This window comes from Cucumis sativus, chromosome 1, assembly GCF_000004075.3.
Source record: "Cucumis sativus cultivar 9930 chromosome 1, Cucumber_9930_V3, whole genome shotgun sequence".
NCBI classification, from domain to species: Eukaryota; Viridiplantae; Streptophyta; class Magnoliopsida; order Cucurbitales; family Cucurbitaceae; genus Cucumis; species Cucumis sativus.
Genome location: NC_026655.2, coordinates 19,834,092 through 19,961,654, shown reverse-complemented (window position 1 = coordinate 19,961,654; position 127,563 = coordinate 19,834,092). Strand labels below are relative to the sequence as shown.

Below are 127,563 nucleotides of genomic sequence, written 5' to 3'. Positions count from 1 at the left end.
TTTGGCAACTGGAGAAAATGTATCTGAATAATTAATTCCATAGATTTAAGCATAACCTTTGGTAACAAGGCGAGCTTTCAATTGCTCCACTGTTCCATCATAATTCATCTTGATAGCAAACACCCATTTACAACCAATGACCTTTCTTACAGGACGAGATACCAAATCCCAAGTACCATTATCATCTAAAGCAGTCATCTCCTCAATCATTGCATTTCGCCAACCAGGATGAGACAAAGTTTCATGAACAAAGCTAGGAATAGATGTGAAGTCAAGGGATGTAATAAAAGCATATGTGGGGAGAGATAATTGGTGATAGGAAACAAAGGAAGAAACAGGGTAAGTACACTTGCGTTTACCTTCACGAAGAGCAATGGGAAGATCATCACTTGGCCCCGGATTGCATGATGAAGGAGACATTGATGGAGGACATGAGTTTGAAGCTTGTGGTGGAGGCCATCGGGAGTAGAATCGAGAAATCAGTGGACGGGAAGGAGGTGCATCAATGAAAAAAGATGGTGTGGGAGAGGTAACCTCATATATAAAAAGATTTTCATCCCCCCCTTGACACGAACTTGATGGTGATGAAGTAAAGGGTGTATCCTAAAAAAATGTAACATCATGTGAAACAAGATACCTTTTAAGGGTCGGACAATAACAACTATACCCATTTTGAACTCAAGAATAACCCAAGAAGATACACTTTAAGGATTTGAGATCTAACTTAGTATGATGAGGACATACGTTACAAACAAAACAAACACAACCAAATATCTTAGGAGTAATAGAAAACAAATTTTTGATAGAAAAAAGAACACAATAGGGAATCTCACCATTAAGAACAAAGAAAGACATTCTATTAATAAACAAACAAGCTGTGGAAACAACATTTGTCCAAAAGGTTTTCGAAACATGCATTTGAAATGATAAAGCACGAGCAATTTCAAGTATATGCCTATTTTTTCGTTCTGCAACACCATTTTAAGATGAAATGTCATGACACGAAGACTGATGAATAATGCTATGTTCACACAAGTAGGAGTCAAGAGAGTGAGAAAAATATTCACCTGCATTATCAATGCGCAAAGTTTTAAGAGAGACATTAAACTGATTTTTTATTTCAATATGAAAGACACAAAAGTGAGATAATAACTCAGAACGATTTTTCATTAAATATAACCAAGTTAGACGAGAATGATCAACAACAAAAGTAACAAAATAATGAAAGCCTTTTTGAGATACCATTAGACATGGACCCCAAATATCAGAATGAACTAACTCAAATGGAGCATTTGCTTGTTTATCGACTCGAGGACTCGAACTAAGATGATGAAATTTAGCAAATTGACACGAATTACAATTTAAAGAGAACAAAGACCAAAATTTTGGATAAAGTTTCTTCAACACGAACAAAGATGGATGACCTAAATGATAATGAACTTCAATGGGAGAAGGAACGACATGACACATCGCAGCTTGCGGTACTTGATGATTAAAGAGATAAAGGCCTCCTGACTCATATCCTCTACCAATAATCTTTTTCGTCACATGCTCTTGAAACAAGCAATAACCAGGAAAGAACAAAACAACACAATTTAGGTCATGAGTAAGTTGGTTAGTAGAAATTAAATTAAAGGATAAATTAGGTAAATGTAACACGAAAGACAGAGAAAATGATAAGGTAAGATAAATAGTGCTAGAGCCAAGAACAGAAGAGGTGGAACCATCTGCCAATGTAACAGATGGAAAAAGGGCAGGGGATAACTATCTAGAAAATAGCAAGAGTTACCTATCATATAAGTTGTGACACTAGAGTCTATGACCCATTTGGTAGATGATGTTAGAAGACACTTTGTATTACCTGGGGCAACGATGGATGCAACATGAGTAGAGAAAGATGACGATTGTAATGAATCTTGGTAATTCTAAAACTTAGCAAACTCATCTGCAGAAATAGTAAATGACGCCTTTGGTATATCACATGTGGAAGCTATTTGAGCATGTTGAGATTTTTGACTATTCTTATATAACAATTTTCAACAATCACGTTTCATATGGCTTGGCTTACGATAATAGTTACAAACAATCTCTGCAGAATCTGATTTTAGATGATCATAACTATTCCTTTGAACATTGCTATCCATTGCTCGACGTGCTCGGGGGTTATTGTTCTTGCCAATTCAGGTCCAATAAACAAAATGATCTCAAGTCCAAGTCCAAGAAGCAAATGAGTCCAAGCCCACCAACCCATAAAATTTTTCTATAAATAGAGACATTTGTCATTCATTTTTTAGGAGATCTTGGATTGAAGAAATAATTGAAGCTCTGACGTGCAACTTTTTTTGGATTCCAGCACATCGAAGTTCAAATGGACTTGCAACTGTTAAAGAAAAAATAAAAAAAGTAAATACTAGAGACTGTATTAATAATATTCATCAATATACAAAATTCAATTTCACGAATTACATTTCTTCAAAATCTCGTGTTCAAATTACATTTCTTCGAAATCTCGTGTGAAGAGTATTGTTTAGAAAACTATTTTGATTTAAACTCTTCAAAAAAAAAAAAAAGTTTTCAAATGTTACTTTAGTTGGTTGTGAAATGCTCTTTTTCTTTCTGTTTTTTCAAAATAAAATTTATATAAAATCAAACCCTTGAAAATGTACGTAAATATAACCAAAGTTTACAAAGAATTCTTTGTTTTCGAAATAAATATGCCACTTTTGTTAGAGGAAAAATATCAATTTACACATTTGAGTAAATAACTGTATCAATTTAAATTTTAAACTTTGAAAGTTGTATCAATTTAAACCTTAAACTTTTATAAGTGTGTGAATTTAAACTTCGAACTACATAATTGTATCAATTTAAACTTTTGTAAGTGTATCAATTCATTGGATACACTTATAAAAGTTGATGAGTTTAAATTGATATATCAATGAAAATTTAAGATTTAAATTGACAAAACTCTTAGTTTGATGTTTAAATTGATAAACCTCAAAATTTAAAAGTTAAATTGATAGAATTACTAGTTAATGATCTCAAATGATACAACCCTACTAGTTTAAACCAAACAGATGTCCACCTACAAAAAAGTAGAATCTAAACCCCCACACATTCTTTTTCTCTCAAATTAAAATCTGTTCTTTTATTAATCTTATTGATTTCTTGGACAGGATGGTTACTCTAATAATGTAAACTAAATTTAGATCAACGAAAGAAAATGAAAGTTTTAAGAAATTAAATAGGGATACAGAAGAATAATGTTCATAGTGCGTATGACATCACAATGATTTATTTGAACTTTGTTGGTGACATCGTCAAAGTTTTAATTGTCGCCTCATTAGTAACACACCTGGAATTTCTCAAAAGAAAATAATAATAATTAAAAGTAGAAGATCACAATCATTATCCAATAGATATTGTTTGTAAAAGTGATAATAACACATTTTTTTTTAAAAAAATCAATTTCTATAAATCTTGAATTTATGTAGTCCTCATATGTGACACAATTGGGCTCCAAAGAAGTGGTAGATTTGGCCACAAGAGAAATATATTTTTTGGATTTAGCATTTTTAAATTTATTTTTCATCAAAAATAATTTGAGGCTACAATATCTCACACCTCCTTATCCTATTTATCCTAAAGATTCCCAAAAAGAAAGGAAAAAAAAAAGGAAAATGATGTAATTCTCATTGTCTTTTGGAATAATTTGATTATGACATTGTGCAATACCCTTCATTTCAATAATAGAAATGATACTATTTCTATTTTACTAAATTCCTCCCAAATTTGATATATATATTAGAGTGGTAAACAAATTGGAGCTAACCACCACAACTTATTAAGAGTAATTGAGTAGAAGAAAAACAATAATGAGTATCAAGAAAAATCAAACTTCCCTTATTTTAACCTACCCATTATTTTTCTTGTAAATTTCTATATTGAAAAAGAATTGAAATCAAGTGTTTGAAGGGTATTTGGCTTTATTATATAGTTCTTTTTACCTATGATTGTGTCCTGGTTTGGTTAAAAATTGATGATGGGTTAAGTTTTATTGACTTTTAAATTGTTTTCATTTTGAGCCATTTTTCTTAATTGAGTGTGTAAACGTGTGTATTAGATATATATTTGGTAACTTGTAAATATCATACAATATTTACCTTAAATATAGTATTGTGATTAATCATTTTATTTGAAGGTAAATATTGATGAGAGATAAAACTACTTGCAATAATAATAATTCTCATACTATATATAATAAAGAGATATCTTGTTCTTGCAATCTAAAATGTAATTATTAGTTTTTATAATTTTAATAAATATTAGTTGAATGGTATATTTGGATGCAGTAGAAGTTGTTAACTTTGAAAGAATAAAAAAGTAATTGTGACATTGATTTGTGTGCACATGGTTATAATTAAATAAATAAGTATGAGATATGAAAATTTTGAATATTGAAAAGAAGAAGAGAAAGAAATTAGAAGTAATATGTTGAAGATGAAGTTAAATAGGGTTGAAATGTATGATATCACACAGAAAAAGAAAGAGAAAAGGAAAAAGAAAAGAGAAGATATATAGTTCTCAATAGTGAATTGGGTATAAATAAAAAATAAGTTAAAAGAAAGCAAAAGTAGAAATGATTAATGAAACATATAACAAAAAAGAAAAGGAAAAAAAAGAATATTCCATGGAAAGAAAAAGAAGGCCCCACCTATAGTTTTGTAGTAGAAGATTCGATCCCATTTTAAAATAAAAAAAAAAATGGCGTATGATTGGCGAAAGGCATAATAAAATTAAAAGAAGGAATAAAATAGAAGATGCCAAGACTTTGATGAATGTATAAATTGGTGTTACCTGCATGCCCCAAACCTCCTCTGCATAATACAATCTTCTTCCTTTCCAATTCATTCATTCATTTCATTTCATTATATCGCTTTCCAGTTTTCACCCTTTTTCTTTCTTTTCTTTTTTTCTTTTTCTTTTTTGCTTCACAAGTAAATCAAACCCACAATTTCAATTTTACTCCTTTTTTTTCCATTTCATCCTCATCCTCAATCTCAATTTTGTCCAGATTTTTCCTCCCCATTTCCCCAATTTTCATTTCTTCTTCTTCTTCACTCCCTTCTCTTCACACCCACAACACGATCCTTATCTACAATCTGCATTTCATTTACTCGGTAAGAACTCACCCTTTTCTTGTTTTATTTTATTTTTATTCTTTTTCCCATCTTTTACTTCCTCTGCATTTGTTATCTATTTTGTCGTTTGATGATTTAAGTAATGGGCGTGTTTCTCTTGGGTTACCATGTTTTGTTTTTGGCAGTTTCTTGGGGTTTTGAGGGTGTGGGTGTGTTTGGTTTTGTTTGGTTTTGTGTGTTTTTTAATGGGTTTTGTTTATTTTTGGTGACTGCATTGTTGAATTCTGTTTTTTGTGGCTTTTAATTACTGATTACAATCAAAACCTTTGTAAGTACGTTTGATTCTTGAAGTTGTAACGATGGTTTTGCTCCAGGGATTGTTGCATTTCTATTATTTTGGTTTGCTTGATGTATAGAGAGTCGTGTACTCTTGTGTAAATCGAATCTTCATGACTTGGAATTTGAAGTAGAAAAGTATGTTAGGCTTGGCTATTAGATTTTTTTCTTTCCATTATCGATTCTCTTGTTTTATACACATGTATTTGATATTGTTGCATGTATGCATAAGGATTCTTGGTTGTTAGAAAAAATAAACAAGAGAAAGAAGAAGATAACCATGAGAAATATTGCCATGCTAGTCGTTTCTTTCTGTATTGCAAGGTTCTTTTGATGAAGGACAAGGAAATCTAAGAAATTATCTGCTCTTTCTACATGCTTACAGTACTTGCGTAACAATCAATGCTGTCAAACAATCATAACAACAGTCCTCCTACTCCTAGAACCAGATTAGAGAGACTTCTTAGGGAAAGAGAGCTCAGGAGATCGAACAAACCTTCTTCTCTCAATGAAGAAGCACGAGATGCTTACAGTCTGGGAGAAGTCAATAGTTACGATCTCTTCACCAATGCTGGTGATAGTTGTGGGTCGTTTAATGAGGAAGATGTCTTAGAAGGGATATCGGTGGTAAAAGATATCTTTGATGGATTCCAAAGGCCGGAAGGGAGGACTTATAAGCAACGTCTTCTTGTTGTAGCGAACAGGTTACCTGTGTCTGCTGTTAGAAAAGGGAAGGAGACATGGCATCTCGAAATTAGCGTTGGTGGTTTAGTCAGTGCACTTTTAGGTATGTATTGTATCGTTAATTTCATCAGGTTGATTGTTGCGTCATCTTTTCCTTTGCCCAGTTTCAATTTCATGCGTTGCTTGCAAATGTACAAGTCTTTTACTTCATTCTGTTGTCTAATTTTACTTCATTATTTAGTGAACTTTATATGTTAACTAAGGTAAAAGTCTTTTCCCTTTCTTAAGGACTAAAGGAGTTTGAGGCAAGGTGGATTGGTTGGGCTGGTGTGAATGTACCTGATGAAGCAGGACAGAGAGCCCTAGAGAAAGCATTAGCTGAAAAGGTACGTTTTTTACGATGACTCTTGATACTCTCAAATTTGTTCAATAATGCTACATTGACATCACATATGAACCCTTTGAATTTTGCCTGAAGTCTATATGATCACACAATTTAAGTAACTTCCATGCTTACTAAGTTTCTGATTGCAGAAATGCATACCGGTCTTTCTTGATGAGGAGATTGTTCATCAGTATTACAATGGCTACTGTAACAACATCTTGTGGCCTCTATTTCATTATCTTGGTCTCCCACAAGAAGACCGTCTTGCAACAACACGAAGTTTTCAGTCACAGTTTGATGCATATAAGAAGGCAAACCAAATGTTTGCTGATGTTGTAAACAAATATTATGAAGAGGGAGATGTTGTTTGGTGTCACGATTATCACTTGATGTTTCTCCCAAAATGTCTTAAAGAGCACAATAATACGATGAAAGTTGGTTGGTTCCTTCACACCCCATTTCCATCCTCAGAAATACATAGAACTCTACCATCTCGTTCAGAGCTGCTGAGATCTGTTCTTGCAGCTGATTTAGTTGGGTAAGCCGTTTATTTGTGTTGTGCTGTCTTTTCACGTGCATGCCACGTTTTAATGTTTCCTTATTACCTCCTACGGTAAGACTGGAACCTCTTTCTTATTTAAAATAAGAATCAAAATAAATTTTCATTCTCTAAATGTCGTGATAGTGGAAAAAAGGAAAATGAAGCTTATTTATTTGATCTCTGGTGCATGGATTCTTATTATAGCACATAAGTCTGTAATGAAAGCTGGATTTTCTATTCATCAAAGGATTGACCACCTTAGCCTGTATTTTATTGCCAATAGCTTTGTCTCATCGATTCTAATATCTTATCACAATAATTTGAGTTTCTTCATTATGTGGATTTCCAACTTATAGTTCTCATCTCACATGTGCTACCATCTTCTTAAGGGTCTGCTAGGAAGCAGTTTTCTTTCTCGTTCTTTATATTTCTCTAATATCTTGTAATAATTCAGCACGAATTATGTATATTATGTGGATTTTCAACTTATTATTATTCCCTTTTGTCACACATTCTGCTTTTTAAAGTTCAGCTTAGTCACAACATTCTTTTCTCTTGTGTGACTGTTGCTTATTTCAAGCTGTGGACCAAAATGACACTTCATTTCTCCTACAGTTTCCACACATACGATTATGCCAGGCATTTTGTTAGCGCCTGCACCCGTATTCTTGGATTGGAAGGCACACCTGAAGGAGTAGAGGATCAAGGAAAACTCACTCGCATAGCTGCTGTAAGACCAATTGATAATTGTTTTTCTTCCCTTCATTGTAGTGTTGTGCAGAAAATTCTATTATTGCAACAGAAGTGTCGCTGCAGTCATTTGCAATTTAATATGTTGCATTTTTTTCGTTTGGTCTTCAAAATACAGTTTCCTATTGGAATAGATTCTGAACGATTCATACGAGCCTTGAAACTCCCTCAAGTCCAGGATCACATTAAAGAACTACAAGAAAGATTTGCAGGAAGAAAGGTAAGAGTTTGTTTTCCTTCTAGCCCTAAAGATTCCCGTTTTCCTATCACTTCCGTTGCTGTATGAATTCTATATACTAAAGGTTTGCAGAACTTTAGGCCTTTTGCAGTATTTGTAAGTGTTCTCGGTTAAGCTTGTTCTTAAACTTCATTTTGCTTCCTATGTCTTACAGTTTTAAATCTCTTCATTCATGAGAAAAATTAGTGGAAGTGATCACTGCATTGTTTGTCCTAAGGTTACTTGGGTAACTCTGTGTTCTCCCAGTTCTTCTGATGCAACTGACATCACCAGGTAATGCTGGGTGTTGATCGTCTTGATATGATTAAGGGAATACCCCAAAAGATTTTGGCATTTGAAAAATTTCTTGAAGAAAATCCAAAGTGGCGTGATAAAGTAGTTTTGCTGCAAATTGCAGTGCCAACAAGAACAGATGTTCCCGAGTGTACGATCATTCTTTCTTAAACATACATTATGTACGAGTTGTCAAGCTATTCTGAATTTTAGTTCGAAATTGATATTTCAAGGGAAAAATGTCTCATCTTTTTAGTTTGAAATACAGTATTACTGTGTTATCTCGAAAAGGAGGAATGAAGCATTTTGTCTTATTTGATGTAACAGATCAAAAGCTAACGAGTCAGGTTCATGAGATCGTCGGGCGAATTAATGGGAGATTTGGCACTCTTAGTGCAGTTCCAATACATCATCTAGTAGGTGTTCCCAATTGATTCTATTTGCATGGTTGTAAGTTGAAATGTTCAAGGTAGTTGCATTAATTTCTGGTCTCAGAATTCGTATCTTTATTATTTAGTCAGGGAAGAGGATCTTTTATATATATCTATATATATATTTTATCAGCAGTCCATGTTCATGTTGGAGAACCTCGACTAATTTCATTTCTTGAAACTGAAAAACTGTTGTCATTCTTTGTAGTACCATATTCAATTAGGTATGCTTAGTTTAAAATGTTTATTTCCATTAAACAGACAGAACATTGTTTCTGGCAGACTGTAAACTACGTCAACATTGTGGTTCTCCTACTCTTTCTATTACACGATCCTCTTCTGTCGTTTAACATAAATCATAGTGTAAAATCTTTTTGCATCAATTATGACTGTCTACGTGAATACAACTATTCTTGAAACTTAATACTAGAATTTATATTTTTTAAATAGTGATCCGATTACTAATTTGATGATGGATCAAACAAAGACTTATGAAATGCTTTCTTCATTTACAGGATCGTTCACTCGACTTCCATGCATTATGTGCTTTATATGCTGTCACCGGTAATGTTCTCTCTGGTGTAATTTTCATGTTTGAGATCTAATATATTCCTAAGTACCCTGCCTACTTGTAAATTCGATAGAAACCACGTGGCACCAAGAAAGAAATTCTAAATTGCATAGAAAGAAAATATGGCCAGTTGAATAGTTGAGAAACCTGAGGCATATGGTTAACCTTACCAGTAAACTATTTCATGTACCAAAATATATGCCTAACAAACATGATGTAACTGACCTAGTGATGAAGCAAGTGATGCCTCGATAATTGATTGATGATATGGCAAGAATTATTCATGCATGTTCACCGATTTCTTGGGTAGTTTCTTACAGTTGACTCTGACCTATGAGTAGTGCAATTAGTAGGCTATCTATGTTCAGCTAATCCCGTGAACATTATTGTCTATGTTTAGGTTTTGACACATGTACATCTTTAATTTTACCTTTGTCCTTTTTCAATTCTTACGCAGATGTGGCACTAGTTACATCTTTGAGAGACGGAATGAATCTTGTGAGCTATGAGTTTGTTGCCTGTCAAGCTTCCAAGAAAGGTGTTCTTATTCTAAGTGAGGTACTCCACGTTTTAGTTTCATTAAGATTTTGAAAGATTAAGCTGGATCTGAGCAGCTTATGATACCATTTCTGATGCTGTAATATGACGATCTTTGTAATTTTTTTGTAGTTTGCAGGCGCAGCACAGTCATTAGGTGCCGGAGCTATTTTAGTTAATCCATGGAATATCACTGAAGTTGCTGCTTCAATTGGTTATGCTTTGAATATGCCAGCTGATGAAAGAGAAAGACGACACCATCATAATTTTATGCATGTTACAACTCATACATCCCAAGAATGGGCTGCAACATTTGTGAGGTATTGATATGCACTGGTGACATTAATTTGCATCTAGCTTAATTCTCAACTGTATAAGCTTCTTGTCTGTTGAACTTCAAGCCATAGCTAACATGTTTTAACTTCCATGTCCCACTTCTACTTGCCAAATGAGGATTTTATGTAATGGAAGCTTTCTATTCGCTTCTATTACATAACTTTCATGTTCAAAGATATCATGTTCGAGACTTTGATGAAATTATATTTCTTTAAAAATTCTCACGTAACTTAGGCAGCAAGAAGCATATGGAGAGTAATGATAAAGAAGTTTAGATCCTCACAATTGCTCCTTCACTATCAGGATCTCTTGTATGGGCAAAATTGTGAAACGTAATCTAAGCATGTAACATTATATGAAAATGAATCGGTTGACAATCTGGCCAAAACCAATTGATACTTTATTTCTTCTGCAATTTGTCCTTGAGAAATAATTTTGTTAGGAGAAAACCGCACTTGCTGTTTGTCACGTTTCTGGGTATGGTTTAGGACACTCTCTCGCAATGTTTGACTTTCAAGTTTTTTGTCTCAAGTTTTATACAAATTAATAAGTTCTCTTGGCTGTAGCGAACTCAACGACACCATAGTTGAAGCTCAGATCAGAACCAGACAGATACCACCTTTACTTCCAATTAGAGAAGCAGTGAACTGTTATTCTCGATCACATAATCGATTGATTATTTTGGTATACTCCCTAAATCACCAAAACTATAACGAATGCAAATGTGCAATAAACTGCATGTTTAACTGGTTTTTCTTTGATTTTTGTTCTATACTTTATTTTCCAGGGTTTCAATGCTACCTTAACAGAAGCACTTGATGCCCTTGGAAGAAGATATGGCCAAATTAGAGACATGGATCTTAGATTACATCCAGATGTGAAAGAGCCCTTGAAGAAGCTTTGCGATGACCAGAATACTACAGTGGTTGTCCTCAGTGGGAGTGACAGAAGTGTCCTAGATGATGTACACTTCTTCTTCTGCTTTAATGCCTACTAATCCTTCTGTATCTTGGTTTGGACTTGAAATATGTTTCATTGCAGAATTTTGGCAACTACAACATGTGGTTGGCAGCAGAAAACGGGATGTTCTTACGTCCTACAAAGGGTGAATGGATGACGACAATGCCTGAAAATTTACATATGGATTGGGTTGAGAGTGTTAAGGTATGAACTAGGAAGAGTGATACAATACTATATTATTTTTTCATTTACTTCCATTACCTTCCTTTTGGTTTCTTATATCTGCTCATGAATGTTAGCATGTATTCGAATATTTTACTGAAAGAACTCCGAGATCCCATTTCGAGCTTCGTGAAACTTCACTGGTGTGGAACTACAAATATGCAGGTATGTAGCATTTACCATATTAATGAAATTAATTCTAGAATTTTTGTAGTTAACTGACTTGTACTGACCTAGATGTTGAGTTTGGAAGACTTCAAGCGAGGGACTTGTTGCAGCATCTATGGACTGGTCCAATCTCAAATGCATCAGTTGATGTGGTGCAAGGCAGTCGCTCAGTCGAGGTTCGAGCAGTTGGTGTTACAAAGGTGTGTTAAAGATTTTAAAAATGACAACTTAACTTTCAACAGAATTTCAAGGTTTGCTCGTAAGATATGACTGCATAGTGCATATCAAGAAAATGAAATCTCAGATGAGCTTTGTACGTGAAGAGGAGGAAAAAAGGAACACAAAGAAATGAAATGATGATGAAATAATGAAATCATTAACTATTGAACATTTGTGTGAAAACAGGGTGCTGCCATTGATCGAATATTGGGAGAAATAGTTCGTGACAAAGGCATAAACAAGCCTATTGACTATGTTCTCTGTGTTGGACACTTCCTAACCAAGGTATATACAAACATATTCATCAAAGATCCATCACTCAAGTAAAAACAACTGTCTAGTTTTTCTTATTTCCATACACACTCGTACATTCTCCTGTGATGTTTCAGGATGAAGATGTCTATACATTTTTCGAACCCGACCTTCCTATCGAAGTGCCAGCTGCAGCAGCGAGAAATACAGTCACCAATTCTTTTGGAGGAGTACCAGCACCAAAGATCTCAAACAATGGAGTCTCACCAAGCAGGTCAGCACGTCTCAAGAAACAACGCTCCCTTACCATTTTAGAAAAAAGAGCAAATACCCATGGGAGTGCAGTGTTTTGGAGGCCTGTAGTTCAGGATCGATTGTCGCTGCACGAGGGTTCGTCTGTTCTCGATCTCAAGGGCGACGATTACTTCTCCTGTGCCGTGGGACGGAAAAGATCCAACGCAAGATATCTTCTTGGATCATCAGATGATGTTGTCACACTTGTGAAAGAGTTGTCAGAATGTTCAGTGTCAAATTTGAGTTAGATGAACAAATTTGTGGTTTTAGAATCAATCATAGGGTGAATTCTCCATGGTCAAATTGACAGTGTATTTTAGTGAATAGCAAGCAATAAGTTGACATCCTTTTTTCCTTTCATTTCCCTTTGATAAAAATACCGTTCAATTAGATGTAACTGAAGAACACAACCCCACATAAATACAAATTTCAAAACCTTCATCTTTTTTTTACACAAACCCATATCCAATTTCAGAGCTTTTTTTTATTAATTAACGATCATATTCAATTCATCCACCCACTAATAGAAATCAATAACAAATGAACCCTAACAGATTTGGTAACGTTCTTGTCCTCGTTCTCTATTTCCTGTTATGTGTTCCATGTTTCTTCTCTTTTAGAACAAGTAACAGAAATGTGTTTGATAATTATTTATGTTTATTGTTTCTTAAAATAAAATAGAAATAGAAAATGTGTTTGATAATTGTTTCTTGTTTTCTTATATTTTTTTAGGTTTATTTTTTATTTATTCATGTTATTTTATTCACATCTAATTCAATTAAACATTACACCACTCACTTTATCAAACCTAGATAAGGAAGATTGATTTTCTGGTAATCTTATGGAGATCAAGATGAAGATTGAGATCTAAAGGACAGGACCGACGTGGAGGAAGACAAAAACCAATGATGAAGAGGAGGACCGAAATCCACAGCGAAAAGGAAGACAAAGACCCACACGACGAAAACAAGTATATAACAACATTTTAAAAAATTGCAAATATAGCAAAACTTGTCAAAATCTATCAATGATAGAGTCTATCACTGATAGATCATGTTGTAAAAATTGGTCTATCACCGATAGATCATACGAACATCAGTGATACAAGTCTATCAGCGATAGTTTTTGCTATATTTGCAATTTTAGCTATATCCTTAACTATTATTCCTCAAATGGTCATTCATTACAATTACCCTATGTTATTCATACATAGTTTGAATTGAGCTTTAATTTAATCTCGACTGAAATATTGATATAACAAATGATTTATCCATGAGCTTAAACTTTTAGGTTCAATGGTGATTTAATATGGCATGAGAGTAGGAAGTCTTGTATTCAAACTCATTTACTTAACCCATTAATTACCATAAGTTTTGAGGCAAATGATTTCCCTTTATATTTTTAAAGAGTTTATCCAAGTCTTTTAAAACCTACACTACACATGGACGATTTTCTTATCCGACAATCTTTGCAAAAGGTAAAAGTTGTGGGTTTTGGGGTCTGGGGTTTTTGAAGTTCCACTTCTTGTTTTGCATTACTACCTCATTTTTACTCAAAAGACCTACCTAATTCTGCAGAGATGTTCGGGCCTCTAACTTCAAGCGGGTGGAGTGGGCTATTATTGTTCACTCCATGTTTGGGACTCCAATTATAATGTTTGACATTTCCAACTAATTAACTATATTAATAATATTCCAAAATTCTTTTTATTGCAATGTTTATTATTTTCTACCTAGACTAAAATAGTTTGAACCACAAACACAGACAATTATAACCTACAAACTATTATAACCCACAACTTATAGTAACTACTAGCTATAATAACCAACTTAGCATTTGAACATTATTCCCTAGTTTATAACTCGGATCTTAACGTAATTTCCTAATTAACTTTCAGATGTACCTTATATTATTCTGTTCGTCATCTCCTTCTGCAACACTAAATATATTGAAAGTTTTCCTTCTCAAACAAATGATACTTTCTGACAGCATAAGGGTCTCAAATGAGTTGGGAGCAGGCAATTTTGACAAAGCCAAAACTACCATGTTTGCAACTCTCAAGCTTTCTGTTCTCCTTCCTCTGCTGGTTGTTTTAGCACTTGCATTTGGTCATAACACCTAGCCTACCTTCATCAATAGCATTACAATAATGGATGAGTTTTCTTCCATGGTGCCATTTCTTGCTATCTCAATAACGCTCGACTCAATGCAAGACGCCATATCAGGTTCGGTACTAAAGAAAACATTCTTCCCATTCATCAGTGCCATCTTTCTTATAATTACCATTCAAGTGCAGGGGTAGCTAGAGGCTATGGGTGGCAACACTTGACTGTATACATAAACTTGTCCATGTTCTACTTTATCGGTGTAACAATGTCAATCCTTCTTGGGTTTAAATTTAGATTATATGTTAAGGTGACAAACTTTACACGCAATGTGGTTGATAATTGTTTCTTGTTTTTTTTAAAAAAAAAAAAACAGAAAATGTGGTTGATAATTGTTTCTTGTTTCCTTATTTTCTATGAGATTTATTTTTATTTATTCACATCTAATTCAATTAAGCATTACACCACTAACTTTATTAAACCTAGATACAAAGATCTTCTAGTAATCTTATGGAGATCGAGATGAAGATTGAGATCTGAAGGACAAAACTTGCGAGGAGGAAGACAAAAACATGTGATGAAAAGAAGGACCGAAATCCACAACAAAAGGGAAGACAAAGACCTACGACAAAAACACAGATCTAGCAAAAACCCACAGATTCGACAAAAACCTACAACGAAATGTCAGATTCCGCGCAAAGAGGAAGAGAAAAACCCAGAACCGACGAAGAGGGAAGACGATGAGAGGCGAAAAGGAAGATGACAAAGACAATGAGAGAAAGAGGAAGACGATAGTTATTTGGAGAAAACGATAGAGATAAGAGAAAGAAAAAGAAAATAACATGGAAAATGGAAAAGTAAAATGAAATAGAAAAATAATTGAGAAAAAAGAAAAGAAAACCAATAAAAATATTGAGAGAAAAAAGAACCAATAGAAGTAATTGAGAAAAAAAAAAGTAAAATTAAACCAATAAAAATAATTGAGAAACTAAACGAGAGAAACTATTTTTTTCCAATAATTTCTTATAAAATAGAAAACATTTTTTTTTTAAGAACAAACAGGAACGTTACCAAATACCTTCGTTTCTTAAAAAATAAAACAAAAACAGGAAACAGAACGTTGTCAAACAGACTCTAAATGGATGAGTATCCGGAATAAATCCCAAGATGGATTGTCGTCTTCCTCGTGGAAAAAAAAACAATGAATCGAGAGAAGGGAGAAATTCTCAAACCCCAATATAGGAATTCAAGCTTCTTTTTTGGGAAATTGCTAGAAAATGAGCTTATAAATGTAAGAAAAATATGAAAACAAGGAAGTTGGAAAGAAGAAGGAAGCCATAGGCATAGCCATGGAGAAAATCCAGAAATGTGTGAAGGGTAAGATTGTTTGGAGTGATCAAGTAGGAGCTCTTGTTTGGAGTTCTTTTGATAGGAAAAGGAATGATTATAAAATATGCTCATTTCACATCTATTTTAAAAGCAATATTCTACTGCTTTTAGATTCAAACTAATCAGTAGAGAGTTAACTTTGAATGAGCAAATATAGCATTGATTCCTCTATTAATTATCATATCGCACATAAAGAGTAGGATATACCTTTAATTTGATGAGATCAACATCATTACACAAAACACTTCTTCTGGGACACATTTTTTTTAAAAATGTCCACTAAATAAATTTTGGTTTTAAAGCACCTTGAAGAATGTATTTATCAGTAACTTTAAAATGCTTCCCCCACCAACTACTCGAGTACTTACCATCATTTCTTCTTCTTCTTCTCAAAATCACTTTTTGTGACTACCAAACATTAATCATTTCTTTTAAATATAAAATAAGGTTTTTCACAATAATTTGACACCAATATAAATATGTCCTCTTACAGAGCAACACATAACATATCAGAAACTCAAATGAAAGTTCTAGTGCACTCTTTATATACGTCTAACTCTTAAGATAATTTATTGTTGTTGCACTCAGATGGAACTAAGCTTCGTAGTGAGTAGCGGATATCTTTCTATTCAAATGTAAATGCCTCTAATTTTATCGATAGGAATCAAACTGACTTGACTTTGAATAGGTAGTACTACTATGGTCCAAAATGTTTTAGAAATGAAGATATCTAACAAACCTTACTTTTATTTATTTATCTTCTCTCTTTTCAAAACTTGGGTGGGGTGCCCATACCCCAAACCATAAGTCTAATGTTTGGTTTATAAAATTTGGGCCATTCAATCACTACACAACTCTCCATCGCTAGCTTCAAACTCCACAGCAGAGCTGCCATGGCCGACGACCATCCCCCACTCCAAAATCCCCAAAAACTTCCATTAAAATACCGCCTCCTCCTCCGTCTTCGCTCCTTCGTCTCCCACAAAGCTCTCCGCCCCAACATGACCGTCAATCGCTCTCTCATCTCCCTCTTCGAGTCCAAAGTCTCCTCCTCCTCCACCCCTCGCGACGGCGTTTTCACTTGCGACACCGTCATCGATCCCTCTCGCAACCTCTGGTTCCGCCTTTTCGTCCCTTCCTCCACTCCCCACGACCTCCCCATCCCTCTCCTCGTCTACTTTCACGGCGGCGGATTTGTCTTCTTTTCCCCTGATTCCCTCCCCTTCGATATTCTCTGTCGCAAACTCGCTCGCGAACTTCAAGCCGTCGTTGTATCTGTCAATTACCGCCTCTCTCCCGAGCATCGCTATCCTTCTCAGTACGAAGACGGATTCGACGCTTTGAAATTCATCGACGATTTGGATTCTAGCGCGTTTCCGGAGAAATCTGATTTCAGCCGCTGTTTTATCGCTGGAGATAGTGCCGGCGGAAACATAGCGCACCATGTCATAGTCAGATCTAGCGATTACAAGTTCAAGAAGGTGAAGATCAGAGGTTTAATTGCGATTCAACCGTTCTTCGGTGGAGAGGAGCGGACAGAATCGGAGATTCGATTCGGAGAAACGCCGACTTTGAATTTGGAGCGGGCGGATTGGTACTGGAAAGCGTTTTTGCCTGATGGAGCGAACCGAAACCATGTGGCGGCGCACGTGTTTGGAGAGAAGGGTGTAAAGATTTCGGGGGTGAAGCTTCCGGCGACGCTTGTGATCGTGGGAGGATCAGATCAGTTGCGAGATTGGGATAGGAAGTATTACGAGTGGTTGAAGAAGGGCGGAAAAGAAGTGGAGATGGTGGAATATGCTAATGCGATTCATGGATTTTATGCCATTCCTGAACTGCCCGAAACTTCGTTGCTGATTGAAGAAGCTAAGAATTTCATTGGCAGAATAGGGAGCAGTGTAAATGATGAATTGAAGTGAAGATGACGATTGATCCCATCATTCTTCTCATCTTTTCCACCAGAAAAGTAGGAGATTGCAATATCCTCGTTATCAACCGACGCTCAAATTATTCAAATTAAAATTACTTTTCTCCTCTTCAACAAATCCTTCTTTAAGATAATTTCTCTAAACTAAATGGTAGTTTTTATTGTTTTTTTTTTTTTTTAATTTATAAGTACCTAAGTGTTATAAAATATAATATCAAAATAGATCAATTTGAGAATACTCATATTCACCACGCCGTTTTATTAAATTCATTTTATATAGTTCAATTAATTTTAGGAATAATTGAACAAACCATCTCTGAAGTATGGGTTTTGTTACCATTACACTCAACTCTTCCAAACTTTGTGAAGTGTTGCAATTAATCCATTAGATTAAAATTGGGTGTCTCACGTAGGCATAGTCGAGGCAAATTTGTCCTAAGAGAAAAAAAATTCTAATTAGATAGAAAGTTGGAGAGTAACAAAGGAGAAAGAGGAAAAGGTGATCAATTTGCATGTTTTGGTTGCTCCTTTACCACATCAAACGTAGTGGTCGTCGCTGTGTTTGCAGGGAAATAAATTTGATAATCCACACCAATTAATAACTGTTGATTAATGGCTCGTGAAGTTATGGATCAATCCATTTCTATATAATTAGTGGATAACACGTGTATGCACGTTAATTTTTCACACAAATAGTATGAAGTTATATTTATTTACATCTGATTTTTTAAAATAAATTTTAGGAACGACTTTTGGAAATACATTTTTCAGTTTCATTTCTAGAGAGATCTCTTACTAAAGACTTGTTATATGCGTGTAGAAATCGAATGAACTAAAATATATAATGAATTTGACAGTATGACTATGAAACAATCAATTCAATCAAATTTTATATTGATTAGTAGAGTTTTTTTTTATACGTATCAATTACATATCGAATATTTAAATGAATTGGAATTTTGGACATTGGCATTGAATTGATTATTATTTGGACAATTATGCTAATTCTAATATATTTTATGTATTTCTATCATATTCGAGAAGTATAATTATTTAACAAATTTTTCGAAAATTATGATTTAGTTATTATTTTGAAATGAATAATTAAATTTAAATGAAAATATATTATTAAAATAATAATTTTTTTTTTCCATTTGATCACTCAATTACAAGATCCATAATATACTATTGTGGTAAGCACATTCTACATTTTACATGATAAAAAAGGTACTTAATTACAAAAGCAATAATTAGAAATTGAAAAACCTAGTTCTTTGGCATCCTCATGCCACTTTGTTATTTTTTAAAAATGAAGCTTATGATCGTTGTCTCTTTAGTCTTCCACTTTTACATCCTTCATCCTTGAATTCTCATCATCTTTTTTATTTGGTTGACTGCTTGTTCTTAGGTATCGCAAAAATATGACGAAGGTTCGTGGACTTTTGTAGCTTTGGCTAACAAATCTTCATTTGAACTTATTGAAAGACTAATTTCTTTCTACCCTAACTTTTTGTTATGACTTTGAACATGATCATAAAAGAAAAGAATGAGATATTTGTACCTAAATATTTGAAAAGGGAAAGAATTTGAAAGATTGAAATAAATATAAAAAAATTAATATGAGATAAGAGAATGTGAATAGATGGGAGATGAAGGGATATGAATGGTTTTAGAGAAATGTTAATGATATAATTAATTGGAGAGAAAAAGTTAAAATTATTAATATCCAGTTATTTATTAATAACTAATTTCAAATTAAAACATAAATAAAAAGTAAATTACAATGAAACCAAATTAGAAAAGAAACAAATCTAATAAGAAGAAGGACAAAATTAGAAACAAAAAGTTTCTCCTCGTCCACACTTTTATATATACCATAGAAGATTACGAGGTCTCATAAAATTTAAGGCATGCACATACAAACTTCTATATTCTCTAGCTATCAATATACTAACTTGATTGTCGAGTATTGATAGCCAAACATCACATTGGTACGAGTTTCTTTATATTGTAAAGCATTGATTTTTTATATTCCATCACAAAAATTACAAATTCACTGTTGATACCAAATTTTGGCATCAGCTAAGGTTATATAATTGGTTTATCTTAAACTTTGATACTACGTACACTACATTAAATCTATTGAAATTTGATATATGTCAAAACCTAGAAACAATTGGTTGTTGTGCAGCAGAAAACTAATTGTCTTGAGAATAAAGTTAATTGTCAAAACCAAGGTTGGATCGAGTACATGATTTTAGTTTGATTTGTAAACGTTGTTCCTCCCAAATGTTAATACACTCACATCCAACCTACAGTACTCGATCAAATCAAGATACCTTCTCCTGCGAACAAAAAGACAGAGAAAAAGAAGAGAATTTTTTCAAGATGAAAAATTTAGAGATTGCATGATTTCAATAAAGAAAAATAAATGACTGAAAATATTACAGCCGGATATTAAAAATATTATGCTGAAAAATCATCTGATGTCAAATGCGGATGTTAATTATAAGATCATTTTCTTTGAGGCTGCATCTGCAGAAATCAATGTCCTAAAACAGTATAAACCCAACTAATCAGATCTCCACCACTTATAATGAAAATTTGTGTTAAGCAATATGCCATGATTTGAACTAACTCAGGGTTACCACCTTCAGAATTTGGAGTAGCTAGCATGAAGTAAAGCTATCTTCGTACTGCTTTTACTCCATTTTTCTAACCCCTTCTATATGCACTTTGGAAAATATCACTACAAGAACTCATTACATTCGACCCACCTAAACATGTCAGGAAAAGAAAAAAGGTGTTGATTAATAGTACTCATCCAAAATTTCATTAGAGACATGTTCTACCGACCCTAAAAACTAAAGAAGACGACAAAGATCCTCTCCCCCACAAGAAATTAGCCATGGGCTACTAAATCTCCACTGCATTGATGTATCAAATAAGGTATTAATCAAAATCAAACAAAGCAAATCAAAATGGAAGTCTAATTTATCTATTTTAAAAAATGGAACAACTAACCCCTACTTGATCTATTGAAATTTAAAGCTCTACAAACTTTATATTTTATGCAAAATTTTAAAGGATTATATCCGTTAGAAATTTATGTTCAACACCAAAGTTGCTATGAATTTGTAACGTAGAAGAACGATCAACATTAATCTCTTAAAAAAAGAAACAAAGTAGAGTCATAAGTAGGTTGGATGTATAAAAAAAATAGTTATGCACTTAAATGAGCATAATAATGGCTCACCCATGCATGCACGTTGGCTTGTCTACCAAATGTTCAAAATTGGGTGATAAAAGATGTATGTGGTTTGTCAGAAAAAGATATGTGTGCTTTCTCATCACCATAAGTTGCTCTTTTGAATTTTAAATATTGAAGCTTGTGTTAATGACTAACAAATGCATCATTCCTCACACCCGTTACTCTTCACCATTTTTGCTTCTATCAATCTACAACCTAAAACTAATAGTTATACCAAATAAAAAACAATGCAAGGTCTAAATTGATATATTATATATGAAAATTTAAAATTTAAATTAATACGTTTATGAAAAAGTTCAAGATTTTAATTTGATATAACTATTAGTTTGGGGTTTAAATGGATATAACTCTAATATTTGTGGTTTAAATTGATATAATTACTTATGTAGAATTTAAATTGACATGACTCTCCAAACTACAAGGTTTAAATAATCGATACATTTAGTTTAACACTTCAAGTATATTACTTATGATGGTTGAGGAGAAGGAATATTGAGACTATTTATAGAATTCATTATTTAATGTCATCGGTTGGTATATGTGCATTTTAACATCATTAGTGCATGTGTAGTTGTTGAAATAAAGCTAAGACATGGACGAAAGTGGATGTCTCTGTTCCAGTTCAATAACAAGCCAAAAAAATAAAAATAAAGGAAAGTTAATTATGTAAGATTATCGTTTCTTGGTAGGGATTAGAAAATTCATATGGACTAAGATAAACCCTAACTCAAATCCTGTATAAATACTTTTTATAGCTTCACATGTAAGGTATCTAAAAAGTTCAAACTTCTTCTCTTTCTTTATAATTCTCTTACTAACTTAATTAGCATTTGAGTCGGTCGTGACATGATTGCGATGCGAAGCTGTCGACGTTTTCGTTTATTTAATTTTTTTAAAAAAAATGTTTGGAATCGTCACCAAACATATTAAGGTGTGATTGGTAACCCAAAAAAAAAATGATCTATGTAAATTTATGAGATCTAAAGTTTAGGAGTCAGTTGTGTGTAGAGAAGTGTTAGCACCCTACAACATCCATAAAATGGTTATCCTATTTTATCTTTTAAACTAAATTAAAGAGATTCACGGAACAAAGTTTTTTATTTTGTTTTTTTTAAATGTCATGTGGTTATCATGTGTCTCAACCTACTCCGACTCCCAGGAGGCGTCAACAGTCTCGAAACTTGGAGTTAGAGAGGTACGTTCACATAAATAATAAAATTCCAATTACCATAGCTCCAGGAGCGGAGAAGCCAATATCTCCACACGCTGTCCGGTTCAGCACAACACCATTAGCGTGTGTGAGAAATACATTTTTAGTCCACTATGTTAAGTGGAATGATGTTGGGAGAGAATACATTGAGATAGTTAAAGGCAAATTCAAAATTGCATTAGTTTTTCCTTTGAGACATACACCTCGTTATATAAAGAAAACTAATATATGTGATTTTTTTTCGTTCGTAGCGCTTTTTCGTGCTTGATTTCAACGATCAAGCCCTTACTAGATTTGTTGAGTATCAGATGCTCACATCTTTTAAAAAGTTCAGGGGTGACTGTCACCAACATTTCAAACGGTTCAAAGATCCAGAACAGGCATGTGCCAACCCACCTAACATATTGGTGGAATATATTGAAGATTGGCACTTCCTCTGCGATCACTACATGAGTCGTGCATTTCATGTGAGATTTACGAATTCCAATTATATATGTTATTTTACTTAATTTTCTTTACGAGTGTGTGTACTCTTAACAAACATATTTTCATGCAGGAGCAACACAGATGAACAAGGTTGCTAGGTAGAAGCAGTCTTACTCTCATAGTAGTGAGTCGAAGTCGTTTCTACAACAACAACATGACCTTGCTGAAGAACGAAGTATACCAGTCGACCGACTTGAATTATTCAAAGAAATCCACGCTCGGAGTGGAGAATTCATTTCGCCTGCAGTTGCGGATGCGCATGTTAGTTTGAACTTGATTTTCTCTAACTCATAACTTAAGTAAAATTTTATTTCTTATAGAGTCAAATGTTGGCACTTCAGTCCCAGTCTACCCAAGAGGGTTCTCAGCCACTCTCTGATGATGATATTTGCGAGATGGTTTTGGGTAAGCGTCCGGGCTACTTAAAAGGTCTTGGTTGGGGACCTAAGTCGAAGTCCCGCAGAAGTTCAGGTAGCAGTTCTACGACCACTTCTTCACATTCTACAGCGGTTAAAGAAGCTAATGCAATCCTCATTGAGCAACAACGACTAGAGATTCAAGAAACTAAACGCATGATTGAAGAGCAGAGAAAGTTCTCCGAGATGCAGTCTAGACAAATGGAAGAAATGATAAAGAAGATTGAAGAATTGAGTCGGACACATGGAGGGTCATGAGGTCTCCGCGGCTTTTCTACTTTCTTGTTTTATTGCTTTCTTGCTTTAATTTCATTTTTCAAATTTAAGACTATGTTCTTCTGACATTTATGTCATTATAATACAATTTCAATTTCGATATTTTGATTGTTCAGTTTTAATTTAAATTACAAAGGAAACAAAAAAAAAAAACAAAAAAACAAAATTTTAATAATAATAATAATATTTTAAAAAAATAAAAGTTATTCCCAACATAGAACATGCGTAGAGAAAAAGGTTTATTTTCGACGCATACGAACTGCGTCGGAGGATCATTTCCCGACGCACTGTCACCCGTCGCAAGGACAACATCGGTGGATCCCAATGGGTAAGCCGACGAATAAAATATGTCGCTGAAAATGACATCGGGAAATATGAACCGTCGACGTACGTTTGTGGTGCGTCAGAGATGGGTCTCCCAACATAGTTGACCTGACGCATCGCTCAACATTGCAAAATACGTCGGGAGACTCTTCCCCGACGTTCCAGACATTATTTCCCAATGTTGTAGCGCGTCGGAAAATCCACACTCTCTTGTAGTTTAACACCTTCCCTAGGTCCCAACAAAGGCACACTATAAAAATCTTCACAGCTATAAATCACTGCCTTCAAAGGTATCCATTGAGTCTTCCATATGACATTTTCAGAACTCATTTTTGAAAAGAAAGACACCTAAGTCTCCTTCCTTGGATATGTTGGGTCCTAAACTAACATACTAAACTCACTAATTGTGCTCATTAAGTTCCATGGGCTACTGAAATCTAATTTTGGACACCTAAACTCTGTCAGAAATTTGATATGGTTGTGTATTCATATATATAATAAAAGAACACAACAATTCAATTTTCCTGCCCCTCTATTTCTACAATAGTTAATGGATCAAGAAGTTTAAACCAATATAGATATAATAGAATCAACTCCTTGTTCTATTTCAAAAAATAATCTGATCACTTTTTCATCAACATAATCTTCTACTTTAGAAAAAATCACCGCTCCATAAATGCACAACGCCACTTTTTAAAATTGAAGTTTTTTTTTCTCAAGTCATATCAAGGTGAAATTACCTAAATAAATTATTTTACATGATTGGAATTCACTTTCCTTATAGCTACTCTCTGATTATTTTGTTGCTCTGAATCATGAACACAAGCAAGGTCCTCCCTTTATTTTCTTTTTCCTAAAAATGAGAAAAAGCTATGAATGTTAAAATTTTGAAACAACTTTTATTTATTTAAAAGCTGTAAACCATCTCCTATTATCCTATCTCTCAAGGAAGAACAGAACTCTACTCCTTCAAAGTTTCTAACTAACTTTCCCGCCCAACAATTGTTCTTTATTTAACTAAATTTGAAGAAGTCATCCTCAAACTCAAATCGCTCTAGGTGAACTACTTTGAACGATTCCATAGTTTAGGTTAAAGTTTTCAGTTTATGTTTTCAGTTTTTAGTTTGAAATTTGACATGGATGGAAAACTATGTAGTTTTGGTGTTTTTATGTGGTCACACTTTTCCTTGATTTTCACACGCTGAAAGTTATCACTGATAGGTACTAGAAAAGAGAGTAAGATCTTTTCTTCAACAATGTGAGTTTGTGTCACCTTTATTAGATAGTCAAATGACACATTCTCTTCTCCACCCTTAACTTTTATATGTTTTTTAAATTTCGTGGCATAGACGGTTTTTAAAATTTTTGACAAAGTCTATTTTGTTGTTTGCTTAGGGTTAAAGAAATAAACAATTTTCCTTTCTTTTTCAAGCATGTTAAGCATCGTCTGATATTCTTCTATGGTTGGCAGTAAATCACACGACCCAAACATGAAACAACGGATCCCAAAAATTAATTATGTCTCTTAAAGAAAAATAATTCACCGGTATGTACATCAACTTTTCTATATGTTCATACTTCTTTGAAAACATGAATCTTCATTGAGGTATCAATGCCTCCCAGATCATTTTTAGTTTTACTAAATCATTTTGTGTAAAAGAGAGCTGACACCTAAATATTATTGATACTTGAGAAGAAATGTTTATGACATCTCCAAATTTTTGTTGCATCTCTTCAGCCCATTTAAGAACATTGTTTGGCTCATCAAACTTATATTTAAAAGATGAATGTATTGACATATTGGACATCTTGGTATTTCAACACTGTTTCTTTTTTGCACAACTATGACAAAGAGTGACAAAAAGAAAAAGATATAGTCAAATCACTTTCTACAACATAAGAATAAAAATAAAAAATAAAAATATGAAAAAGAGAAAAAAAAAAACAGTAAATAAGGTTTTCATGTGCTTGTAAGCACTACTCTCCTTATTTTTTAAAAAATATATATTTTTTATTTTCAAGATTGTAAATGTTTTCATGCACGTGTGAGCACTACTCTCCTCATTTTATTATTTTTTAAAATAATTTAATTTTAGTAAATCAAAAGTTTTCATGCACTTGGTAAACACTACTCTCCTTATTGTTGAAGTCAAAGACCCAATTTCAAAGAAACCAAGATAAATAATAACTTCAATCAAAATTTCCTTTAAAAAATTAATATTGTAAAAAATACTATGATTAGACCCATTTTTTTAAAAAAAAAAAAAACAAAACAAAGGAAATATGTATGAAAAAAAAATTTTGGACACTGACTTTTGGATAAAATATGCCAAAAAGAAAATGACATGACGTTGGTATCTTCTAAACTCTTAGAAGGGAAAATCCCTCAAACTTATTCTAATGTTATTTAAGAAATAGCAAAAAAATTAATCTGAGCGAGGATTTTTCATGTGCCTGCACGGAAGTCGAAACCACTCAAAGGTTAACCCTACTCCATCCTCAATTCTAGTACTATAAGGTTGTAGCCCGGTAGAGAGCTTGTGAGTGTGAGTAAAATGCATGATGACGTATAAAAAAATGTACATATAATAGTATAAAATATTCCATATGAATCAAATAAAAAATAATAATTAAGTGAACCAACAAATCATAATAAAATAAGGATAATAGATTTAAAAAAAATGTAACGGCTCAACTCTCTTAAATAATGTTCAATTTTTCCAATGGAGTTGACAAGCTATCGCAACGTGATCGCGACGCGGAGAGGCCAATGTTCTCATTTATTTAGTTTTAAAAAAAAATTAATAGGTTTGAAGTCACCACCAACCATATTAAGGTGTGATTGGTCATTCAAAAAAATAATTTTAAAAAATAGACTACCTAAATTCACGAGATTTAAGTTCAAGAGTTAATTGTGTGTAGCGAACATGTTAGCACCCTACAACACCCATAAACATAAAATGGTTAACCAATTTTATCTTTTAAACTAAATTAATGAAGATTCACGAAACAAAATTTTTTATTTTGTTTTTTTTTCAAATGTTCCATGGTTATCAATTAAAGAAAATAAAACATAAGCATGAATCGATAATTATTGGTGGCATAAAAGCAATTAGAAAAATGAAGTTTATTTTTTTGTTTCAATTTTTTTTATTATTATTATTCATCTCTAGAATATTAAAATACCAATTTTGATAGTTTAATCTTCATCATAAATGTCTAATGAGAAATTTCATGTACCTAAAAATTAATAAATCTATAGAACACTACTCCGTCCGATTTAAAATATGAAATTGTTTATAAATTTAAAAAAAATTATTATTTAAAATTGAAATGGATAATAATAATAATAATTTGTTAGCAACTTAAATATATGCAGATCCTCCTTTTTTTTTTTCTCTGTGACGTCACGTGAAAACCAAAATTTGGCAATATAAGTGTGGGTTATCTTATAAGATTATATGTATGATAAGAATAATAATTAAGTTTAGTGATACCAACTTAAATATGGAAAGCAACACCCTACCTTTCACTTTCTTTAAAAAGAAAAAGGAAAAGAAATAGCTTTCCAAAGACGTGAAACTTCAAAACTTATCCAAACAATTTCATAAAGCTTTAATTGGGGATTCTCTTTTAACCCCTAAACACATTATCCCTTCATCACCCCCTCCCATTAATTAAAGAATAGAAGGATTCTATGAGTTGAGGCTTTCATCTTGACAAGTATTTTATGGTATTTGACAACCATCACACTAGTTGCAACAAATTTACATCATGGTTCTTCGGTAAAAAGTCTTACTCTCTTTTTATGTAAGAATTTTTGCACGCATCTTAAAACATTTTATATGTTTAAAATTGACCGTGTCATATACCAATTACATCATAATAACCAAACATATTATAATTGTAAGATTAGATGATGTCTCTTTGTCTATAAAATATTCAAAACATTATATTCTCTATCAATCAACTATTTTATAGGTAGAATACTATATACCACAAAATTATCCAAAACACAAACGTGAACATTTTTAACACATATCGGACACTACTAATATGATAGAGGTTAAAAGATATATATATAAATCTACAAATACATATATCTATAAATTTAGTTTGACTAAATCATTAAGATTCATATCTATCCTTTTTGTAATAGAATAGCTAATAAAATTGTCAAAATAGTCGGATCGTGCAATCTAAATGTCGATTGGTTATTAACTCACCATGAAACCAATTGTTAATCAATAATTATTCTTGTTTTACCTACAATATGAATGGTTGAATAATATTTCTTTTTTTTCAAATAAATAAACAAACGACACTACTATTCTAATCTTAACCGTATAATTAATGGAAGCGTGAGACAATTTAAAATTTAGACTGCATTGTTTTGAAAAGAATTGGAAGATAATAAATGAGAAGAAGGAAAGGTGTGGTTATTATGGTAGAGAATAATTCAAATCGGATGTGTTGCCAATTAGAATAGAATGGTTTGGTAGGAAAGAATGAAGCAAAAGTTAAAAGGTTAAAGGCTGGCGATGATGCTGAGAGTGAAATAAGAGCACGTGTCAAAGTATTAGAGGGCTGTCCTGTTGTACAGTGACAGCATGTTGATCCAAAGAAATGGGAAAGGAAAAATCGAGTGGGACCAGCTCCGGCGTCGCTGTTGTAACTCCGACGCGGTGGCTTCTTCAGCCGCAATCGTTAGATAGACGTAAATCAATCAATCATTTTAATTCAAACACTTTTACTATTATTGCTTTTTCTTCTAAAATCAGGTCTCAAATTTATTATTATTCTTTTTTCTTTTAATTCCTTTCTTTTCCTTTTATCAATTATGTAACTAAAACCATGTATTAAAAATAAATATTAAATTATAAGTTTTTTTAATCTGCTTAGCTTTTGAATAGATTTTTTAAACCCCTGGAATAGCTTTTCTCTCAACTTATTTTCTATCCAACTTTAATTTTAAATTAAAAAAATTATTAATTCTTGGGAAAATTGTAAAATAAAATAAAAATGGAATGATTAAGATTAAGGTGTATTTCATTTGATACTTACGAAAATGTACAATTTTAGTAATTATCTTTATTGTATCAAAGGATCAAAACTAAAATTTTTAAAGAAATTCAAACCAAATGTCCTTTTATTATTAATACATCTACATGTCATTTCACTTATTCTTGTTTTTACATAACTAAATTTTAGTACAAAGTTCATTGGATGAATTACACCAATTAATCTATTTTTTTTCCTTTGGAACCATTGATAAGATGAAATTAGTAAAATATATATTAACATTTTTTATATTTAAGTTTCTTATATAAAATAATTTTTGATCAAAAACAAATTTTGTTTCTAAATTGAAGAAGAAAAGTAATAAATGAAAGTGAGGCGTAAATTAGTTTGATGTCACGATTTCTTTTTAAAATGGTATAGTATAGGGAGATATATATGTGTGTGGTTCATGTTTTTTCACTCCCTAAATTCTCTCTTTTTTTCCTCTCCCTCTCTCTTCATTCATTTCATGGTTTCAATCTTGTGAATAAAACCATCAAAGGAAGTAAACCTAAAACAATAAAAAAAAAATGCAATAAAACTTTAATTTCATCCTCACACTTTTGTGAACATCAGTTTACCTGTTTCATATTATTAAATGCCACATCAAATTGATTGGTTAAAACATATTTGGTGTCAATATATATATATAATTTCATTAAAGGAACAAATTAAGTATTACAACTTCTAATAGAAAGTGAGTAATAGAAGAAAACAGGAAAATATAAAAAAGGTAAGAATGAAAAAAGGAGAGGTGGAGGGAAGATATATGTGAAGTCAATGACTTAGTTCTGCAAGCCAACACCTTGCAACTCCGTGGCCCACAAGTAACGGACACGCTTCACAATTCGTATGCCTAATCTAAATTAACACATTATTATTAATACCCTTTTTTTTCTTTTTAATTTGCTGTCTTAATTCAATTTTAATTTTCCTACTTATAACCATTTATATTAATATTGTTTACATTCAACTTTTAAGTCATCAATTTAGGTCATTTTGAATTTAATTTTAAGTGACTTCATTTTTTTTTTTAACAATTGTAAATATAAAAACTAAGATATGGAACCAAAATGAGATACATAACAAATAACCACTAGAAATAAGACATTGTTCAATAACATATATTTTTATTTAAACCATATATTTCAATTACTTCTCGAAAAAAAATAAATATTTGGATAACAACTTCTATCATTTTGTACTGAAAACAAGAAAAATATCAATATATTTCAATAAATTATAAAGTTATATAATTATATTAAATAAATAATTTAATTAATAGAGGAGATGTGGGCCCATGAAGTATAATGTGACGTCATTATCCTTTTTATAAAGAAAGAAAAGAGAAAAGAGAAAAGGTGTGCGGAGTACGACATAGAGCCGAGTCGAGTCTTTTCCAATTCCTTCTATAAATACGCGGCCCTTCATCTTCCCCTCCTTTTTAATACTCTTCCCTTTCTCTTCTCTTCCATCTCCAATGGCTGACGAATTTCAAGAATCCGATCTTTTTTTCTCCGATCCTCGCGATCACTGCCGTCACCTCCGCCGTGACGACGACGACTTCTTCAACTTCAACTTCAACTCCAACTCCAACTCCCGCCGCGGAGTCCTTGCCCCACCGCGAACGAAATATCACCACCGAACCATGCGCGACGCCTGCGTCCGTCTCTCCAAGAAGGAAATCTCCAGGTCGCTTCCGGTTAGAATTCCGGAAAGAAACCTCCACAGGACGTTGGAGGAAGACGATGACATGGACGAAGACGAAATAATTCCACCGCACTTAGTGGCGGAGCGACGAGTTGCCAGAAAAATGGCGTTCTCCGTTTGTACCGGCAATGGACGGACGCTGAAGGGACGAGATTTGAGCCGAGTAAGGAATTCGGTTCTTCGCCTGACTGGATTCTTAGAAACCTAATCAATCGCAACGAAAAACGAACGACGGCCGGCGATCGGATGATCATTTCCGATCTCTTTTTTTTTTTCCCTCAAATTAAAGAGGAAGGCGAAAAAGCTTCTTCCTCAATGAAAATTTAATTATAATTTGGGGATTTGAATTTTACCAAATAATTATCAAAACTGAAATTGTATTTTTTTTTTTTAATGTTATAAGAAAAAACAAAGATGAATTAATTAAATTTTGAGCCGAGGAGGGATTTAATTAAATTAAATTAGTGAAGCTTAATTAATTAGAGGGTGTGAAGTTTTGATTTTTGGCTTTGTGTCCTAATTATAGATTACTTCTTCATTACGGCTATTTTAAACATTCATTTTAGTCTTTCCCTTTAATTAATAATTATTATGTTAATTCTAGTTTTATAGTTCTTTTTTTTGTTAAATTTGTTTACCAAATTATATTATATTCATTACTCAATTTGATAGTTTTAAAATAGAAGTAATATTTAGGTGTGTGGATAAGATTTTAAATGTGAAAATGTTTACAAGTTTTGGGAATAAAAGTCAAATACTTTTTAATGTCAAACTTAACTTAAGCATCTTAGTTGTATGACAAACGATTATTAAAGGTGGTTGAAATGAGATATATTCTCGAATTGATTTTTCTTTTTGAGGTTGAATATATAAATTTACGACTTTTTGTTTGATACTAGAATATATATCTTAAAAGTAGTGAGGAATGGGATGTTCGAGCTTTTAGATTGAATCATGTTTGTTGATTATGTTGTAATAATTCTGAAAAGATAATAGGCTTTCCTAATTTTAATAACGAGATTACAAATGAGAATCAAAGGTAGGCATGCACTCCTCCACCCATTGTTGTACAACTCAACAAAATCGTATATGAGATTTTTACTATTCCTTATCATTTAATTTTTTTCGAAATTATTGGATCTTTTCCTTGTTCAAGAATTATGCTCCCTTCTAGCATTCCATCTCAAAAATGGATTAGAACCAACTCAATCTCGTTTTAAATCATTTGGAATTTGGACTCTTCTACGACATATTTATTTACTTATTCTCTCTTCCTTTTTCCATCTTATTCCATTCGATCATTCTTTTAAGTACGTCAATTTAATCGTTTTAAAATTTTAATTTTTTATCGGTCAAAATTAGAATATGAAATCTTTGTGTTTTTCTTCTCTCTATATCATAATGATGCATCAAAACCTTTATCATAGTAAGGATGAATCCATATTATTAGGGTTTATACATTATAAAGGGAGAGAGAGCTTTGAATTTGGTCAATCAATAATCATGAGAGAAGAAGCTAAAATTTGAAGTTTTAATAACCGAAGAAGGGGGCTTTTTTTGAGTGGGTCCCAATAGGATTAAATGAATGGTGACGTGGAATAATCAGAGGCCATCCATTGAAGAATAAAAAAGAAATATTTTTTTATTGGTTGCATGGGAAAAGATAAAAGAAATTAAAAGAAAAAGGAGAGTGGTTTCGTGATGAAGCGTTGGACGTTTGTTTAGTTCCGTTTTATTGGAAAGAAGCGAAGAGAGATTAATGACGTGGCATCCTTCTCCACATTTAAATTAAATTTAACTTTAAAAAAAAAAAAAAAAGAATTGTAATAAATGAACTGCCTTTTCATTTTTCATTCTTTTTTTATTTTTTTTAGTTCAACCTTATCTCAAGTATTGTTTCAATTATTTGAAAACTCATTGTATGAATCTGAGGTTAGAAGTTTCATTCTACCACTCCCTATGTTATATATTAAAGAAGAAGAAAAAACAGTTTGTGTTTTCAAAAAGGAATTATAGATAACATCCTTGAATTTTGTAGGTTTTTTTTTTTTATAAAATGACACTAAATTTTCAAGAGCTTAATTGGTATCCTTAGTCTTTAAAAGATATCATTACCTTTAATATATGTTTTAAAAATACTTGTTAAAGTATCAAAAGCTATATTGATAGAATTAACTAAAAGAACTTGTAGGGTTAATTTAGTGATAAAATCATCACAAAAAGTGCTCTCACCAACGCCAAAAAGATGTTTTCCCTCCTTAAATTACTTGGAGGATAATTTTTCAACTTTTTTGTTCTTTTCTACAAGGGTATTATACAAAATTAAAGAATTGTTTTCAAATTAAGAATCGAGCACGAAAAATAAGATCATGAAACTTGAAAACAAAGGAAACAAGAGCTTGGATTTATGGATAAGTAAAGTTTATAAACTTACATATGTAGAAAGAAAGTTATGGGTGCAAAAAGCAAAACTTATAAGCTTAATTAAAATAAATAGGCTTCCTTTTTTTTTTGTGAAAAAATAAAAATAGACCTAAACATATTCATAATCAAACCCTCTCGTAAGAATTAACAAAAGAAAAATTGCAAATAACAGCACAGACAATGTTCCAAATTTTCGCATGAAGAAAAAAGTGGTATTTTACAATGAAGTCACAAACTTGTGAAAAATTCAAATCAATCCACAAAAAAACCAAAATGGCTCTTTTTGGAAATAGTAAGTGTTGCTTTCACTCAAAACAAAATATAAGAGGAATTAAAGCAATGTTTAGCCAGGGAGAGAGAGTTGCTTGTTGGTTTAAGAAATGTGCATGTAATAAGGTTTCACATTTATTGTCTTCCTTTTCTTAAGCAGCAAGATTAAAGAATTGCACATAGAAATTTCTGTTTCACTTGCCATATATCACAACCCCAATTGATTACATGTGCTGTTATTGATGGAACATTTATATCCAAAAAAAGAAGTTATCAATAAAGCAAAGGATCTGAAGCAATGAGGGAGTAAATTTATTTCTATAACTGATATTTCAAGAACACGATTGATTAGGCAACATCTGAAGCAATAGTGGGGAGTAAATTTATTTCTATAACTGATATTTCAGAAGATGATTGATTAGGCAACATTTGGACTCACAGATGATAGTTGAAGCAATGGAAAAGCAACATGTTGCAACATAGCCAAGACGCGCAAAACTGTCCAAGATGAACTGCTATGAACTCTTGTTGGCTCTAGAATCAAATCAAATATCAGTCTAAGAATAACAATGAGTTGCAAGAACAAATGAGAATGTAGATACTCACATTCAAATAAAAATAAAATGGAGTGGTTTATCTACAACAGAGGCCCCATGTCTTGTCAAGCAATCAAAAGGATCTGCTTAAATACCGATCATCGTCTTCCTTTACGGAATGGCAAGGGATCCCTGTGCTTATTTGGTACATAAGCAAATTGGCTGAAGTCCATTGCAGAAGTAGACCTTCAATGGAATTGGAAAACAAGTCCAAGATGATGAGTCTAGAACAAGTAAAATGTCCATGATCTCAAGATAGGGTGTATGTTTTACCTATTGGTTTTGCTGTTCTGAACATCTTTCAAAGGGGCTCGAAGACCACTCGCTCGAGACCCCGAAGCGAATCGAAACGATGATATTACTGAAACAAATCGTTCCATTGATTTCTCTGCTATGTCTGAGTAATGACTTAAATGAGAAATGTTGGATCCAAATTTCCCTTCTTCAGTTTTTGTCTCCAGTACTGTTTCATCTAATTTATAAGAACACAACTTAAACTCGAGGAGGAAAAAATATATATATTAAAAGAAAAACATAAAAGTGGTCTGGAAGGATTTCACATCTCTAAGGGCATAATTATATCAGCTCAAACGAACGTTTTCAACCCAGTCCCCAAAAATCTCGATTGTGTGCAATAATTTTTTCCTAAACACTTACCATGATCGGGCTGCACTGTATCCTTGCACAAATGCTTAGTTTTCACATTGTCCTGAAAAGATATCAACGATTAGTATGCAGACCAATTTTTAATAAAAGAGTAGCATAAAAGGACATACCATTTGAATGCTTTCATTTGGAGAGGCTTTCCTTTTAGTGATTGTACTGTCACAAGAATTGCTAATAAAAGAGGCAACCTCGGGGGTGGTTATCTCATGGATAGCTACAGCTGCATTTTTCTGGTCAGCAAGTTTTTGGTTTTTTTCATGTTCATCATTGCTTTCTGGCTTATGCTTGAAGTAAGAACTCCTTATAATGACCCTTTTGTTGTCTTTCCTCACTTTTTCTCCAGCTGTATCAGAAAATTTCTCACAATCGGGTCTCTTATGCAGAGTTGCACAAGGCTTATGAATTGATTGAGTGTGTTGCTGTAGTAAAATATGCTCCGCTTCTCTCGTTTTATTGTTGACCATATCTTTATTCATGAAAAGCAATTAGCAAATAATTAGAAAGTGAAAAATTATTATTCAGAATTGAGGATACATACCCTTACTCCGGTTGGAAGAGTCAGAAAGAGGAAATCCATCTGCATTATCATTTCTTACCTGATCAATTCAAAAAAAGAAAGGATCAAGATGGTTTCAACTCCAAGCATGCTTCTTGACACCATATTTTCCAGAACCAAAGTCAGTTTCTTACAGGATAAGTAACTAGAAAGCCCTCTACATTTTCACATTGATGGGTAGAAGCTGGCGGGCAACTATCTTCAGGACCAAGCGGCTCATCGGCACTAATTGAGAAGTCATACCTGAGGCTGGGTTGATCAGCTGATTGTTTCGGCGCCGTAAATTTTCTCTTGGCCTCGAGAGAAGCAAAACCTTTTTTAGTGTTAAGAAATACTTGACAACCCCAGTCTCACTTGACGGACAGTTAATTGACATTTTCTTTTCAGTCGCATAATCATTGGTAGAGCAAGTATCTCCACTTCCAGATCTCACAACCAGATATATATGTTTTAAACATAAACCCTTGGTTCTACCATAAAAATACTTCTGTAATTCAAGTAGTTGGAATCTACAACCGTATGTTTTTCTTTCTAAATGTTTGAACTAAAACTTAGTGGCATTGATTTGGTCAATGATAGCATTTGTGAATGCGGTCTGAAAAGTTGTCCCTTCATGCAAACTTTACATATAAACATATGAATATGTGGTGCATAACCTAAATACAGCGTAAAAATAAAACAAAATGTTACCTAATATCACCCATATATGATTATTATTTGTTACCTCTGCCTATTAAACGAAACATAACATTTGAAACTAGAGTTAAGCAAATGCAATAAAGAATAATAATACTGGATTCCCCGGATACAAAAGTACTTCGTAAGGACATTCTTCTGCACAGGTAAATCCAACTTTTTCTTTATACATCCAGCATTAAACTCTTTTAATTTGTAAGGTCTTTCATGCACAACTCCGGTGTTTGTATCCTGCTCCTGTTCGCGTAAAGAAAGCAAAGAACTATAAGAATTACAACATACAAAACTTAAAAAGTACCAAATCTTATTCACAGGTGCCCCTCAAATCTGACAAACTTAAAAGAGGAAAATGGGATTTTTAAGCTACAAAACATCGGATTGAGAACATGAATATAACTCTCACTTAAAGCACCAATATTATTTTCGTTTCTGTTTAATTATCTCGACGCATTATTTATACCACAGAACATACTGTAGGTTCTTTGGACAAGTGAATCCAGTTATGCATATAATTACGATTTGCTTTAAATCTATCTAGCATTTGAAAACCATATGGCTAAAATGCCTAAAACAGGACATCCTAATTATTGGTAAACTAAGGAGCCATTTTTGGCCCACTAACTCTATAAGTTGATTTCCAAGTGTACACAACTTATTTTGAATAATAAGTGTTAAGCACAATCTTCTCTTTTCTTCGTACTTTTTGTATTTACCAAGGAACTCATCTTCTTGTTGATCTCTACTTTCACATTTACCAAGTAGCTCCGTCTTACTTTCTTAATCCACAATCTTACACCTCAAAATCCCAAACTCAAATCATATTTAACTCCAAGCTTATTAACTCTACTCAATGGGCCTAATGCCTCTTAACTAGTTCATCAAACCCATTTCCTTTATTAATTGAATAACATTTACAACACAAACTCCTCAAGTTTAGAAATTGTTACATGCAGTATTACGAACAAGGAAACTCGGCAAATTTTGTCTATTAATGTCATAAAACTCAAAGCCAATATTGCCACAAGAGAAGATAAAAAATATATGATGTACCTGGAATGGTAAATTCGTACACGGATCGATATCACCTTCTGCTATACCTTTAGCTATATGTTGCGGTATCGATGTATAATATGTTAAGTTGCTGCTTCTGGTAATTTAAAGAACATACTACAGATGTATGCAGAAAAATGGAATGTTATCCAACAAAAAGGATATGGGCCCAAGAAATCCAAGTCATCTTCTATATGGTCAGATATTTGAGATAGATGTACGATATCTTCAGTGATAGGGTCGTAAACCCGTTGGTGCTGAAAAGTCAATATCGCTTTCTTGAATGATTCTTCATACAGATGAGGAACTGCAACTGTGCTGTACCTTAAGTGTCTAATCACCTAGATAAAGTTATACAAGTCAATATTTTCTACATGAAAACAAGACCAATAAAACTCAGCTTGTTTTCAAAGAACCAAAACACTCTTTTGAAATACAATAAAACAATAATAATAAACTACATTAAATTAAATATTCAAACTCACCTTTTCATAACTTAAAAATTTTTTTATTAGTGCATGGGCCCTTTTAAGTCCCATTCCTGGCAATGACGGCAAATAATCACAACCACTCAAAATGCACATCTCAAGAATCATCTGTTTGGTAAATCCAGAAAAATTCAAGTCCTTGTTCTTTTGTAACATGTCATATCGAAACTCAACTCCTTGTCCAAATTTGTCCATTTTAAAGATAATCTGATATGTGCAGGAGCAGACCAACAAAAAGAAGATAAATTTCTCCAAAAATAGAGTGTAAAAGCAGATTACATCTAAGAATATCAAAGTGGATTCATGAATGAAAGGATTATCTTTGCTTACCCTTGGACAGCCAAACGGTATTAGATCAGAATCCTCAGTAAGAACAGCATCAACCTGATTGCTGATAGCCAAAAAGGTCATCTGAGCATCTGCCTCATAAGGTGCCACAACATATGATACATTCTCTCGTTTTAACACCTTGGGAATGAGGTCATGGTCAAATAAGATTCTTCAGCACACTGATAAGTATAGTTCATAAAAGCCTCAAATAAAGTACCTAACAGTTATGAAAAAGCTATTACTTGAATTAGTTCATGGGCGATCGAGGGCGTTATATCAACAGCCTTTTGGTAACACTCATAGGCAGCAGCAGAATTTCCATTCATCTCATGTTCTGTGGCACGAGCAAGATTTTCTTTTCTTGTCCTGTGGTGAAAATGAGTTTCTTTACAAATTCATGAATTTAAAGTTTAGAAACGATACATATGAAAACGAAAGCGAGGAAACTCGAAGATAAGAAGAAATGTAACTCATGCAAAAAAAGATAATAGGTTTTACGGGGATTGAAAAACTTTAATGTCCTCTTCAGTCTTCAGATATCAATGTTGTATTGTTACAATAAGCTCAACTTTGAAAATAAAAATAATGGCTACCAATAAAGAAAAATGTAGGGAAATAACCAAACATCGTTGATATAAAAAAAAAATTAGGAAAGTGAAACAGCAGGTGAGTTGATGCTTATCATACCTCGCACGTTTGATTTCTTGCTCATTCTTCATTGGAAGAAAACCTCCATCAAAGACAAGAACAGGTTTCACTCCATAGTGCCGAAGTAAATTGATTCTATGCATACAGTAATCAATGTGCCTATAATATAGAGAAATAGTCACAACCAACATAAAAAATATGAGTATACCTACTCTCTTTTGCTTATTTACCTAAACTACTATTCAACCACTCCCATATCTGATAAACTCTAGATGATAGTTAAGAGTCTCCACAATGCTGCTGCCAAACTACTTTTTTTGTCTCCTTATTTTCCCTCGTTTTAAAACTAAACGCATTACACAAAATTTTGTTTTCTGCCATAATGCTTTGATTCTAAGACTTCCAAAAGAAAAAAAAAAAAAGAGAAAACAGGCTATACATCTTAAGAAAAGAAATAGAGCCTTATATAAGCACACATCGCTTTTCAATATTTGATTACAACTCGAAGGAGACTGCAGTGCAATTTAATGACTAAACACGACGCAAACGGCAGTTTCTAACCCTATAAAAATCACAATACAGAATCAATAACAGTTTCAGAAACTTCCCAAAACTACCTCAAAAGTAAATTTTATAACCAGAAAAGCCAAAACAACCAAAAGAACGATAAGAAATCAAGTACTAAGCTAACAAGAAAGCTACCGGAGCAATTTCAGGAACTGGGTATCCGAGATATCGGGTATAGATACAGGTAAAGTAAACAACACAAAATTTTTAACCCAATATAAAAAGGGAAACTGAAATCCAGAAAAAAGAAAGGAGAATGGAGATACTTGGAGGTGGGAAGGCCATTGCAGAGCTCTTTGCTGCAGCAGAAAGCCCCTTTATGGAGCCAAGAATAGGTATCGATGGCCACAGAAGAACCCTCCAAATCCTTGATATGGATCGGCAACATTATTGATTTCAGAAGAGGCAAGAGCCCCTGAATCCCCATTGCTCTACACGGTCGATAGCTCTACGAGGATTTTGTTCGTTTCAGAAAGAAATTGAGTATTGGAGTCGGAGATTGAGGAGGAAGAAGAGAGGAAAATGGCGGGAAAATTTCATAGCTCCGAACTGGGTGGGACTCGTTTTTCCCACCCCCTAATTTTTTGGTTTTAAAAGTTTAGGATAATTAATTAATTTTAACCTCATCCCAAATTTTCAAATATATTGTAATATTGTCCATTTATTTCTTCCAAATTGAAGAAATTGTAGTATTCATCATGCATTTCATTCATACAAACCAAAATAAAACTATTTATAAAATATAACGTTAAATTATATAAAAAAAAAAAAAAAATCTCTCTAAACTTTATTAAGTCAAAATTATTTTTAAATTTTTTTAAAAATGTTCAAAGAAAGTTATTATTAATTTTGAATGAAAATGTTAAAATTTTGTTTCAAAAATATTCTTCAACTATTAAAAATACGTTTAAATTTTAAAAAAATACTCTTATTAATCCAAATTTTACACTAAAATCTATAGTACCAACAATTAAAAAACCAAAATTTTAGGTTAAAACCATAATTTTAAATTTTAATCTTTATGTTAATATTTCTATCAATATTTTCGATATTTCTATTACATCTAAAAAAAGTCTAAAACCATAAAATATATATATAAAAAAATAATAATAATCTAATAATTTAAAGAGGATTTTTCAATAGTAATAAAAAAAATACAAAACTATTGCAAAAGAAAATATTCAACAATACAAAATTCATTACACTTCATTTAATTTTAACATAAATTATAAATAATTTGTCAATTTTATCATTTTTCCTAAATCAAAATTTATGTTAACCATTAAAACTTTGATATATCTATCCACATTGACACTTTTAACTATTAAAACATAAAATTTCACATAATCTAAAAAGTTGTAAATATTTTTTTCTCTAAAACATATTAAAACAATAATTAGTCAAACAAAAAAATCTCACATTGATAGATTTATCAAACTTTTAGTATGTGTTAGTAGTTCAATACATTTTTTATTTGACAATTTAACTATGTATTAATTACAATAATAAATATAGAGATTGATTATGTTTGTAATCTACCCTTCTGTATTAATGGTCAAATAAAATTAAGACTATGATTTTAACTTAAAATTTAGGTTTTTATTGTGGCGGGCGATAATATTGGTGTAAAAAGTGGACCAATGAGAGTATTTCTTAAACTTTTCAAATAGTTAAAATGATATTTTTTGAATAAAAATTTAACCGTTTCTATCTAAATCTGGTTATAAGAGTGGTTTTAATCATTTTTAAAAGTTGTTTGAAAGTTTAGAAGTATTTTGATTGTTTATGAACATTTTTTTTAATTTAACTAAAATTTAAATAGAGTATAATAAATTTTGCTATAATTTTATATTTTACCATTTTTATAATATTTACTATTTTATGTATGGACTTTGTTATTTAATTTATGTGGCCCTAACTGTAATTGTCATCAAAACATATATGATAAGTTACAAGTAAAACAATAAATAATAACAAATAGACTAAATAATAGTATTAAAGTTCAAATTAAAATTAAAAATCTTGTCATTTGTTTTTTTCTTTTCCAAATAATTACTTTTCATAATTCAATAGTGTAATCTTCAATCCATAACTTCACTCTTAAACATCAAAAATACTTATTCTAAAATTGGTTTGAACATTCTCAAAATTCTATTATTGCAACAGTTCACACGACATTTTTAAAGAAATTTGATTCGTGAAGTTGAACTTAAGTTGATGTTGTAGTTTTATTGATTTGATGCAATGTTGTTCGATCTCTAGAATTTGATAATTTGATTCTCTCGATGTTCTTGAAGTTGGAGTCCTAGGAGAAAGCTTGTATTGTATTTTCAAATGAGCTTCAATCTTCGAGTGCGATCGGCTTCAGAAGTCTTCTAACTTTTGGAAGAATTTTCTCTAGACCTTATGGGGTAGGAAAAAAAATAGAATTATTTGATGGGCTTTCTAGAATTTTCTCTAGACCTTATGGGACAGAGAAAAAAAATTAGAACTCCTCTATTTATAGAGTTATTTGATGGGCTTTCTAGACTTGAGTTTGGTTAGTTCATCGATCACATCCAAAATAATTAACTTTATCCAACGGTTCAATTAAACTTTTTGTTGGCTCAACTTAGAAATAATATTTAATTAAACCAAAATAATTAACTTTATCCAACGGTTATGATGAAACATTATCATGATTAGCCAATTTATGTTTTTAATTTTAATTTGGGACACATGTCAATTTCTTAATTAGTTCCAAATTTAATTATTTATAATTTTCATAATTAATTTAGTAAATTATGTGATAATTTCTAATTGATCTAAAAATTTATCTTTGTTATGCTTCGCCACCAGCGATCTAACTTTTACTAAGGGACGATCGGGTTTTTACCGTCAAATCCACCTCTCTAATAGGAGCGATCAGACATCTTGGCTCTGCTTCACCGTCAACGATCTAACTTCTACTAAGGGACGATCGAACTTTTGCCCAAATCCACTTCCGTAGTAAAATCGATCGAGCTTCTTCATTCTTCTTCTCTTTTTTTTTTCTCTTTTTTTGTTTTCATTCTTTCTTACTTTATCTTTTTTTTTTGCTTTTCATTTTTTTTAATTCTTCCTATTTTCTTTTATTTTCTTTTCGTTTTTCTTGTTTTTCGGCTTCTTTTCTTTTCTTTTTTTCTTCTTCTTTTTTTTTTTGCTTTTCATTTTTTAATTCGTTTTTTTTCTATCTTCGTATTTTATTTTATTATTATTTTTGTTTGTTTCTTTTCTTTCCTTTTTTTTCTTTTCTTTCTTCTTTTTTGTTTTGTTTTTGTTTTTACCTGTATTCTTCTTCTTTCTGGTTTTTGCAGTGGCATTTTCGTATCTCGTAAATATTTGTTCAAGATTTGTACGGTTCAAAAGGTTTCAACTTATATCCACATACGAACGACGACCTTGACAAACTACTTTGTTCCAATAAGGTTTTGTACAGTGTCTCATCACAGGTTATGTCCAGGCATGGTTGAATGTGGATAATAATTTTCATGTTCAGGAGATTCATGACCACTTCATAGAAGCCAAATGACCCATGCATTCCAGTAAACCTTGAATTGTATGGCTGAAACATTGATGTTTCATCGTGTACTCTTGGCGAAAAACTTGAGAACACGAGTCTAGTTTGGCGAAGTTGCTTTCGAGGGTGTCTCATTCAACTATTTTGATAGTTTTTTTTTGTGCGATTGTTGCACATCAAACTTCTTCCAATTCAGCAAAACCCCAATCAGATTAGAGCATTATGCTTCGGTATAGGCTTTAGATGGTTGTGATTTTGAAGAGATCAAACTTGTAGGCTGACCATGGTTATAACTTATCTCATCTCTTTAAGTGAAACAACACGAGTCTCAAGTACTTGAGATGAAATTTCAAAATTGAGGTTATAATATGCGATGCATGATATTACCAACTTCACAACATCACCTTATTACTAAGGATGAATAAATTGAATTTAGATTTGCCTCCAATTTGTTATGGTTCCTTAGTAAAGATGAACATCCTTTGAAGAAAATGATCAAGTCGTAAAGTAGTTCAAGTTGTTTTTTTTTTACTATACTAGACTTAAGGTTTTCCCTAAGCTGCCTACGTACATTTATAATATAGGAATAAAATCATAACATAGTTCTAACTTTTTTTTTTACTAGACTGGACTTAAGGTTTCCTTAAGCTGCCTACGTACCATTTATAATATAAGGATCAAGTCATAACTTAGTTCAACTTTTTTTTTTTTACTAACTAAATTAAGCAAAAAATTTCTTAAGAAATTTTCTGTTGATTGGATAAATTTGTAGTTCGTCTTGATCAGTGATCTTGTATGTGCCATTTGTATAAACTTATTTAACAATGTAAGGTCCATCCCATCTAGGTGTGAACTTATTTTCTGTATGCCTTGTTGTGATAATCAGCCTTCTTACAATAAGTATTAGATCACCAACCTGAAAGGAACGAGGTTTAACGTGTTTATCAAAAGCATTGGACATTCTCGCTTAATAACATTCCAATGTTTGCTGAGCCTCTAACTCTTGAAGATGTAATTTGGCATTATCTTCAGTGACCAATCCCTTTAGTACTACCATTCTTAGAGACGGAATTTTTCTTTTGAAGGAAAGGACAACGTCCACATCGTAAACAAGCAGAATATGGTGTAACCTCTCTAAGAGTTCGATGAGTAGTTCAATAAGCCCACAATGCCTCACCGATCCTTTCTTGTCAATTCCTCTTTGACTTGGAGATAATTTTCTTCAAAATATTGCACAATGTTTTGTTGAATGCTTTTGCTAGACCATTCACAGGCGTTGCACATGGATGACTTGTATTGCTTGAACTTGAATTTTTCACATAATTTGTCTATCATGCTATTGAAGAATTGTCTTCTATTATCTGTTATGATTCGATGAGGAATACTATATCAATAGATGATATGCATTTGAATAAAGTCTTGTCACGTTCTCCTTCTTGACCTCCCTCAAGGAAATGACCTCAGCACACCTTGAAAAATAGTCTGTTGCTGCAAGAATATAAGAATGTTTTATTGATGATTTTGGTGTAATAGGGCCAACCAGAGATCGAGTCCCCAAGCCTAGAACGGCTAAGAAGCCATAGTTGGATGAAGGGGCTCTAGAGGTTGGTGTATGAAGTTTGCATGGTATTAAGAAGCCTCAGACTTTTTTGCATAGTCCATTGAATCTTGAATCATCTTAGGCCAGTAGTAGCTCATTCTTCTTAGCTGAAATTGAAGCTTTGGTCCCGATTGATGTGCTCCACAAGCACCTGAATGTGCTTCCTTTAGATCTTTTACCGACTCTTTCTTTTCAAAGCATCAAAGGAAGCTGAGCCCTTCAAGAGAATAGCGATATAAGGTTTTCTTGTAATAAATGAAGTGCGCAGCTCTTCTTCGTATCTCAGTTTTATGATGGAAATCTATCGGAAGCTTTTCATGTTCAAGATAATCTATGATGGGTTGACGCCAATCTTCTTCATCAATCAAATGGGATGTCGTTGCGCTCACTTTCTGACATTTAGACATAATTGGAGGCATAATTTATCGTTGACAAAGTGGTATGTTCAGAGTTACATCATCTGGCATAATCAAGAAAGTGGTTAAATTCGTTAATGCGTCTGCCCTTTTATTTTTTGTTTTAAGGACATGTTTCACCATCATGCTAACCTTTCCATCAATTGATGAGCATAAGTGAAGTATGGCTTCAAGTCTTCATGTTTCACATCATACTGAAGCAAGAGTTGATTGATTATCAACTTTGAATCACCATAAACTAATAAGAATGATACTCTGATTTCCAATGCCATTTGAAGGCCAATTATTAAAGTATGATATTCAGCCACATTGTTCGAGCACAGTTCAGCTAGCGTAAAGCTATAAGGAAACATATTCTTCTCAGGAGAAATGAAGACGATGCATGCCCTCGCACCACTTCTTCATGTTGCACCATCAAAGTACATAGTCCAATGTTCCATAACTTCCGTGAAGAAAACCTCATTGTCTGGCAGGTCTTCACATAACTTCCAATTTGAAGGAATTTGGTGGTCTGCTAAAAAGTATGTTAGCTTTTGTCCTTTTATCACCTTTTGGAGAATATAGACAATGTCATATTGTTGGAGTAGAATCGCTTATTTGGCTAAGCGTCCAGAGATGATTGGCCTGGATAGAACATACTTTTAGGGTCCACTTTTGCTAGTAGATGAACCGTGTTGGCCTGCATATAATGCCTCAACTTATCGATGACAAAGAAAAGTTCAAGGCACATTTTCTCGATGGAAGAATAGTTAACTTCAGTCTCAATTAGTGTTCTACTTGGATAGTAGAGAGCACGCTTCTTTTCCTTTTTCTCCTCTTGCGTCAGTAATGCTCCTAAAGACATTTCTTGCACAACAATGTACAATATTAATGGCTTGCCAGGTACTGGAGCTCCTAGCATTGGGGGACTAAGCAAGTATTTCTTTATGCTATCAAATGCATTTTGATAAGTCTCATCCCACACAAAATTTTCTCCTTTTCTCATCAACTTTTGAAAAGGTTGACACCGACCAACCATGTTAGAGATGAACCTTCGGATGTAAGTCAATCGTCCTTGGAGACTTCTTAAGTCATGCAAACTCTTTTACCTTAGCATATTCTGAATGACATCAATCTTGGATTTGTCTATTTTAATCCATTGGTGCCTTACAATGAAGTCAAGAAACTTCCCTAAAGTCACACCAAACGCACAATTGAGAGAGTTCATCCTCAGCTATTATTTTTGCAAGCAGTCCTTCACAACTTTTAGATCCTTCAAATGGTCTATTCATCTCTTGGATTTGACCACAAGGTCATCAACATAGCATTCGACATACTTATGCAACATATCATTAAACACCTTCTCATAGCGCGTTGATAAGTAGCACCGACATTTTTCAATCCAAAGGGCATAACCTTGTCACACTATATTCCTTATGGAGTCCTAAAAGCTGTCATTTCTTCATCTAAAATGGTCATTCGTATTTAGTTATATCTAGATGACTCATCCATAAATGACAACGTCTTGTGACTAGTAGTTGCATCAACCATGATTTCTGTGATGGACAAAGAAAAATCATCCTTAGGACATGCATTATTCAGGTCGTGAAAGTCTACACAAACGCGAAGTTGTCCATTCTTTTTTCTGACATAGATAGTTGTTGGATCGGTATGGCAACCCTAGAGAGGAGTGAATAAGGTTTAAATAAACTTTTTGACAAATAAAAAGTAAATTCAACTCATTAGATATTTTAAAAATTAAATAAAGAACTTTGTAAACTTTGTTAAATAACAAGATTGATAAAAAAAAATATGAATGAAAGTATGCAATCAAACTCAACCAATAAGAATATGTAAATTAAATTAAATTAAAAAATAATTAGAAAAGAGTTAGAGAAGAAGACACCGTAATTTTATAGTAGTTCGGTTAAACTCAACCTACATCCACTTTTCCAAGCACCTCTTGCGATTTTGATTGAAAATCTTCTTTTGACTTTTTCCACGGATTTGAGTCGAATCGATTCTTGCTCCTTTTTTCGGTTTAAGAGCAAACCTGATCTTTTCCACGGGTTAGGATCCAACCGTTACAATATGTTGAAGTTTTTAAATCACACAAAAGAAAACTCTCTAAAAGAGTGAGTATATAATTTGAAGCTCACAAATTTAATCCTCACAATACAATAAGAAGCTCTATAGAGAATAAAAATTGGAAGCTTTATAGAGAATAACAATGTTAGCTTTCTGCACTTTTTGAGGATTGTAAAGTTTTAATAATCTTGTCTCTTTTAAAATTTGGGAAAAATGAAGTATTTAAAAAGAGAAGATAAATTCAAAATCATTTTGGGTCATTAGATGTAAGTAAAAGAAAAATGAATGATTGAGATTTAAACTCAATTAGCCGTTAGACACAATACAAATAATAATATAATAATATATCTTTTCAAACTACTTTGTTTAAAAAAGAACCAATAAGGCAACTTCACCATCTTTTAAAAAAACTAACTGTTAGACACAAGGAAAAATAATAATATTAAAGTCATTTTCTTTTTAATTTCATTTTCTTTATAAAAGCCAATAAAACATAACCAAAAGCCACATTTCTTACTCCTACATTGCTCCAAGTGGCTTTCTCTAATTCGTTCAAATTGAATGCTTGGTCGCCACATCACCATCTCGGGTATTTTTCTGTTACGCTTCTTTTAGCAATATTTTCTTCGTTTGAACTTCGATTTGGGTGATTCAAGAGATGTTAGAATCATTTTTCCAAGCTCTACGATATGGTCTATTCAAATTAATAAAATTGTTATTAAAAAATTAGATTTGTTATCATCAAAACATAAATTAATTAAATAATTAAAATAAATTAATTTGAGATTAAGGGCAAAAAAGCCAACAATAATGTTTGTTATCCTCGTTGGATATTTGACCTCGCGAATAAATCATGATTCAATCAACTTGTTGACTTCCACCTCGATTTAGGGAATAAGCTTCGATCGAAAATGTCGTTGCGCTTGTTTAATCGGCCGATATCCTAGTTTAATTGCAAGATGATGGACTGCTACTTTTGGATCAAGTCCTAGCATCTTCTTGTACGACCAAGCAAAGATGTCCCTATACTTGGTGAGCAAACTCACGTACTTTTCCTCCTCCTCATTAGAGAGAGATGCACTAATGAAAGTTGGGAGTGGTTCCTCTATTATACCAAGGTTCACCTCTTTTAGCTCATTTATGGTAGATTGGCCACCATCCTCTAAACTCTGTGGGACATCTTTCGCGTCTTCTTCTAGAGTTTCATTTTCTTATTCCTCAAGGTGATGTGATGACATGAGGTTTCATCTTCTCCTTGTTCTGAGCTTTCCTTTTCAGGATTAGTTAGTATAACATTATGCTTTTTTACTTTCAACGAACCTTGACATGTATTGAGAGTAACACAGGTTTTTCTTTTCATTCGAGAAGGAACATTGCTATGAATTTCTCTCTCTCTCTCTCTCTCTCTTTGCTTCGTAAGAAAACTCCTTACCATGAAAATTGTCGACATCTTATGCTTAATTCGACACCAAACTAATGCGTGAGATGTTGATTTTGTCTTCTTTGTACCTATGTTGGAACCAATATTGACATGTGAGCCTCTATCCCCAAAACGATTAAAAATTGGAGCACGGGGTGCTTCTACATTTTTCTTTTTACAAACACCTAGTTTTTGAAAGGTTGATGGTCTTGTAGTCATCGAGGCCTGGCATGTGCTTTTCTCCTTTAATTTATAGAGGTCACAGTTAGTCTTCGAAAGGCTAAACATAATTTAAGGCTCGGTGCAAACTGGTGACTTTCGCTTTTTGCCTCCATCATGTTTAGTCTTTCAAATACTAGGGAGCATGCCACATATGGTCTAATTTGGTCAAATGTTGAGGTTCTCTGATTATTGCCTCTTTTTTCTTCTGTACTGTCAACCTCCTCTATAGTTATATGATTGTTGTCAACCACCCTTTCCTTCCCCCTTTCTAGTTATATGGATTTTCTCTGGCGACTTGTATCCAAGTCCTTTTCTCGACACGAGTATAACATGTTCTTCCCGTAAAAGCTTCTTTTGAGTTGATGAGAGTTTATGTTGGTCGTGAATTTTCAAGCTTTGAACTCAGTGTGAGCTGTGAAGTCATAACCTGCTTTTGCCATCAATTTGCAAGCCTTGGAGTCGAATTTGTCTTTCATTCTCCTTTGGGGTAAGTTTTCTTCCATCAGGTCTATCTTTATCTCCTGCTTCATTATCTTAGTTAGTGGTGTAGTGAAGCTTTCTTTTAAGACTTTGATGTCACCAACCTTCAAGTCTTTTGGAGACTCCACGAACGATGACTCTCCTTTCATGCGCCTCGATGGAGGGACATAGTGCAAAACCGATGGATTTGAAGCATTTTCATCCTTCAAGATCATACTCTTTGTGTTGCTAGTGTATGTTTCACCCTTTCCAGAGTTAAAGGTTCATATACTTTCATGTGGTTTCCTGCTTGCAAGTGATTTCAGCTTTGAAATATCTTCTCTTTTTAGGAAAAATTTTGCAAGTAAAGCTTCTGAGATATTATCATTCTTCAAATAAAAGTTTGTGATACGAATTGAAGAATGAATAAAGAAATCATAATTGAAGCAAATGAAGAAGTTGAAGAGATGCAAAGCTTGAAAGTTAAAGAGTTACGTGGGCAACCCAAAAGTCGTAAAAGTAAATGTTTTAAGGAATTATGTATTTATGTGTTTTCATTTATTACGGTAGTTTAAAGGACATAAAATTAAATGTTGTGACCTTTCAATTCATATTTTAATTAGTATAAATAGGGTTGTAATTTTCACATTTAAAAAGAAGACTTTTGATGTATGCAATTTGAAATCTCATTTTGAGAGTTTTCTCTTAATTTGTAATTCTTGTGATAGAATAGAATGCATGCGAGCCGTTCAATCTAACCTTGATCAAGTTTGATTGGGGAGTGACTCAATTTAGAACCAAGTTTTCAAATCTTGCTTCTAAATCTTTGATCTAAGAGGTAATCTAATCCTAACTTTCTCTTGGTTGATCTAAATTAGTATAAGGAGGTGTTAATTTCTTATTTCAAATGTTCTTGCTACGATAATAACTTGGATCTTTGGATTGAGGATTATGATTGTCTTATCATTTGGTATCAGAGCATATAGGTTGCATCTTTGTGGCCTACTCTAGGATTGATTCTATCTTTCTTTCTTGCAAACTTTTAATTCTAGTTTTTAGTTACATCTCATATCATATCATTTCTTGTCTTTCCATCAATTGTTCATCATGTCTTTATCTTACTTCAATCTTATTACGTTTTACATATTAAAAAAAAGGTTGTGAAGAAAAGTAAAAAAAAAAAAAAAAAGATAGTTGAGAAGAAAAAAAAGAAGGTTGAAGAAAAAAATTATTCTTGCAATTATTCATACAAATTGTGTAATTAATCTTGAGTTTTTAATTATAAAAAAAATTACATTCTTGAGTTATTACATGTACTCTTCTATGTTGCTACCATTCCCTAGGTCAATTGCATGATCATTTAAATGTCTTTTCACCTTCATATCATTAATTGTTTAAGACTTTCAAATCTGTGACTTTCAAACTTCCTTCTCATCTTCCATTTTCTTTCTCCTTGTAAATTAGCGAATTTCACTTCATGCCTTAAATTTTTAGATCAGCCTCTCATCTTCAACTTCCAAGAAGGGTAGTTTGTCAAATTCATTTCTTAAAACATTATATTTGCAAATTAATTTATATGTTTAATTTCATTCGAAAATTTTGTTCTTCCTTTTTTGTTTGAATCTTTCATTTTTTGTTCTTTTTGTGGTTAGCTTTATAATTATTTTGTCTTGCTTATATTGAATAGCTCACTATTTCAAGAATTGCATAGCCCTACTCAATATCATAATTTAGCTACTTTCCCAAATAGCTTACCTTTTGTGTGTAAACACGAGTGTTCCGAGACAAAATTTAGTGAGTTGAGTGTGTGAGATTTTTTTAGTTAGAGATAATGTTTTGTCAAGAAAAAAAATCATTGTGTTGCCTACAACTATGATGCTCAATTTTAGAAAACTTTACGAGGTGAATTGGTAGACATATGATAATCCATTTATATGCCTAAGGAGGAAATGTCAAAAGTCACCACTGCAAAATATTTCGAAAAAGTTTGGTTGAATTAAACTAATCAGTTGAGTACTTATGTACGTTGACTCAACAGTTGAATTTATGAGACCAAAATTTGAAGAAGGTTAGTGTTCCTACAGAAATTAGGCCTATTGTTTGGTAAAGAATGACAAAGTTGAAGACGACGTACTTTGTAAAAAATTATCTAATTTTATTGTAACATCTAATCCTGAAGTTCATGTTGATCTGGGTGAGTTAGAGAAAAAAGAGGCCAAAACAAAAGCGTGTAGTTTGATTGAAAATGATATTTGCAAGAAAAAGTGTGGGAATGAAAAGCATGAGGATAGTTTATGGCCTAGAGAGAAAAATAAAATAAAAAAGTTGAAAAGTAGAGCTATTGTGAGAAAGTTAGTGAGATTAAATCTATTTTGTTTACAGAACAAAATATTTTTTACCTTATATACAAAAGAACTTGTTTCCTAATCGGTAAGTTCAACCCAGGTTTTTCTAGTGTTTGTTTTGAGTTCTTACAGGAAGCCAAGACACTCATAAAGATGCTTGATTCGAAGGTTGCTTCTAAAATCAACAATGTCATGCGGTATATGTCTTCCAAGGCCAAATCAATGAGGAACCAATCAAATTTCTCCTCAAAATTAAACTATAGCAACATGTTTACGATTTTTAAAACTAGGAAATGGCCATGGAGACACTTTTGGAAGAATCATTATTGGTTTTCGAAGAATCCCAAGCAGAGTTCCATGAATAACTTATATATGAAATTTCATGACTACAAAATTATTGTACAAGACGAGGGAGATGAGAATTATGGTTTCAATGTCACTCCATTTTGTTCTTTTGATGTAGGTGATGAATTTCTTGATTCGAGGATAAATCCTTTTGAAGAGGGAAAAATGATGAGAATCATGGTGTTCCACTCGTTTCAGAAGGACCAATTATAAGATCTAAAACATAAAAGATTCAACAATCATTCATTCTTCACGTACAAAAATGGATAGTTCACGATGAATTTCATGTGCCACATACTAATACAAGAGACGAAGGACCATTTGGAGTTTTGAAGGTTAATGTTTTCTCGATTGAAGTGGGGGGTAGGCATTAAGCTTCCATGAAATCAACAATTTGAAGACCTCATGACTTACTTAATATCACATTTTTATTGTATTTCCATTTGTTTTAATTTAACTAGTTAGGGTAACTACCATTAATAGCTTAGTATTAAAGATGGTGGTTGGGAATTAGTTGTTGGAAGATAAAAAGTTTAGTTAACGTTTTAAAAACTTTTGGTATTTTCATTAATTAGGATAGAACCTCTATAAGGCTATATAATGCATTTATCGTTTCATTTGTAAAAAAAAAAAAAAACAAAAAAAAAAAATGATGAATGCAACTTGAAATCTCATTTTGAGAGTTTTCCTTTAATTTGCAATTCTCGTGATAGAATACATGTGAGTCATTCAATCTAACCTTGATCAAGTTTAATTGTGGAGTGACTCAATTAAGAACAAGATTTCCAAATCTTGCTTCTAGATCTTTGGTCTAATAGGTAATCTAATCCTAACTTTATCTTGGTTGATCTAAATTAGTATAAAGAGATGTTAGTTTCTTATTTCAAAGGTTATTTCTACAATAATAGCTTGGATCTTTGGATTGAGGATTAAGATTGTCTTATCATTGCAGGTGTGAAGTGAGATTCAACCTCTGAGAATGGGTTAGAGTCGGCTTCAAACTTTTTTACACCGTCTTGATAAAATTTAAAGCACTAATTCAGTGTCGAAGTTACTACTCCATTTCCATGAATCCAAGAACGACCTAGTAACAACTTGTAAGTGGTCCTTGAGCCTATGACATGAAACAATACATTAGCCTTTAGATCGCCTATTGTGAGTTCCAAGTGTATCATGCCTATTGCTCTTTGATTGCCTGAGTTGAAACCTTGAACTTTTAGCTTGCTATTTAAGTGCTTATTCATCAAGATGCCTAATTGCCTCATAGTCGACTTCGACATTATGTTGACAGTTGATATGCTATCAATGAGAATCTGGTCGACTCTCTGTTCTCGAACATATCTAGAAATATACAATGGTCTATTATGAAGTTTAGATTCCAATAGCAATCTCTGATTCGAGAAGTCTATAGACATGAAATAAGAAGCACTCTCGTATGTTTCGCGCACTCGAACTTGATGCTCTTGAATTTAAGAATACATCAATAGGATGGTTTTGGCCTCTTGAGGAAATGATAACAGATCCTCCACATTGAATCTCGATTGGTCTTTTGACACTCCCTGTTCTTCTAGTAATCTTGGAGAGATTCTTTCTTCCTCCATTGTGTTGATAGCATGACACGCAACGACTTCTGGATGTTCATCCTGATAATCACAAAAGAAACTTTTTGAAGGGAAGTTTGTCAAGGTTACTAAGCGCTGAGGTCGAGAAAAATTCATGTCTTCCTCCGAGCTTAAGCTTTTAAGTCTTCTTCTTTTTCTTATTCTTTTGAGCTTTATTCCCTCTTCTATAATTTCGATAAGAGTGAGACTCTTTTTGGGGCATAGTCGACTGTCTTTTCTTTCGGTGGGTCACAACTATCCACCCTTCATCGTCTTCTTTGATCGATCTTTCCTCTCCTTGAGGATCCTCATATGAGACTTCCTGATAGAATTGGACAACTACAGGCTCAAAGGTCCCAACTAAACCAAACTTTTCCTTTGCTAAAAAATCAATCTTAACAGAGGAGCATCTGACATTATCGTCACTACAACATGGTTTGTTTGAGCTAAGTCTAGCTCAATTTTTTTTCTCACAAGTCAACCTTAGAATTAGCTCCTCCAGCACAAAAAAGTTATCTACTAAGTGACTGATGACCCGATGATACTTACAGTAGTTGGGATCATCTACCTTTCTTGCTTGTCCAAATCGCTTACATATTTTGGCAGCTGGATCAATTGCTTCTCCAGTAGTTGCTCTAGCATGTCTATGATATATGAATCAGAAAATGAGTACACTTTTTCCTGTCTTTCTTTTCAAGTCAGACGTTGCCTCTCGCTTCCATCATCCATCTTCTCATCTCTCGCTTCCATCATCCATCTTCTCATCTCTCGCTTCCTTTCTTTTGGAGAACTTCAGCGAGATCGTGTTCATGATCATAGATTCTTTCATAATGCTTTTCATTATCTTTTCGGCATCCTTCATCTCTTTCTTGTCTTTCTTTACTTCAGAAATAGGAAAATCTTTAGTTCCTCTTTTGGCGATGCTCAACCTCATATCATGAGCTCGAGTTGCCAGTTCTTCAAATGTGTAGTGCTTTATTCCGTGCAAAATGTAGAGGAGTCCCAATGCATGCCTTGGGTGCACATTTCTATTAGAACTCTCCATCAATTGATGTAGTCGATAACTAGCTCTCCCTTTCTTTGTTTCGTGTTTGTAAGTTCCATCATACTTACAGTACGCCTAATGCTGTAGAAGAGGTTGAGAAACTCCTTTTCCAGTTGTTTCCAATTGTTTGTTAGAATTTATGTCATAAAACTCGTAGTTTGTAATCATATTCTATTCAATAAAGTCGTTATTGATACTATAATATTAAAGCCAATAAACTAAGGTCAAACGACTATTATTGAGTAAACTTGAACTTTATGTAGAGACATAAAAGTAGATCAAGTTTGAGTATATAACACTGAATATGGTTGGACATCTTATTCTGGGGACACTATGGATGTTGTCTGCTTTGTAGTTAGCACAAAAGATGTGATCCTAAATCATTCATGTAGAGACATGGAAGTGTGGGCATTCTATGTAAAGAGTTTACATAAGACTGGAACCACAGAAATAGTCACTTTTAAGCTATAACATCGTTAACTTTAATAAAATTGACTATTTCGTTTAAAGATATCTTATGTAAACTTAATCTTAATCCTGAGCTAACTATGAACTTCTGTTCACACATAATTATTCTTAGATCTTGTAAGGGCAGATGACGCTAGTCCAATAAGCCTCCCATTTCAAGGATAAGAATTGGTGGATATCTATGGACATATGGTACAAGACGAAATTCACTCCTACTCGCTTTAGGGTTAGTAGATACGTTGTTCCTTAAGGACTGAATCCAAGTCTTGAACAAGTGGTCACACCCTCTCATGGTCCCAAGAGGGATTCGATTTAAATGTTGGACCTTAAACCAATTGTTCAATAGTGGATCAGTGGAACTTAAGGAGCAAGATGTAGTCTCAGGGGTAAAATGGTACTTTGACCCAATTGAGATTACGAACAACCTGTGAATGATTAACTTACTTATCATGGTCGTATCACATGGACACAAATATATCTATAGTGAGGGGAGTGCAACTACGAGACTTTAGTGGAATAACCTGTTAGATAACGAAGGTTGATTAACTCGATCTAAAAGAGTTTAGGTAGTTAATCTCGAATCGTTGGAGCTCATGATCTATAGGTCCATTAGATTCTTCCGCTAAATCACAAGGAATCAACTTAGAACATTATGATGGAATAATTCGAATTGTTCGAATTAGGTAAAGAGAGAGAAATCGACGAATATATTTGATATAGTCATCGGTTATAAGTTTAAGATAGAGCTTCACGTTTAAATGTGATTCAAATATTAAAAATATAAATATGGATTCATATTCGGAAGCTCGAAATTGATGAACAAAGTTGTGAAAAGTCAAAATGTTGACTTTTGACTTTGAAAAATCAAACTTTGATCGACTTTATATTAAAATGTGATTTGAATTTTAGAAAAATGAATGTGGATCCATGCTCGGGAGATCGAGATTAGTCAAGACGGACAAAATGGTAAAAAGTCAAACTATTGACTTTAGACTTGAAAATGTCAAACTTTGAATTTGGTTTAAATGTTGAGTCACCATATTGCCCTTAGACTAATTTAAATAATTAACACTTGTTGAGATTTGACAAGCTTATCACTTGCATGTGATATGCAAGTGGCTTATTGCATGTAAGACACCTATCCCACTAAGAATGTCAAGTGGTGAGGTAGGAAAGCTGTTGCATATAGTTTACTTGTAAAATGGTTTTATGCAAAGATGAAAGGACTCTTTGTTTGAAAAATGTAAGAATTAATTTTGTAATTGAGAATTACAAAAATAAACAAATAACATTTTTTACCATAAAAAAAAAATCTAAAAGTTAGGTTACTCCAAAAGATACCATCTCTATTTTTTTCTCCACCATTCAAGTCCCACAACTCGGTTCCAAGTTCGGAGAATAGCAAGTCAACTTTAGTGGTAGTCTCGACTTCAAATTTGTGAAGAGAATACAAGAGAAAAAAACTTCAAAGGTAAATTTTTCTATTAACCTTATCTTTGCTTATATTAGGGTTATTATGCATATTGATTACTAAATTCATTTAGTTGCAATTAGAGTAAAGTTTGTTCCTTTTACCGTTGCGCATGTCAAAAGTTTCCATCATTGTTAATGCTTTCTGGCTCTAGATCTATATACCACTCAAAAGCATTTCTTTTCAAGCTTCGAACAAACTATCTGACTAGTTAATCTCCTCTTGATTTTGCATTCTCGCATGTTTCGATGAAGTGGGCGATGTGCTGTTTTGGATTGCCCTTTTCATCGAATTTCTGAAATTTTGGAGGTTAGTACCAAGATGCATTCTCAAGTTATCAATTCTTTTGGTATACGACTTAAAGTACATGAAAGAAGACTGAGATGAGCCTTTATACTGAGTTTTAATGAAGTTCGTGATCATATCTTGTAATTGTTGAACTGAGAGGGAAGCCACAGAAGTCGATTGTTGTTGTGGTTGATTTTCTTGCACCACCTTCTTCCCTTTATCACAAGCTTTGACAACGAGAATTTGACTCGATTCAGCAGTTTCACGTATCTGCATTTGCTCTCTTAAAGCTACGATTTCCTGTTTTCGTTCATCAATAGCCTTCATCAGGAAATTAATTTCTCTCCATCTCTACCATGGCAGCCTCAACCGTTAAATCAGCCATCATGACAAACATCACATCAGAGTGTGTCTTTGACTTGGTAGAGGCAAAATCAAAGTCATCACATAAAGGGTTTTCCTTGATAACAACCCCAACCTTATGAGACTCCCATCAATTACTTAAGGATGCTCTGCGCGATGATAGAACCTTGATCTTGATATTGGATGATCCTCTTAGAACGATTGTGGGTGATAGATCCCATGTACGTGTCGCTTACAACAGAAGATTTGGATGCCACTTTCTTGATGTCATTGGTTTGCTTGTAGATTTAGATGACGAGAGAGAGATGAGAGGTAGAGATTGTCCCACTGGGCGTGCCAATTTGTTCGAACTAGATGTTAGGAGAAATTTGATTCATGGAGTTGAACTTAAGTTGATGTTGTAGTTTCGTTGATTTGATGCGATGTGCTTCGATCTCTAGAATTTGATCCTTTAATTCTCTCTTGATTGGATGCTTATATTTGATTTGAGAGGGGAGCACGTGATGTTCTTGAAGTTGGAGTCTTGGAAGAAAACTTGTATCTTCAAAGAAGCTTTAATCTTCGAAGATGATTAGCTTCAGGAGTTAGAAGTGTTCTAGCTCTTAGGAGAATTCTCTCTAGACCTACTAGACTAAAAAAAAAACATTTCATTTGTAGAACTCTTCGAGTTATCTGGTGAGCTTTATGTACTTGAGTCTAGTTGGTTCATGAACTAGACCTGGGCTCAACCACATGGAACCACATGGATTTGGGTTATATTTAACATTTGGACTCAATTAAGCTTTTTTTAGTCCATTGAACTTAATCGTGCGTTTTTTTAATTTTGATTTGAGACAATTTCTTAATTAATCTCAAATTCAATTATTTAAACTTTTCATAATTAATTTAGTAAATGACAATTTGTAATTGGTCTAAAAATTTCCAACTTTGAAACTTTACAATAATTAAAAAACATTTGACAAAGTATTTACCCTTAATTAATGTAATGAATAAATGTATTTAATCTTTTAGTAGTTTTGTTTAGTAAAATAATTCATTAATACATCAACTAAACTACAACACTTAAAGGTGAAGTTGAATGCTTTAGTTATAGTCAATGAATCAAGGATTAGGGTCTTTAATTGTAATCAATAGATCTCATACTAGATATTCACTCTTGGTACAATTCACTTTCAAATAAATATACTCTAATAATTATCGCAAACCAAAGATAACTTAACTCATTCATTTGGCAAGACTTGATTCCATCCCGCTTAGTTGTTATTGTTGTTATTGAAAACGGACATAATTTAATCTCAATTTGAACCTTGAAAAATTAATCTCAATTTTATTTCACCCATCGGAAAAGGCAAATGAACAAAAAAAAAAAAAAAAGGAAGACGTGGGACGTGAACTCAGACCAAGCTAGGCTAATAGAAGTTGATTATAGAAGAGCATCCATTTCACCTCATTGGCTATAAAACTGTCGAAGTACAGAACAAGAATCTGAGATTCAGGCGCTTTTGTTTTATGCGCAATGGCGATTTCCACAAATTCCTAATCGAACAAAAACATTGTTTACCGAATAAAACCCTTCTTTTTCTTTTTTCTCTTTCTCTGGGGTGGTGGTGTGTTTGGTGTTTCGGGGGAGGGGAGGTTGAAACTAAAGGTAGTACCCACTAGCCACAGCTCAACCTTACATGCCGAGATGCAGCAGAGCATGCTTTGCACAAATAGTACGAGTCATCCTCCTCCCACGCCACACACTAGAAACCGTACAGATCACACCATATATTTATTCTTCGCATGTCTATCAAATTTCTTTGCATCATCCTGAACGAGGAAACAACACGGTATTAGAAACATGAAACAAAGGATCAAGCTGAAATTGGTACAGCCGCATCTACTTACGTGGAATATAAAGCCAATGCTCTCATTGTAATCAAGAAACTCCTTCCACTGTTTTCCAATGCTCGCCTGGCCAAAAAAAAAATAGAACGTGTTAAAATTTATTGAACTTAAATGAAGTTCATTGTGTGTGCCACTGCCAGAATGAAGTACTGTACTGATGTGGAGTACATTATGCTGGAGAAAATATCTGGGTTGTAAATAAATTACTTGATCTTGTGGTTATTACCTGCGCAGCTTCATTGGAAGCATTTTTTGTCCAAATCGATATTTTATCCTGCCCAGATCTAACATTAACAACTGCTCCACAAATTTCATCACCACAGTCAAACTGTTCTCCGATCATAGCAAGCAGCTGTTGGAAATAATTGATTGTTAGAAAAAACAATAATGATAAAATAGAGTCTTGAATACCTTTGCTTGTGTATTCCCACTAAAATTTTAAGAAAAATAATAATTAAAAAGCAGCTTATGTGTCAAATTGAACATGGAATTCGGGGTAATACCGTGTACAACCAGCCATTATCAGATTTTCCCCTTGAAAAGTTCACAGTCCACTTCCCTCCACTCGCACAAACAGGATCTTCCCATTTAGGCTCAATTTTATGTTTGAAGCAGTACAAATCTGCCCTCAACGCCAATTTGCTTGGATGATGAATATTGTTGTAAACACTTGAAGCAGGGAAAAACAAACAAATTGATCAACCAATCACACAAGGAATGTAGAGATAAATTAACAGCCAAGCAAAAGAAGAAGTGTTGTATGTCAGTAAAAGCTTTCATGAAGATGACGGACATGTCAATACGAAACAACCATGTACAATTTTAACTAATGAAGGCGTAAAAAAATGGAACCCTAAAACCAAACCATCCAAAAACAAATAAGGATCTTAACTAATTAATAGAAGCAGCAGAATAAGCATCAAAACAGGAACATTTCAGAAGCAAACTTCGCATGAAAGTGCTTTAACAATTTTCTATTACATTTAAAAAGTAAAAAATAAGATAAAATAGGAAGCCCTGTCTGATAACCATTTGATTTCTATTTCTGGTCCTAAAAATTAAGCATATAATGACTACCACTTCCACGCTACCTACTTTTTAACGATGTTAGCAGAATCCATGCTAGGTTTGAAAAGAAAAATAGTTATTTTTTTTTTTTTTTTTTTGTCCTTGGAATCAAGCTACAAATTCAAATGTTACCTTGAGAGAGATTAAGACCATTATAAAGAAATTGTTAGAAAACAAATTCAATTATCAAAAACCAAAAATCAAATGGATATCAAACAAGCGGAGTGTCCAAGCCAGGAGGCAGGCAATAATGCACCTCAATCATCCTCATTCCTTACTGATCAACACTCGAGACTTTTATGACTGTCAAAATATTAAAACCAGGTAGGTAGCAACAATAGCCACCATAGCTAAAACTCATTTCCTTTGAGAACCGTAACACATTCACCCTTAATTGACCACTAGACCAACTCATAATATATTTAATTCAAAAAGTATAATTTATAAAGCCAAAAGCTCTAGAAATCAGTGACCACAACAAAACAGAGCAAATAAGAAGGAAGGAGGCAAAGATGGTAAGCTAAACCAGCAATCGTAGATGGAAAAACAAGAAATAAGGGAAAACGGTTTTGAGAAATCAACGACGATTGATGATCCAAACTCATCCAAATTTAGTTGCTGAAAAGAAGAACAATGGTCGAGGAATCTTAGTAAAGATAAATCAGCAGAAGTGACTGTTTATATAAATTCAAAGCAATTTCCAAGTACCATTAATTTTGTAGCTGCTCTCATAAAATAAGTTTGTATAATTGCAAGAATAACTCATGATATGATATCTGATCGTCAAGTTTTAGCAACGGACACATGATCAAAGTATTTCAAATTAGAGAATATTCAAAAAAATAATCTATATGGATGTCAAAAATAAATTCTTCAACAGAGCTCCTAAACAAAACCCTAAGGAGGGTTTTCAAAATACATACAAAAAAAGGAGCAGAAAATATTGCTTCACAGATGTTCCTCCTAGGTCCATGCATATACCAAGAATATCAAAAGAAAAAATTCCATCCAATCAAGACCCACGACAAGAAAATAAAAATTCCTTCAAGTTTCTACATTATACAGTCCCCTCTCTCCAGCCCTCACATTCATAATCCCTTCTTTGTCTTACCTTACTTCCAATCAAATACAACAAGAGTAAATCAACGCAACTAAAACACAAAAAGAAGATAACAAAATTTCAATTTCCTAATATTCTACCTCACCAAGTTTCCTAAATTTTCCCTAAAGCGAACCAAGAAACGCCAAAAAAAAACAAAAAGAATCGAAAGCAAGAGAGAGAGAAAATTAAAAACAAAATAAAATTCTACCTCCAGAACTCCTCGACAGTGGAGAAGGTATAGATCGGTCGCATAGACGCACCCCAGGTGGCTTGCTTGGATTTGGCAGATGGGTTATCAAACCAAAAGGTCCAAGAGTGCTCAAGAGGGTGAGGCTGATGAACTAAGGCCGCGGTCAAATTGGAGGAGTCAAGGTCGTCATCGCCGACGATCTCACCTTCCTCAAGTTCCTCATCTTCCTCACCGCCACGTCCTCTAGGGTTTTGATTAGCAATGGAATTAGAAAGATCTTCCGCCGATGTAGCTTTGATCGTATCTTCAACTACCATTTTCGGTTTTCGGTGCTTTGTGAAATGGAGTGTTATCTGAAGAATCGAATCAATGGAAAGAACCGAAGAAGAATGGCACTGCCCTCGGAATTTCTGTTAGGCGTTTGAGTCGGCCTTTTTGTACAATTTTCAACTTTAAACCTTTTATCCCTTGGGCTTCGCCTTTCCTTTCATAGTTCATATTTCATATGTATATTATTCAATGCTTTTTCTTAATTATTATTACATCCCATTGAAAATTTCTTTTAAATAATAAACCGGTAAAAAAGAGAGGTAATAGTGAAAATGGGGAAATTTAGTATAACAAATTGAAAAAAAAAACTAAAATATATTAAGAATTTTGGTTAAAGATACGTAACTTTTTGGATTTTTTTTATCCATTTATACTCCTTATATATCGTGTACTTACACAATACCATACAGATACACAATCAAAATATCATACCTACCTCCAAAATATTAACTAATTTATGATATTTATGGGATTAACAAGATTTCTCCAATATCCTGCAATATTAACTAATTTATGATATTGATGGAATTAACAAAATTTCTCCAATATCTACGTATAATTTCTAATAAATTTTTAGATTTGTAGTATTTAAATCATATTAATTAACATTTATTTATTTAATTCATAAAATTTATGTTTAATAAATATTTTCTCTAAAAAATTGTTAAAAGATTTTCAATTGTTTCCAGTAGATTTGATAGTATTTTAAATTCAAATAATATGAATTCTAATCTCTAAGATAATGGAAATATATTTTCGTATGATTTATAATTTAAATTATTTTAAAAAATTTATTAGACAATATATAGTTATTTTAATTTGTATTTCAAAATGTGATAGAAAATTGGTAAAATAACATTTTGAGAATATGATATATTAGTTATAGCACATTATTTTAAAATTTTACAAACATGGCAAAAAATTTACTTCTCTATCTTAAATTTGTCATTATTTCTAAATTGTCCTTCAATAACGTATTTGATATTTTTCTCTTTTTAATAATGTCATACTCATTATTTATTTATTTTCCAACTTTTTAAGGCCCTGATTATTTGTTTATTCTTATACTGGAAAAATTATTTATTATTCATGTCTTAATCTTAATTTTAGAATATCAAGCAATATAAAATATAGTGGTTGTTGATCGGAGTAATTTAACTTCATTTGTATTTTTTTTTTTTTAATTTTATTCGATGTGTATTTTGAGTTGAATCTAATTATAAATTATTTTGTTTTATATTTTTACATTAATTTTACTTTTATTTTATTTTGACTCAGTTTTATATGTGATATACTTATATTATATGTATTAGTTGGTTAATATACTTACTACGTGATTTTTTTGTTTTTTTCAAATTTTGTGCAGTTCATTAGAGTATTATTAAGTATATGAATGATGTAACTCAGTGTATCATTATCAAGTATATCAACAATATATTGTTAAAGCATATTAGTAAAGTGAATCATTATCAAGTTTATGAATCAAGTTTACAAGCGTATATCAAGTGTATAAGTAGGACTTCAAGCATATCAAATGCATTTAATCAATCAATTGTATAAGTGAAGAATACTAAATATATATACAGTGCATCAGGTGTATCAAACATATATTAGTAATGTTTCAGGTGTATATCAAAAGGTATCGAGTGTATAAAACATCAAGTGTATCAATCAAATGTATTTGGTGTATCAATAAGTATCAGGTGTATCAAAAGATATCAGATGTATAAGACGTGTATGAAGTGTATCAAACGTATATTAGTAACGAGGGCATTTGTGATATTTTACCTATTGATGTATGAGTTAGGCGTCGTTTTTGCCATTTTTGCAAATAATAATGTGTTATGCATTTAATTATTATAACTTACTTTTTCATTTTTGCAAGTATTGATTGATTTTTATTTAAAAATAATAATAATTTATTGTGCGTCTTTTATTAAAACAATGTATTTAATTTGCAAACAACATTCAAATTTGGTAAATTTTAACTAAATTTGCTATTTTGTTGCTTGATTTATGCTAATGACAAATATATATACAAGATTTTCAAATTTGTTATATTTTAAACAATTTATTAAATAATACATAATATATACTTTTAATAAAAAACTGAATTTAAATTTTAATATATATTTTTAATAACAATTTTAATTTAAATTTTAGAATTTAATTATGCCTCAATGACATTTTTGTAATTATTTGAATCTTCTTCTTCTAGGTTTTATTAGAGAAAAGAAAGAGATTGAGAGAGGGATAGCCGACAAGAGACAAACACAGTGTGAGAGAGAATTTTTTTCTTGCAAACAAGAGAGAAGAGCTCAAATGAATATTGAATGTATGAACCGATTTGAGTGAACGAACTCACATATGCTAAGATGTATATAAATTTTGAATTCGATGGTATAATTTCATGATTTCAACTTTATTATAATATCAACAATGTTTCCTTTTTCAACTTGAAGCTTTCAGCTATGGTTGTTCCACAGGTGTATAGTCAAACTCTTGGATTAATGTGTCTCAATTTTGTAATTACTCATTTCAAATGAATTGCATCTGTTGGACGTTGAAATAGATTTTAAATTTTGCGGGCATGAGGTGAAGCTTTCCATTAATGACAACTTTTCTAATTTTTATGTTTTTGCAAAAAAAAAATTTATATAGGACAAGTTATTTCAATTACAGCGTATTTGAAATTTAGGTTAATAATTATATTTTTCATACTGGATAAAGGCATTTGAGGGAATGTTTTATTTGTTTATTTTTCATGTTTTGCTATTCTAACAATTTAAATTTAGCTATGCTATTTTCTCAAAGTAAAACTCATAATTTATTATTTTCCTCAACAACCCTAAAAAATATTTACAAAGCTAGCAAAATATTACAATGATATTTTATTACATTTATAAATATTTTTATTTATTTTTCTACGGTTCATAATTACAATATATTTAAGATGATATTTTATTACATTTATAAATATTTTTATTTATTTTTCTATGGTTCATAAATTTATCTTACCAGGATGTGTGACGTGAATTTATTTGTTGTTTTTACAATTTTTAAAAACTATTATGTTGAAACGAGATTTTAAACTTCAACTTACTTATTCTCGAACGGTATCCTATTTTATTATTTGTAAATATAGTTTAATTGATTATATTATAAAACACATAAAGTTTCTAAGAAAGAGTACATATCAATCTTTTTATAGTTAGACCAAATATATGTATATACTCGTACATGTAAGACTAATCCAACGTTCTATATATAATGCCTTTAATTGTTGTGATTCTCTAAATTATCATGTAAACTATTGTTTTTAATTTCATAAATTACAAAAATATAGTTAGTACATATATTTAAGCTAGTCAACATCAAGTACTTTTGTTATTAAATATACAAACTACTGCCTAAAATTAAGTACTTTTGTTATTAAATATACATACTGCCTAAGATTAAGTACTTTTGTTATTAAATATACAAACTACTGCCTAAAATTTACTTTATGAGATCTATTGTATCAATAGATACAAAAACCTAATATATGAAATCACATCCTAATATATGAAATCACATGTCATTTAATTTGGGACGAGTTTGAAACTCAAAAGTAGAATTTGGGATGAGTTGAGACTTGAAAGTCGTGTACTGTATCTAATTTCTTGAAATAAAAATACCATAAAACTAAACTCACTTTAAGTTTGATACACTAATTACTTGTAATGTACCAATACATATTAAGTTTGATACACTAATTACTTTTATATATCAAATAACCAACCATGAGAAAATGTGTTATGAAGCAAAATTTTCAAATAATTGAAAACTACAGAGTCGTACTTTCTAATTTCCAAAGCTACAACCAGTGATAACGCCAAAATAGATACAAGGCTCAACTGCCTCGTCCAACATAAGTACAAAGAAAAAATTGCAATAACAACCATTATACACACGAAGATATAGACTTTGAGTTCACACTTTTGGTCCAAGATTCAACATGCATGATCGAGGCTGGTTCGAATGGCATACAAGCCACACGTATAAGTTCGAAATAAGTCGATTGAAATGAGTAAATCCCATTTAAGTGGATACTTAAAATGCCACAAATAGGCAAGTTTTGAAAGTAACCTTAGATGATTATAATCACTCTAAAATAAATTTGATATTAAATGAGGAAATCCATATTATGCGTTTGATGGAATTTACGCATTGTGTCGAGTGAGTCTTCTGACTCGTCAAGGTTGACAGTAGAATCATGGTGCGGAAAATCGACCAGTTCCTTAAATCAGGCATTTTGATAAACAGTGGGCAAAGAAAAAGGCTGAAAAGATTAAGAAGATATGGAAATTGAAATTGAAATGAAGAAATCAGATCAATTTACAAAAATATCAATGTTATTACATACATCACTATGCTCAGCGGACCAATGGCTTCATTCCCTCTGCCAAACCTGAAATATTAAACCATACACAAAATCCCCTAACTCTGCCTTCCAATCACTCAACAAACTGCATCAATCTTTACACCAACTATGGCTTCCGTGTCTCAACCTACCACACATTGAAATACAGAGAATTTGAGGTTCAAGAAAGATGAACTTCATCAAAGCACTTCTAAAGTATGGAGAACTGTAATGGGAAACGAGATGACAACATTTATTGGCAGTTTTTTTGGGGAAAAAAGAAATACAGACGACATACAAAAAAAATAACATTTGAGTATCAAGAAAACCAGTAGATATTAAATCACCACCATGGATTGAACCCATGACTTCTTAGAGTAATGAAATGAACTTTAGTCAGGTAAAATAAGATCTAGTGGACAATTGCAACACAAGCTAAGAAAACCTAACAAAGGACCAAAAAGCAAACCATTGATCTTTTCTAGCATCATAAATACCTTTAAGCATGTAAGACCTTAACAACTAATTCATCAGCAATTTTACTCTGAAGAGAAACCGTATGGCTCCTAGTCTTGTAAAAAAGTTATATAAGAAAATTAACCAAAGACAATGGCTTAAAACTTTTGAAATTAGCAGTAAAACAGATCTTCAAATAATGACTCTAACCAGCAAATGTACTAAGAAACTTCCCCTTTGTAGGATTTTTTTCCTTTTCCACTTTTTGAAGGAAAGGGGGGAAGGAAATATATCTATAGCTTCGATATACAACACAACAAAACAACCCTGCCCAAGATGTTAAATTACCAAACAACCTAAAAGCCTAAGCTTATGGTGAATTTAATGATATTTATACTTTAACAATCCTTTCATTTGTGAGGTTGCAAAATTGTTGAAAGTCCATTGAAGTATAAACCAATGATAAGTGGGGAAGAAATTACGTTAGTTCGATGAACACAACAGAACTTTTTGCTCTAAAACCATGTTCAATCATGAAACCAAACAACCTAAAAACTTAAGTGGGATGGGTTATGGTAAATTTAGTCATATTTATACTTTAATACATAAAAGCACGTAGCTTAAGATGAGAAAGAAATAAGAAAAACTACATCTCTACTCTCAAATGCCTTTTGTAAATGAAGCCCTCCAAAATTTATGACACAATACAGAAAACCCAACAAGGTAATACTGCAGTGAGAAACAAAATATGTCTTGGGACATCACACTATTCCATTCCATAGACTTTGGAGTCCGTCTGAAGCTTTACAAGCAAGGTGGGTAGAAATTGCCCCAATTCCCAACCAATCACATGGTTTTCTCCTAGCAACCCCATATTTCTTTTAAAGATGAGCATAAAAAATTATTCATACAATCAGAAAGCAGTAGGGCAGATAACCCCGAATGTGCAATGCCATCAATCAAAGAAACCAAAACCAACAACAACAACAACAAAAATGGTTAAATTCAACACCCAATTCAGCTCCAAGCATTTCAAACATGAACAAACAGAAATCATGATATAATTTTTTTTTTTTTTTTTTAAAAAAAACACCATAAATCCACACACACAAAATGTTATAAGCACTCCGCCAAACTACAATTGCAACAACTTTCTCTTCATCCTTGCCATTTAATCAAAAAGTTAAACCTCAAATAAACCAAATCCTCTTTAAAAACCAAAAAAACAAAGAAACCTAACGAGAACCCAAAACCCCAAAACCCCAAAATCCCAACTTTGAAACAAAAAGTAAGTAAGAATCCGAAAAACAAGAGCAAGAAAACAACAAATGCAGTCAATCGAAAGACAGAAAAAAGAAAAAGAAAAAGAAAAAGTAGTACCTTGGGGGTATGAAGCGGCGCTTAATAAAGTCCAAAGAAGTGGAGGAAACGGCATGATTGGATAGGAGTTGAGGTTGGAAAAGAGAGGAGAACATTTTGAACCCTAAAATATGACAGAGGGAAAGGAAATGAAAAGGGTAGAAGGGGATTCGAGGTTTAAGGAAAATGGGGATTGAAGAATCGGGGAAGAAGGGGGTGAGAGTGGGGTTGTTTTGTTACACCGCACGACCTCCTAGACAAAGCAACAGAGACAGGCAGACAGACGGAGGGCAATTGGCAATTGGCAATTGGTGTTGTTTTTTTCTTCATTCCTACGTGGCGGCTTCTTTTGCTTTCCCTTCCTTTTTAAATTAAATCCCCCGCTCTTTTTTTTTTTCCTTTTAAGACAAAACGCACCGTTTTTGCCCAAATTATAACCCCATCCATTACTAGAAAGTCACTTTTTTATAATCAGCATAACATCACCATGCAAATTGTGAAACCAAGCTAATGCAAAATGAAAATTTAAGCACTTAAATTTAAATAAATGGGGGACTCTTTTAACTCCTACGAATGAAAATTTGAGAGAAGTATTTTACTTTCATAATATTTGTTGGTAAAAAAAGTTTGGTCACTCGTGTAGTTAATAACTACAATGGGTATGATGAGTTGTGTGAAAGTTAGATTGTAAATGGTCATAACCAAAGCGTGTATATAAAGCCTAAATAAAAGAATCCCTAAGCCTTTGTATAAACTCAGTGGAGCTTTCTATTTTTCCCTCCCCATACAATCTTAATGTAACTCTTCATCAATCTATTATAAGTTTTTTTTTTAAACATTTTCCTTTGAGTTGTATGCTAATATACTCTTTTTTTTTTCCCTTTCTTTCTATCTTAGATCTTATCATCGTCAATCTCGAAATTAGAAATTTGATTATATATGTTAGTAAAAAAAAAAGTATTAATAATATTTTTCTTAAGACATGAAATTTTGAATATTTTAGATATTAGAACCTTTCGTTTATTGCTTTAACAACGTGATACATGAAAAGTCTTTTTATTTTTTAGGCTATGTTTTTGCCAATTATGATACTATTTCGTGTATGATGAATTTAATAGAACATTTGGATCGCTAGTCTCTTTCACGTATTATTGCCTTAGCTTACTTCCATCTTTATTTATTCCTATGAGCTTTTTTTTGCCATTGGCATGCCCCTCCATAAAAATTTTCTTTACCGGCTCCATTGATTTTGTTGAGCTTATTTTCGCATATGAGGGTCTTTCCAAACCTCCTACAATTAGTTTATCTTCTTTTTGGGCTAAAATTGATTTTTTTTTTATAATTTTAGAATGAAAATATAAAATATTATATTCAAAATGTATGTTCATTGGATTCATAGAATTTGATAACAGTTTATAAATACACACCATAATCAACAAATATAGGAACACATAGAATAAAATTCAAATTGACTACTAAACACAAACACGGAAACGAGGTTTATTTTATTTTATTTTTGAATGTTTTGATAGGAAAGGATGGTAAGTAATGATGAATAGATAGAAAGGTGTGGTGTTGGATGGTAACAGAACAGAGACAAGCAAACAAAGGAAGTGTACTTCTTCATTAACACACTAATTATTAAACAGACAAAAACTTATTTTGCTTTCTTCGATAAACTTCATCGATCGGACCACAACCGGCGACCTCATCGCCCATATGTCTCTACTTGCGGTGACACCCTTCTTATTCAACCTGACTTTGGCTGAAAACCTCACTTTCACACCCTTTTATCCCCACCCCAAAATGCATGCCCATATATTAACCCGATTACCCGATTACCCGTGCCCGAGTCCATGATTATTCTTTATTTTAAGCCTTCAACTCAACGCTGCTCGAGTTTGCCTAGTGCTGAAACATCGTCTCTTGTAGTTGTCTTCACTTATATCAACACATAAGACTTTGGTTTGATAATCTTTTAGTTGAATAAATGTTGATTGAATCTCACCTCAAATAGTACTTATCTATACTACTGTCATATTCTTATCTAGACTAACTTTTGTTTTATTAGAGCACACCACTTATTTGATAGAGTTCAATCGAGGATTATTGCATATAACGGAAGTTTAAGCGTGTGAAAGGTGTTTTTGTAGATAGAGGTGGAGTAAATATAACAAAGAGCAAGAGTTTGGTGAGAGGGAGGAAAAACTAGAAAACTAGGGTGAAGAGAACAGAGAGAGTTTGAAAGAGAGGAAGGGAAAGATAAGGCAGAGAGCAAAAACAAGATATTCAATGAAAACGAGAGCAATAGCAAGATGTTTACCAAGAACAAGAGCCATATAGTTAGTGAGAGGGAGAGATAGCAAACATAATAGATATTAGAAGTTAGTCATGTGGTGGTTTCCTATTTTCACCAATATTTTTCCAAACCACTCTATTTTAACACCTTAATCCTAATTCTCCACATTAGATTTTAAACTTAAAGGTTGAAAACGTTGAAAGCATAAAACTAGAATTTTGCTTTCACTATTTCTTCTATATGGATAATTCAATAAACAAATAATAAAAAATAATTTTTTTTTTTTTTAGAATGGGCTTCTCATTCCAATTCCCGTTATTGTAAATTAAACAATAGTCGACGAAGTCATAATCTTGAGAGATTGTTTGAGAACTACCCAATAAGTAGAAATCAATTTAATTGAGAAAGAAAATATCATATTAAATTACCGACTGACCCAAAAACTTAAGCTATTAAGTAAAAACAAATTGAATATTATCACTCAACATATATATAAATTAGAGAGAGATTAATCATTAAACACTTATTAAAGCTCATTTTTTCTAACTTGATTTCAAGTATTTATCATAAACAACATTATTTTATAAATTCATTGTTTCAAAATGTAATTGAGTGGTTGTCAAACCGTTAATTTTTTTCTTCTAAGTGATTTATGTTTTAAATTAAACGCTTTAAAATGTATTCCAAACTTGTGCACAACTCTAATATCAAAATATCCAATCTTTTCTTACATTTACCTCTTTTACCCATATCATTGAGTCATCTTTTGTAGTCATAGTTAGTCGTCCCTCGTGACTCATTAGAGATGTTTTTTCAATCATTTTTTCACACTTTTGTACCTTACATTTGTTTTGTGAAAACAAGAAACATAACAGTTTGTTTCCAAGTATTACACAATAGAGATTATGCTGAAGGTACTATTTTTAATTCTCAAATGAGTTATCATTGATTCCATGTTTAAGAACTTGTGAAATTATGGTTTATTATTCCATGATATGATGTATATGTCATCACTTAAAAGGGAAAAACGTTTGTTAATTTATTTATTAGGTGTTGTATACCTTTCCCTCTAAACTTAATTGATGAATGAAGAAGCCAAGCATATGCATTGCTTGTGGTGAAAGCATAATTTAGAGATCTTTCTCATTGAACCACTTCAACATAGCTGGTTTTTAAACACATGCAGATATTAAAGGTTTGATTCCATCCACAAATATTGTATTGAATTAAAATAATAGCAACAATAAATGTAGATAACTTTTAAAATAATAATAAAAAGGGAAAGAAAATGTGAAATCACCTCTACAACTTCTACCATAGCCATAGAAAGAATTTATTAGACACGATTCAATCTCAAAAGCAATTGATAACGAGAAGAGAAAACATTGTGAAACCGATTAGGATATGCTTGACTGTAAATCTAGATTTGTTTTCAAATTTATTGAGTTCACCAAATATATGTTTAGCAGACAGTTTTGTTGATGTTTTTCAAAACTATTTTCAAACTTCGTAATCAAACAGTACCATATTAGATAACAGATAACAGATAACGTATCCATCCCAAAGGTAATTATCAATGAAAGAAATAGCTCTTGTATCTAGGAAACATTATGAGATTCCCACAAAGTTTCATATCTTAACCCTATCTTTTTCATTCTAATTCTTTCCTTGCCGCAACAAATGTCAAATGATTCGCTTTCATCAGAAATTTACTCAAACACCTATGAATTTAGCTCCTCAATTAAGACTCAAGATGTAAACAACAAAACAATATAAATACTAAATTTAACTCAGTTGTTGGACTCCTCATAATAATACACATAATACACAAAAATAAAGTTACAATAGATCACATTAATTGTTCTTGCTAATATGAATACCTAAGGTTGCATATTCATGCACTGGAATAACCTCTCTTCCAAAATAAGAAGACAAAAAGAATAACCTATACAAAAGTACACATCTAAACAACGATGTTGAGAAAAGAATACATAAAATTTAATTGACATTAAGAACCAATAAATGTGAACAAATAAGCCAAGTTGCTCACCTTCCTGAAATGAAGCCTACTGTAGAATATGCACTCAGCTGAGGATTAAAATGATTCAGAAACGGTGTTCATCGTGGGAATCCTCTGCCGTTTCTCCACATATGATGAGGGAAACCAACCACCTTTGCCTTTACATTCTCCTTCTGACCATCCTGAAGGGCTCACCTGCACAAGGGTACCAATTTTCAGCCTACCAAATATTTAAGGAGCCGTTTAAGCTTCCAAATATAATAGTATTATAACCTACAATTAACTACAGTGTTACTATTTTAAATTTTTCTTTGTTACTGTATTTACTATTTCCTACTGATTCTTTCTCCTTTCAATCAACTCATACTAAAATAGTCCCCACCTCAAATACACGAGTTTTACTTTCCCTTGTATGCATAAAACTGGAGGACAGGGAATAGGTTGACTGTTCAAGACTACTTTTCATTTCCAAAATCACAAGGAACAAACAAATTAATCACAGGTCTGCATTTTAAGATTTAAAAAAAAATCATCTAATGTAAGTAGATTAACGAAGAAAAACAAAGATTTTCTTTCATTTTGTGCTCAATTAATGTTGTTGATTTTATCCAAAAGGAAAACAAAGATTTAATAGGCATTTCGTTCTTGTTGGAGTAAGATTTGTCTCGATCAGCGCGTCTCAACCAAAGATGATATCAGAATAGTACCGTTTCAGCTCAACACTTGCTGAATAGAATTTGCAGAACAAATATGTTGCCCTAACTTGACATCCCTTAGTAAATAGCATGGAATAAGCCAATAAGGGAAGATAACGAGTTCGCTATTCTGACAAAACAAATTGTATTCAAGTTCTTTCCTATCTAATTTATCTAAAGAACATCTTTGGCTGTCTTATTTCCATCTCAACAACAATAATATCACTTGTTATTACTTTTGTTGTTGGAAACCCTTTACTTTAGTTGGGTTGTTGTGGGCTTTGTTTTTTTTTGTATGTTCTTGTAATCTTTTATTTTTTATCAATAAAACCAGTTGTTTATGGAAAAAAAAACAAAAATGTTACTTGATATGTGAATCTTATAGCCCCCTCAGTTCTTACAACAAAAAGAGAAGGAAAAAAAACCTCAAAATCTATTTTTAACTCAGTTCTTCACGGCACTGACATAAAGAACCAAATCTAACCCATCTAAACGAGAGGAAAGTGAAAGCGTCAACGTTGTTTCGACAAACATATTATCCACCCTAATAATCAGAGAGAAGCTACATTGATGCAGAGACAAAGGGATCAGACTACTTATATGATAATTTTGAAGATTTTTTAAATATCTAAGCTTATCTATCCAGTACAACCACCAATCCATTATGCTCCTAGAACACAACAATTACTAGTCCCAATTGCTCAAAATTGGAAACGCAGACTCACAATCATTGACAACTTAATTAAGAACACCCTAACAACCTATAGTTCTGCACATTATATGCTGACTGAATTAAGATCCCTCAACTCCTAATTTGATTAAACTAGTTTTAGATCTTAGGAACTGGTGACCAACAGGAAGATGAAGTTTGAAACATAATTCTGTCACTGAATCACATGAATAGACAAAATGGTTTCTACAGGAAAAAAACAATTATGTCCTCTCTTAATAAATCTTTCTAGTCAAAGGTTATGAATGCAAACTTGAAAAGAAAAATTGAGAAATTGTCTCAAGAAAATAAAAAATACCTTTCGCACAACAACATAGTCACCAACTGACAAGCTCAGTTCTTTCTCTGATGCAGCATTAAAAGGATGCACCGCCTGTAGAAATCAGAAAAGATATACAAATTGTGAACAGTTGAGGAAACTGCATATCTAAGGGCCATTCTGGTAAAAAAAGAATTGAGGTTATATTAGGAAAAATGAGAGCTGGAGGTTCAGCAAAGGCTAACTCAAGTTAATCAATTACTAGAAAATTCCAATAAACCAGAACGAAGGGACAGATGTTGTTGATATAGCAAAATAGTAGTTATATTTCCACCAGACTTATTACCCAAATAGATGACTACAGAGCACATGCCAGCTCTTGTTTAAGAATATGGGACCAATTTGACTATGGAGCTACATGCTTATCCATAATGATTTTTGTTTCGCCTCAAACATTAACTTTGACATCTTATTTCTAATTTTCTCAATCAAAGTTAAAGGAATAATCGCATCATAGAAAGGCAGCTAACAGAACTAGACAAAGGATTTGACTCTGCCTCGCTAATCATATGATCCCAAACATAGTTGTTTGATAGTCAGGACTCAACACAAATTTAAAACAATCAAATCTCCCTCCCAAGAATAACTTCAATCATACTCTTAGTGGCTGTAAACTAGTAACTTCGAAAAGGCATGGTGGAACAATTCAAGAACCAAGCTCACATTAAAGGAACTAGATAATGAAGAAAGTGAGCCTAAATGGTGTAAAGTATCGATACAACATCAGACCCTACAAACAAATGGTGTTTCTCATTCACGTGGTAGGAGATAGAAAAAGTAGTTGAAAAAAAAAAAAAAGTGGATGGTTCAAACAGTCACACTAACGGTAAGTGCGAAACATACTTCAGCCAAAAAGAATGATGATTTCCCTGAGTGATTTTCTGATGAGATCACAGGGGGAGCTGACTCTTTTCGTTGTTTCTCTGTGACCATCTGAACAAAATCACAAAATAACGCATAAATTAATTAGTGTGGTAGATGTTGCAAAATTTTCAAGAGAAACTAACCTCTGCTTCAACTTCCCCAAGGATAGCAGCTACTCTAAGATGGTATGTCTTTTCACCTTCAACCTTCAAAATCAATAGCATCATAATTGATATCAAACTCATCGCAGTATTCCAGCCATAAACTTAACTAACCACTGTGTGCTTGGCATTACATTTTGTTTGATTAAAACCAAATCCAACCCACCATTGCAACTAGCCTCTGCAAAGTAAGTCTCTGTTGCTGAGCGTCAACAGCAGCTAACGCAGCTGAAGCTTCCTTCCCAAGAACTGCCATGTTTGCTTTAAGTTCCTGCATTTTTGCTTCTGAAGCATGTAACTTCGCAACATTTTCAGGGTTTGAAAATTCCCTTACACGTGCTCGTCGTCTGGAAATTTCTCCTGCCTGAATAATAATTGAGAAGACAGCACAATTTACAAACTTGTATATTATACAAGAACAGTCAAATGCAAAGGTCTATAGAAGGAAAAAAAATAATAACAATGAAAGGAACAATATCCACTTCTGCATACAACTGCGAATAAGATGAAAACTTTTAGTACCAGTGTTTCTGCTTCCTGTCTCATACGGCTATAACGTTGAGCAAGATGTCGGGCATCTTCTAGAGGAGGACCAGTAATCATTGCTCTTAAGGGATCTAAAATCTGAATTGTCAACAAGTTCCAAACTAAATTAATTGATAACCAATATACAAACTACACAAAAGAGGGGAAAATAAGGTAATCACGGAATGGTGCGTCATGAACGTGCAGTGTAAAATATGCTTAAATACTAAGTCAAACATGTCTTCTCAATGAAAATTAAGTTTTTTCACTAAAAAAGGCTAGGGAATCATGTAATAATTTCAATACAAAGAAACTTAAGAGTCTTTGTTATGTTACCTGAGTATAGTCTTTGTTTAAGTTTTAGATTGTATTTCCCCTTAGTTCTTTTTCTTTTAGTATAATTCTCTTGTACTTTGAGCTTTTGTCTCATTATCATTAATAGAGACATGTTTCCGTTTCAAAAAAATACAAAGGAACTTGGAGCATGTTTGGTAAAGAATTTGAAAACAGAAATTTGAAAAAAAGGATTCAATTAAAACATAGTTGTATTTTATATTTTCAGATATGTGTTTGGTTGCACATTCAAAAATTGGATTCTAGTTTTAAAAAATGTTTAAATGGGTTTCATACTATATATTTATAAATCAAAAAACCAATCTTACTTATCCACTAAGATTTAGTTGACAATAAGTTATTATTAATTTATTTATGAATATAGTTTATGTATAAAAATTTTGGTTAAATTGCAATCGTTTATTGTTTGGAGAAAGTTAGAGTATAGCCTATAGTTTGATAAAACTTCATATATAAACCTTATGATTTGACAACCTTCATAAATAGTTCCTACGAGCAAGATTAGTTTCTATGATTTTATCAAACCAAAAGGACTAAATTCTAGTTATAAATCATAGAGACTAAATTCTATCCTTTAAAAATCACAAGGAACCAAAATTCCACAAAATCTCACGAAGTTTAAAAAAATTCCTTAAAACATACTAAACAATAACTAGTCAAATAAAAAAAATCTCACACCGATAGATCTATCAAACTGTCACTGTGTGTTAACTGTCAAATACATTTTTTTATTTGACAGTTAACTGTATGTTAATTACAATAATAACTATTAAGATTGATTGTGTTCGTGATCTATCATTGTAAGTAAATAATCAAATAAAATTAAAACTATGGTTTCAACTTAAAATTTTTATTTTGATTTTAGTTAGTGAGAAAATTAGTGTAAAATTTGGATCAATGAGAGTATTTCTTAACTTTCTTTAAGCTCAAGAGTACTTTTGAAAATTTTCAATAGTTCAGGGGTATTTTTTAAACAAAACTTTAACGGTTTCCGTCCAAAACTAACAGTAAAGGTATTTTGGAACCCTTTTCAAAAGTTTAGGGGCATTTTTTTAACTTCTAAAAGTTTAGGGCTATTTTTTACCCATACATCAAAGTTGAAGGGCATTTTTTGTAATTGAGCCTATAATTTATAATACATTACATAATACATATTACATTAAAAAATGAATTGAGTTTACTTAAATGTTTTTATATGCATTTAATATAATTATGCTTTTTAAAATGTAAAATTCAAATTCTTAGAAGCAACGAAAACAGAATAAAAAATTTCAGAATTTGCCCGATTTGGATCATAGAATCCGAAAACAATTTTCAGAAATGGAATCCGAATTGTCTGCCAAACGCATATAACTCAAGTGAATCTAAAAACATAAAAAACAAAATCTAAATTCTCTACCAAACAGACCCTCAATATTCACCCAAAAGCTTAAGCTAGTGGATGTAATATCTAACATTCCCCTCACTTGTGGGCTTGAAAGACCCAACAAATGAAAATCAATATTAAACGGGGAGGAAACAACAACGTTGGGCCTTGGATATATGACATCTCAAAGCAACTTGCTCTGATACCTTCTTAAATCACCAATTCACCCAAAATAATGGTGAAGTTTAAGGTAAGGGTAAATATGTTGTAATATATAATATTCTCCCTCACTTGTGGGCTTGAAATATGAAGAAGGCCCAACAAGTGGAAATCGATATTAAATGGGGAGGAAACAAGAACACAGGGACTTGAACACAAAACATCCTATAGTCACCCATTCTGGTACCATCTTAAATCACCAATTCATCCAAAAAATTTAAGGTAGTGATAAGGGTAAATTTTATGTAATATCTAACAAATATCATAATAAGCATTTGTGTACAGTTAATCTTTGTTTTTTTTGTAACTGAACCATGTAGGCTGCTACAGCTGTAAGAGACCAGGGAAACCAAGAGTCATTAACCTTCACTATTATATACAATCAGTGGGAAATAGGCATTTTTCTGAAGAGAAAAGTTATGATTGCTCTTAAAAAGTTTTCCAATCTTTGCTTAGCATAGATATTTAGATAATTGTTGCGCAAACATGCTTTGGAGGATTTGGGCCATTACTAAGAATAGACAGTGTTGCTCAATGATGGAGGAAGTATTGTTTCATCTATGTTATGGGACAAGGAGAGTCCAGCAGATGCAACCTTTCTTGCTATCTTATTGACTTTTGGTTAAAGAAATTGGAGAAAATTTGTTTCTTTGTTTCGGAAACGCACCACATCTGGTGGGCTGATTCTTTTTTGTTTTGCTCATGTGCATTTTTCAATTTTCGTTATAAATCTTGGTTATTCAACTTCAATAAATTCTTTCTGGAAGTGTCACTGATGCCATTGATGATGAGTGGACCTAAACACCAAGGAGGTTTTCCTTATTAAAAAGCAACACATCCCTGAAGGAACAAATTAATTCTTCCAAAAGACAAGGAATTCACAAAAAGAAACAGTGGAAAAGCGATCCACCTGAGGAGCTGTAGGAATTTAACAAAACTGTTTCAGTTGTCTAAGAAAGCAATCCCAAAGGTACTATACAAAAACTTTGAAAAGCTCCACCAACAGAATGCCACAAATTTCACTGGGTTGTAACTTCTCATTCAGCTAATAAACCAATATCACATATATGGTGAAATGGTCCAAAAAATTGAAAATTTTGACATAAAAAAAGATGCCAGGGACATGAGGGATGCTTCTGAACGTTATCAGAGTGATCCCATTTCCATAGACTTGAGAGATTTAACTTTATAAGTGGAAGGGACGAACAGAAGACGTAATATTATTGCTGAAATTCTATTACCACCCTTAACTTGTCAACTTGGGCGGAAACAAAATTTTTTTAATTAAAATTAAGAGCACATTCAAAAAAATTGGAAAATGCAAAGATTCTATGCGACGATGCAACTTCAAACACAGGAGATTAAACAGCATTCACACCAACCTGTGAAGAAAAAAGCTTGATCAAGTCCTCCTGTTCCTTCTCCACATGCTTACGAGCATCACCATATATAGATGAAGCCTTTGCTAATATATTTTCGTTGATATTATTAGCTCCATAGTTGCAACAATCCTCAGATAACTTGTTACCTGACAAAAACAGGGATCAAATATGAAGGAAAGCATGAAAGAAGTTTTGGTTGACTTAATACAACTTTCCAACATAACAATGACCAATATATCAAGTCTAGTATTTTACACAGTCAAATATGTCTATTGTGCAAGGCAATCAAACCATAGCATCATTGCAGAACTTTTACCTGTCTCAATATGTCTATAACCTATGGCTATAAATGCTTCTCCAGCTTTAACAATATCTTTTTGGAAATCCTAAAGAAAGAAAGAAAGATATAAGTTATGTAAAGAAATCAATCTCAATGGAAGTGAAAACTCATGATACTAATGTAGAGAAAATAAATCCTTGTACAATGTGGCAATCCTTTTATTCCAGATAATTGATGATAAATATGTCACATCCAAAGAGCCGAACTGAAGTTTCTGAACAACCGAACAATGCCCTAAACATGTTCAAAATTTTAACTTACCAGAACACTTCTCTTCTAAAAAAACTGAAAATGGTTTCTATTAAATTCAGAAAAACATCAAAAGTGTCACATGTTACATTCAAGATCATCTGAGAACATAAACTTTGAAGTATATGATTTTTTTTTTGGACAGGAGAAACATGAATTTCATCGTGAGTGAAATTTACTAAAAAGGTGAATGATGAGAAGAGTTATAAAATAATTAGTATATATGAAGTTAATATTTTGGTTGTTAATTTAGATTAATTACTGCTTAGCTAGCATTTTAAAATTAATTTGTTAGTTTTCTTATTTCCTTGTAAGACTATTTAAAATACTAATTAATCTTAATTAACAGCTAAATAATATTAGATTCAAATATACTAATTTAGAATTCTCTTCATCAGTGATTTAAGGATAAACACAACTCCGCTTGTCTTTAAGTTGAGAAACACAATAAATTTCAAAAGGATGAGTAAATTTACCTCTGGAGAAAGATGTGAAAAGAACTAGCTCAAAAAAAAACCCAAGGTAGATTTTTTTTTGTCTGATACATAGTTCTAACCACCATGCGTTGGCCTAGTGCATGAAAGTCGTGTAAATAATAAAAGGTTAGAGGAAATGGTTTAAACCATGGTGACCACCCACCCTAGATTTAATTATCCAACAAGCTAACTTCCCAAGTGAAGTAGAATCAAGTGATTGTCTCATAACTATAGTCGAATTGCATCCAAGCTTACTAGAACACTCGAGGATATTTTTATAAATAGATAGACAAAGTTTTACAGCGGTCCATTTTGGTCACTAATGGTTTGATGACAGAGTCTGTACCTAGATCAAGTTTCATTTAGAGATTGTAAAATAGCCCTAGAAGCTACAGAAAAGATTCTGAGGATGATCAATGGTGAAATTGAGGGTAATATTTTTCTCAATATGATTTTAGAGAAAGTGATGCAGCTAATGCATTCCTTGCCTTGATCTCACCCTTGCATTTAAAATTATAATTTATATCTATATTTATGCTTCTACACTAATTATTTTTTTAAAAGTTACTTCTTTTTTAAAAGATAATGGTTCCCACAAATAAGGAGTTTTAAATTTTTGTTTTCGCTTTTAGCATGATAAAGTTTACTTCGACATATTTGCTAGCTTTTATAAATCATTTTCTCAAACTTGCCCTAATCCTAAAAATTGGAGGGAGACGAGGATCGACGTAAAAGTCAAAGGAAATATTTAAAGATTTGGAGATCATCCTGGCCCCATCCTAATTCACTTTCACTCTTGTCAATCCAATTGCCTTGTTTTATGCATTATATGACATATTATCATGGTTTGGATTGTAAGCAAACATGATGCAAGCTAATTAATCAAGTTAGTTCGATCTAAAAGCATACTACACCAAACTGGAGAAAAACCCATGTAGAGGTGCTCCCAGAGGTTTTAGACAGGTGAGCTCTCGTGTTTTCTCATCCCTGTAGTTTCCTATACGTACACATCGCAAATAGTCCATCCATGCCCAAGATACATAGCTTGCATCAAAGAAAGTATCATTTGTACATATGGGACCATAACAAAGATACTCGGATGCCTATCAACTTTATAACAAACCCTCCATTGTCCAAGGATCACATAAACCCATTGCACTCCACAGTTCCCAGATCTCTACTTCACTTTAATTATACCAGTAACATCATTAAAAGAGGAGTTCGCATATGATTAAAACCATGTTCACAGTAGCTCAACCAACGATTGAAAGTAAATAAACGATATGTTTTATAACATAGAGGCAATAATTCTACTGGCACTTATAAACATGGTTAAGAAAGAGAGTGTGACATGTTACCCTTCCTGCACGAGTTGATCTATAAAATTTCTCTAGTTGCTGATGTCTCTGCATCTCAACCTCATCTATCACCATCACATCTGAACTCTCATAGCCGGACCCACCAAATTGCTTTATTACAGCCTGAATAACAAAAAAAAAGTAGTTTTTCTTTTCATTTTAGAGTTCATATTCTTTGCTATTCTTTCCATAAAGCAATTATGAAACGTGGGAAGATGATTGAGTTCCAAAAAGTAAATGTCTTTTGCCCAGCTAAATTAAATATGTAAGAACCTTATAAGGAAGGAATCACCATTGTTTCAAGTTCTTTTGAGTTTTGACCACTATAAACCAAATAAACAAACTTCAGAACATTTGTTAATTTGTTCGGTTGCCTAATGGTAGTCATATCTTCCTAACTTGAAAAATATTTTACCATTGTCCATCCAGTATGCTTAATTTCAAAACCAAAAACAGTTCAAAACCACACTGCATTGAATGACATACGGACATGAAAAAACATGTCAATCATTTGAATCTAACTAAGCCAACCAAATAATGGGACGAAAACAGACAGACTTCTCAGCTTGGAATCAGCATGCTTGCCTCGTTAAGTTCAAATATAGCAAAATAAGTTTACAAAATTAATAATTTGAACAGCCATTACCATACAGGAAAGATGAAAGATCAAAAAGGGAAAATAAAAATTCAGCATCTTACAACAGTTGCTTATAATAACGGACAATTCAATCGATCAAGTTAAAGCTTATAACAGAATGCTAACTACACTGAAAAGAAAACAGTACCACTAAGATAACTCATTGACTTTTACTTTCCTCTCCTTTACCAGGGAAAATAACAATATCAATCACACTGGCCTTTCTTCCTCCGACGAAAAATTGAAGCATAAAACAGATTTGGATCTTAACCCATAAGAATGGAAACTGAAATACAAGGGAATTCTCAAATCACCTGCTGTTGCTTGGCAACTTGAACCTTGAGCTTGCTGGCTTGCTTTCTAAGAGCATCCATAGCGAAATTCCCCGGAGCCTCGCCCTCTCGGAATCAGAAGCGGAGAAATTCAACAAGGAGAACGCGAATACCGGTGGAAACTATGGGTTCAAATCTCGGTGGTTCGTCGCTCGTCAAAGATCTACGAGTACGAGACTTCCCACCCAGCTAGCTCTGGACTGGACCTTTGCTCTTGCTGAGCTTTAATCGGCTGGACCATATTCTATGATAACACCTTTTCCTTGCCTCATCACCGTCTGATTTTTTTATATGCATTAAATAATCGGACGGGTAACACTAAAATAAAGTTCCAATCTAGATTTATATCAATTTATAGACTAAGCTTTTCGGTTGGTATAATTTAAACTTTAAACTCATCATTGTAACAATTTAAACTTTCAATTTTATGAACGGTAATAATTTAAATTTTAATCTATAATAAATATATCAGTTCGGACAATGAACTTTTTAACTTATACCAATTTAAATTATTTATTATATTTTGTTTTGATGCATTTTGTAAAATTCAACTATTTAAACGGATACATTTATCAAAATTCATAATTTAAATAGATACAAACTTCAAATTCGAGAGTTTAAATTAATATCATTATTAGTTTAGAGTCTAATACAATTACTTCATATCCTAAATTAATACAATCTTATAGTTTGTGGATATAAATTGATATTTTCTCTATATAATTTTAAATTGATGTGTTATTTAATATGATATCATTGCAAATTGATTCAAGAAGTTAAGTGCATTTCAATCTTGTTTTGTTCAATAAATTTTTAAGGGGCACTTGCAAATGTAGCAAAATTAGTTTTAGAAATTAGACTCATATACACTACTTTTGAATTTGCAAAAATGACAAAATTCAAATCCAGCCCACATTTGAAAAATGCAAAATTACAAACATACCCTCTAGAATTATAAATATTTTCACACATCATTTGATATGTTGTTGATACACTTGATGTGTTTTTTATATACTTGTTATGCTTGTTGATACACTCGATGAATTAAATAACACTTGATACACATAATTGGTTATTGTTGTTCCATTTGTTAAACTTTTCAAATACACTCAATTAATTAAATACATTGATGCACTAAGTATAATATTTTTATTATATCATCGATACATTTATTAAAGGGGAACTTGAAAAATGACAAAACAAGTTATAATAATTAAGTGCATAACACATATACTTTATTATTTGCGAAAATGACAAAAACGAAGATTAACTCACACATCAAAAGGTAAAATGTCACAAATGTCTTCGTTACTAATATACATTTGATACACTTTATACTGATACACCTGATACTTGTTGATACACTCGATACATTTGATCGATACACTTGATGCATATGATACTTTTGGATACAATTGATGCCTTTTGATAGACACCTGAAACATTATGTTTGATACATCTGATGCACTGTATATATATTTAGTATTTTTCACTTATACGATTGATTGATTAAATGCACTTGATATGCTTGAAGTCCTACTTATACACTTGGTATACTATTGATATACACTTTTAAACTTGGTTCATATAATGATTCACTTTATTGATACGCTTTAACAATATATTGTTGATATACTCAATAATGATACACTGAGCTACATCATTCATATACTTAATAATACTCTAATGAACTGCATAAAATTTAAAAAAATGAAAAATCATGTAGTAAGTATATTAACCAACTAATACATATAATATAAGTATATTATAACACTGATATACAAAACTGAGACAAAGTAAACTAAAACAAAATTAATGTAAAAAAATAAAACAAAATAATTTAGAATTAGATTCAACACATCGAAGAAAGTAAAAAAAAAAATCATAAATAAAGTTAAATTACTCTGATCAATAACCATTATATTTTATATTGAAATTATTGTACTATTGATATTCTAAAATTAAGTTTAAGACAAAAAGAATAAATAGTTTTTATAGTATAAGAATAAAAAAATAATTAGGGCATTAAAAAGTGAGAGAATAAATAAACAATGAGTATGGCTTAAAAAGAGGAAGGTAAATAAGTTATCGAAGGTAGTTTAAGAATAATAACAAATTTAAGATGGAAAAGTGAGAACTTTACCATATTTATAAAATTCTAAAACAATGTGCTATAATTGCTATATCATATTCTCAAAACGCTATTATACACAATTTTCTAATTTTTAATTTGGTACTTACCATTTTAAAACGTTTCTTTTAATTTGTTTCAAGTTTCATTTTTGTAATATTATGATACTTTAACTAAGAAAAAGAGTAATTTTAGTATCTAAACTTGTAGAAAATATATTTCCGTCTTTATTTTACTTTTAACAAATTAATTATATAATGTCGTGTAATTTAAAGTTAGCAATAGTTTAGAAACGAGTATATACACACAAGTATGTTCTAGATAAATGAAAATGACATAAGGTGATTATTGTTTTAAAGTTTAAAATTGATTAGCTTTAAAATTTTATATAAAAAGTAATTATTTTGAAAATATAAACTAAAATTAAATAAATTTGAAAGATTAGAGAACAAAATATTATTTAATTTTAATTTAATCTTCCACATTTGGTGGTAAAAGAAAACCATATATTTTGTCACGAGTATGTGCTTTATCTCATTAATTCAATTCAATGCTATTTACCTTTTTTCACATCGTTGAGTGTACTTCAAATCATGATTAAGATTTTTTGTGTGTCATGGGAAGTCAATGAAAAAGTATAGTATAGTTTTGGCAAATCATGAATCTAAGTTGTGTTTAAAGTTTATGTTCATCAGTTTTTTGTCAACTAATTTTCTTAAAAGAATGACGTTTGATGTAACAGAAATCATGTGTTCTTGTACCTTTCATTTTAACAATACAAGCAAATTTTTAGTATAAAGTTGAGATGCTATATTTTTAGTTGAGATGATATATTTTTGCACCATCTCCTTACATGAAATTATAAAGTTAGTTATAATTATTTAAGGTAATTTTAGTTTAACGGTTATGTTTATGTTTTAATTGAGTTTCTTATAGTTTTAAAGCTTCACCTCGAGGGAGGGGATGTGATTTTTTGTTGTCCATCAAAAGAAAGGTTTTGGTTTAAGTTCACGTGCATTTGATTTCAAATGGAACAAAATGTAAAACCGGAAGACTAAAATATATGATCCATGACTCAAATGGATTTTGGAAAAAGTGAGTTAGAGGTCAAGACTCGTGAAAAGTTTTCACATAACCGAGAGGACGACCTAAGTGTGTGCAATTGTGAAAATGAAAGCCTATAGGTTAATTTGTCTATTTACACATCATAATGACTACAATAAATTGTAAAATGTAAGTTTATTTTCAATCAGATCTAGCCCAATTCTCATATAATTTGTATTGTTAACTTTGAGGTATAAGTTTGATTTTTCACGTAGATGGTCCGATCGTTATAACATTAATATCAAATTGAATAACGAAAACTAACTTCTGTTGACATCTTGATGCCATCGCTCAACAAATGTCATGAAATAACAAGAGTCTCACAATATTTATTTCAATCACGTTTTTTTAAATCAAAAATTGTTTTTTTTAAGTTCATAAAAACCCTCCCACCATGATATTTTAGCAAAGCTTTGTCTCAAAATTTTTTTTTTCATGACCCTAAAAATCATAAACTAATGTCAACAAGAGTTCAGATCGAGTACAGATCAACTAAAACATGTATGTATGTAAATTAAAAAAAATAACAGATAAGTAAAATAATATTAATAGTTTGTACTACATTTATTTATAAATTTTGGAAGATAAAAAGATTAGTGTAATTTTGAATAGATACGAATATTTCTAAATTTTTTGAAGATTAAGTTTTTAAAAAAAAGTTCATACATAATTTTTTGAACAAAAATTTAATGATTTTGATCTAAAATTATTGATAAAATTATTTTTTACTCCTTCTAAAATTTTTTGAGAATATTTATATATTTTTTAAGAAAATTGTATTAGATTACAAGAGAAAAAGAAAAAAACCTCATGAGAGGTTTCTTATTTACTTATCATAAATTTGGTAAATATGGGCTCAGTGTAATTTACTCTTAAATTTGGCTATTATTTTTTTAATTTAGAGACTCTCCTATTTTTTATAATAATAAAAAGAATAATAAGTGAATGTTGGGTTTGTCTTTAGTTTAAATTAAAAAGGGACAGCGATATCTTTGTCTTATTTAATTTAAAACACAGAGCCGCGAAGAAGAAGAAGAAGATGGTAGAAATGGAACCAACCAAACCAATTACAATTCTCCACTTTATAAACACACTTGCTTTTCACTAATGGCGCTTTCTCGAATCTCCCTTTGATTTTCCCCTTCCATTCTTCCACCCCATTTCCCCTTCTTTCCCGTTTTCTCTCTCTCTCATAGTTTCTCTCTACAATTTACACAGTCAAATCCTTTGTTCCCTAGCTGCTACAGTCCCACAGGCCCTTTGTTGCCTTGTTTCAGAGAACCCCATTCACCCATTTTCGAGAAAGGGCTAATTATGCCGTCCGGTGTCAAGAAGCGAAAAGCAGCGAGGAAAAAGAAGGAAAAGGAGGCTAAAATCGATTCATCAAGTAATACTTTGTCATGTATCTATGAGTGTTCTTCTTCTTCTTCTTGTTTAGGTTTTTCTTTTTCAGTATGATCCTCTGGAATCTATCTACAGTTAGCTACTTCGTCTCATTCAAGTCTTTTTAGGCTGCATTTCCGTTTGTTTTTCATTAGTTTGGAATCATGGGAGTTTCATAATTCGTCTATATTGATTTCCTTTGGTTGATTCTTTACGATCAAGTTGCTCTTCATCCCTGAAAATGATTCGTTCCTTGCTAGTTGGCCATGCTGTGAATGCAATTTCTCTTTTTGGCTTTACTTTTAATGCTTCAGGTTTTTGGTTAAATGAAGTTATGCCGTCTATTTTCTCTGCACCCTGCATGTAATCCTTCGAACTCATCTATACTTTATGTCTATTTCAATTGAAATCTGTAATCGTATATCTGTTATTGATCTGGTTGTTAGATATCTATTCTAGACATTGGCTTTAGGTGCTTTGCTTTTACTGGGTGTTAGGTGGGGAAATGATATTCCCTTCGTTTTGACGACTTATATCTCTTTCTTCATAAGTAAGTATGTAGCTTCTAAATGAAACAAACTTTTACAGTAAACGAGGAATTTAAAAGTCAGAACGGGAGCAACTTTGAGAGTAGGGAGGTCAATGCTAATTATGATCGGCACAATTGTCACAATCCGCTTGATGGGAGCAATGGCAAAGTGGTGGAAAATATTTATGATGCATCACCTGTTTTGTCTACTGTGGATGAGGACAAATCTCTGGGTACGGAAATTCAAGGAAACAATGAGGTTGTCCATGAATTTGGATTTGATGGTAATGGTGCTGTTGAAGTTGAAAAGGAACTAACATCAGCAAAGAACAATGCTTGTCAAAGCATCAGCATTGAGTATGTTGAAGGGAAGAAATATGATGAAAGGGAAGATGAGAATTCTAGTTGTAGTTCAGCTGAGGAGTGTAGTATTACTGACAAGAAAACTAAAGCCTATATGTCATCTTATAAAACAAATGTTTGCAATAATAATCCAGATGAATCTTCAACTCCCATCATTGGGATAAATGAATCTGCATCAGCTGGGGAGTGCACCAACTTGTTGGTTGAAACTACTCAGGTTCCTGATTCAGTTAAATATGAGGTTCCTGTGCCTACAGAGAAAATTTGCCCCGTGAAAGTTGCAGCTGGTGAGAATTTAGTGGTTTCTGAAACTGCTAAATCAGGGTTGAAGGAAAATGCAAATACTTTGTTGTCTAAACAATGTGATGGAACTAGAGTGGTGTCATTAACTAATCCTGATTCAGTACCAAAAGAAAATAAGGACAAAGTTTTATCTGAAGAAATGAAGAATCATCACATGTCTTCAAATATGATGGAACAAGAGTTCAAATATCTGGAAGGAAAGCAGTTTCTTTCATCAGTTTCTCCTGCTGTTGGTGCTACTAAAAATGATGCCATTACCAAGGATTCAGAGATTCCAATATGTCCTACAAAGCAGGTATGGGCCGTATGGCTAAGTTATTTTATCAGTTGTGCTTTGATGCAAGTCCCAATAAACTAAATATGACCATGATTCATCATTTATGTAGAATTCAGCTGCAGCTCCAATAGTGGCACAAAGGACTTTTATATTTACTTGTTGTGGATTGTTTGATTTGCTGAAAGGCTCCGATTAATAAATTCAGGTTTGTTCCTTTGAAGAATTACTTATCTCATCTATAATGCAAACAACTCCATGTGATTTATTGAAATTAGCGGCATTTGTCAGTGTTTTGCGTTTGCAATAATGTTAATTTTTAATTAGAGATGTTTCTGAGTTCATGTTCTGACTTTGTTTCTTCTTTTTGGAGTTGTCTTGATAGGGTTTTATGTAATTTTATTAGTTTTTCATCAGTGCTAGTTGGAAAGCTTTTGGTGATTCTTTATTCCCCTGTTCTGTTACTCCTTGGTTTATGAAAAAAAGTTCTGGTTACTATGAACGCTCATTGATAATTTCTTTTCCATGTACTTCAGTGGTTTTGCAATCTTAACGTGTTTAAAATCTCTATTTTCCTCATATTCTATTCCTAGATGCCCATTACTATCTTCTTTATTCTTTTAAGCCAACTATATTATTGAGTTTTCTTATAGGTATATCTCATCTGTATCATAACATTTTCCCAAGTGGTACGGTACAGGGGGTTGGGTTTATTACATTCCACTTTGTCTATTGAGTTATATTAACTCATTTAATTTTCATTATGTAATCATGTTATATTGTGCCAATGCCAATGAGTTTTATTTATTTATTGATTGATTCAGTAAGCTGGAGCTGACAGTACTTTGAACAGTTCTAATATAGAAGCAAACCGCCCAGGAGAGTTTCAGTGCACTGATGAAATTATCTAAGAAACATCAAGCAAGCCTTTTGATATATTTGAAACTTCTGGTATTTCTCTCAGATTTATAGCTATCATGTGATGTTTAACTTCCTAAGATGAGACCTGTGTTGATGGTAATTTCATAATTACCAGGCAGCTTAATTTACTATACTTACCCTATATTACATGTACGATCATGTAAACTAGTTCAGTTTACTTGAATTTGACTGAATGAACGGCATTTGGACAAGTTAAGCATTTTCTTTCTTTTGGGATAAGACCAACAACTTTCATTAAGAAAAAATGAAAAGAAAAAACACAGGAATACAAAAAACCAAGCCCAAAAGAAAAAAAACAGGGAACCTCCCTACAAAAGGGAATCCAACCACACAAATTCATGTCTAAAGGATAATTACAAAAAGACTTCGAAATTGAAGCCCAATGAGAACATGAAAATGAACACCAAACCAGAAGTCACCACTCTCTCTCTCAACTCCCCTAAAAGCCCTCATATTCCTCTCATCCCACAACACTCAATGGGTGGCACAAACACTAGCACGCCAAAGAAAACAATCTCTCTTCCCAAACAGCAGATTGAGGAGGAACTCCTCGATCATATCTCTAACACCTTAGTGACGAACATACGACATGCTGAACGTACGGAAAAATGCATCCCGAACAAAGCTCGCTATCTCACAATGCCAAAGAATATGGTCCGGTCTTTCTCCACCTTCTGACAAAGAAAACTGCAGATAGAAAGGTCCAAGGCCCAATGGCAAAGAATATGGTCTGACTAGACAAGTTGAGCATTTAACGTGTTCCGTTCATCTGTCAGGTGGCATCCACCAGTCCATGGATGCTCAATCTCAGAGTCTCAGCACATTGAATTTGTTTATTTTTCAAGTTTCGTGTGCTATCCTGATCTGAAGCTCTGTGATGAATATGTTCGGTCTTCAATGGATCTTCTCAATCAAAAATAAGAAACTCTATTGGAGTTTAGCTTCTCAATAGCTGAGGATATCCAAGAGTCACGCTTTGCTCTCCAATGTGAGCCCTCCCATCTCAGTTCATCCTACTTATTCTTCCTAACTATCCACATTGGATCCAATCGATACCCACTCAATTTAGACCCAAGTAATCGTTGAACAATCATTGGTGTCATCTTGTTCCCATCTTCCTTTTGCTTTTCTTACAATTTGCTCTAAAGATCTTTTACATACCTTGTGTTTTTTATCGTTTCCTGTCCTCAAACTGAATATAGGGAGAAATGGATTACCTTTGGTATCCTTGAATTTCCAAGTTGCTCAGCTATTATTTTTTCCCAATTGGAACTTTACTACATGTTGCTTAATCCAAGTCATGTTTATCCAAACTTCGTAAACTGCAGAAGATGGTACTAGCACACAAAAACACAAGATATCTAGTATTGAAGCTCTATTATATTGATTGTTCTTCATTAAAGTATAAAATAATTGTTCATTAAATTATAAAATATTAGGGTATGAAGTTGTGAACTCTACCCCTTGTTTGGCTCCAGGAGTTTGTGGATCTCACCACTAAAAGCATTATACACATTAGGAACTTCTTACAATCTTAAAAAAAAAAACTTCTTACACTGTGAGTCCCAAACGTACACAACTCTCTAGAGGACTTTACAACTCTTTGGAGTTCACTACTGGCCTCTTTACTCTAAACACCCCCTAAAAGATTAAGGTTGAGTTAATAGGATCAAACAATCCCCAATTCCTTCCTCTAGATAATGAGTTGGTTCTTCCTACTCCACATTCACCCCTCAATAACAACTTGCCTAACATGGTCCCTCCTTCCATTACAAGTACTCTCCGCCAAACGATCACCTATGAATGCAGCAGCCCACTGTAACTGTTTCCTCATTCTTTTTCCTTCTTGAATAAGTCCTTGGAGTCACATGCCAGGTACAGCAAGTTAAGTCTATTGGACAATGAAGCCGTTTGTTTTACATTTTTTTTAGTACAACAAGTGTGAAAATAGAGATTGAAGCTATGACTCTCTAGAGTGGAAGATCATATCAATTATCATTGAGCTAAACTTACTTTGATAGTTGCAGTATATCTGGTCCCTCAGTTTCTCATTAATGCTAGATGTGAAAGGGAGGTTGGATCCTAGCAAGAATTTGGTTGCTAAAGCTAGTAATCAACTTTTCAAACAACAGAAATGGTTTGAAAATGTTCCATTGTTTCGCGGCAGAGTTGTTTGTTGAATTTCTTTGCTAGTGAAACCTAGCTACAAGATCAATCAAAGGTTAATCCCCTTTTCAAACTGTCAAAATTTTCGAGTTCTTACCTCAGCTAATCCTACTTATTCTTAAGCACAAATCGTTCCAAAATCTTACTAAATTCAAAACCTTCTTATTTATTGAACAATTATTAACACTTCATTCCACCTGTTGGAGAGTATCAATTTGTCATGTCCAGTACTTTCATGCTTCATTTTTTCTTCAACACAAGAGGAAAATACAGAAAATATGACAAATTGGTACTCAGATATGTGTGTTTCATGTGGAGGGGTGAAGAAACAGAAAATTCCGATAAAGAATATCAAACTTATTCTTCTTTCTAATTAAGATAATTCCAAATAATAATAACAATAATATTATTGTTTATTTATTTGCTTTGTTTTCTCTTCACTGTGAAAATCCCATATTACACATTGGATATCAGAGTTTTATTGAACCTCTTGTTCAGGGAGACTAACAATCTCCAACTTCCCATTTGATTTTAGGATATACTTTCATCATTTAACTTTGTCTATTATAATTACAAACTTACCAATAGGTTAAATTACAAAAAGTGCTCCACTTGTTTAAAAAAATATTCACTCTTTCAAAAATGAAAATATTTCTCTTAATTTGAAGTAGAAATCTATTAGAATATGGTTGTACATTGTGACCTAGAAACGTGTGGTTTTAACTTGAAACAAATATTGAGACTCGGACACTGCTAACCACGCCCCTCTAGAAGTTTTGATAGACAGTGGAAAAGTAACTTTAGAAAGAATAGAGATATTTTTTTAAACAAGCTAACAAATTTTTGTTAGTATAATAACTAATATTATTTCAATTTTTAAGCTACCCTTTAGAAATATTGTGAAGTTCAGTTCATTGCAACTGTTCCATGTAACAATCTTTGGTAGTTTCCTCTTATTTTCAATTTATCAACTACTAACTCATTGTTTATTTCTTTGAATCATTCATTTAAGAAATAAAAAGTGAGAGAGAAAGAGCTTGAACCCGTCAAATAAAATATCAAACCAATATTTATTATCAAATATTTTATACAAATAAAATCACACCACACAAATCACAACAAAAATATAAATATATAAATGTTCTAAATTAATCTCCTTGCAAGTTGCAATTTTTGCACATAGGACGTTAAAACCAACACCAAAAACAAATGAAAATGGGCAATGTGAATCAAACAGATATTCCACCATTCATTCAGCTCTTTATCTTGTGGAATTATCACCATGGATGGCCATTATGTAAACTAGCTGTGTTGCTGACAGAATTATGAAGAATGCCTCCATTGTTACCTACAATAAACATTAATACACAAATGCAAATCCTTCTCAATATCAATATGTAATATATTTTCGATTAATTTTTTTTTTTAGATTCTTTTTGTTAAAATATCATTCCTTAATGTATTTTGAGAGTTGTTTAATTCTAATCTTTGAAATTTCAGATGTTCAATCAAACAAATGTTCCTTTATGTGGACGAAAATTGAATATATGGATTAAAGTAGTATTTTAATCTTTAGATTGAATTTGGAGTAAGAAATTGTTGCAGATTGTGTAATCATAATAGTTTTGTTTTTCTCACCAGTCTTGCGTTTCTGAAATCCAGTGCAATCTCTTTCCAAGCAAAGCTGCACAAAGAACAAAACCTCAGTGTCATGTTTTGTTAAGTTATTTATGTCTCGTTCGTTCAGTAACTTTTTTTTTCTTTCTAAAAACTTGATTTATTTTTGTTTCTGTTTTTGGAAATTAGGAAATTAGATAAGAAGTTCAATGTCACATGGAGGAGGAAAACAACAGGTAAGAATTTTTTAGAAAATTAGTAAAATAATTGAAAAATGAAATGCATACCAAACATGACTTTACTATCTTGAATTTAAGTCAATAAACATATCTTCGATGTCCAAACTTTTTTTGTTTTGTTATCTACTTTTTACCGATGTTTCAAAATTAATGGAAAGAAAGTTTTAAAAACTAATAAAACGTAGTTTTGTTTTTAAAAATTTGTTTAAGAAAAATGTAAATCATTGTAAGAAATTGAGAGAAAATAGACATAATGTTCGGGAAAAAAAAATCAAACAATTATAAAATGGTGCCTTGGAAAATCAACCTCCTTGCAAAGATTTAAATAACATTCATATTTTGTAAATTGGGTCACGATTCGAAAATAAGACAGAATATCATATATGATCAATTGATTATATCACAGGATTGAAGATTGAAATACCCTCACCTTAACTTGTTGAACTGAAAAGTATAAAATGAAATATCATGAAAAAGAATAGAAGGCATACCCCATGGCAAGAATAGTAAGAGTCCAAGCAAAAACAGCAGCAGAAGAAGCAGCGCTTAAGCTTTCAACACTCCATGATCGAATGTGGTTCAATCCTGAGATTGCTGAGGCAGCTCCAAACACACCAGCCAACAAAGCAAATAACACAAAGAAACCAGTGGCTGCATTCCCCATCGGAAAGTAAATCGGTGAAAAATGCGCTGGTAGTCGTAATCCAGGACCTGCAAAATCCCCATTCACAAACATATCACCAAACACTTCTCCAAGAAACGAACGAACGTAACATCACAATTATATCCCTTTGCAATTTACATTATAGTATCAAAATATTAGCTACAACAAGGAAATAGGATATTACCAATGATAAAGCCATGATCAATTGCTTTGTTCATGGCCCAGCCACCAATGCCCAAAATAATAACATACATGCAAAAGTTAAGCAACAGAAGCAAAGTGGCAAAGGATTTCATTTGTGTACTAGCCATTTGTGCAGGGAGTTTTCAAAAACAAAAGGCTGGTTTTTGAAGAGAAAAAAAAAAAGAAGGATCAGGAGTTTTCTCAAGAATCAATCAGAGATCAAAAAGTTTGAGATTTAAGGGAGAAATGTAATGTGCAAGTAAAAGTAAGGGGGAAGAGATGGTTTATAAATGGTGATGAAAAGTAAGGTTTCTGGTTCTTTACTTGCTAAGCCTGCAGTTTGTAAAAGAGTCTTTGGAGTTGTAAAGGTAAGGGATAATGCTTCATATTCAAGGCAAAACAAAAAAAGGATATGAAGAAATGCTTTGTTTGCCAACATTTGTTAGTGAAATGGTACATTCTTCTGCACAAGGAAAGGAAAGTGATATTCTTTGACAAAAGGGATGATAAAAATGGCTAGATACCTATGATTATAGGGTGAGTAAGTAAATTAGAAAGCCAATATCCATTTTTCCACATTCAGGTCATTTTAAAGAAAAATAAACAAACAAGCAAGCAATATACAAAAACTAAACAAACAGAGAAAAACTCAAGACTCAAATGAGAGCCAAGACCAATGCTAGAAAGATGATTTTCTTCTAGACCGATGAAAATCTCAAAGAAGTAAAAGCTAGCAGTTCTGGGTAGGTTTGTTCATGTCTCTTATTATGTTGATAAAAAGATATTAAAGTCTAAAAGATAGAAACTAATAGAAATACAGATGTACCGAAGTTGATAAATAAATGTTTTCTATTTCCTTTTTCCACTATTTCTGTAAATAGTTTAACATTTTTTTCATATGTAAAAAATTGTCCATATTAAAAGAGGAAGCGATAGAAGTGAAAACTTTTAAACAAACACTGCAATTGCGTTTTGTTACTATTCGTTCTCAAGCCACTCCCTTTCTTTCAAGTGTGTATTGTAAAAAAATAGTGTGCATATTTTTCTAACATGGGATGCTTTTGTTCCATAGGTCTTTTCTTACAATCTTTTTCGTCTTTTTGAATTGTTTTTTACTTTATATTTTGCATTTCTTTCTTCAGGAACAAGCATTTTCAAATATGATCTGTTCCATAGAAATCTTTGATTTCAAACGAAACTCACTGGACCATTAACATTTTGTTGAATTATTGGTTTATACATTTATAAATATGATTTATGTTTAAAAATTGTACATAATTGTCCTTAATTAAATTTATAAAATTTAGAAATGATGCATAAAAAAATATTAATTCATTTAATTTTGGATTTCGAACTCAATACTGCTTGGTGCTTCTGTCTGATTTCACCTTGAACAATGTTTATTTCCTTTCATTTTTAATAAATATTTAAAAATTATTTAATGCTGCATTTTAATCAAAAACAAAAAAAAATCCATATACCAAATTAATATTGAAATCGTAAACACAAGGTTTCCAAGATTGGTGAAATTCTCGATAAACAACATGAAAGAAACCAACTATGGTATATATTGCAAGTACGTCCTCAAAAACAAGAAAAAAAGAAGTTGATTTAAAGAAATCTATCTTGATCTTGAACCTATGGTACTATTTCGAACATACCAAAATTATATTGATACAACCAACCAAATTATATTAACCACAAAGCACGTGGAAAGTACACGTTTTATCAAAGCTTTATATTATTGCCTACTCTCATTTACAAAAGAATATAGATTTTAAATCTCACAACGACAGCAAATGGGACCAACGCCGTCGACCATGCAATGATATGAAACTAAACTTCAAAATTCAAACATCTCATAAATAAGTTCAAAATTATAATGTATTAAGTGACAAATTGTGAAAATTCAGAAGGTCATGCAAAAACCAAAATCACTTGAACCAAAAAAAGGATATATATTAACGAAATCTCACTACAAAGCAGGATGAAAAAACTGGCATTCAAGGATCTAAATTGTTCATTCATCTTCTTGGCTGCGCAACCTTGCAAGCTTGTTCGTAACTACAACATCAAGTTGTGCTGCCCTCTCAACAATCTCTTTTCTTTTCTTTGTTGAAACATCATGGGCGATCTCAGCACAGTAAGTTCTGAAATAAAAACAAATATACATCAAACAAAGACAACAAATCCAAAATTTTAGAATAATTGCACACAAGACTCTTGCACAAACCTGTTGTGCATCATCAAGAGTTCGAGCTCATTGACATTATGAACGACAAACTTCTTGAACCCATTAGGCAGGTAGTGACGGGTCTTCTTGTCAGTACCGTAACCAATATTGGGCATCAATGTGCATCCTTTAAACTTTCTTCTAACTCTGGAATCAATACCTTTTGGTCTTCTCCAGTTTTCCTGAAACGTGAATAATAAAAGGTAAGCACACATGAATTGATTGTGTGATAGAGAATGGAAGAGTCATCATTACAGTATGTACGCAGGGTTTAAGTAACAGAAAGCTTGTGTATATAAGAAGCTAACTGTGTCGCAAAGACCTGTGTTTTATTACTCTAAGCCCTCAAAACGAAACATCCAACCATCAAATGGTCTGGACATTAGATACCACGGGCTATTTAAGATGCAAAACTAAAGAAATTAATAAACTGTTGAAAAACAAAGAACATGTATATGTACTGCAACCTCAGCCGAAAGATGGTGAAATTTGATTATATAATCACTAGAAATCAGGAGATTGGGTATTTTGCATCATAGATTGCAGCCATAAGTTACGAGTTAAAATTAAAAAAAATAAAATGTGTTTAAAATAATACAAGAAATGAGATATTACAACGAAGATCAGATGGTAGTGCATGAAAATATTCATCATTCAAATGCAGAAATGATGGGTTATAATCATCACGCCTTGTTGTATATCTAATGAAAAATATAGAAATTATAATTAATTTCTAAGTACACTGTTTAATGAGAACACAAAAAACGTTGAACTTGATTTTTCATCAAGAGGTAAAGACTAAGCCTAACAAGTTACTTAAATCAATTAACTCCGACAGAAGGATCAGATAGTCGATCTTTGTTTCATCAGATTGAATCCAAAGACACCGGTCAGACTGATGTCATATTATCATCAGATCCAACTAAACAAGCCTCGGCAAAACACAAAATTGCTACAAACAGAAAGCCTAATGAAACTATCTTCAACAAAAAAATTAGAATGAATGAGCTGCTAACTACAACAAGAATCAGATACTGGTCAATCACCATAGTGCATCCAAAGATGCAACTAAGACTGGGGCGACAATACATATCATCATCTTCCTTATTGCAAATCCTACGACATACGTACATAGACAAAACGAAAAGAGAAAGAAACATAAGAATACCTTGACGGAGATCTTTCGATCACTTTGAGGCCTCTTGAACTTCTGGGTCCTCTTCTTCACGATCTTCTTCGACAGCAAAGGCACCGCCATTTTCGCTTATATCTACAGATATCAAAACAAGTACGATTATTTGCAGCTCAAACGAACATACAAAAACCTATGAAACTAAAAATACAAAACCCTGCAAAATCTAAAATCCAATCTACCCTAAATAGAACTACAATGGAGAAACACTCAATCTACATGATGAAACATTTTCAAGTAAAGGTTGTTCAAAGAGGATAATAACGAAAGAAACCCTAGCGGCGGAGTGGAGAGAAGTACTCACAAATACTAGGGTTTCCTTTGGCCGTCCCAGCTTCGACGATTTGCTCTAAGGCTCTGGGTGGTTTATATAGAGAATGACCGTTCAATTAGGGTTTTCTTTTCTTCGGCTCTGATGGGCTTGGGCCCTCTTCAGCACCTCGATTCGGGTTCTCTGGCCCATGGGCACTAACAGAAAATTTTCGCAGATACCATTTTTTGAAACATTTTTTTAAATAGAAATCGTCCAAGATAACAAAATTGTCTAAATATTTAGAAATAAAGTGTAATTGGTTTTTATTATTTGAGTAATTTTTTAGAAGGAAAAAGGTAAAAAATATCAAATTTGATAAAATACTTATATCATATATTAAAATTTTCATATTTTATCAATAATAGATATTGATTGATGTCACTTGATGTATTTTTATTAGTTATATCGATAGCATTTGATGTGATTTTATTAGTTATATTGAAAGACTGTGATAAAAATCTATAAATGACTATCATTTGATAGAATCTAAAATTTTGTTATAGTTTTGTAAATATTTTAATTTATTTTGCTACTTTTAAAATGTTATAAGATAAACTTTTTTATTACTATTTTTGAAAAAACTATTTTTTAATATTTTTCTTTATAAGTATGTTTGTTTGTATTGTCCCTGTTGATAAATTTCTCTCTATAGATTACTTGGAAAAACTTTGAAGCGATAATTATTTCAAGACTATAATTAACCATGTCATGCAATAGGAAATACCATTTTATGGTTAGTAATTAATTACCGTCAATACTATTTTAAAATTCTTATTTGTTATTGTATTTATAGTTTGTTATGGTTTTTACAATTTTACCTTTATTATTTACTACAGTATTTACTATTTATTTCTCAAACTATAATAATTTATACCTTAAATATAACTAAAATAATTTACATCACAAACACAAATTATTATAACTCAACTATGGCTCCAAACACCCCTTTAGTATTTATCAATTTTATAAATATCTCTTTTTCGAATTATATAATTGTAAGTTAAATTGAAAGTAATCATCTTCCAATGCTTATAGTAAACTTATGGAAATATAGAATATAGGTCAAATACAAATTTAAATACTCTTGAGCTTTGGAGATTGTATCGAGTTAAACTCTCAACTTTGAGGTTATATCAATTTAAACTCCAAACTTCTATAAATACAAAAATTTATCATAATAAACTTTCATAATTGCACGAATTTAAACTATGAATTTTCATACAAACTCATCAACTTTCATAAACCTGTCTTAACAAGATCTAAATTTATAAATTTATATAACTGTTTAAAATGATATTTTTTAAGATTTAAATTGATAATGATAATACATGTATATGTCTACCAATTGACAGAATACAACATTTTCACGAATGAAAAAGAAAAAGGACGAGTATATATGCACATATTTCAAAGTGAGATCAAGAACTTTTGCGACTTATACTCTTAATTCAAACATGTCATTCAACCCAAACATGACATAATAGGCTCTTACATATTCTCTTTCTCTTTTTTAAAAAAAAAAGGTTGGGAAAGAAGTGAAATTCAATATTGAAACATCAAACCACACAATTGATTATTGTTTAACAAAAATGCTTCAATTGTCAATTTTATTATATATCCTTACTCATAGTTTTATCCACGGCAGTGAGGCTTAGAATATGAAAATGTTAAATCCTAAATTTACAATATCAACTTAATTTTTTTTATGAATAATTATTTATAATATTTTCAAATTATCACTTCATGCATAACTTATTATTGAAGTGAGGTTTAGAATATGAAAATGTTATCTATTTATTATTATATTATAATTATGTTTATAAGTAATGGATGAAATCTCTCCAACATTCTAAACATTCTTACAATTTTCTTTTAACTTTTCAAATTCTATCACAAATTAAATAAAACACATCTTTCTCTTCCATATCTATAAATAGTTTCACATATTTCTAATAGATTTATTGCTAAAACAAAGAAGAGCTATATTTGATTCAGGTGTATTTCCATCCTATATTCAATTTTAAAAAATATATATTCGCGAAGTAGATTGAAATTCACTTACCAAAATTTCTTTTCTTTTTTTTGGTTAGATGAATTTGTTTTGTATAGAGGTTTTTATTTGTAAAAAAAATTATTACAAAACACATGCATTTTTAGTTTTAGTTTTTTTTTTGGTTAGTTTTATGATTAAGATAAGATGGTTTTATGATTAAGATATTCCCATCTTATATTTAATTTATTTTTTAAATAAATATATTTATGTATTAAGTTTAAAGTCGCTTGAGAAAAAGGTTATTGTTTCTTTTTCTTTTGTTAGTTTCATGATGTGAATTTGTTGTAAATAAAAGTTTTTATTTGTAAAGAAAATTATTACAAAACATGTGTATTTTTAGTATTAGTTTTACCTATCTTATATTATCTTAGTATCTAACATCGATAATACTTTTTGAACTATTTTTGTCTAAATGATAATTCTCCAATTTCAGTTATGTTCTATACTTCATTCTTGCTTATGTAATTAATATTTTATATTCTTATTGGTCAAGAAGTTTTATAATTAATTAAAAATGTGTTTCTTAAAACATTTAGTATTAAATTTAAAAATAGTAACATTTGCTTTTAAACATAAAAAATTGTTATTGAATATTTTAGGACATGTTGGTAATTAAAAAAAAAAACACACTCATGTACACAATGCAATGAGTATTCTTAGAAACACAAAAAAAAGTTACTTATGACATATTAAAGTTTAAATGATTTAATTATTAAAATAAAATAAAAACATCACTTAACACACACTAATGTTAAAATGATTTAATTACTACTATTATTAAAAATAAAATAAAAGTATTATTTATTTATTATATTTTAATTACATTCTCACCACTGTTCTTAGGTTAAAACATTACAAATCTATCTTTTATTTCAATAATTAAATTTATAGAATAATTCATGTAAGTTTAAAATGTTTTATAACTTCTATTTTTATCAACGATATAAAGAATTTTCTTCAACCATTTTCGTGCCAACATTTGAACGTGTCTATTTAGATTTTCTTTAAATTTTTTCTTATTACTCACTCTTAGCCTTATAATTTGTAGTACATGATTACAGCTATTGATTTTTGTATGTAAAAGAGTAAGAAAATTATACATAATATATTATCAATTGTGAAATCAGATCCAATAAAAACTTTGAATTTTGTAATTTTATATTTAAATTTGTTCTACATGATTATATTTACTCATTTCTTGAGAAAGAAACACATTTTTATCTACAAAACTAGTTAAGAGGATAATCAATTTTTTAAAAACTATTTTACCAATTTGTCAAAATCTTAAACTTTACGATTATCATTTGTTTTTAGACGTAAATTGTTCTTATCAATTAAGTTTTCTTAAGAAAATAAAAAAAACCAGCACGCCCATGTACTCAACAAAACTTTTTTTAAAAATAAAGACAGATATTTATTTATTGCACATAAAAGTTAAATTGATTGATTATTTGATCAGTATAAAAATAAAATAAAACAAAAAACAAATATATATTTTTTCCCAATCGTCTCATTCTCACAACTATTACCTAAAATTATACTTATAAAACAAAAATTCAAATTATAAAACGACTTGATCAAAAAGTTTTGGAGAAAGGAAAATATTATAAAAGTTTAAATGTTGAAAATATAAGAAAAAATATTGTATATATAAAGAATGTCTAATTTAAACTTTATTGTATGTCTTTAATATTATTATTTTTAAAATTAACGACTAGATACTATTTATTCATTTTAGCAACAATATATATTAACAACGTTCTTCAAAATTTCTATTATAATTATAAGTTGTTAGACGATAAATAACAACTTGCTTATTTATTTGTAGCATTGTAAAATTATTCTAATTGATTATCTGTTTTCTTTTTTTTTACTCTGATTTTGTTAGCATTTGTCTAATTCCTATAGACATTTCATAACTTTTATTTTGAAGAGTTAAACATATTCCTCCAACTCTCAAAAGTATAGTCATATTTAGTATTTTTTATACAAATGATAACAGTTTTCATCTATATACCTGCATGTGTATATATATTTATAATTAGGATATTTCTTTTTGAAGTTTTAGAATAATAAAAGTTGGAACAATAATTTCTATAATTTAGCATTTTGTTCCTAGTTGATCGAATATCTAATAATTATAAAATCTTTTGTCCAGCTTTTTTAAAACAAACATAGTTTAACAGACATACACATGTATTAACGATTATAGTTACGAATATTATATTTAATTTATTTTTTATTATTTAAATTTGTATTTTCAATTACTTATGAATAAGTTTGCTTTTTCTCTTCCAAGAATAATTTTTAAAGAATATATTTTTCTTACTTCATCAAAATTATTCTCAAGATCCTTAACAAAAAAAATATTTAAAGTTTACTTTTCCTCTATCCATTCTCCATCTACAAAAAGGAAAATTCATTCATCTTCAAGGTATCGAATCAAGACGTATTCAAGCTAAAGCTCGTAGAAGAATGTTTAGAAAGGTAAGTCTTTATATTTTAATAAAGACCATATAATTTCCTCAAAGACTAATTCGAGATATACGAAAATAAAAGATTAAAAGAAGACTTTAATAATTGAACGTGCATGATATTATGATGATAAGAGGTTGAAAAAGACTTGGTTAGTTGAATAAGGTTCAATTACATGTTCAAGAGAGCTTGTCCATCTTTAGTAGATTTAAGGGAGTCTAATTATTTATTTTCAGTAAATAGGAAATACTAAAAAGAATATTAATTTTGAAAAAGTGTTTCCTAGTTTATTAATTAATTATTACTTATTTAAATCGAAAATAGGAAATATTAAAAAAAAATATTAATTTTGAAAAAGTGTTTCCTAGTTTATTAATTCATTATTACTCATTTAAATCTTAATAAAATCTCTATATCTAAACTGCTCGTTGGTTCTTGTTGAAATGAATTATCAAAGTTACTTTGTGTTCTTTTGTCTTGTGTTCCTTTAGTTATTTCACCGGCCGTTGATTAAAGTAATAGCTTAAAAGTAAAATAAACTATTTTACGTTTTCAATCACGATATCTATAATCCAAACCTCAAAACGGATTTTTTTTTTTGTGTGGAATTTTATATAATAACCATAACAAGAAGAATAAAACTTCCGCTGACCTTAAATTGTGAAAGAGAGAATTATGTACAGAGATAATTTCTGACCTCTGAAAGGCACAATTTCCTATTTAATGCATTTTAGGATAATCCCAAGTCGACAATACAAACTTTACTTTTAAACTTTTAGAATTTCTTTAAAACATATCCAACTTTTAACTTTCAAAATAATACATTTTTCATTAGAAGATAAAATCAATGTGATGATTGATATGCACAAATTAAAAGACATAAGATATTATTATTACCTATTATTGGTACACTTGATTTAAACTCCTAAAATCATTTACACTAATAATTTCTATACATTAATCTATCAAATTATGTAAATAATGTCGTGTATCCCTTCCAAATTTTACATATCAGTGGCTGACTAAAATGAAAACCTCCACTGACAAAATTTTAAAATAAATTTCAAAGAGAAAAAAAAAACTTTCAAAGTAATCTGACCAAAGTTTAAAAAAATGAGAAGACATTTCATATATTGACCACCGATCTATTTAAGAATTTTCCATCGTAAAGATTTCATCAAAAGAACACTCGTCTAACCAACTAAAGATTGAAGAATAAAGTTGGTATGAGTTAGGAGAGGAAGGGCTAACCTCAACCCACTCTTTTTCAACCTTCTCAACATGCGCATTTGATTTGGGGATGGCATAGAACTGAGGCTTATCAATTTGCTTCATCAATTTCCTTATGAAGTTCATTGAGAATATCAAATCAAAGCTTTTCTCAAAGTCACCGTTACCTTTATGGAGCTGAATCCCAACATTAGCACTGCAGGAATGAGTATATCCAAGAAGTAGAGAGTTCATCCCAGCATTTCTATGGTTGCTGCTGCAAATCTGTAAGAAGGTACAATGTCAACTCAATGAACAAGCAACTCGGAGAGATAAACCATCACAAGGTAACATTGATAACTTTTCTTACCTCGACATACTCCATGCCAAGTTCAGTGAGACGTTCCAAAATGTTGGGAGATGAAAGCAAGTTGATGACTCCTCCAGAACCAACTGGAGATTGTAGAATTTCCCAGGGTGATTTCATCAGAATCTTGAATTTGCTCTGTTCATCAACTACATTGCTAACAACTGGAAGTCTCTCTTCTTTCAAAAACCAGATCTGGAAAATTAGTTCCAAGTAATTAAGCAAGAGATTTGTTAATGACTCCATAAAAATTGCTATTTGCTAAATCGCCCCAAATCCATTGTAAAAGTTTAAATAATGAATTGATGACTCCATTACCTGGCTCGTCTAGATTTCACACATGCTTGGGAGTGGTTTTTTGAATTGGTTATATGATATCACTTTGTTAATTACTCTCAATCACATCCTTAATCATTAAAAAATAAAATTTAATGTTTGTTCTTATACTTTTAAGAATTAGAATTTAATGTTTGATTTTTAAGGATCTGTGAGTTAATTCTACCGTTGCTCTTCACACTTTCACTTCTCTTACAATGATATCGGAATAGAGCTTCACTGAAAGACTGTTCACCAACCTTTTCAGAATCGAAGGCAAAGTAATCATTGTCCACGAAAAGCTTTTCAATTGAATGAATTGTGGAAGCTGAGCATACCAAAATCAGAGGCACGTAAGGCCGGTCTTCAATCTGAGAAGAACACATGTTTAATTCAGAAAATATTCTCAAAGATCCATGCTCATGAAGATTTAAATATTTATCTAGTAGAATACAATGCAAACCCAAGCAATACCTTTCCCACATTAATGCATAAAATACCTAAAAGCTAATGCAATTAACCTATATTGTCATTTCAGCAAGTAATCCTAGTAAATTACCTGGTTTATACATTTAAATCCTCACAAACTACATTCATTTCAACAAGTAAGGTGTAAAAAGTAGAATGGAAACTGAGAATTAAAACCCAATCCTAGCAAAGCATTTCTTACCACATGCAAGAACAATATTCTTAAAAACTCCAGTGATGAAAAGTGGATTCCATAACTGTTGAAAGAAGAAAAATAGAAAGACAAACTATTTCACGTGAAAACCCTAAAACAGGAAGAAAAACCACGATGCTATTTTCTTATTATTATTCTCTATCTCATAATGATAGAGGGAACATATATTTATAGGTTATAGAATCCATTAATAAAAATAATAAAAGATAATTAGGGCACTATAAAATCTTAACAAACTCTCGGGCTTTCAACATACAACAAGCCCGCTAATTCTAACACTCCCCCTCAAGTTGGCCCATAAATGTCAAAAAGACCCAACTTGCTAACACAAGACTCAAAGCTTTGTCTGAGAAGTCATTTTGTGAGAATATCAGCAATTTGTAGGCTTGAAGGTATGTAAGAAATGCAGATGCTACCACTGTTCAATTTCTCTTTGATAGAGTGTCCGTCAATCTCTACATGTTTAGTTCTGCCATGTTGGACTAGGTTATTAGCAATGCTGATAAACGCCTTATTATCATAGAAAAGTTTCATAGGCACCTCATAGTCCTGATGAAGATTAGATAACACCTTTTGAAGCCAAATTTCTTCACAAATTCTCAAACTCATGGCCCTGTATTCAGCTTCGACACTACTCCTGGCAACAACTCCTTGCTTCTTACTTCTCCAAGTAACAAGATTGCCCTATACAAAAGTACAGTACCCGAAGATAGATTTTCTATCAACAATAGACCCTGCCCAATCAGAATATGTATATGCCTCAATACACCTTTCGTCAGTTTTTCTGAATCTCAATCCCTTACTAGGAGTTTTTTTAAATACCTCAGAATTCTGTTTGCTGCCTCCATGTGTTCTTCGTAAGGAGTCTGCATGAACTAACTAACAGTACTCACAACATATGAGATGTCCGGCCTACTGTGAGATAAATAAATCAGTTTGCCCAGTAGGTGTTGATACTTTTCTTTGTCAATCGGAACTTGATCACCTGTATTTCTGAGTTTAGCATTGGACTCAATAGGTGTATCAGCAGGACGACACTCTAACATACCTGTCTCAGTTAACAAATCAAGGGTATATTTTCTCTAGGATACAGAGATGCCTTCTCTAGATCTGGCAATTTCCATCCAAGGAAGTATTTCGAATTTTCCAAGTCTTTAATTTCAAACTCATCCCCCATCTTCCTTTTTAACCGGAGGATTTCATCGGCGTCATTGCCAGATAGAACAATGTTATCAACATAAACTATCAAAACTGTAATTTTTCTAGACTTGGAGACTTTTGTGAATAAAGTATGATTAGAATGCCCCTGAGCGTACCCTTGAGACTTGACAAAGGTGGTAAATCTGTCAAACCAAACTCTTGGTGACTGTTTCAACCCATACAAGGACTTTCAAAGCCTGCAAACCTGATGGTCAAACTGAGCTTCAAATCCCTATGGAGGACTCATATACACTTCTTCTAAATCTCCATTCAAGAATGTGTTCTTAACATCAAGTTGATATAGAGGTCAGTTTTTATTCACAACGACAGAAAGTAAGACTCTCACAGTGTTCAAATTTGCAACATGAGAGAAGGTTTCAGAGTAGTCAACCCCATAAGTTTGAGTGAACTCTTTTGCAACTAATCTATCCTTATATCTGTCAAGAGTACCATCAGTTCTGTACTTGATAGTGAACACCCACTCGCATTCCACACTCTTGTGTCCCTTAGGTAAAGTGCAGAGCTCCCAAGACTTGTTCTTTTCAGGGCTCTCATTTCCTCCATGACTGCAATTTTCCACTCTGGGCATTCAAAGGCAACATGGATATTTTGGGTATAACAGTAGAGTCAAAACTAGCTGTAAAGGCTCTAAATTGAGGAGACAGGTTCTTATAAGACACAAAATTAGCAATAGAGTCTTTGTGCAGGACCTAGTACCCTTCCTCAGTGCAATAGGAAGATCAAGAGACAAATCATACTTACTGATATTTTCTAAATGCTCCTTAGTGTTATTCTTTGTAACTTTTTCGGTCACCTCATTTCCATACTAATTCTCTGCATAGATCCATCTCTTGCCAGATAAGCGAGAGTTTGTTAAAAGAGGATGTAACATCCATGGTCCCTTGCTTGCATTCATGAACCTGTTTTCGTAGAGTATATAGGCGAGAGACATTTTGACGTTTGGAATACAGTTTCTGGGCTACGTCCCAAATACCCTTAGCAGTTGCAGGGTAGAGTAAAGGTTTGCCAATATGTGGCTCCATACTATTGATTAATGTGGATCGAAGAAGAGAATCCTCCCCCTTCCAGTACCGTTCCTGAGGGTCCCCAGGCGAAGGACGAGGTATTTCCCCGTCAGAAAACCAAATTTATGTCGCCCTTCAAGAACCATTTTCACTGACTGAGACCATGAGAAATAGTTATTGCCGTTCAACTTTTACCCTGAAAAATATCTTGTAGACTGTGCCACTGTATTAATCACATAAGGAGAGGATAGAGAAGGGAACAAAGTTATAGGATTCTTAGAATACACCAGTAAAGATGTATGGAGACCACGACTAAGGGTATTGGATGTTGCCCCTAAGGTAGCCTCAAGTGTCGCAATCTGCTGTCTAAGCTCCTCTAGTTGCTGGTGGGCTATATTCGAAGAAGAAGAGATTGGCACGTTAGGGTTCGAATATGCTGAAGACTCTCCAACTTCAAATGTTGAGTAGATTTGGGGATGCCCAACCTCGGAATGATAGCTAGGGTTTGGAATAGAGGCAGTGGACGACAAGGCATACAAGTTGGTCAGCAGAAGCGGCGGGCGGTGGATCGACGGAGGTAGATGGCAGAACATGAAGCGGCGCGTGGGAGGCATTAACGGCTGCAGATGAAGGCAAGGGTGTCAGGGATGGGTTGGTTGGCCCTTTCTAAACAAGATGGGTAGGTTCGGTGGTCTCCAGCAGCAGCGACGGGAGTGCGTGGGCGGTGCGTGCAGCGGAGAAAAAGCTAGGTTCAAGATCATTGACATTGTCTGAAGTCGTCGAAACCATTCATCCATGCAGCACCTATACGAGCATCGATGACAGCGGCAATGGTGGCACTGATGGCGGCTGTCTCCTCTGTTCGGTTTTCAGCAAGTGTTTGACCTCCTAGGGTTTCATCGACACCTTGCTCTGATACCATATTGAAAGAAGAAAAATAGAAAGACAAACTATTTTACATGGAAACCCTAGGACAGGGAGAAAGAACACAAGGTTATTTTCTTATTATTTTTATCTATCTCATAATGATACGGGGAGCATATATTTATAGGTTATAGAACCCATAATAAAAATAATAAAAGATAATTAGGGCACTATAAAATCTTAACAAACTCTCGAGCTTTCAACATACAACAAGCCCGCTAATTCTAACAATAACTAATGCACATTGAATCACAGCTAACAAACTTATCATTTAATGCCTACATCAATCCATCCGTATAAAAGAATGAAGAAAAAAGGGGAAAAAATACAACCTTTGCAAACCTTCTATCATCAGAAAGTAGATCGGGAAGGGAAGAAGATGCTGGATGGTCAGCAATATCACAGACTAGACCAAGATTGGAGTACCACCCCTCATCATTAACAACTAAAACAATGGCAATTTTTCCAGAAGATATGAGATCAAGTCCGTTTTTCTGCAAATTGGCGTGTGTACCGAGTTCCTCTTCATTTGCACCAGAAATGACACATCTATCTGATATCCCCAAAGTATTTTGTACTTTTACCAATTTAGAGGCATCAAATAGCTCGTTAACAGTCAACCTGATTCAAGTAGTCAATTGAGAATATGATCAGTGCATTGGAAAGTAGTCAAAAGGATTTAAACACACATGAACTCATTGACTTCAAGGAAACTCCCGAATCCAACAGCGAAATGTTAAATATCTAAAACTTAACAAAACCAACTGTAAGTAAGTAAATTTTAAGTGAAGGAGATACTCAACTAATCAATTTTAAATAATCATATCGATATCTTTCAAAAGAGAAATGGGAAGAGAATAAACATTTGTAACATTGTATGACAGGATTCACCAACTCGAATTGTATAAAAAAACCAATGACTTAGCACCTGCCCAGCAATTGATTATGTACATCACTAGAGTTTAATTTAATCAGGACTCCAGGATACATGGAAATGAATGGAAAGATGGAGAAAACTATGTCTAGCTCAAAATAAAAATACACCATTTTGGAAAAAAGACAATTTATAAATAGAGTAAACTGTGTTTATGTCTAATTCAAAATTGAACTACACCTTCTTGTAGGAATCTCAATATCTTGTAAAGCCTTTTGAAGCAACTTGGAATTGATTCCAACTATTTGATCGGCAAGTAACTTTCCCTGGTCTTTTTCTCCAAATTTGAAACCATCAAATACGTGCTCCTGTTCCATTTCAGACAGCTTCTTTTTTGCAGCTACAAGACATTTTTGAAACTTTTTCCTTTCTTTCCATTCCTACAATGAAATAAAAAAAAAAGTAGCAAAATTCATATTTCTGTCATCAAATACACAAATTACAAGAAAACATAAGCAATCAATAACCATGAAACATGTTCAAATGTCTGAATAAAACCGGGGCATTTCATCATTGAAAATAAGTTGGCATGCTTACTTCATTTATTTATAAAGCAGGTACAGAGTGGGAAAAAAAATATGTCTCACAAGTTGGCGTCGTTCTTTCTTCGATCTCTCGTCAGATTGAAAATTTAATTCCAGAAGTCCTTTTGGAGGTGTAATTTTCATTTCTCGTCTTTGGAGATCAACAATAGGAACAATTGCTTCGACAAAAGGTATCCAAATGAGGCGGCCTGAAACTCTAGTCTCAATTGATGTTGGATTTCCAGAGGTATCAAGAATATCTTCTGAACTATTAAGCATGACATGTAAAAGATCTGCCCCTCCACTATCAAATACGTTAACAACAGTTCCCAGAGATTGACTAGTTTCCTGAAGGGTTGTATGCAATTAGTATCAGAAGAAAACAAAAGCAACTAAAGAAAGAAATCAATAAATATAGCATATTTTTGTGAAGGGATAAAACAAAGTAACCACCAAAGAAAAAAAAAATATATAACTATTCCAAAAGCAGAATTCAAGATGTGCAGGAAAGTTCTATACAAACTATAGTTCCTGAAGAAGCAATCATCCATAATTTATGAAAAAACAATGAGCTGCATTAAATACATCCTCGTTCTGAACTACAGAATGACAATAAATCCCCATAAGCAGACCTAAAATTGAATAACTGTATACTTAAACAAATCAGCTTACTTCCCTGAAGAGGTGCATACCTTCAGAATAACACTCATGCCAACAAGATCACGTGAATAAAATTCACCTTCTTCTAATTCTGGTCGGTCTTCTTCTTTCACTAGAAGAGTTGATCCAATGAGTAGTTTGGCCTGAATAGTTTATCAAATCAGGACTACTGACACGTTTTAGTTTGAAATAGTTTATAATGACTCTCTAACAATATCATTGAAAATAGTAAAATTTGCTGTGCTAAATTATCTGACTGCTTTTTTTTCTTTGTGGGGGGTTCAACAAGTAAAAGTGCCTAAAAAAGAAATCAACAATAATAAACTCAGCTTCTATAGATTAAACATCTACAGGAAGTAATAACGAGAATAAAAACACAATTTTCAGAAACATGATTATTCATACATAAACAGAGAAATAGGATCACCTGATCTGCAGTATCAATTCCTATAAACTTCAGGATCCAACTCTTTCGACCAGGATGTTCCCTACCATCTTCAAGATCAACTTCTCGGATTTCTTCCCTTCCTGAAACTTGCTGCTTCAACCACCTTGTGCCAGGCTAAAGAAAAGAGGTAAGTAGCAATTCCTAATGATTTGAGAGACTAGGATGACAGACAAACTCAAGGTTTGAGTATTTGTATTGTATAAAGACCCCTTCCCCCAATATACGTACATACGTATATATGTATATATGTATCTATATATACATGTATATGTATTATAGCACTGCATTGGAGGGGCTTTTCTTTTCTTCTGCAAAAAACTGGAAGCATAAAGGCATATACTGTAAGAGTTTGAATTTCATTTCAATATACGAGGAGTAGCTCATTCTTATAATGCTGTAGAAATTATAAGTTCTTTCGAGAATGATTGCCATTGGTTTACCGTTGAGAATCGCAGTTCAGGAAAATCAGTAATAGGTTTCACTCGGACTTCCCCCTCAGTCCCATGAACATTGGATATGTAACCAATTTCAACAAATCCTGACGGAGCCTCCACAGTTTCTAAAATCTCAGAAGAAGCTGAAATGCAAATACAAATTATGATTTTACGTTTAAATTACCCACATCAACTCAAAAGAACAACGCACTCCCTTCAAATCATTAAACAACACCAACAAAATCCAGTTCATTTCAAATTGCATTTCCAAAAAAAGGACACATATACCACAAAAGCAGACCTGTTCCACCAGCCATAACTTAAACAAGATAAATTGCAGTAACAATCAAACTAAAGGAACTTACCAACTCTTCGGCGGGAAGGCTGCGAATGCGCGAAACTGTGAAGATGGTACAGGGGCAGCTGAAGAATCAAGGAAGCCGAACCCTTGCAAGTAAGAGGAAGACGTCTTCGGAAAAGCTGAGAGCATCGATTAAGAATGGATATATTTGGAAAAGAATGAAAGAAAGAGGTAGAAGAACACAGCGGTGAAGTACTTTGCATCGTTTTCAGAACGGCGTGGCCGGAAATGGAAGCACCGGAGTAATGAACGATAACGAACGCGGGAATGGTGGCTCGACGGCGTTTACAGGAACGCCATCCTTTCAGATAATTTAGCGGTTAAGAGTGAATCGGTTAAGTTATAAAAAAAGAATGCTTTCAACTTAAAAAGAGATCATATGGGTCTTCTTGGCCTTACTAAGTCTAAAGTTTATTTTCTATGCTTAGATGTGTCGAGTAAAAAGGTTCTTGAAACGATAACTATTTAGTCTTACAATCAAGAGTAATTCTTCATCTATATTTTAGTTTTTGTGATCAAATTTGATTGTTTAAAAGTTGTTAAGGTTTACAAGACAATATCTAACGTCTAGATAGCACACGTGATGCTTTGTCTATTGGTATCTCGCTTAATCGTCTTAGGATAAAAGACTCTAATGCTCGATAAGATATATGCATACCTACATTTGTCTATCTTTTCAGCCTTCCATAACTTGGTCTTCTTAGAGCCCAAACCCACAAATGGATCTATGAGTTTATAAATGAGATTTCCATATTGCTAAGTGAACAACGTGAGAATGCATGTTTTGAATAAAATAATAATAAATATTTTCTTACTCAAAATTTTCATTCAACAACTAGTTCTTTCTTCATTGATGAGAATGAGATTTTGGAGTTTTGGAGTTGTCTATGTCATACCCCGCCCCGTAGACTTGCTTGCCTACCTCACGAGACACGATGTGACTTGAGCATCCTTGACGCAGTTAAACGCCAAACACACTCGTCTTAACTTCCTTACTTTAGCTTAAACACCAAAACACTTAACTTCATGAATATCCTTTAGGTGATAAAGAACTTAATGCCAAAAGATAAAACAACTTTAAACTTTTATTTCTTAACAAGGCGTTTAGTACAGGCGTTTAGTACAATTGTACAAGAACATAATGATACAACACCTAACCAAAAGATAAAAACCAACCCTTAAACTTAAACGTCTGGTAGCTTCTTGCCTAGCAAGCCCAAAATTTCTCTCCTTTTTGGCCTCAACATCTAAACCCTGGAAGGTAAAATTTTGAAAACATAAGTCTAAAAGACTTAGTGAGATTTTATGAAAACCTTTTTGCAATACCTTTTTATAAACATCATTTCGCATAAACAACATCGGAACATTTCACATAAACCTTTCTTTATGCTTAAATACATTTATAACACAATAATTTCACATAAACTCATTAGGCAACAATAATTCATTTCACCAAGAATCATGAATCGTTCTCTATGCTTAGTCTCATTACCTCGCGTTTACTACTGTATCAACAACATCTGATAACATACAAATTCGTCCTTCTTCCTCATGCTGCTAAGCTTAATATACCCCTTTCAACGCGTAAGCCAACTTCTTATCACCATGTAGTCCGTACTCCCCATGGTGGCCTTGATTCTTTATGTGCACATAAAAATTAGCATTATCTCAAGGAATCAACTTGAAAACCATTTCATAGCATGGAAATCGTAATCTTCAAATCAAGCTTTAACATTATAAATCATGTTAGAACACATATAAACTTTTCATAGAAACCTCTTTTTGAAACACTTTCATTTGAAATTATCTTTCAAAATAGTAAAGCAGAGCCACAAAACTTTTAAGAAGAAAACCACTCACAGATTGTAGGTCAAACCCTTGGTTGATATGTTTGTTTGATTTCTTCTTGTGCAAAACCTCTTTGATCCAGCATGCCACACCCAACAACCTCCATTGCCTAAAAACTCATTTTCGGCCATAATATTTCTTCTATTTTAGAGCTGAATAACATAAAATCCAGAACTCAAATGAAAATTTTTCCTTCTACAAAGTAGTTTCAAATTGTCTTAATATTCTCATCTCAAAATTGCAGCTTTAGATTCTAATGAATGAACTTTGCAACCCTTTGGAAGTTCACATTGTTCAAAATCACATGAATTCTGACATTCCTTGGTTTCTTCAACTCAAACTTAGCCCTCTCTTACTCAAATTAAACCAGCAGCTTCAAATTAGAAAGTAGACTCAAAATGGAAACTTTTGGGAGTAATTTCATTCAAAACGCACGAGTGGATTGTGAGAAATTCAATACTGAAGTTGTCATCTATTTATAGAGTTCCTTGCATGAGTACAAGTTGACACCTCATCCTGCTTAAATCCACCTTAAACCTTCTTAAGACACCTCTTGCTTACTTTACACCTTAAAATGCATATTAACAAGTTTTTACACCTCACTAAATCCTTAAACCGCTTGCCTTAAACCTACAACATAGTTGTCCAAAACGCAAAGCTAGTTTCCAAGACCATCTCGCCTAGTTTCTCGCCCAAACTACATAGCCTAATTTAGAAATGTTATAACTTAAAATCCGTAACTTTTTTGATAAAACTTCATCCTACAAAGTTTCTCTAAAATGAGTTAACTTTCTTTTCTCCAAATTTCAGAGAAAAACGCCAAACTATACATTCTGTAGCCTTCTGGGAGTGTATCTTACTCAGATTCACTCGCATACTAACCTTCTCGCCTTCTCTTATCCCAAACGCCCAGCCACCTTCCTCAATAAACTAGACTCAAATTATGAACTTTCAAGACCAATTTGAGTGCAATTGCCCAAATAAATTGTGAAAAACTCCTTTGTGAAGTTAGTTAAAACGTCTAACCTCTACGATCCTTCTTTCTCGCCAATCTTAAACACTCAAAACACCTAAAGTACTATTTCTTGATACTTAACCAATTTTTTTCCTTCTTTTTAACCTCTTAAACTCTTTGAAAAATCTACACCACCTAAAGTTCATGTTTTACAGTTTCTTTCTCTTATGTATCAAGTGTCATAATTTCTTATATACTTTCTAATATGAGAGATCTGAGAGCATGTTTCTTATGAATATAAGTAATCCTCAAATCTAGTGGCTTCAAATGTTATTTTGTAGTGACTTTGTGTGTGTTTGTTTTGTATGTTTACCTTCTAAATAAGTTCCATTTTCATCTTTTAAATTTGATTTTTTTTCTTCAAATAACAATTCTCCTATAGATAATAAATTTGGAATTAGGATTAGTGAAAAAATAATTATCAAAAGACAAAAAACTCAAAGGTGTGAAGTTGGAATGAAAAAGACAACAATTGGTATAGTTGATAAATGTGACATTGTCTTTAGTTTTTTTCATACTTAAGTTTGTATTTGTTCACATAAGCATATATTAACTTTTCTGATTATGAATTTAATGAAAAAAGTCTAAAGTTTTCTCGAATAAAATTTTAAATTTCAAACTTCAAAGATGAACAAAAACAATTAAAAGTTCATGGATAAGATTGAAACCAATCCCATAATTTGAAGGTAAAATTTTCTACGAGTTACGTTATCATTGTTACAACACTAACACGTATTCATTATCACTAATTATACTCAGTTTAGCATTGTGGTGTTAAATTACAAGTTCCTGACTTTTATATATTTTCTAAAAAGTACAAACATGGTTATTAATTCAAAAAGTGTATTGTAAGTCATTAACTTATAATCCTATACAATACGTGATAATACATGATAATTGAAACTTTTAATTTTGGCTTCAATAAAACTCTAGTCTATTTGATCGTTCTTAATTTTTTTTTTATAAAGGATACAATATGATGGGTCAGTAGGTGCACCCAAACTTCTCCACTACTTCAACATTCCCTTAGCACCCTCAGCATCCTCGATCGTTCTTAAAATTTTAAAATTTATTAAATGCAACATTAGACACTAGATATACTTCAATTGCATGTCTAATACATTCGATAATTTTTAAAAAATGTCAACCAAAATTAGAGGCTATTTTAAAGTGTGGTTGCTTGTTGATGGTCTTGAACTTCGTTCAATTATTAGATACAATATTGAAAATACCAACCTCTTCCTATTAAGTATGTCAGGTTAAGGAGGTATAAGAGAAGGTCACTGAACTTATAATTTAAGTTTGTTACTATTTCACATTTTGGTTAAATTATGTGGTTAGTCATAAGCAAAGTTTTCCAATAGGTTAATAATTTCAAAAGGAGATTAATAGAATTGTTTTTCTCATTAAATTTTAATAATGTTCAACAAATGAGTACACTTTTAATTATGCCCATTGTAAGTTTTTGCTCTACTCTATATATTAAATAGCAAAAGAAAACATCAGGTTTGTTAGGTTGTATGAATTTGGACCAAGAAGTTTCAATTTCATGCCATTGGACCCTAAACTTCTGAAATTTTACAAATTTTCACTTAGAATCAATTTGCACTAATTTGCCAACTAATTTTAACATAAAAATACAATCAAATTTTTAATAAGAAGTCTAATCGCCAAGAGTCCATGCTAACACTGAAATACCAAGCAAGTCCTAATGGAATGGTCAAATAATAAGCGTATTCATTGTTCAACTAACTAAAAAAAATTATGATAATAAAATACATGTTACTACATTTTATAAATTGCAAAAGTAACAAATTTAGAAGTGGATAGTCATCTAATAACTCTCTGATAACTCTTTTATAGTCCTCTAATAGCGAAATAATATATCTAATTACCATATTTGCAATATGAAAAAAGAAATGCTATTAACTGATTTTTTAAAATTCTTTTTTATCATTTGATACAATTTTTCATAAAATTTTACAAAAAAAAAGGTTAAAAATACACAAACTAACCATTGAAATAAGTAAAAGCGAGCATACCTCAGCTGAGTATAGTGGTGAATTGTCTATGAGATTAGTAGTTCGATTTTCTTTAAGCTCCTTTAAACAAAAATAGCATAAAAGAAAAGGTTTTTAATTTAGGAGACTCCATGGAATAAATGTAGATGTATGAGCCATAAAAAGTGCCAGAATAAGCACAATTCTCAAATATATTACAATGTATGGCTTTCACATACATAACGCAACAAACAAAACTGCATGTTTCAGTTTTCATTCATATACACTGCCGCATTGCTGAAACATGCACCAGCAGCGGCAACTACTAAATACAAGCAGAACTTCACAAACTTCTAAATCCGACTTTATCATTTACAAACATATTGCATACAATTTTCACACCAAATCTGACCATCCAACGTTGTCACAACTGAAAAATGGACCCGTCGAATGCTTTCATTTATCAGGTAAAACAATTGTGCTGGGGACACTACTGGATTTTCACGTCGTCCAGGCTCAAAATGAGAAGGGTTCTCAATTCTATTTGTACAAGCGTTCATCAGCTCGAAACTAGAAACTCAAGTCCTTTGGCTCGTAGTAGCTTCTGTTGACCCTCTCAAGCGCCTTAACTTGAGTTCGAGGTCGATGAGGAAGTAGCATTTGGTTTGCTCTCTAACATAGCGGACATTACCGTTCAATTTATTAAGAAGTCTGCGTGACAGGTTTAGGGCCAGGCCTTGTTCTGAAGTCCACTGTTGTCCTCCTCCAACCATATCTTGGATTAGTTCATGAGGCAAACCTTGACCTGGATGTGACATTCTACATACAAATAAAATAAAATAAAATGAATTCAAGTCCCAGTTCTTGTGCCTTTCAAGACTAGTAGCAAGATCACCAAGAAATATGGATTAAAGAAGTGATCACCACTAACAATTCCACCAGGACATGGCCAGGAAAAATCTCTGCATCACTCAGAATGGTGCTAGTTAGTTCAAAATTTATAATGATTTAGTCCCTAATCTTTAATATTATACAATTTGATAGATGCTATTAACTTTCGTAACAATTTAGTCTATACGGTAAAAATAATAGTCAAGTGTAAAAAAGGACGACACGTTGGTCGTATTCACATAGTTCACATCCATCCTCTTTTTATATCTGCAAGTGTCTGAGGTAGGTTACGCACATCTCAACTAATTTCACAGGACAATCCGTCTGACCCTACAACATTTGGGTGTCAAGAAAACTCGTAGAAAATTAATTACAAAGTACATGGCCACCATGGATTAAACCAACGATCTCTTAATTATTGAAACTATGTCATCCTTTTTAGTTTTTACCACTAGGCTAATCCATGATGGTTCATGTGACTGTCACACATTAGACTTACATTACACCTTAATTTATTAGACCAACCAGTTACAGAAAAAGAATTTAAGTTCATCAAGCAACCTTCACATCAATTGAATCAAAACCCCACGCAGTACATGATATGTTCATTCTCTTTCAACTTCCATAAAACATATATAAAGCAAGGCCATAGAAAGAAAATATGTATTGAAAGAGATAAAAAGAGAAATAACACCAAGTTACGTGGAAACCCTAGTATAGGAAAAAAACCACCGTCGAACTTATCTTATTAAAACTTTCATATGAAACAAAGGGATACAAGATAGGGAAGATTAATGAGCAACAAGAGCCTAAATAGAAAATGAAAGAATAATTAGGGTAGCATAATTTACAAAACTACCCTTGGACTTTCAACACACAACAAGCTCACAATTTCTAACACTTCTCCTCAAGTTGGGACGTAAAAGTCAATGAGACCTAGCTTGCTAGCAAAAGAATCAAAACTTTGTCTGAGAAGCCCCTTGGTGAGAATATTAGCAACTTGTTTGTAAACCCTGGACCCAAAGATCCCTAGGTCTTCTAAGGAAATCAAGAGGTGAATAGGGGTTGAGTTAGTTGGAGAAAAATGGTTTAAGATTGGTGTTCGCAAAAAAAATTGGAGAGAAATTTAACTAAGGTTTAATGGTTGTAAGTGTTATGATTGGTGTCATTGTTTTAGCATCATGGTTAAGGTGACATGGTAGCTTTGAGTAAGGAAAAGGCTATATGACCAAGCAAGGCATGCTAGGCGTTGTGATGAGTTGCTAGGTGACCAAAGCAGCATATTAGGCGAGATGAGGTTGTCATAGGCAGCACGAGGTGTCAAGGGAACCTTAATACGTTGAGGCACGCGTTGGGCATTGTGAGATGGTTTAGAGGCCAAGTAAACCCGATCTAGGCGGCCAACCTTGTTAAGAAAACCTCCAAAACATGTAATAGGTGGCCATTGATGTTCTAGGTGTTTTAGGCAAGAAGTGAGGAGTCCAATGGGAATGACATGCAAGGCACCTAGGATTTGCCAAGTAGGAGTATAAAGTGATTAACATGAGGTGGAAAGTGACAAGTAGGATATGTAAGAGCGAGCAGGAGGTGTCATTAAGGAAGCATGCAAGGACTTCTATATAAAGGGAACTTTGGGTGAAGGGTTTTCACAATTCACTCGTGTAATTTGGATAATTCCACTCGGAAAATCTATTAAATTGAGCCTAGTATCAAGGATAGGGCTGCCAAATAGAGAAGATGTGAGGAAGGAATGCGTTGAAGAGAAGAAAGCAACAAAGGTCATTTTCGAAGGAAATCTGGACAGTGCCGAGTGTTTTGAAGGTACAGAATCAATATTTGGAATCTGAAGCTGAAATTTTGAGGTATGCTAGTTAAGATATTTCTAAGCAAGTTTGTAGAAGAAAGCTTTTTTAATTTGAGTTATTAAGCTTCAAAGTCGAGTAAAAAATCTGGACGAAAATCCAATTTCTAAGTAAGATCCAAGGGTGGGTCAAGTGTTAAGAAGACAAGGTAAGCTGGACGTGCAAAATAGGCGAGAGAGGTTATGTGGGCCTTGAGGCATCCAAGAGGCATGCGCCTAGGTCATGCGAACTGCGATGCGCGCACAGACAAGGTCAATCATGCGCACACGACGCGCAACACACCTACCACGTGGTCGATTATGCACGCAGACAATCAAGCGTACCATGTGCAGCAGTGAGGCACGTGCAACGTGCTTGGGCTTTTGAGGTTAACACGCAGCCAACCCCTTGGACCTGGCGTGCATGCAGAGTGCCGCCTCGCAATAGCTTGTGAGTGACTTATGCATTTAAATTTAAATGGTTTCCGAAGTTTATTTCCAAGCTTGATTTATTAAGCATGACTTTAAAGCTATTTACAAACATGTTTTCAATTAGATTATTTTGAATATGTTTGAGCTAGTTAGAAATGATTTATGAGCATGCTTTGAGATTTCTGAAATAAAATTATTTACTTTTTTACAAAGATATTTGCAAAACATGAGTTTGATGAATAAGGTTTTTGGAAGAAAACCGTGTTCTTTCTATACACTGAGTTATCTATGGTCAATGTGCACAGAGTATCAAAGTTATGGGGCTTTGCTGACCACTTAGCCAGCTACCACCAAATTCAGGTAGGATCGTATCGATTTTACTCTGCTATCTTGACTGAGTTCAAGCATGATACTATCATGACAAAGTTTATCAGCCACGGTAGTATTGAGTTATCAAGCTAACATGACCGAGTTTCAGGGTACAAAATGAACAGAGAATCATTTTTATGAAACAAAGAATTATTTATAAAGAAAATGATTTACTAGAATTGAATTGACATGTTTTAGAAGCTTATATGATGGTTTGCATAGGTTGAAAAGCTAAACGTTGAGCCCAATTATTTCAGAAAAACATGTTTTAGAAAACTTCCACTCTTTGGACATTTTTAGCTGATTCTTTCAAAATATTCTCACTTTCCAGATAATGATCATATTTTTCTGAGCCGAGTTTATTGTTGTCATGTCGACTAATCTGATAGGAGAGTTTCTAAAGTGATCATGTTTAAAGGAGTGTTTCAGAACATAGTCAGTTGTGTTGTGGGAACAAAGAACTTATTTGTATGGAAAGCCTGGTATTGTCAGAATCTTAGTAAGTACATTCTAAAAGTTTGTGAGTAAAATGGCACTTGAACTTCCTTTCTCTAAAAATTGAGTTATATGCTTCTGCTAAGTTTCAAGTAAAGGTCTAGAGGTTAGAGTCAACCGATGTTGTTGAGACAAAGACGATATCAATTGACTTCACATTGTCTCTTAGGTCTAGAGTAGGTGGTCCGATAGAGGGTGTGACATTGTTGACTTAAAGGAATGCAATGAATACACATGCTACCATTGTCCAGTCTTGCTTTAATAAAGTGCTATTAATCTCCACATGTTTGGTTCTATCATGTTGAATCAGATTACTAGCGAGGTTAATAGCAACCTTATTATCGCAGAAAAATTTCATAGGAACCTCATAGTCTTGATGAAGATCAAATAAAACCTTATGTAGCCAAATCTCCTTCATATCCCTAGACTCAGTCCTGTACTTCTGTCCATAACCCCCTTTCAAGGGAGCTTCCGTTTTTCTAGGTTACGCAGAGCTTTTTCCTTCGGTTTTCTGTATAGATTGCGAGAATGTTCTATAACCAGAGGAGACACTTCTTTGATTTCCCATGCCTTCTATGTTGCCTTCACCCTTCAGATTTTCAGTGGAGCGGAGTAGCCTAGCGGTTAAAGCACTTTCTCCTGTATTATATCCCGTAGCATTCTTTCAGATCCGAGATCGAGCCAACTATCACAACTTATTCTACCCATCCTGTATATTGTCCTTTTTGTTCTATCTTGGAATATCAATTTTTTAGTAGACGAGATTTTCTTACTCTTCCAAGTTACGAGATTGCCCCACACAAAAGTGCAGTACTCAAAGGTGGATTTTTTTTGTCAAACAACAGACCTTGCCAAGTTAGAATTAGTATAGGCCTCAATACACTTTCTGTCAGTCATCCCGAATATCAACCCTTTACCAGAGTCGTTTTCAAGTACCATAGAATACTGTTAATTGCCTCCATGTGTTCCTCGTAAAGAGCCGCATGAACTGATTAACGGTACTTACAACATAGAAGATATCTAGTCTATTGTGAGATAAGTAGATCAACTTTCCCACTAGGCGTTGATATTTTTCTTTATCAACTGGAACTTTATCAATAGAATTTCCCAATTTAGCATTGAACTCGATAGGCTTATCAGCAGGTTTGCATCCCTTATACTTGTTTCTGTTAACAAATCAAGAGTGTATTTTCTTTGAGATACAAAGATATCTTCTTTTGACATGGCTACCTCCATCCCAAGGAAGTACTTTAGATTCTCCAAATCTTTAATTCAAATTCATCCCCCATCTTTTTCAGTTGGACGATTTCAATGGTGTCATCTCCAGATAACACAATATCATCAATGTAGACGATCAACATAGCAATCTTCCTAACCTTGGAGACTTTCGTAAACAGAGTGTGATCAGAGTGCCCTAACTATACCCTTTGGACTTGACAAATGTGGTAAACATGTCAAATCATGCTCTCAATGATTGTTTCAACCCATACAAGAATTTTTTAAGCTTGCAAACTCAATGATTAAACTGGGCTTCAAAGCCTGTTGGGGAACTCATATAGACTTCCTCTTCCAAATCTCAATTCAAGAATGCGTTCTTAACATCTAGTTGATATAGAGGCCAATCTTTGTTTACAGCAACAGACAGAAGGACCCTTTAACTTTGCAATAGGAGAAAAACTCTTAGAGTAGTCAATCCCAAGTTTGAGTAAATCCTTTTGCAACTAACCTGACCTTGTGTCTGTCTAGAATTCCATCTACTTTGTACTTGAGGGTGAACACCCACTTACATCCCATGGTTTATGCTCCTTAGAGAGAACACAGAGCTCCTAAGTTTTGTTCTTTTAAAGGGCTCTCATCTTTTCCATGACAACAGTTTTCCACTCAAGACATTTTAAGGCCAGACTGATTGTAAAGGCTCTAAATTGGGTGATAGGTTCTTGTAAGAAACATAGTTACATATGGAGCGCTTCGTGCAAGACCAAATAATCAAGGTAACATAATTTACAAAACTACCGTTGGGCTTTCAACCCACAACAAGCCCACAAAATCTAACAAAATCCAATAAAACCAAGGAAGAAGTTCGATACACAAGCAAAATAGAAGAGTTACTAAAGTACCTGATCTGCAAGTGAATGTGCTCATTTCCATCTTGTATAAGCTTCAAACCAGAAGAAATTTTGATTTCAACCCAACCATCCAGAACAGGCGCATACTGCACTATGTTAAGTAAGAAATCTGATAAAACCATCTGAAGCTTAATTTGGTCGCCACAAAGAGTTAACGTTTTGATTTCTTCTGGAATTTCATGAAAAAGTTGAATGTTCCTCTCTCTGACAACAATCATGATTTGACAGATAATGGCATCCAAAACACTCCCAAGGAGAAAGTCTTGTCTGTTGATCTCTACTTGGCTGTTGAACCAGAGGGAAAATCAGTAAAGCGTGGAACAGAGTTAAGCAGACTACAGAGATATAAAAACATAACAAGATCATTGATAATTCATGTTCGATCGAGGCTAAGATAACTGTGCACTTTGTGGAACAGCAACTGTGAGTTATCTGCTAAAGAAGTATATTCTTCAGGTATAGAGGAAAACCTTCTCCCACAGGTGAGGCATAATTGTGTTGTGCCCCATGCAATATAGATTCAATGTCTATTTGGAATGACTTTCTAAATAGTAAATATCAAAAAGTTTTAAGTTTAAATAAACAATAAACATTAAGAAAATCATTTCAAACAGGCCCTTATCATGGTTGAATAAACTCTACATGTTTCTGAAGTCTTTTTCTTAGAAAACAAAACTGATTCTACACCAGGCTACAAGACATGAGCGGAAAATATTAATCTAATCCTCAGCTGCAACGAAGAAATTTGCACATTGCTCTGCGTAGGAACAGCCAGCAATATAGAACACAGGTGTCTGCCTATTTCCTTATTTTTCTTGAAGAAGATTACAACCATTGGACAATAATTTGGATAAGAACCATTGGACAATAATTTGGTTAAGAACCATTGGACAATAATAAACTTTTGTAGATAAATAATCATATTTGGTAAAGCTAACTACTACACGTTCTATTTCCTAAAAATGGGGTTCAAGTTGGTTATACCGATTCATTCATCCCCTAATTTATCACTAAGGGGTGTTTGGCACCCAACTTGGGTTGAGTTGGGTGGGTAAGAGAACCTCCAATTCCTCACTCCTATAATAAATACTTCTCAATTATTCACATTTCTCACCTCGTTGTTCATGTAAACTCTCCAAATTACTCACTCCAATAATAATTACCAACTTAACTCAATTCAACTTCAAAAGAAAAAAAAATCATAACAACCACTCCCTAAGCTCTCATGTTTTGACCTCTCTTCTCCAATTATCCTTTGACACCAACTTTGGTGGATGCTTCATTTTTAATCCAGGTGCATTGTATTGAATAAAGAAATTATTAAGAATCTTGCATATTCAGAAGTCTGTGGCAGCATTGATGAACCAAAACGAAGCATCATCATCAGTAGAAGAGAAAAAAGATAAGTATTTGAACATACAGTAGATGCTTTCCAAGATGATACTTACCCCCCTTCTAAACTTCTGAAGTCCATATCCTCTATGATTGTCATGATTTGTCTCTCGCATGCATCACTAGTATCAAGGAAAAGTTTCTGGTTTTCGGTAATACCAGAGTTTACAAGGAGTTCATGCATAAATCTGAGGCCATTTAAAGGATTTTTCACCTCATGCTTTAAGAAGCTCAACTCCTTATGCTGCAGAATGGCCTCTCTATCACCCGTCCCAAGTCCTTCCAAGACCCCATGTAAGTTGGGCTGAACAATTTGCAGGAAGCAGATACAACCAATGGCATTTCCTTCGGCATCAGTTCTCTTGTTCGATGTTAACAGCACATCTACATAATTCCCATCCTTATTGAAAAATCCTAATGGAAACTTTTCGGTTACTTGACCACTAATGCCTTGATATAATAGAATCATGAACCTAGTGAGGGTATCTAGACCTTTCAATCTACAGAAATTCCCAAAGATCTCCCCAGCTAGCATTTTTCCTACAACTTCATTTTTCCTCCAACCAGTAAGCTTTTCCATGGCTGCAGTCCATTCACAGCAGTAACCATTCTCATCTGAAACAAACATTGGAGGAATCAATGGGCTCAGACTTTCAATAATAGTCTTATAATCTCCCTGCAGACGGATAAATTTATCCATCACACCTTTCTCAGATGTAAGATCTTGCCCAACAAAGCAAACTCCAACAACTTTGTTTGTGTAATCTCTACTTGTGCAAGCGTTAACTACAATATACACGTTAGGGTGTTCTTTATCAGTTCGAAAACTTCTCAGTTTTAACTCCACATTTTTGTCTTCCTTACCTGAAAAATATAAGGACAACCATTTAACGAGTGAGGGGCGGGCGAAAGAAAAAGTAGTGGTTATGCTATAGGACATATTGAGGAAATTAATAGTTAGCTGCATAAACTATAAGGCGTACTATCCCCTATGAAGCAAATTGGTAGAAGCCATGATTGACAGCGTTTTCTATCATGCTAAAAGTCTTATATTCAATTTTCTATCACCGAGCCTCTTGAATTTATATTAGCAACTAATATTAAAAGCACGTGATATTAACACTTACCTTGCAGAGCACAGGAAAGTAAATCTTCGGCAGTTCCACGTGAATCTTCATGAACAATCTCATTAACCAGAGATTTCCCCAGAGCTTCTCCAGTATGTAATCCCACAAGTTCAGAAATTTTAGCATTCCATCCATTGATCAAACCAGTTGAGTCAACACCAAAAATTGGAACCGTTGCTGTTTCAATCAACCTAACCATTTCACAAGCTACTGAACTGAGTTCATTGATATCCTGCATCTCAGCATCACTCAACTGGGGAGAATTTTCTGCCTTTGAATTACTGTCCCCAGAGTTCGGAAAAGACTCCCTCATTATTAGCTGCAATGAGTGAATGGCATTTATTTCCTGAACTTCCCAAGACAAACTTCTACTCTTTGCAACTTCAAGAAATGCTTTAAATGATGATCTTGGATGCATTCTTCCACTATCGTCCTTATCGTCTGGATGATGCTTGGCTCCTCCCCATTGAATTTCCTTTGCAACATGGGACCTGAACCAGAATAAGAAATCCTTTGAAGTGATTCTTGCAGTTGCCATACCGCACACTGCATCACCTAGTGAAGCAGCTTCAGGATAGCCAGCATCAGCCAAACTATCCGTGCTCAGCCCTGTAGAATCCCCATGATTATTGAGTATCCACTCTGCAAGATCTTTTACTTGTGCTTCAGTTGGAGTTATACCTAATAAATAGCATGCCCCCTTATAGTACAATGCAGCACCATCACACTTCACGAGATCCATTATACTAGGAGACCGAGTCAGCAATGCACATGGAGAGCCTCGGAGAAGCATGTCACAAAGTAAAGTTTGTGTCTTGAGGATCTTTTTCTCTGTTAATTGTGATGCCAATTGAAGTTCCATGTAAAGCTGCAGCCCGAACGCCTGCATGAGAAACTCGCAGGCATAACGAAGTGGGAAAGGGACATATCGAGGAGAAGTATGGTGACACACTACCAGACCCCATAGCCTTGTTGGTGAGTCATCACTGTTCATAACTATTGCCATTGCTAATGAAGATAAGGTACTCATATTTGCCATGTATTGCAAATGACAACTATGTGGTGCTCTTATTGTTGAATTTACCAAACAAAGAGGCTGCTTTAGATCATCACTTTGAATGACTGGCACCGGCTTCGCATTGCAATCACAAATCATCCTAATGCGGTTCTGCTTGAACAAAAAACGAGCTGCTTGAGGTATATCAATGGCAGGATAATGCAAACCAAGGTATGGCTCTAAGTCAGACCTTCTGATTTCTGACACTACTTCACCATGTTCGTCATCATGGAACTTATACACCATCACTCTATCATACCCGGTAAGTTTTTGAATATCTTCGACAACCGTATCACATAGAATACCGATATCACCACTAGGTAGAGCCTGCAACCTGGAAATCGCTCTAACCGCAAGTTTCTGTGACTGTACAGCACCAGCAAGCGACAATGCAGGATCAACAGACCGTGCAGGCTCCAAATCAATGACAATCCCCACATCAATTCTATGCAATATAGCATAAAACGGCTTCTGGGTAGTCCTAGAATAAACCCAAACAGGGTTCAACAGCGAAATCTCCCTGGAAGAAGCCGCTTTGGCCAAAGAAGCCCCAGAGGAAGGCGTAAATAGAGCTCTCATATCAACCCCAATCAGACCCTTCTTCCCCTGTGCCGACCCAAATTGATCATCATTAAGGCCCAGTAATTCAAAACAATTCTCACTAAAACTAATAATCTTAAAACTAGATTCTTCAATAGCAAGCAAACAACCAAATGGTTGAACCAAACCACCTCTCTGAATCTTAGACAAATAGGCAGTAATTTGTTCTTCAGGAACAGAGACAGGAGCTTCAAGAACTGATCTTGAATAGTTGAAAGACTCACCAGAAGCATCGGAAAGCTCAAACTTGTTCAAAAGGCCAGCATCAGCATTGTATTGAACAAGTGCAGCAAGTCTGTTGTCGGTACTAGTGGTAGTAGGAGGAGGAGGAGCCCTAGTATTGCTGTCGGCAGAAGAAGAAAAGGCCGCCATTCCTCTATCGGAACTCCGATTCAGTTTGTCCATGAATGAATTAAAGGAGAAGGATTGAATTGAATTGAAGAGTTGTTGTTGAGAGAGAATGGTGATTGAATTGTTGGTGGAAACAAATTCCGTACGTTTCTTTCGAAAAAAGGAGAGCTCTTCCTTCGAATTTGGATTTTATCTTCCCAAGAAGAGAGTCGTCGTCATCAGTTGTTGTCGCCGATTCACAATCCATGTTTGTGTTTAGTTTCGCTTGGAATTTACTTGCTTTTGTTTTTGGATTAGCATATTTCACCCGTCCCTCTCTTCCTCTGTTTCTTCCCCCCTTTCTCCCTTTTCTTTTATTCACTGTTTCTTTTCTTTTTTTTACTTTATCGTGGAGATGGATTTTATTTTATTTTATTTTTAATTAAAAATAAATAAATAGATAAATTCTCATTCATATTAAAATTTTATTTTAAATGATAAAAATATTTAGGATGCGTTTAAGGTAGAGACGGAAGGAATTAGGAAAAAGGTTATGATTCAAATCGTGTTTGGGCCGAGGGTGCGCATTTTTTAGGATTAGAGTTAAATAACTCTACAAACTTCCCTACTTCATTTTATCATAATACTACATTCATAGCACTTTTCCCGTACACATAATATAATAACATTACAATTATAACTATTTATTTGCATATTATCATATTACTGCAACAATAATCCTTACCCCAAACATATATTATAATAACACTATCATTCATATTCCTTCTCCTAAACATATATTACCATAACACTACCAATAATAACCTTAACCTCAAACACATATTATCACAACACTGTGACTATTATAATCTATCATAATCCTTTTTTCCATAACTCTTTTCCTTTCCAAACGCACCGTTAGTATAAAATTCATAATTATTTTGATTCAACTTTTATAACTAAATTAAATTATATTTGGATAATTTTAAAAAAATGTCAACATATTTAGTCTAATAGTCCAGTTTATAAAACTAACACTTAAAAGTATAGGCATTTGAAAACTATGTATGAATAATTTTTTTTAAAAAAAGAGTGTAAATTGATGCATAGTGAAATTTAAGGTTTCCTTGAATTGATTTTTAAAAAGTTATTTTTCAATCAATTCCTTTTTGTTTGAACTTTTTTTTTATTATAATATATATTTAAATTTTAAAGATAA

The 127,563-nt window shown here is 32.7% G+C and overlaps 11 protein-coding genes, 1 long non-coding RNA gene and 3 other non-coding genes across 20 annotated transcripts; 4 read left to right on the top strand and 11 right to left on the bottom strand.

Annotated features, from left to right (window-relative positions):
* The first annotated feature begins 4,850 nt into the window (after positions 1-4,850).
* LOC101213690 (alpha,alpha-trehalose-phosphate synthase [UDP-forming] 1) lies at positions 4,851-12,796 on the top strand. The gene is made up of 18 exons (XM_031880407.1): positions 4,851-5,180; positions 5,863-6,264; positions 6,450-6,547; positions 6,696-7,084; positions 7,703-7,817; positions 7,956-8,057; positions 8,349-8,499; positions 8,676-8,764; positions 9,295-9,343; positions 9,808-9,908; positions 10,020-10,207; positions 10,790-10,907; positions 11,011-11,187; positions 11,265-11,387; positions 11,483-11,570; positions 11,643-11,773; positions 11,979-12,077; positions 12,182-12,796. The coding sequence occupies exons 2-18, from the start codon at positions 5,880-5,882 to the stop codon at positions 12,584-12,586; spliced, it is 2,808 nt and encodes a 935-aa protein (XP_031736267.1). The 5' UTR covers positions 4,851-5,180; positions 5,863-5,879; the 3' UTR covers positions 12,587-12,796.
* A 3,593-nt stretch (positions 12,797-16,389) lies between these two features.
* On the top strand, positions 16,390-18,010 carry LOC101206071 (probable carboxylesterase 18). The gene has a single exon (XM_004147348.3). It carries the CDS (start codon positions 16,726-16,728, stop codon positions 17,749-17,751), a length of 1,026 nt encoding a protein of 341 aa, XP_004147396.3. The 5' UTR covers positions 16,390-16,725; the 3' UTR covers positions 17,752-18,010.
* Positions 18,011-30,231: 12,221 nt separating this feature from the next.
* Positions 30,232-30,878, top strand: LOC101213935. Its single transcript, XM_004147378.3, has one exon. It carries the CDS (start codon positions 30,284-30,286, stop codon positions 30,719-30,721), a length of 438 nt encoding a protein of 145 aa, XP_004147426.1. The 5' UTR covers positions 30,232-30,283; the 3' UTR covers positions 30,722-30,878.
* Positions 30,879-33,380: 2,502 nt separating this feature from the next.
* On the bottom strand, positions 33,381-39,368 carry LOC101214177 (exonuclease 1). 3 transcript variants are annotated; one of them, XR_969820.2, is made up of 15 exons: positions 39,071-39,368; positions 38,277-38,396; positions 37,832-37,955; positions 37,590-37,727; positions 37,257-37,466; positions 36,937-37,112; positions 36,772-36,844; positions 35,835-35,958; positions 35,160-35,338; positions 35,008-35,065; positions 34,580-34,935; positions 34,461-34,512; positions 34,077-34,275; positions 33,814-33,989; positions 33,381-33,741 (listed from the first exon to the last, which is right to left on the bottom strand). XR_969820.2 is itself a non-coding variant. In XM_011659201.2 (14 exons), exons 1-14 carry the CDS (start codon positions 39,229-39,231, stop codon positions 33,902-33,904), a joined length of 2,058 nt encoding a protein of 685 aa, XP_011657503.1. In that variant the 5' UTR covers positions 39,232-39,368; the 3' UTR covers positions 33,381-33,901. The 3 variants fall into 3 exon arrangements, 1 of the variants encoding a protein (XP_011657503.1); XR_004216924.1 differs by having other exon boundaries at positions 34,077-34,266; XM_011659201.2 differs by having other exon boundaries at positions 33,381-33,989.
* Positions 39,369-57,846: 18,478 nt separating this feature from the next.
* LOC101206312 (eukaryotic translation initiation factor 4E-1) lies at positions 57,847-61,191 on the bottom strand. The gene is made up of 5 exons (XM_004147349.3): positions 60,721-61,191; positions 58,846-59,011; positions 58,569-58,694; positions 58,343-58,408; positions 57,847-58,264 (listed from the first exon to the last, which is right to left on the bottom strand). The coding sequence occupies exons 1-5, from the start codon at positions 61,017-61,019 to the stop codon at positions 58,214-58,216; spliced, it is 708 nt and encodes a 235-aa protein (XP_004147397.1). The 5' UTR covers positions 61,020-61,191; the 3' UTR covers positions 57,847-58,213.
* Positions 61,192-65,354: 4,163 nt separating this feature from the next.
* Positions 65,355-67,606, bottom strand: LOC105435863. Its single transcript, XR_969819.2, has 2 exons — positions 67,271-67,606; positions 65,355-65,582 (listed from the first exon to the last, which is right to left on the bottom strand). It is a non-coding gene; the product is annotated as an uncharacterized LOC105435863 (long non-coding RNA).
* Positions 67,607-71,304: 3,698 nt separating this feature from the next.
* Positions 71,305-81,837, bottom strand: LOC101214418 (SH3 domain-containing protein 3). The gene is made up of 10 exons (XM_011659183.2): positions 81,558-81,837; positions 80,607-80,729; positions 78,500-78,569; positions 78,184-78,329; positions 74,860-74,961; positions 74,504-74,701; positions 74,320-74,382; positions 74,156-74,245; positions 73,292-73,366; positions 71,305-71,763 (listed from the first exon to the last, which is right to left on the bottom strand). Exons 1-10 carry the CDS (start codon positions 81,615-81,617, stop codon positions 71,644-71,646), a joined length of 1,047 nt encoding a protein of 348 aa, XP_011657485.1. The 5' UTR covers positions 81,618-81,837; the 3' UTR covers positions 71,305-71,643.
* A 3,986-nt stretch (positions 81,838-85,823) lies between these two features.
* Positions 85,824-88,803, top strand: LOC101206794 (hypothetical protein). 2 transcript variants are annotated; one of them, XM_031882008.1, is made up of 4 exons: positions 85,824-86,197; positions 86,782-87,683; positions 87,775-87,870; positions 88,516-88,803. In XM_031882008.1, exons 1-3 carry the CDS (start codon positions 86,125-86,127, stop codon positions 87,859-87,861), a joined length of 1,062 nt encoding a protein of 353 aa, XP_031737868.1. In that variant the 5' UTR covers positions 85,824-86,124; the 3' UTR covers positions 87,862-87,870; positions 88,516-88,803. The 2 variants fall into 2 exon arrangements, with proteins under 2 accessions (XP_031737868.1, XP_004147398.1); XM_004147350.3 differs by having other exon boundaries at positions 88,487-88,803.
* A 3,016-nt stretch (positions 88,804-91,819) lies between these two features.
* On the bottom strand, positions 91,820-93,781 carry LOC101207031 (membrane protein PM19L). Its single transcript, XM_004147351.3, has 4 exons — positions 93,475-93,781; positions 93,118-93,337; positions 92,409-92,454; positions 91,820-92,118 (listed from the first exon to the last, which is right to left on the bottom strand). Exons 1-4 carry the CDS (start codon positions 93,599-93,601, stop codon positions 92,032-92,034), a joined length of 480 nt encoding a protein of 159 aa, XP_004147399.3. The 5' UTR covers positions 93,602-93,781; the 3' UTR covers positions 91,820-92,031.
* A 1,492-nt stretch (positions 93,782-95,273) lies between these two features.
* On the bottom strand, positions 95,274-97,344 carry LOC101207271 (60S ribosomal protein L32-1). Its single transcript, XM_011659173.2, has 4 exons — positions 97,203-97,344; positions 96,875-96,976; positions 95,707-95,888; positions 95,274-95,623 (listed from the first exon to the last, which is right to left on the bottom strand). Exons 2-4 carry the CDS (start codon positions 96,962-96,964, stop codon positions 95,494-95,496), a joined length of 402 nt encoding a protein of 133 aa, XP_011657475.1. The 5' UTR covers positions 96,965-96,976; positions 97,203-97,344; the 3' UTR covers positions 95,274-95,493.
* LOC116401851 lies at positions 96,168-96,251 on the bottom strand. Its single transcript, XR_004214255.1, has one exon. It is a non-coding gene; the product is annotated as a small nucleolar RNA Z196/R39/R59 family (small nucleolar RNA).
* Positions 96,324-96,400, bottom strand: LOC116401850. Its single transcript, XR_004214254.1, has one exon. It is a non-coding gene; the product is annotated as a small nucleolar RNA Z195/SNORD33/SNORD32 family (small nucleolar RNA).
* Positions 96,731-96,809, bottom strand: LOC116401868. Its single transcript, XR_004214271.1, has one exon. It is a non-coding gene; the product is annotated as a small nucleolar RNA U31b (small nucleolar RNA).
* Positions 97,345-102,673: 5,329 nt separating the features above from the next.
* On the bottom strand, positions 102,674-111,173 carry LOC101214658. The gene is made up of 10 exons (XM_011659163.2): positions 110,827-111,173; positions 110,468-110,604; positions 110,007-110,141; positions 109,612-109,722; positions 108,983-109,267; positions 108,576-108,775; positions 107,794-108,082; positions 103,891-104,001; positions 103,319-103,510; positions 102,674-103,233 (listed from the first exon to the last, which is right to left on the bottom strand). Exons 1-10 carry the CDS (start codon positions 111,023-111,025, stop codon positions 102,889-102,891), a joined length of 2,004 nt encoding a protein of 667 aa, XP_011657465.2. The 5' UTR covers positions 111,026-111,173; the 3' UTR covers positions 102,674-102,888.
* A 4,665-nt stretch (positions 111,174-115,838) lies between these two features.
* Positions 115,839-126,700, bottom strand: LOC101214900 (phytochrome E). Of its 3 annotated transcripts, none has more exons than XM_011659159.2 (5): positions 126,239-126,370; positions 124,358-126,020; positions 123,287-124,094; positions 121,830-122,123; positions 115,839-116,504 (listed from the first exon to the last, which is right to left on the bottom strand). In XM_011659159.2, exons 1-5 carry the CDS (start codon positions 126,245-126,247, stop codon positions 116,264-116,266), a joined length of 3,015 nt encoding a protein of 1,004 aa, XP_011657461.1. In that variant the 5' UTR covers positions 126,248-126,370; the 3' UTR covers positions 115,839-116,263. The 3 variants fall into 3 exon arrangements, with proteins under 3 accessions (XP_011657461.1, XP_004147430.1, XP_031740457.1); XM_031884597.1 differs by adding an exon at positions 116,610-116,647 and having other exon boundaries at positions 116,321-116,504; positions 124,358-126,700; XM_004147382.3 differs by having other exon boundaries at positions 124,358-126,698.
* Between the last annotated feature and the right edge of the window lie 863 nt (positions 126,701-127,563).

Coding starts and splice junctions, on each gene's coding strand:
- LOC101206312 (XM_004147349.3), bottom strand. CDS start 61,019: ATGGTAGTTGAAGATACGATCAAAGCTACATCGGCGGAAGATCTTTCT. Junction 58,409..58,568: donor CTTCCAATGAAGCTGCGCAG/GTAATAACCACA, acceptor TTTTTTGGCCAG/GCGAGCATTGGAAAACAGTG. Junction 58,265..58,342: donor GCATTGGCTTTATATTCCAC/GTAAGTAGATGC, acceptor TTCCTCGTTCAG/GATGATGCAAAGAAATTTGA.
- LOC101207031 (XM_004147351.3), bottom strand. CDS start 93,601: ATGGCTAGTACACAAATGAAATCCTTTGCCACTTTGCTTCTGTTGCTT. Junction 93,338..93,474: donor TGATCATGGCTTTATCATTG/GTAATATCCTAT, acceptor GGGATTTTGCAG/GTCCTGGATTACGACTACCA. Junction 92,455..93,117: donor CTTACTATTCTTGCCATGGG/GTATGCCTTCTA, acceptor TTCTTTGTGCAG/CTTTGCTTGGAAAGAGATTG.
- LOC101214658 (XM_011659163.2), bottom strand. CDS start 111,025: ATGCAAAGTACTTCACCGCTGTGTTCTTCTACCTCTTTCTTTCATTCT. Junction 110,142..110,467: donor CTGAACTGCGATTCTCAACG/GTAAACCAATGG, acceptor TCTTTTCTTTAG/CCTGGCACAAGGTGGTTGAA. Junction 104,002..107,793: donor ATGATAGAAGGTTTGCAAAG/GTTGTATTTTTT, acceptor TGTTCTTCTCAG/ATTGAAGACCGGCCTTACGT.
- LOC101214177 (XM_011659201.2), bottom strand. CDS start 39,231: ATGGGGATTCAGGGGCTCTTGCCTCTTCTGAAATCAATAATGTTGCCG. Junction 38,397..39,070: donor AATGGCCTTCCCACCTCCAA/GTATCTCCATTC, acceptor TCTATATTATAG/GCACATTGATTACTGTATGC. Junction 33,990..34,076: donor CAGAACAGCAAAACCAATAG/GTAAAACATACA, acceptor ATTCCATTGAAG/GTCTACTTCTGCAATGGACT.
- LOC101206794 (XM_031882008.1), top strand. CDS start 86,125: ATGCCGTCCGGTGTCAAGAAGCGAAAAGCAGCGAGGAAAAAGAAGGAA. Junction 86,198..86,781: donor GGCTAAAATCGATTCATCAA/GTAATACTTTGT, acceptor AAACTTTTACAG/TAAACGAGGAATTTAAAAGT. Junction 87,684..87,774: donor CAATATGTCCTACAAAGCAG/GTATGGGCCGTA, acceptor TCATTTATGTAG/AATTCAGCTGCAGCTCCAAT.
- LOC101207271 (XM_011659173.2), bottom strand. CDS start 96,964: ATGGCGGTGCCTTTGCTGTCGAAGAAGATCGTGAAGAAGAGGACCCAG. Junction 95,889..96,874: donor ATCGAAAGATCTCCGTCAAG/GTATTCTTATGT, acceptor TTCACGTTTCAG/GAAAACTGGAGAAGACCAAA. Junction 95,624..95,706: donor CTCTTGATGATGCACAACAG/GTTTGTGCAAGA, acceptor TTTTTATTTCAG/AACTTACTGTGCTGAGATCG.
- LOC101213690 (XM_031880407.1), top strand. CDS start 5,880: ATGCTGTCAAACAATCATAACAACAGTCCTCCTACTCCTAGAACCAGA. Junction 7,085..7,702: donor CTTGCAGCTGATTTAGTTGG/GTAAGCCGTTTA, acceptor TTTCTCCTACAG/TTTCCACACATACGATTATG. Junction 11,774..11,978: donor GAGCAGTTGGTGTTACAAAG/GTGTGTTAAAGA, acceptor GTGTGAAAACAG/GGTGCTGCCATTGATCGAAT.
- LOC101206071 (XM_004147348.3), top strand. CDS start 16,726: ATGGCCGACGACCATCCCCCACTCCAAAATCCCCAAAAACTTCCATTA.
- LOC101213935 (XM_004147378.3), top strand. CDS start 30,284: ATGGCTGACGAATTTCAAGAATCCGATCTTTTTTTCTCCGATCCTCGC.
- LOC101214900 (XM_004147382.3), bottom strand. CDS start 126,419: ATGGACAAACTGAATCGGAGTTCCGATAGAGGAATGGCGGCCTTTTCT. Junction 124,095..124,357: donor ACTTTCCTGTGCTCTGCAAG/GTAAGTGTTAAT, acceptor TATATTTTTCAG/GTAAGGAAGACAAAAATGTG. Junction 116,505..121,829: donor CACATTCACTTGCAGATCAG/GTACTTTAGTAA, acceptor ATTTGTATGTAG/AATGTCACATCCAGGTCAAG.
- LOC101214418 (XM_011659183.2), bottom strand. CDS start 81,617: ATGGATGCTCTTAGAAAGCAAGCCAGCAAGCTCAAGGTTCAAGTTGCC. Junction 74,962..78,183: donor TCAAGCTTTTTTCTTCACAG/GTTGGTGTGAAT, acceptor TTGACAATTCAG/ATTTTAGATCCCTTAAGAGC. Junction 71,764..73,291: donor ACTATGTTGTTGTGCGAAAG/GTATTTTTTATT, acceptor ACCCTTGTGCAG/GTGAGCCCTTCAGGATGGTC.